Here is a 144,179-nt window from a genome sequence, read left to right on the forward strand (position 1 = left end):
TTTATGTGTGATATCTAATGATATCAGAGGGCCAGTCCCAAGAACCTTCGATCACCCTAGGGATTTTCAACTCGAACGGTCCATATCTTGCCACCACCGAAATTAAAATAGCACGAATTTCACCTGCAACTACGGGTTCTCCTACAGATATATTCTTAGACAGGTAACTCTTTATATTTAATAAAGCATTCCCTATCGACTTAGCTATAGAAACACTTTCTTTATATTTTGATGACACGTCGAATAGAATTATCGCCGTTACTATATTAACGTTATTGTCCTCCAGACCCCTCAGGTTTAACCTAATATATTATCTCAGAATATTTAATTGTGGATATTCCGAAAAAATGTGTTTAATGGTGTTGAATAATTTGCCACAATCTTTACACGGAGTGCTGAAAAACAAAATTCATATGGCTATTTGTAATTGAACTATGTATTTTCTTCCATCAGCTATTTTGAAAGTAAAAAAAAAACATAATCCTATGCATCCAATTACTGGATAGATTTAGTTCCCTAATCAATACATTCCACCTTGACAACGCAGAGTCCTCTTCTTAATTAGAAAAATTAATTTTCAAATGCCAAGGAACGGGCAGGTTTTCGTAGCTTGGCATGACTAATGAGAGAAAAAGTAAACCTACCTGTAAAAAAAACAAAAAAACAGAGTGAATACCACTATCATGTATTGTTAGCTGATTTTTTGTTAGTGCCTCCCATTCCAAAGATACAAGGTCACGTAAATTCTTAAAAAAAGGTTTATTTCCAAGATTCTTATGAATAATATCCAAGGTCGTTCCACAATCGTACACGGGAGTAATGGTTTAAAATTCTGATATTTGAATACAAGCTACTAAAATATAAGCATTATGTGGTACATTATAAATTCCATAACCCCACAGTCATAAATACACAATAATCATGTAACTTTTAATAGTCAAATGTTGTTCTATGTACAAGTTGCAACTTGTACATAGAGAGATAACTAGAGATGGGATATGTATAAAGAAAAAACTAACTATAGCGATTAGAAAAGAAAAAATAAAACAGTGAAGGCGTTTGCTCTTTCTTCTTTTTCGTTCTTCCTTTAATAGTTCGTGGGTGCGTTCACATCTCCCTCTAAAAGAAGAATCATCCCCTATCTTTGGTGTAAATTTATTTTAAGATCCATAATAAAATTTATATATATGAATTTAAAAAGGAGAACAATTTTTTCCCTGCACGAATTCTATTTTAAACGTAGAAGGTTCTGTTCTTTATAAGAGTAATACATTTTCTCCTCCTAAATCATATAACAAGCAGTTGGTATTAAAAATGGTCTTAATTCAGTAATACCATTTATGTTCTTCCTGCCTTCCCCTCGCATTGTTACACAAATCCCATCTCTAAGTATAACATATCACTTCCTTTATTCATCCAAAGGAATATATGATAAAATAGCCATGACGTATAAAGTGGGACGAAGGAATTGACAGATGATAATTAAATAAACAAGGTGCTTTTGAGTTAGCGAAGTAATGCTGTGAAGAATGACTAACCTTCCAGTTGTTTCCAGGCATGTCCTTTTTCTACGTTCTGTCTGAAACGTCAAGGGATTTCTAAGTTTTTCTAATCTACATTTCAGTTTGATTTGGAACAGGTGTGTTGTATATAGGGTAAATATTCAGTTTCCTAGTGGTATTTGATTACAAATATGTAATATCAATAACTAATCAAAACTAGAAAATAGATACAAAATTTTCATTAAAAAAATGTTTGTTGTATAATTTATTTATTTTTGAGACATGACGAGTCATGAATAAAATATTTTTTGAAATATTATTCCATTGAAATATAAGAATATAAAATGAACGTCAGGGTGGCTCTTATTATTCTCTTGAAAAATTCCATAGTTTTAATTCCCTTCTTTCACCTAGGCATTGGTTCTTCGATTTTAGACTACAATTGGAAATTTCTCAAAATTAGCTGTCGTTTATATTATTAAACACAAATAAAACGCCAGGGGTGTCCACATAGGGTAGGAGTTTGTAGCCCCCCCCCTAAAAAAAGGAGTTTTGGGCTTTTTTACTAGAAAATGTTGTACGGTTATGTGCGTCTAAAACTGACACTCCTTTAAATTTTTACGGCATGCCCATATTCGTGATTTTATCGAGTGGAAACCATTTTATACCTCGAGGCAAGGGTCTTGACTACTCATAAACAAAACTCCAGCAAAATCTAAATAGTAACAATGAAACAACAGCCGATAATATGGAGAGACGTAGATTCGAAATTTCTGAACTTTCCGCTCGGGGAAAATCTCCCACTGAAATTGCCAAGGTTCTGAACTGCAGCTGCACCACCGTTTATAGTGTGGTAGCCAAAAGGACTCTTGAGGCGACCACAAGATCTAAGTCAAGGTCTTGAAGGTCGGACGAAATGGTTGCTGCCGTGAAAAAGTCTGTGGAGGACAAAAGAGGCAAGGTCACCGTCAGCGGCCTCTCCAGGGAGTTCAACGTCAGCAGAAGCACCATGGACCGGCTAGTTAAGAAAGATCTTGGACTTAAGGTCTACAAGAGAACTCCTCGTCAAGCCCTCAATCGGTAAAATTTAAAGGAGTGTTCAGTCTTGGACGCACACACCTGTATTTGATTTTTTTTTTTTTTTAAATGTGATGTTAAAAATTGAATTTATTTTTTTAAATTTTTAGCCAGAAAATTTTATTTTCTATGGATAACAATGGATTTTTTAAATTTTTCTAAGAAAAATTTACTTTTTGAATTTTTTAGAATAACTGTAGATTTTATAAATTATTTTCCAAAAAATTTAATAGAAATTTTTTTGAGCATAATTATGGATTTTTGTAATTTTTGGTCAAAAAAAAAAATATTAGAATTTTTCAAAAAATTTAATTTTTATTTTTTTCCCCAAAAAAATTTAATTTTCAAATTTTTTACAAAAATGTAGATATTTTTAAATCACTATAGATTTTTGTCCAAAAAATTGAATATTTGAAGTTTTTTTTGCAAAATTTAATTTTTAAAATTTTTCCAAAAAATTTTTATCTTATTATTTTGTTTGAAAAAAAAATCCAAAAACCAAGCCTCTGATATTAAATTCGTATAATTCTTAAGTATTCCCATACTATAATTTTTGCTTATGATTTTTGCCTCTGTCACATCAAAAGTTACACATCTATTTTGATCAAACTTCGTACAAAGAATATTTATAGTCACAGAAAGTATTTCATTTGATACCGCATAATCATATTCTTTAGTAATTTTTTATTGAAAGTATTTCATGATATTAAATTTGTATAAAGTATTTCATTTGACCATTTTTATATTATTGCCAATATATTGTGACCGGAAAACTGCCCTTGGACAATTGCCATATAGGGATATTAACAGTTAGAAAAATTGCCCAGGAGAAAATTGTCCGTATTTTGTTCAAACTTCATGAACATAAAATTCGCTTAATCCATGTCTTAACGGACATGTCATTTCTATTAATGGTTAGTTTTTTTTAATTCTTTTAGGCATTAGTGATGGAACGGTTAAAAACAAATCCCAATGCTGATTTCGATTCTTTAAAATGTTAAATAATTGTTGAAAAATAGGATTTTGCTATAAAGGGGGTCCAGAGAATTAATTACATATATATATTTTTTTTTTGGGGGGGGGGGAGAACTTGGTTTTTGGATTTTTTTGGAAAAAAATCATTGAAATATGAATGTATTGTAAAAAAATTTAAATATACAGATTGATAATTAATTTTTTTTCAAAATTACATATGTATGTTTAAAAAAAAAAGGTTTTTTCGGAAAAAAAAATCTAAATTTTAATCTTTAATATAAAGTTATATGAAAAAAATATTGGAATATTAAATTTTTTGTAGAAAAATTTCGAATATTAAATTTTTGTAGAAAAATTTCGAATATTAAATTTTTTTGATAAAATTTTCAAAACTATAGAATTATTCACAGAAAATATATTTTTTTGGAAAAAAAATTCGAATATTAAATTTTTTTGATAAAATTTTCAAAACTATAGAATTATTCACAGAAAATAATTTTTTTTGGAAAAAAATTTATAAAGTTAAACTTTTTTTTGAAAAATTGGAAAAGTAAATTTTTTTGGGAAAAAGTTTTAATTATAGAAATTTTTTGAGACTTTTTTTGAATATTAAACTTTTGAAAAAAAATTAAAACCAAAAATTCCTTAATGTTTTTTTTTTTGAGGGCTATTTTTGTAAAACTAAAAAAGTTATAAATAAAATTGCAATTCCTAATTAAGCATTATTTTCCCGATGGCGATCCCAATTCCGATTAGTCGTCCCATCACTAATAGTTATATAGTCTTTTGACATAAAATATGTAATATATATAGCAGAATAAAGTATTAGCATCTTTGCAAAGGATTGCTTTAATAATAATATAGTTATTTCTGTTATTTTTTGTGAATAAGGAATGAAGTTGTTTAATCGAGCAGGAATAACAAAGACCACCCTTTACTTTATTGATGAGTGACGTACCCCCACTCACTATATATTTTTAGTTATTTGTTTATAATAATAACTAAAACTACTCCTCATATCTAACATAATTATTTTCCCTTTTGATATTATTATATGGTTTGAACCAATTGTTGAGTGTTTTTCATTGTTCATTGAGTTGTTTACAACAAAGGAAATGCAGTTTGCTACATATAAGTACATAAACTACAGCTGTGAACGATCACACATACTATTAATTAGGAACGTAACAATATTTTTCTATTTATACACTTTATATTTGTAGTAATGAATGAATCCAAACGAATCCTTTATCAAAAGTACGCACGAGTAGACTCGTAAGAATGATGTAGATATTGATTAAAATTTAGATTAAAAAAGCAAAAAAAAACACGATATGTTGTCATTCAGTTATCAAAAAATTGAATGATTTTTTCCTGTACAGAAGCTTACATGTGGTCCTTCAACATAAAAACAATCTTAAACAGAAAAGCAAAAAATCCCAATACCGAGTGGTCCATTAAAATGTGAACACTTTTATAAACTTATAATTTATTAATTAACAAAAGCATTTCAACCAAATTAATACTATACATAGATGTGTGAATAAGTTCTCTTAATCATATGTGTAGGCGCCCCTTAGCGGCAATAATTGCTTCCAGGCGTCAGTAGAAGTTCTGGCACCCACTAAGGATGTAGTCCTCTGTCATGGAGTCCTTGTGCAGTGGTTTTGACAGCCTTGGTGGTTGTACAACGGATACTGTAGGCATTCTCCTCGACATCCAGGCAAAAGGTGTAGCCGAGGAGGTTGCATCAAAACTGTAGAGAGCCCAAAAGTTTAAAAGAACTCAAAGGACTTATTCAAAACACATTCAAAAGAGTCTTGCAAAGGAGGAGATGGGTTTCTTTCATTGTTGGTGTCAAAAGTGGCCTCTCCACCTTCACAATGTTCATTCCACCCACTTTTTTGATAGCTCTCTGGATATTCTGTGTGAAACCTCGATATCTATTGCATGGACACCTCATGGACTTAAGGGGTTTGCCTTGGGCTAATTTCTTTAACTCCTTTTTATCCAGTTTGGCCTTTTTGACAGATCCTTTCTTTTTAAGACTAGCTTTGGTCCTGGATACGCCCAACTGCTTGGAGTGCATGAATAAAAATTCGTTGATCACGTTCAAATGTCATTTTCTCGACTTGTATGTAAGCTAGAGAGCCTAGGTTTGTTTTGTTTTGTAACTAATTGCATATGCTTTAATATATCGAAAATGAATTAATTTCAATCGCTCAACCTTTATTAAATAAATAGTTATGTTTCTTGAATTATGTATGTACAGACTTCATAATCTATCAAACCATTGCCAAAGTTCTATGACTTTTTGCAAATACACGTCCATAATTTTCAATTCCCTTTCACAATAATTAAAGATAAATAGCATGATTGATTCTATTTGAAAGGCCATAGAAGGGAATAGGCATATTGTATATATTAGTATGTACCCGAATGCAACATTAGATAAAAAAAAAGGTATTACGATTTTCTTTATATTATCAAGATGAACTCACCAACATGGACTAAATTTAATGGGGAATTGCATAAATGTCCATTGTGCTTTACACGTAAAAGTTGCAAAAAGTCAATTCTATAATTAAAAATAAATAATATGATATTTGGAAAGGTATATTGAAGTCAATTTTTGTCTCCTAAATCAAATGAATATTTTTAAGTATTGTTAATGTTGTTGGATACTTTAAATCACCACAGAAATTTAAAGATAAAGCCTAAAATTGACCAAAATATCATAATTCATAATAATAATCTCGGTCACTTGATAATTACTTAACTACAATACATATATATGTTATATATAAAGTTGTACAAAATATCACCTGCCGTTATGATAAAAATATAGAATTGATTGTGGAAAAAGTAATTTTGTATTTTTCGTTTTATTAGAATACTTTATAAAGTGTGTTACAATCATCCAATTTCAGCAAAATATGCCCCATTCTGTTCTAAAACTAATTGCCAACAAGAATCTCTTCTCGTAAGAGCCCTTGCCCCTATTGGATAAAAACTTGGACAACCAATTTCCAAAAGCAAAATTTGTACCACCAAGCGCGTAGGCCATAGACTGGTATCGATAGTAGTCACTTGATACAAGGTCCAGAATATAGGATGGATGCATAATATCTTCTCATTTGAGCTCCCGGACTTCTGGCTCGTCATCAAATATGTGTGCGGCCTGGCTTTGTTTGATAATGTCTTGTTGTCTCCTATTGACCAATGCTGACCCCTTCTGTTCAATATCACGCTTCAAATGTCGAGTTGTTCTCAGTAGAGGGCGGAATTGAGCCAAAAAAAACACCCTCCTCGAACCACTATTATACAACACGAACGGAAAGAGTATTGACCGTATACATTGCAAATTTTTTCCCTTTCAGGTAGTAAAAATGTAAAATATAGCGAATTTCTTCCTTTGAAACCTCCACACTCGACACACGATAATTCACGAGTGAACCTTGCAAGTGCAATACTGTAGAAAAGCGTTTGTAGTAGACACTCACACCTTTACAACATCTCATCGTATGATCCAATTCGACCAAGAATGAACAAGATATAATTAGTTAAAAAATGGGGCGGGAAATTCGAAATAACTTATTATCTGATATTTATAAATGATATGGTTACCTTACTAATTAAAAAAATATGTTAGAGGTGAACAGATTTGTTGTGATGACGTTTAATGGGATCTGCTGTACGAAAGAAAACAGGAAGGCAACAGACACAAATCATCCTCTGTATAAAACAAGGACATATAGGCTGGAATTACGCAGATGTCGATCCTCAATTATACTTCCAGACTAGTGATGTGCCATGAGCAAAACTCGTAAATTGCTACTTGAGTTTTAAGAAGAAAATTAAAAAAGGCACAGAAAACTCTGCTCGTTGCTATAAAAAGTAGAGAAGTACTCGGAACACGTCAAAACTTGGGATTTCTTTTTCCCCCCCATTATAATATGTAAATCTTTTTAGACTTACTTCCTTTTTGTGCAAAATTTAGAATTCATGTTTTCCCACAGGTAGAAATGCGTTGACTTCTCTACAATGTGTACACATAATCCAAGTTCTTTTTAAAAATAATCTTTGTTTGATTTTTTTAAGACTTCTGGGAGTACTAAACATTGCTTGGAATTACTTATCCCTCTAGAAACTTCTATTTTTCTATATATTAGCATGAATATGCATTCAGATTAATAAGCATCAGTGCCACTAAAAACCTGTTTGTTACAAGTTGTAACTAGAATATTGTAAAATATTGATTTATTGACTATATAAAATGTTGAGTTAGGCTTATGAACACGATTCAAATAAGTTTAACTAATTGATAGATTAATCTGTGGAACATCAATTTCAAAAAAAAGATTCTGTGGTCATCAGTACCTTATATTAAATGTATTATAGTCCTTCTAGTATAATAATATTATTGATATTATAAGATCCTTTAATATGTACGTATATATAATATATTCAATTACAAAAGCATAATTCTCTAGGGAACTACGTCATTTTTTTATGACAAGTTTCGGTAATTCACTGAAAACATTTTTTTTTTGACTGCCAAATTTTGTAGGGAATAAAAAGTGAGTATCAAGTTTTAGAAAAATAACGAGTATTCAAGCATGTAATGAGTAAAACTCGTAATTCCTCGAGTAGATTTTTTTTTTAGAAACTCAAAAATACTAATGAAGTAAAATTCAGGTTGCAACACATCAAAGTTCTAGATCAACGAGGACTTAAACTAATATCTCCCCTATAAATCCTCACTTTTAGTCTAGGTCTTTCATGTGCACAAACACTCGGGGTTACTATATACTTGGATGTTCTCTCTTGAAATAATTATAGAATTATGATTACAGCATTGGAATAAAAACTAATTGCTTAGATTAATGAAGAGAAAAAGTAATGACTGCGATCTATTTCATATTTTGTATAACTGTAATTAAATACGTTCTGTCAAACAGTACAGGGTATTGTTCATTTAAATTGCCTGCGCTGAAGGCATTAAAAATTTTTTTTATATGTCAGTAGCACTGTCTTTAATGAAGATGCCAAGTTTGATCATGATCTGTAGACTAGTTATCTTGCAACAGCTCCATAAGTCAGTCTACCTGTCTAGTGATCCATGATTTTTACAAGGAACGGAATTATTGAACAAAGAGTTTGCAATTAATTTTGTGTTGCAAACGAAATTTCATATGCTGAGGCGTTGAAAATGTTAGAAAAAGTTTTTTGGCGAATCAGTTTTTAAAAAAACCGTGCATATGAGTGGTATAAAGTATTCAAGTGAGATTGTCGAAGACATGCCGGGTTCTGCTCATTGTTTTCTTTTATGTCTGCAGTCTGGTGCATCATTAATCCGTTCCCAAGGGACAAACGGTCAATAAGAAGTAGTATTTGGGAGTACTAAGGCGCTTACGTGATAAAATCTGTCAAAAACGACCAGAATTTTGGAAGAAAATCTAAAGGATTTTGCAGGACTATAACGAGGAGCTACAAACCATGCCAAAAAGTACCTATAAAAAATGTTTCGAGGACTGAAAAAAACTTTGGCATATGTGTATTTCATCCAATGGAGATTACTTTGAAGGCAACAAAATAAATTTTAATGATTATATGTGAAATTTATGTTTTATTTTATTATTCCCTGTACTTTTTTGAAAGAATATATATCCTCATGTGTAATGTATTTAAATGTTTTGGTGTGTATCCTAGTATTCGTTATCCCTCTGCTTGACTACAAAGTGATCAGGAATGATGTTATTTGAACCAAACATTGGAAGAAAAAGAATCCCTTATATCCATTTTTAATAGAACAAGTCAAAATTAACGGAATTAATATGTTGTTAAATACCATTTTTGCCACTAATTGAAAACAAGAAAATATTTTCCTAATCGTTGAATAAACGTTTATAAATAATTAATATTTATTAATCATATTATAATTAAAAAAAGTATATAAGGCTCTCCTTAATTAAAGGCAAAACAAACATAAGAAATAGTTTTTATATTGAAGCAAATGTTCACCAGTGTATAAAAGGAAATATAGTAGGCATGGCATGTAACTCATCTGTAGTGATAAAAATCTGTTGTATTTTTTTACCTTTTTTATTTCTTTTTTTTTTAAGTTGGCAAACTGAAGAGTACATTTTTTTTTTTCCTAACCTGTTGTCATAATTATTTAACTCCTGAGAAGTTTGATATGTGTGTGTACTCATAAAAGAATCGGAGTAACTTTGATGATTTGTTGCAAAACTATAATTGCAAGTCCTTATTGGACTCGGAGTAGAATTAAGGATTGTCATGGAATTAATCCTTACCAATGTCCTTGTTTATCTTCTTATTTCCATCCTCCCTCGTAATAACGGATTATAGCTGTTTTAATAAAACGTCATGATTGTTAAGCTGCTCTCAATAAAAAAAAAAAAAATCTTCAAAACATTAGGATTAATATGTTGCTGATTTTCAGTTTTTTTTCACATGCCCAAAATAGATAGGATTTTTATTATTACTTATGTGAAATTCTTTTGGGTACAAAGAAAACTGCCTTGGGGAAAATTGCCCGTGGAAGATTGCCCTGGAGGAAAACTTCCAGTTAGGAAATTTGCCCGGGAGAAAATTGCCTGTATTTTGATATTTTTCCTAACCTGCAATTTTCCTCCTGGGCAATATTCCACTCGCAATTTTCTCTTGGGCAGTTTTCCGTGCACGATTCTTTTGTTAAAGAATACCATCAATTTCGATTTCCTTAGAATTGGATTATGCAAAATACAGAAAGTCGATATGTCTAATATATACATATATACATTGTTGTACGCAGCTCAATAGCTATCCAACGATGTATTAATACGATTAATCATATTCCTAAAAATATGTATATTTCCTTATTCTATATGTGTATACAAAGTTTACAAATAGTCCAAAGTACTATTTGTTCATCAACAGCCCACCCATAAAACCCATTAAATTGGCGTTTTGCAATCCCTCTTTTAATGGAGAATAAATATGATATTTATGGAAGTAACACATTATCAAATAAGAGGAAATTGAAAGAATAATCAATCTCTAATGGATTTTTTTTTGTAGATGAAAGGACATCCCTTCCCCTTTTGGTTGGATATCAAACTAATAATGTATTGGTTGTGTAGAAGTTGCAGCTTGTACGATCAGATTGTACAAGTTGCAATGTTTAACTTCATCTCATTACGTCAATTTTAATTACTAGCGGATAAAAGACACACTATTTTGCTTTTATAGAATAAAAGATAATTCCCGCAAGAAATACTCAGTCTATCTCTTTGTTTTTCATGAGCACACTCATACGTAGCTACTGAATACTTTTATAAATGTATGTTAGTTCTGTCCTTAAGAACAAAAAAAAAAAATTTTAAATTTAAAAAAAAAATGATGTGAGGACTGATGAGCTAGCTAGTATTTTAGTCTCAAGAGCGCTCACTAACAAAAAAGTTCTCTCTGTAATCACATTTGATGCTACATGCAAAACACTTGCGATATTTCATTAGTACAACTACATTATTCCTTGTATACACGCTTGTTGCTAGATGCATACCTGCTATATTTATTAATTATTATTTCTTAGATCAACAGTATGAGTATGATATGCATCAGGGAGCACGATATACAGTCCACCATGTGTACATACTACACGCACACACAAGCGATATTTCATTAATACGACTACATTGTTATTTCTTAGATCAAAATATGTTTGTGATATACAGCGCACCTTGTCAATACGTCATGCTAAACCAGTGCAAGATCAAAATTGACTATATTTGTATGTCTTAGATCAAAACTACCTTCATTTGTTTCAAAGATTTATACATACATACAAATAAACATTCCTTTATTAATATATATCGAATCAACCATTTTAATAACTAACTATAAAATGATGCCGTCATTTCATTTGGATCTATTAGAGTTACTTATTTGTTTGATAGTTGTATATGTGAACTTTAAAGCCCTAGGATTATTCAAAGTGTCGCACAATATTTATACATAAGTAACATTTATATTAAAATATGTCAAGAATTGCATCGTTATACATATATCGACTATATGAGAAATAACACTCTGAAATTCCTTTTTCTAGTTATATTTTTTTTTACTTGAGCCAATAAAAGAAGAAAATGGATTATTTTTACGCATTTGAAAAAGTATTAGATTTTAAAAGACACACATAACTTTCTGAATAAAAAGATATAAATGAAATTATTTTTCATTAAAAAATAAACACTGTCTGAACTATTCGCACTCCCCTCATCATATCTGAACCTTATTAGTGCCTGATCCCCACCCCCTTTATTTATATATCTCTGTATTCCAAATTCACATTTTTAAATGAAGAAAAATGAGTTAAACACCCTGTAATAAAGTAAAAACAAGCAAACTTCAAATATTAGAGGCGTTTTCACTTCCTCAACGGGATTGTTTTGAGCCTTCATAAAAAAATATCTTTTCACAATCTGATTTCATGGACTTTCTCAGGAAAGTAGTATATGTAAGCTCCAAAGCCAAAAAGGGATTAATTCCAATATATCCAAAATCTTTCACACGAGCACCCAAACTTCTTCAGTTTTGACAAACTCAGAAAAAACATGCAACAGATCTTCAATTTTTAACAACAATTGGAGCATATTTAGTCGCCTTCCCATGAAAATAGTTAGAAGAAAGCATTTTTCTGTTTATTTGGGATTAGACAATCAGTTCTTATAGAATTATAGGATGACTCCATACAAAATCTGGAGTGATGGATGAATAAATAACTATATTTTCCATTATTTTTGGTAACCTAACATTCAACTTCAAAAAATTTCGATACTTAGTGCTCAGTGTAATAAATCCAGTAAAAATGATTACATTTCCTTACACTCAAAATCAGCTTGATGACGTCAATAAACAAATTGGCTTAAATATTATATCAAAAGATATGAATTCCTTGGTACGTGTATCATAATGTACTGTTAAAAAAAAACCGTCTAAATCATGAATAAACTAGGACTACCAAGCCATTAAATTATAAGTTTTATATCCTGGTATAACATATTTTTACCTCTCCGATGTTTCGTGGCGATTCACAATTATAGTGGTTAAACCATTTATTGTTTTTTGAAAAAGAAAAAAATATTAGAAAAATACTTTTTATGCATAAGTGTAAGGAATTATTATACTTCAATAATATAATTTACCCCTAAAGTAGATTAAATTCCCTACGATTGACAGCATTGCCTTTCACAACATCTCTGTTTTATAAATCTAATCGAAAAAGTAGTGAAATACCGATATTAATTTATGTACCGATCTAGTACACAAATAATAGTATTGTAACAATACTACATGACAATCCGTTAATTGATGTATGAATGTACATAAGTATACGTGGCGTGTCAACATAAAAGTAGACTAGGATAAAAAAAGAAGAAACCGAAGATTTTGTTTTTTTTTCTTTTTCTATCTGTTTTACTGATAAGAAAGGTTCATAGGATTTTTACAGCCCATATTCCCCACTTAAATCAAGAAAAATATTATTTTTTGGTTAGGGATTATTAAAGGTCAGGGCTTTGAGCTTTCCCTGAGTGCTCTTCCTTTAAAATCCACATTTTTAGAAGTCACAGTTTTCTTAAATCAAAGCCTTTGTTTGACCATGGAACAATCATGTATGCAGCTTTTCTTTATTTTCCCTCTTGAGAAAATGGAGTAAAAAATGACGTCCGCTCATTTTTTTTTTTTTTTTCCGACAATCAATCCTTTTACATTCCCCCTCATTTGGGAATACAAATTCCGTCTGACTATTATAGGTCTCTATAATTTCATGGTTTAATATTATATATTGCATTTTACCGATTATGAAATTAGTTGGTAAGATTTAGTTAATATCTAACACTATTTTCAATAATAATAATATTAATTGGGATTGTCTGAAAGTGTAGGAGTTAGATGACCCAGTGGAATGAAGAAAGATAGTATACACTATAAAAATTACACATGATAAGGCAACAAACCGTCTTAGAGTAGCAATATCAACTCAGAACCCTTTCTCTCCCCCAAGTGATCTTGTGGTACTCCTCAGGGGCGTCCGCAGGATTATATATATTTTTTTTTGTGGGGGTGGGAGGCCTGGTTTTGGATTTTTTTTGAAAAAGCTATTCTCAAAAAATTAAATTTTTTGATTTTTTTTTTTCAAAAATCTACAGCTGTTCAGAATAAACTGAAATCTTTTGGACATTTGTTTTTTTAAATTAAATATCAAATATAAAATTATTCAAAAAAAAAGTATGTAATAACAAATTTTTTGAAAAAAAATATGTAATAACAATTAATTTGAAAAAAAGTATGGAATAACAATTTTTTTGGAAAAAAAAGTAAATAATAACAAATTATTTGAAATTTTCTCAAAAAATAATCAAAAATCCATAGCTATTCACAGACAATTAAGCTTTTTCGAGTTTTTGGGAAACAAAATTGAAAATTTGATTAAATTTCAAAGATTAATACATTTTTTAAGTTAAATAAAGGTCTTAAATAATAGTTAAAACGCTTGGGAATCTTAACGAATACAACGCTTCTTATTAATTCGAATACGTCTATGAAATATTGAGCAGTACGTATTATTGAGTAAAACAAAATGGAATTGCCTTTAGAGCCACTGAAATGTCGGTAGGCTTTTTACCTCATATCAATTAGATATTTTAATAAAGGAGTATGGTTCTTACTTGCCAACACAATTTTACAAGGCTTCCTAAAAAACCAATAAATTGGTTCAAAGAATTCCAGAAGATGCAGAGAATCATCCCAACAAGTACGTCTAAACATCTCTTTTATTGTTTAAAGCTATCTTATGTCCAATTAATTATTAATCATTTGTTTTTTTTCCTTTGTTATATTTAAATAGTTTTTTTTAGTAAGAATGAGAAATTCCTTTATTTGGAGAAGGGGGGATTACAGCCCCTGACGACCGCCCCTGCAGACACCCCTGCTCCTATAAATGGTAACAAATCATAAAATAGATGATCATATAACTTAAAGAACATTATTTTAGCTTACTAATCGACTTTCTCGCACAAAAACTCCAGTCTGCTTTTACGTTGACAGGTCACATGTCAGCTCTATCGGAAATGTAGAATCATATTTCTGGAGAGGAAAGAGAAACATGTAGAAATGATCGTACACATGGTTATAATATATTTGTTTGCTTATGGAGGAGTCATGCTTCCAGGACCATTAATACTTTTTTATTTATTTATCAAGACAGCTCTAGGAGTTGCATTATTTTTTTGTTTGTACATAGTTCTATCTGTATGTGTTTAACTAAACATTAATTTGTTGTTCATTGTGGTGGAGTAAGAGCTAAAAAATTATCTTTTGATATTTTTTTTTCTTCTGTTTGTTGTGGGTTGTTTTGACAATGATAAAATGGAGGGAGGGAAGAGGGGTTTTCCAATAATAACACTCGGTGTGTCTGTGTATGTAAATAATAATGATGAGGATGCTTTCACAGATAACGACTCATGTGTAACCTGATTGATGTGGGTAAAGCGATTTCATCCTACCACTTATATATGTTTGTTTCCATGTATTTATCTAACTCATTTATGAGTATGACAAGCTCAAAATCTCGAAGAATGTATGTACCTTACTTAAATAGTTAGTATAGTTTGAATAATACGTCCTATCTGATTCCCATTGGGGCTTTGTAAAAAGGTGTTGTGGCGGTCCTTAGTTTTTCTATCCAGTTCAGTACAGCTCATAACATTCTCAGGGGCGTCCAAAGGGGGTAGAGTGGGCCAGAGGGTCTGTAGCCCTCCCCCATAAATAATTTTTTGCCTTCTACTAGAAAATGTGATATTTAATAGTTAAAATTTTTTCTAAAAAATTTCAGCTTTGTGAATAGCTCTGGATTTTTGATTTTTTTTTTCAAAAATTTTTATTTTTTGGGAATAGTTGTAGATTTTTTTTCCCAAAAAATTAAATATTTGATTTTTTTAATAATTTTTTGTGAAAAGACGGGTATTAAATTTAATATTTGAAATTTTTTTTGGAAAAAATTCGATTTTTTGTGAAAAAAAGAGGATTTTTAATTTTTTTTCCAAAATATATTACCTTTTCGTGAATAGCTGTGAATTTTTGAACTGTTTTTTAACAAAATTTCATATTTGACATTTTTTGCTACAAAAAATTAATTTTGGATTTTTTTTTTTTCCAAAAAATCAAAAAACCAATCCCTCACCAAAATATAATCCTGCAGACCCCCTGGAGTCCAAGGGATCGGCCATTAAGACAGTCCGTATTTAGGACTCTCAGTACCAGAACTGATTGAAAAACATTAGGAAGGACTGAAATTAATAAGTTTTAAGTAATATATAAAGGGCTGACTGAGGCTGAACTTTGTACGACATAGCGACCCCGCAAATATATGGACCAAGGGGCAATGACCATCTACTTTTATGGAATTTTTATAGTTTTAAGAATTAAAAAAATTCCAACTAAAAAATTTAAAATCTAAAAATTAAAAAAAAAGAAGTTTATTTTAAAGCCTGCCCCTCACCCAAGAAACATCATAGTAACGGCCCTGTCTCAGCCAACCATAATTTTGATACTTTGTTTGTACCTCTTGGTATTAAATGAAGCACAGGGTTTTACATATTTCCTCAGGCTAATATTATATTCTACAAAAAATATAAGCATAAAAATATAAGGATAAAGACATAGCATATAACACCATTGGGTCCTGAGACCCCAGTAAAAACTTATAAACTTAGTTACAAAACTTAAAACCCATTATTGAATAAGTAGAGCAATAGAAGTTTCCATTTTTACAAAGAATAAAAGCAAGTTAATTCAAAATTTTGTCCAAATAAGCTACAAATGATAATTTCAATCCTTATTCTCCAAGAAGAAATTAGCTACTAACAGGGGGGAAAAAATCTACAATAACACTTTTTTTTTTGTGTTTTCAGATATGAATTGGTTAATCCTTATATATTTATGTAATCGACTTTATTATGGATTATTCATTTATGTAGATATATACAAAACATAAATATTATAATATAATATAACTCAATTCCTCTTAGGAATTGAGTTATATTAACATAAATTATCATTTGAATTAAAATTAGTACTCCTAGCCAAAATCCCACTTAAAAACAATCAGATATTCCAAAAAACAAATAGTTGTAAAAAAAATCACACACTAAATAATATAGAACATAAAAATCAATCCATTGGTCTCCCTCGATGAAAGCGTCCATACTTCCGTACAATTGTTTTTAAATTAGTTCTATATCTAGTTGACTCTGACAATTTATATTTAACCACTCATCGTTAATATGTTCAATGCAAAAGCCCGATATCTTATTGCAAATTACTACCATTTTCTGCACATTTTTGTTTTTGCCTTGTAGGGAAGCCACACAAAATTGTTGCCTTTAAGCTATTAATATTTTCTCCCTCCACAGTTAGAGAAACAAATTCAATGAATACAGGCACCAAAGGGCACTCGACAAACACATGCAAAGTAGTATTAAAAACTTTCCACAGTCTTTACAGGGATCGTAGTAAACAATACACTCTGTGGAAACATGGAATTAAGACGTAATTTTTTTGCTTCGACAACTCTACACAGATAATTCCTATTGGGTTAGTCCAAGACTTTTGCAGTTTCAATTTTCTTATTTTCATTTTTTTTTTTTTGCAAAAAAAGACACATGGTAGTAAGACGCATATTTTGCAATGAAAGCATAAAAATATACCAAAGAGTAAATATGTACCCAATAGACACAAACGGTATTGACAGGTGGTCCATAGAAATATGAACACTTACTAATTCAATCATGAATGAAGCTTGAGCGATTGAGTTTATTTTATTTTTCGATATGTTAAACCATAAAGAACTAGTTACAAAATAGAACAAACCTCATCTCTATAACTTATGTACAAGTCGAGAAAATGACACTTGAACGTGATCAACCTGTTTCCATTCGTGGACTCAAAGCAGTTGGGCGTCCCCTGGACCACCGTTTACACTGTCAGCAAAACTGAAACGATGGAAAGGAACAAAGGATCTGTCGAAAAGGCCAAACTGGATCCAGAGGAGTTAAAGAAAACAACTAATCTCCTCAAGCCCATGATAGGCAAAGCCAGAAATCTCGGGGTTTCACACCAGATGATCCAGAAAGCTGTCAAAAAAGGGGGTGGAAAGAGACTTGTGATGGTGGAGAGGCCACTTTTGACATCAGTAATGAAAGAAACCCATCTGCCTTTGAAGTTCTTTTGAACTCTTTGTTTACACTTTTGGCCGCCTTACTGGCCTGATGCCAACCAACTCGACTACAACTATTGGGTGTCATTGCAGTGTCTGTCATCAGAAAGCCCCAGCCCACAAAGCCACTGCCAGCCAGCACTTAGAAACTATGTCAGAGGACTACAACTACAACGGACTCAGGCCTTCCGCCGTCTAGAGGCCATCATTACCAGTAAGGGCAGCTACATTGATGATTCTTATAGCTCAGACACACATCTATTTATACGATAAATTTTGATGGAATTTGAATCAATAAATTATATCTTGTAGAAGTTTAAAATTCAAAGTTTTCAGATTTTAAAGGACCACTTGGTATACTGACAGATTAGGTGGGGGGAATATATCCAATAATAAAGTATTAATTATTCAAGTTGTTTTTTTTAAAAGATATTTTAAATCTTGCTTTTTTTACAAAATATCTTTAGTATTTTTGTCTTTCTTTCATTTATACTGTATTTACTTGTGTTGGGGCTCGATCTGAACACCCTAGACCGGTTTGAGACCGTTATGGTTTTTGGTGTACTGAATTAATTTGGTCATTTAAAGGAGATCGGTAAAAAATCTGTCTGAAAGAAAAATTTAGTCTGCATCTGTCTTTCAAAAAAAAAAAAAAGAGTCTGGATTCAACTAACATGTAACTACTCAATACTTATACTAATTCATATCTATGTTATCTTCTCAAGAATTGGGAATCTTGGACCGAATTCTCGACGCTAATATTTACATTAAATTTCTTACTACGCACCCTTTTTCCCTTTAACAAAATGAGACATTTCACAAATTTTTAAATATATGTTTGGACGCCATCATAGGATTTAAAAAGAGGACCACTACAGGCAAAAGAGTACAGTAAGTAGCTCACCTTACTTTATAATTAATCCTTTGATTTTTGAGAAATTTGAGGTTTGGTATGTTTAAAAATTATCATTTTTTTCTTTTTGCTGAAGAATGTAAAAAATAAAATCCAAACTACACATAAAAATGAGGTAAAAAGAGCAATAAATATGGGATTAAATATTTACATAGCAACATAAAAAAAAACCAATAAAATGAGACTATACTTTAGCAGGAAATAAGTGAGAAACGACAGTTGTACTTTTATAAGAGCATGAAAATAATAAATAATTATTAAAAAGATGATATTTAGATAGAAACTCGAGAATGTTTGTTTGAATGAAAATGTTAGGATATCATAATTAATCATTAATTATTCAATTTTAATTACATTTTCTTTCTATTCACTCTCTATATCACCTTTTTTCGAAATAAAACCAAAAAAGAAGTTATTGACACCATCCTATAGGTATGGGCCTAGTACTCTGTATCCGGAACAGTGCCGGTTTAAGGGGGCATTGGGGTTATTTTCAACGGCTTAATACTTTATTATAACAAAATAGTTGTAGATCGGACGGTACTAGGATAGCTGCTCTGGGGAAAATTGACCATGGAATCCTCCTCAATTATAGCACACGTGGATTGCTTGGAAACATAAAACACCGGAAAACAATTTTCATAAAAAATATGTAAGCATCAAAAGTGCTACAATAAACACGTAATAGTAATAATTACTTTCTAAAATCAAAATAAACATATAACCGAAGTAACTTATACATCTTGGGTACACTGTATCAGTTTGCCCGCACGTCTATCTCAAAATTGGGGACAGTCAGAGTGGAAAGTTGAAATTCAATTATCGAAACCTTTTAATAATAATAGAGAAATATCTTTGCTAAGTGAAGCGATGCGGAAACTATATTATTGGATTGGAAAAAGAGGCACAAGGAGTCGATCCTTGGAATGAGAATGAGGCCCGTGGAGATTACATCCCATTATATCAAGTATTACGACTATTTCCATGATGTGATCTCCTCTGGCCTGTTTCTTCAGTCTATGGATCGACTCCAAGTCACTTTTTCCCCTCCCATCCACCCTATTAGAAAGAAACTCATAACCTTCTCCACATAATGAGACCTTCCATTTTACCAAATATCTCGAAAAGTCGAGGTCCATCTCCTCCTCCTCCAAAGGCAATCATATATTTTTCGTTTCACTAAATTATTTCCTTGGTGTTTAAAGGTTGCGATAATTGAATTTCAACTTTTCAAAATTTGCTGTCTCCAATTTTCAGATAGAAAGAGAAAGTTTTACGAGTAGGCAAACTTATACAGTGTACCACTCACCTCAGCCATAACTAAATAAATATATTTAAACAACGTTCACAACGATAATAAAAAAAGACTCAACTGACGTTTCTCATATCAATCCTTACTTCTCCGGAATCTATCTATTATGGTCTGTAATTAATGTTCATATATAACCGACCAAGAGGTAAAAAAAATATCGAACCATACCCAAAAGGAATTTCCCCTAGGAATTCGCAGGGAAAAAACGGCAAATCATCCTGCAAATGCAATAATTACCTTCATAATTTCCCCAAACTGCACCTCATCCCAGAAGAAGGTTAACCTGCTAATAATGCTTTGGAACTTATTAATGCATAATTTACTGCACGGATTTAAGGGTTAGAATTCTTTTACTGAGAAATCTGAGAAAAAATGGGCTTTCATATGGGTTGAAAGATAACCACCATGCCCATAAAATCATTATTATTCCGTAACAAACATAGCAGCAAATACCGTTTGACATTCCACGATAGGACTGATTTGTAGATCATCTTATATTTTTTATTGGTTAAAAGAGTTTTTTAATATAAAGTCCTTGATTTAAATATTGGCCACTGTTTTTAAAAGACATTAAATTTTGCATAATTCTATGATAGGACGCTTAATCAGAATCATAGAATCGAGTATTGCTTCTGGAATTGAATCGGTATAATGAAAATAATGTTGAATCTGCAATTCCGATTTTTATTTATTACTGAAATTTAACTATTTATTATTTTTCTTAGTTATGAAAAAAAAAAAAAAATAATTGGTCTCCCAAAAAAAAGAGATTTTGGCTTTTCACCAGAAAATTTAAAAAATTTTTCTCCGAAAAATTTAATATTTGATTTTTCAAAAATTGTTAACCAAGAAATTTGATTTTTTGAGAACAGCTACAGATTTTCAAAAAAAAAAATTGTGAACAACTGTGGATTTTGAAATTATTTGAGAATAAACATGGGCTTTTGAACTTTTTTGTGCATAAGACTGGGTTTTTGACAAAAATTTAAATATCAAATTGTATATTTGAAATTTTTTTACAAAATAAATAATATTTGAAATTTAATTTTTCAATTTTAATTTTTGGATTTTTTCCCCCAAAAAAATCCAAAAACAAAGCCCTTTCACTCCAAAATATAATCATAGCGAAATAACTATTATTTAAATTATTAAAGAATCAGCATCGGGAACTTTTACTAGAACCACATTGAAATCGGCATCTGGATTTATTTTTGGATATGTCGCATCACTAAGTTATGTTACATTAATACATACATGTACATAGAACACGTGTGCATATATTTTCACCTATTCCTTTACTCCTACTTGTACTATAAACATTATACTAAGAAATCTATTTACCCACTATAAATATTATTGTAAGATAATGTAACTTTAAATTCTAATATTTTATTACCCATAAAATCTAAGCTATTTACTAAATTCACTCGCATTGTCTCTAATTCATATTTTAAAAGATTTTTACCATGAGACTTGAGATTTGTAACGACTCCCTTGAGGGTTTTATTAAATATTCATATATAAAATAATATTCGATTTTTACATATGAAAGAAAGTAGTGAAATTACTTTCTACAAATATTAATAATAGTCAACACAAAAGTAAGCTAGGAATATAATTTTTTTCAAAATTGAAGGCGGACAAATCTTTGTCAATTTGTATCAATAAATTATACTGACGGCCTTTACAAATAACATTTAAAAATAGCAAAAATTCGTCGTCACAAAAGCAGAAATATAAACCGATATATTTTATTTGAAGGACCTTATCGGGACCAAATGAAGCTTCATGAAGCAAAGAAAAGTTTTAAATTAAAGCTGGAATGATTCAGTATCTTAAATCATTCCACAAGTTTGTATAAAAATCCTGTGTTTATCTATATTTTTATTTAAGACTGATTTTATGTAGACGCTCGAAATATATTATTTGTTCTATTTTCCGTATTTTTGATACTGTAGTAATTTGGTTTTAGTGAGAGACTGATAACGGTTTATCTTTGTGGCAGTCGTCGTTTATCCCTTTGAATGTTTTTTTGAGGAAAAAAACCTTACTTTAATCGTATTTACTGGTCATTATATATTATACGATATTTGAGATATCCGGATTATACTATGGAAGAACACACTTAAGACGGATCTCAAGGGACCAAGAAAAATAAATCCGTCTTATCCTTGTCCCTTGAAAATCAATGTCTTATTCTTACTTGTTTCATCCTTTCATTTTGGTCCCCTCATAATGGAACGACGCTGTGCAAAATATTTTTGAGAGAGTTTTGAGAAAATGAACAAAAAAACGTAGTTTTTTTAAGCACACAATAAGAGCATCTATTGACCAGTCCACTTTTTATTTTTATCAAGGCTTATTTTCTAAATTTTGAATCTACTATTACTATTTATACTTTAACTGAGCAGTCACTTGGTTTGTCCTCTCTCAAGAAGCTGTGTGATATCCTTTTTAAAATTTTATCTATTTATTTTTTTCTGGGATTTATCATTTTTGAAAACCCTTTTTTATTTTTTTATTATAAAAAATAATATTTTTGGAAATATTAAGAGATTCTATATCCATAATTATTATCTAATTACAAAATATAATACACATTGGCTTTAAACAATAAAAGAGGCGTTCACACTTCCTCGATGGGATGATTCTGTGCTTCTTCTGGAACAATTTGAACCAAATTATTGTTTTTTTAAGAAGCTTTGTAGAATTGAGTAAGAACCATACTCCTTCATTAAAATAACCAACTGATATGAGGTTAAAAGCCTGCCAACATTTAAGTGGCTCCATAGGAATTCCATTTTTTTTTAAATAAATAATTTATACAGCTCAATATTTCATAGACGTATTTGACTTAATAAGAGGCGTTGTATTCGTTAAGATTCCCAAGCGTTTTAACTATAATTTAGAACCTTTATTTGATTTAAGAGGAATTAGATGTACGACTATTCAATTAAAATTCATCAATTTGGTGAAGAATTGACATGGAATCTACAATGAAAATTGGAGAAAAATAATTTTAGCATACTTTTGTGTTGAAGGACACATATGTAATTTTTTTTACTTTCTTAAATATGTTATACACAGTGCCTTTTAGAGAGAAATAGAATAGAATAGTAATAGATCAAAAATATTCATCTATTTGTTGTAGTACATTTACAAAAAATAACGCCTTAAACAAAGAGTTTATCCCTACGTGTAACAACCCCCTAAATCTTTTGGTTGCAAAATATAACAGATTCCAACCAAACGCATATTTAATGTAATATTTAAAAAAATGTGTCAAACTGCAACTTGTTTTTTTATCTACAAACAACCCTATTGGCAAATATAAGTAAACATTAGTGTGATGCTGCATCGGCACTCTTGCTAAAAAGGTCATTAGTATTTATGCTTTACACATCTCCTGGCATTACATATGTAAAAATTTTAATACAAGGAAAATAAACGTGGTATTACTAACAATTTGAAAAATGTTGGAGAGGAGAGCAGGTTTGTTATAATGACGTTTTATTAGATCAGCTGTAACCAGGAAGGGCATAAATGCAAACTTTGTAAATAGAATGGACACACAAGTATCTGCTGGAATTCCTCCAATGTCCATCCTTAATTATATTAGTAGTACAACAAGGACTTAAATACACTAGTTATAACAAGTACTAGGAAAATTCCTCTCGGGAAAAATTGTCCTGGAGAAAGTAGACACGGAGTGCTAGTTAGAAAGATTGCCCAAGAAAAAATTGCCCCCATTTTGCTCCAACTGAATAATAACACATCATAAATTTGATTAATATATTTATGGCAAATATCTAGACATATTTGTTTGTTCCCTCCCTTAAGGGAGTATCTTCAAGTGTGAGTAATATTATTGCATTACAATTTCCTTGCATTTTTTTAAAATTCAATCCAATCTTCTAAGAAATGGATCCAGAGGGTTGGTAAAGAGGAGGGAGAGAATAAATAGCTTAGGGACTCTTAAAATATGGTTGAATACTCTCCTCTCTCGGAGTGGCCCAGGCGTAGTGTTGGATTGCTAAAAACCACTGCCAATAATTCCAAGGAACTCCTCCAATACCAAAAAATAGTTTAAAACCTCGGTTTGCAAATTGAAAACTGGATTTTTTTCTGTCTTTTTAGGCCATTTAACTATTTTTTTCTTATGGATTCTACGTTACATACAAATAATATTATTATTTGTATTTCAATAATCATATCAATAATTGTTTTTTTCTTTAATTTTGTAATGGGTACACTCAATTTTAAATTATTTTTTTGTTTTTTCCTTTTAGGAAAGGTTAGAGTTTCTAACTTATTTCTGTTGGAAATGATTTATCTAATCCTGTGAGTAAATGTTAATTAAAATAATACTTTAATATGTGTAATTTTTTTAAAACAAATATCTATATTATATAAGTTCATACATAAAATAATTCATCAATTTTTTTATAGTAATTTTTAAAGACTTAAAATAAATGATAATTATGTATAAATCTTTTACAAATAATATTAAGCGAATTTATTATGTGTTTTTATTCATTATGAAGTTTGAAAAAAAAAAAATACGGGCAATTTTCCTAACTGGCAGTTTTCTTCATGGCAATCACCGACAGGGATTTTCTCCTTGGTAGTTTTCCCGCACATGATTATTACATTGTACTTATATACTTAAAAAAAGACTTTTCAACTAGAAAAAACCACTGAGTTGATATATTTGCCCAAACATTCGCGCCTCTTATCGCCTCTATGCATTTTTTTAACTAGGATTCTATCTTTTTTTTCACTGAATAATAATTTTTTCAAAACCCAAATAAAATAATTAAGGATTTAAGGGTTAAATTACTAATTAAGGACTTTAGAATATCCGTATTACGTAAGGTCTTACGTCTTAGCAAGCTTCATTGTATTATATTTTTTAATAAAAGTACTCCTTAAATTTTTATTGTTTGATATTATTCCAATATTATTTTACTAAAAAAGTTGAATTTTATAAAGAGGTACATAAATAAATATGTTAGTATAAAATTATTTTCCCAAAAAATAAAAATTAAACACATTAGCCAACTACAAAAGCTACACCAAAGTTTAGATCACAAATTTAATCTAAAAGGGCAATAAAACGATGATAGAAAGAACAATCAACAAAATACATATTTGACCAAGAAAGTAAAGTTAAAAAATGTACAAAAATAAAAAATTGATTCTAAATATTTTAAATTGTGAATAAATGGATACAAGACTATCAAATATCTTGCTGAGAGTGAAGGGAAAAATTTGATCATTTCTCCTTTTTCTTTCAAAATGGAATATTATTGGACGGGCCATAACACTGCACTCCACCACTCAAAATGTAAATGTTCGGACCGTGGTCTTCCAGTTGAGTAGCCTTGTCCTAGTAATACACATTATTCATTCAAAGACATTTCAAAATAGTACGAGTATCGAAAAAAGAAGATAAGAGGCTCTTTTCATGAAAAATAAATACATAAATGTATTGTATAAAGAAGAAAATATAAATGTTTGGGTAAGAAAGAAAAACATTTCTTGCCATCTTTATTCCCCTCCCCCAGGAAATCCTCATCAAAAGAATAACAACATGGATGAGCTGAATGATAAACAGGAATTATAATGAATGAGGAGAAATTCTCAAGTAGATGGTGTGAAGGGCAGTTTTATTCATATGAGTATAATTGTAGAGAATAAGACATTGGAGAAGCACAAAAGTTGTTGTAGTTACCAGATGAGGAGTTTCATTTTTTATCTTCTAAGGCTGTTATGATTATTCTGCAAGAGAGAATATTCAAGTATAAAGTAATCGTTATAAACAAAAAATTATACTGGGGATTGGTTAGGGGAGATATAAGCGTAAGTCTTTGATGACTCGTACTGGAATTGACGATTGATATCGGAGTAATTAGTCCTGGCTGTATACAGAAGGGGATTTTCGTTTATGTACTTCTATCATGGCTGCTTACAGAGGGACAGGGAAATTTTCTGCCTAATTTTTTTTTTTTTTGTGCCAATTAAGGTTTCAGGTGACATTTCAAGCAATGTTCCGATACATGTGTTTTTTTTATTTTTTCTTTCGCATTGTTTTAATTTGATCAAAATTGGACAAAAAATGACTGAACAGGAATGAAAAAGGCAAAAGGTTTCGGATCTTCTCGACGCGGATGTTGATCCAAAAATAATTTTAGATATTGTCGGCGTGACTGTGAGGACAGTCTGGATTATCAGGGTGGCCAAGGAGAATGGCGAATGAGTCACAAAGGAGGCAGGAAAATGAGGAAAACGGTTTGAAGCGAGATAAAAAATTTCTCAAGTCCCTGGAGGCCAAGATCAAGGAAGATCCAACAGCATCAATGCATTCAATGAGTTCAACGCGGACGAGATCACCATCAAGAGGGCAATTCATGATGACCTCGATCGTAAGAGCTTTTTCAGGAGACCAAGACATCTCCTCGCCGGGAGGATGATAGCTTCGACTATAGAGATCTTCTCAGACAAGAAGATCTTCACAGTCAACCAGGTTTTGAACCGCAGAAACAACAGATTTATAGCAGCATCACGTGAGGAATTCCAGGATACCTTCTTCATGAGAAAACATCCTACCCAAACAATGTGATGGGAGTCGTTGCCTCTAATGGGAAGAAATTGGATATCTTCTCCTTCAAGCCCAATGAGAAAATCGGGGTTGAGGCCTCTATAAGGTCCTGAGGTGGTAAATCTTGCCTTGGCTGAAGACTAAATATGCTGAGAACAACTATGTGTGGACCCTAGATGATGACCCCAGTCATACGGCATTGAAGACACAGAAATTCTACAAGGATCACATTGCTGACTTCTGGGACAAGATCTTCTGGCCCTCTTTCAGTCCTGACCTCAATCTACTCGACTTCAGTTTGTGAAGTGTCTTGAGAGTAAGGTTGGAAAGACATCACATACAAATGTGCAAGTGCTCAAGGCCAGTATCAAGATGTAATGGGCCAACATATCCGCCAATTTCCTTTGGTATCATGTGCCAAGTTCCGAACTCGCGTTGAGGCTGTGATAGAGACTGGAGGTTGCTATGTTGAATAATTCTTGCCAAGATTGATTACTAAAAGTTTTTTCAACAACATTTTTCCTTATAGTTTTCTAATAAAAGTTATTAGGGTTTGGTTTTCCTTCTGGATCGCGGAAAATTTCCCTGTTTCACTCTGTAATAAAATGTAATAACGGATAAGATTATCTCCTCCCGAACATTTCTAAAACTGACAGGATTACCTAGTTCATTTTCGGGTTTTTTCATTTTTACATACCGGCAGTACATATATTTTTTACGACTATACTTATGAGCATTTCATGTCGAACATCAGTTGTATAATATGAAGAAGGAAGGGATCTGTGTAAAGAAAATACTTAGTTTACTGTTTCGAAAAGGAAACCCGGTTGATGAGTGTGCTCTTTTTTCTATTTTGTTCATTATTTAATAAGTTGTGGATGTTTTAACACCCCCTCTAAAAGAATTATCCTCCATTTTGGTTGTAAATGGATTAAAAATGCAAAATAAAATGAATATAGATGAATTTAAATAGATGTATAATATTTTTCCTATACTAATGATATTTCAAATGTATAAAATTCTATTGTTAATGGCAGTTATTCATTTTCTCCCCTCAAAATCATATAACAGGCTTCCAGTTATATGATTTTGAGGCGTGATATTAACAAGGATCTTAATTCAGTTATACCATATGTCTCTCTCCCACCTTTTCCTTACGCTTTTTCAAAATCTCATCTGTAAATAGGACAATAGTATTTGAAATACTCGTTCCTAATGCAAAAATTATATTGATTATTAATTTTGTTTGGAAAAAAAAATATGATTTAATATCAGTTTTAGAAATAAACTTATTTTAAATACGTAATAAACATAACGTATTTTACAGTCATTCCAAATTTAATTTTCAAAATTAAATAAATTTATTTCCTTATTTCGATCTGTTTGCTCAACCCCTTATCAGTGTTAGTTGTAGGGGCTGTCGGAATGTATTTACAAGTGAGGCAAGTTATATAATGGTTCCAAGATAGTCACGCAATCATTCATTTGATTATATATATATGTTACGCTATGTCTAACAAAAGTGAAGGCAATTACTCTTTATAGTGCAAACTGCGGTATACTTGCATTTGGCTCCGCGCTTGAAAATATAAATGGGGTCACTCGAATTGTATGTATTGTTCATACAAAGATCGTAAAAAAATTATAAATATTTTATTCAAAGTTTATTTAAACAAATACATACATAAAATATAATAAAATTGTCTTGTCGTTTTTCTAAATTATGCACTTATTTTCACTTGTATTTCCCAATTGAGCTTTCTCTGCTACTAAATCTTTTTTATTGCATACCAACTGTATACAACTTGTCTTGCTACCCAAACAAAAAATCAAATTTTAAAGAAAATCCATACACTAATATTAAAATTTTATATCAAAATGTAGAGGACATATCCAAAAATAACATTCAAATTTTTCTGAATCTACATCAAAAATGAATAGAAAAATGACTTTATCTTGATATTCTATTTTAAATTTGGGGTCATTTTAGTTTTGATGTGTGCTATTGTATAAAATAGCTTATTAATAAGTAAATAATAACTTATTTTTTAAACTATACGGCCAGAATCGGATTTATTATGAAATAAGACACATGTAAATGTATAAAATGATTTTCTTTCTTTATTAAAATGAAATTATTAATTTTAAAAGAATACTTTGGTAATTTTGTTCAAGCATTTCTTTGTAGGCTTTATACCAGTGGGTCTCTAACTGATAATACGTAGCACAAAGGGCTAACTGATGAGTACATTACTCTATAAAGTGTTCATTAACAAACATAAACAAACCAGTTCTTCCCCATTTGCTAAATATAAAACGCTTGGGAGAGTTAATTGATTTTTATATATCAAACCTTATTTTTTACTCAAATCTTAACATTTACTTTAAATGCATATGTATTATGACTAGTATAAGCCTGTCCCTTCCGTGGATGCATTGGAGATGATAACATAACGAAAGTTTGATATGATGGCAATAAACAAACTTATTACCAAACTGCCTAAAGTAAAGATCACTTAATATATGCACCAACTACAAAACAACTTTAAAATTACTTTACCTCCAAAAAAATAAGTATCTTGCTTAATATGCTATGCCTCAATAGAATGCTTATGGGCCATTGCTACGTCAATATATATGTAATATTTCATCACTATTCGGATGTATTGAACAGATTGAATGCTCACAAGTGTTCATTTGTATTGCAGCAATAAGAGTTTATTTGAATTGCTAAATTCTCAAAAGTGTTCATCCAAAACAAATTAACATGCTAATGTACTCTCCCCTTCCCATCTAATTTTTAATAGTAGAGTGAAGAACAAAAAAGTTGTTAGGCAGAAAAAACGGAGGAAGAGGAGGAAAATTCAAAAGTTTATTAGATCAGAAAGTAATATTTACAGTCTACCCTGTGACTGTTTTTCATACATCCAAATAAACTTTGCTTGATCCTTTTTATTTATATAATTTCTAGAACACATAAAATCAAGAATGGGGAGGAAATAATTCCATCTATTGAGACCGATTCAAATCTTAACAGATACTACAAATGCATATAAATTATGCATTACAGGAGAGAGCAATGACAGACAGAGTGCTACATATTTGAAGCTACACGCCCACGTTTGCAATATCCCAGTAATACGACTAAATGTTTATTTTTTAAATTTAAGCAATCTTCAAACTAAATTTTAATAAACTTCAAAATAAGAATGAAGAAGCCACAAGGAAAAGCTAAAAAAGCATATGCAGATTTAAATAATAAACTAAAAACAATTAGCATTGTTATATTATAACAATGAGTTTGTTATAATTTGTAAACTCATTGTTTTTGAAGAAAATAAATGATATTAAATATAATTATAGGACTATTTATTCTCTTAAAGGTTCATAAGATGGTTCATTTAAACGTTCACAAGCCGAGAATAAAAAAATAAAACGCTGATGTGACTTTTAGTTTTTATTTATTCTTGAATGCTTTATATATATTCCATAGCATATATTACAAAACTATCTCTAATACTATCAGCTATTTCTCTATTCTACTATGTTAATATCGACTGATAATATTGCTGTAACCTCTTACGAAAAAAAAATCCAGGATTTAGAGGTGTAGTGCAGATCAATTTCAATCCAAGTCCACTAGACGGCTACTTTTATTGACACTACACTTCCATGACGTTCTCTAAGTGTCTTTGTCGCAACATTAAAACAGCAAGTCTTTATATATCCGCTATTGTTTGAATCTACACTTTTAAAAATTAATATTTAAGGACGGCTCAATACTTGATTTTATCCATTGACACAAAAACACTCACTTCAAATCGCTCAAACGACTGTTGCATGACAGGTGCGCGTCGAAAATGGCTGAAACTTTGGTGAGTCACTGTCAACAGATGATGCTATATAGATGATTTTATTTACTTTTTTTTTTTCCTGCCATCATTATGTTGAGGTCTCGAATATGTATAAAACATTTCTTGGTCAATTTAACCTTAGAAAAATGTTTTTCTTATCAATTGATATTCTTGGAAAAGAAGGGGTAAAATGATAGTTCAAAAGAAAACGATGGGTTACCCTAATATGTCCATTTTATTTTATTTTTTAAATTAGATAAGACATCTAGGCCCAAAAGGGGTATAGTAGTATAATGCGAGGTAAAAAATTTTTAATGAATGAAAGAATTTAATAGTTTAACATTATCCAATATTAAGTTTTTGCAAAAGCACAACAAAGAATGCGAGTTTTATTATAAAATAAGAAAAAATATACTCAAAAATACGCAATATATTAACAGCAGAATTATTAGTTTGAAGGAAACACTCAAAAAAAATACATGAGGCAATTATTTTAAAAATTACCTGCAATGATTGATGAATTCAATTATTATGAAAAATATCTTCCTTGCCTTCAAAATTGTAGGTCAAAAACTTGTTATGGGTCTTTCATAAAATTATAAGCCTAAGTTGACCTTTTTCCTTGTTTTATTTTTTAAAAGGTCAGTTTTATGTTGTAGTAACGCATCTATTGAGGATGTACGCTAATTTTCCAATATCTCTCATCATTTATTTCATATACTTAAATGATCGTAGAAATTTGAAAATCAAAAAACCATATAACTTAATACTATGATAAAAATGTTGATGCAGGAAAAGAACAGTCTGGGCCTGGTGTGGGCAAAGAATTTGTCAAATTGTAGAAAGGAAAAAGTTTTTGTATATTAGAAATAGAAGCAATTAAATAATATTGATAAATTGCTGTAATGAAAAATGAAGGAGCTAGATTGTTATGAGTTTAAATAATAAAATATTACGCCAAACATTTTTGTGGAAATATTTAATTTTAGGGGAGTCTTTGAAAAGTAAAATTTTCTTAATGTACCCTTTCACAAAATAAAGTGTGTCACCTCTACTCTGGACAGACTTTACGGTCATAAAAAGTCATGTAAATCCAGTGTGTTTTTTAGTGGGCCTTTTAACTTGTAATTGGTAGTATTAAAAAGGAATTTTCTCTTCTTTAGTAGAGTTCATTATTATTTAATTTTTGAGTAGTGAATATCCTTTCCTTTTAGATTCAAAAACATTCAAAACCTGATTGATTATTCTTGTGTGCTCGTAAAAAACCATGAGAATTTGCCGAGGAATTATGATTGTAAGTACTTGTCGGACTTTGATTAGAATTGGGGATTGACATCGAAGTAATTCTAGCAAATGTCCTAGTTTATATCCTTTTCTCCTTCCTCTCTTGTCACAGCTGATTGTAGCTGATTTAATGAAACATCATGAACATTATTCTTCCTCTCCTCTAAAACAGGCTTCAAATGGTAGACCCTGTTGATTTTCGTTTTTTTTTAACATGCCCATTCTACACTAGATTTCCATCATTGCTCATGAATAAACATTAATTGAATGTTAATGATGGCTATTTTTGTGTAGATATATATACAAACAATATACATATATAATGAGTATTAACGATGACAACAACATGAAAACAAACACCGAATTGACAACTTTTCTCCCCTATTTGTTCTACGTCATCAATTATTATAAGCTCTCTCTCTTCTCGGTTAAATACTCAGCTGTTGACAAAAAATATTCATTCTTGGAAAAGTAAAGAGGGGATATTTATTAGTGTTGAGACTTGGTCCAGCACCGATTTTTCGTTTTTACGGTTTGGTCTTGAGTGAGTTTTTTTAGACAGATTTTTCGGTCCAGCCCGTGAACCGATGTTTTTTTTTTTTTTTGTCTCACTTTGTAGACGATTTTGATTCGGTCTCACTTTATGGACTATTTTTTTTTTTTTTTTCGTTCTCAATTTTTGGACCGGTTTTTTTTTTGGGCTCATATGTTATCAAATACCATTTTCTTTTTAGATCAACTGTCATTCATTTTTTTCAAAAAAATCTCAAAAGTACACGAAAATTTCTATAACAAATTCTTTATACATATAAGAGACGGCAGGATCAAAATTAATCTCAGCTATCTCTGTTTAAACTTCGTATAACGTCATTAAACTTGAAAAAAGATATGATGTCATGTTATAAACAATTTATCTGTAAAATCGGTCTATATCGATTTTTTGGATCCCAAACTAGACCGAAGTTTTCCTTTGGACCGATCTAGACCGAATTTTTATATAAGACCGATCCAGACTGAGCTTTTTTGTAGGACCGGCCTAATTCAGTCCAACAAAAATATAACGGTCTCGACCGGTCTAGGATTTCCAGATCGAACCCCAACACTAATATTTATATGCTAAGTATGTACATTAATGTAAATATTAGGGGCGTGACGATATACAATTGTCACAATACGATATTTGAAAAAGATACTAATATATTTAGGATCCTTTTCTCTTAATAAAACGCTAAAAAATTATTGCCTATTTGACAACGATTCATTACAATCAAATTATTGTATTGGGGAAGTTATAATTATGAACTTTTGACTAAATATGTGTTTTTTACCACTTTTTAACACAAGAGTGAGAACACTTTACAATGAAAGTGTCATATTAAAAAAATTGTAACATTTAAAGGGATGCATTCAGAAAAGCACATTTTTCTTATTATCTTATCATATCTTATTTCATATTAATAAGAAAAAATTATTGGTATTTCAGAATGAAAATGATATTCAATGATGTTAATTTAAAATATGTAATACCCCTAAGGTGATGTAGAAATCTGTAGTCTATTGTTTAAAAATAATGCATGGTCAAAAAAAAATTGAGAGCGCCCTTTATGTGAGAGACATACGTACATATTTTTTTAAATGAATAATATTATCGTTAAGGAAGTTGTATTACTGTACAGAAGGACGGGGCTTCTCTCTATCACTTTGTTTACAACGGAAGATAAATACCAACGAGCTTGCCCCATTGATATCATTTTTGGCGGCATGTTAAAGAAAAGAAAACGATCAATTTTTGGAAAAGAGCAGCTTAGCTATCATGACGTTTCATTAGATCAGCTACAATCAGCTGTGACAATTCAGGAGAGGGAGAAGGAAATAAAAAAGGAGATTGGGTTGAATTACTCCCGTATCGATCTTCAATATTACTCTGGGTCCAACACGGACTTACAATTATGTATCTGCAACAAATCCTCCGGGTTACCCTCTGTCTTTACGCAAATGGTCAATATGATTTTGTATAAATCAGTGATAGCTGCTATGTATGTAGTAAAAACGGAAGTTCATGCCTTATGAGTTAAATCATAATGATAGTTAGTAGCTTAGGAAAAGAAAATCCACTCTTCGGATTACCAAATTCCAAAAAAACATGTAAGCTAAAAAATGCTACAGTTAGTATCCCTGATTATATCATCAAATTATTAGTAACTCTTATTTTGATACAAATGACGATTTTCTAGCTTTCTGGGTTCCTAATAGTGTTCTTAGCATTGATTGGTTGAACTTAAATTAACTGTCGATAAGTTGTTTTGAACAACTCCCTACTATTACAGGGTGTGGGGGCAAAATCTGCTGCATTTTAAAGACGACATTACTCAAACAACAAAAAACAACAAAAAACTCAATAGACAACAACTGATGTCTGATCCGTCTGTTTTGGTGTTAAAATTTTCCCCAGGTCATAGGCTTCAGTTATTGTTTACCACTTATAGCAACAGCATCATTTTAAGTGCCCAAGAAAAGTAATTATGCTCAATGAGAGAGATCGTAGGTGCGCTGCTATTCAGATTATGCTTAGTGATCACATGAAATTAAGCAATGCTGACATCTTTGACCTTCTGTCAATGCCATTTAGAACGGTCAGAAGTCTCAGGAAGCAGCTGGAGGAGTCATCGGATCCGATGGACGTTGTTGACAGTAACAAGAAGGAGGAGAAGAGCACCAGGATTGTCTGGGACGTCACCTTCCTCAACAAGGTCAGGGACATCATCGACGAGGACCCCCAGCGTTCCATGAGAGCTATGGCAAGTCTGTTCTCAGCGACAGGCCGTGATTGTGGCAGTAGGACTCGGCTCCGGCCCACAAAGCTAAGCTGATGAAAGAATGGCTGAAAAGCAATGCTTTTGCGTTCGTACCCTTCTTCTCTTGGCCTCCCTCATCACCGGATTTAAACCGGTTGGATTACTTTGTCTGGCCCTACGTGGAGAACATGACCAACCGCTTCTCCTATAACACCAAGCAGTCTCTAATCACCTGCATCAACGAGAAATTCAGTGAGATAGAAGCAGCGCAAATCCAAAATGCTTGTTCTCAGTTTCGTAGCCGCATTGAGCGGGTTTTGGCCGCAGACGGCGGCTACATTGAATATTAGATATTTGTTTTTATTTTATCAATAAGCTTGACGTTGTTGTTTTTTGAAGTGGCAGAGTTTGTTCATGCACCCTGTATTAATTGGACAACTTTCCCACAAGTGGGTAAAATTTACTAGCTACCAAATAATTTCTAGTCATTTTTTCTTTCGTTTTTTTTTATAGAAAGAAAGAGACATAGAGATCATGTGTGGTTCATTAATGTACATTTAATAATACGTAAATGGTGTAATTCATTAGCAATGTTGATTACAAACAAGTTGTATTACAAAGAATATCCAATAAAAGCCTGACAGGTTTTTATATTTAAATACCAAGAGGAAGTCAAATTTCCGTCAAAAAATTAAAATTACTCCATGGAATGATTTTTTGATTTGCTTTATGTTTGGATTTTTCGCATTTCATAATTAATTTTTAAAATCCTATTGAGTTTTACTGCGATACTAACACTGTTCATATGGAGACAAGTTGTGCTGGACGTTAAACAGTCCCTATAGAGTAAGTAAGAGGTCTTCCCAAATTACTTGCTCCATGTTCCGGGCTATGTTTGTTTTTTATAATCGGTCTGCTAAAATTTTACAATTCCTCCCCAAGGGGCTACCTTAAAAACAGTGAACAGAAGTGAGGAAATTGTGTCACAATAGAAAATGTCTGAAGATGATGTTTATAGTTGTATAAAATATGACCTACGAATATGTATATATATATATAATTAACATGGCAATTTGATGAATATTTGGAAGGAGAGGAGCTTAGCTGTCATGACGTTTCATTAGATCAGCTGTGAGCAACCGTGAGAGTAACGAAATAAAAACAGGTTGCACTTCGTATATAGCAAGGACATATACATTGACTTTATCTAATGGTACACATTTTATTAATTCAAAATTTTCAAAATTTAAATTTAAACTGATCTTGGGCAGTATCTTCTCTAAGAATAATAAAAAAATCAAGAAATAAACCTTCGCCAAGAGTTATTTCAGAACTTCAATATCACTGACAGCCATTTACTTTTACACCTTGAACAATATTTGTTATCTCATCATACATGTATAATATCGATAAGAAAGATAACGCAACACGAAATGAAACAAATACACTCAAGACTGTTCAAATTCATTATAATTACTACCCATCAATTAATCCTCTGACATAGGGTCCTTTAATAATTATAGCTCTTAATAATCCAAAACAAAACATGTAAATAACAAAATACTACTCAAATATTATTAAGGACCCAAATCTCAGAATTAAATCTCAATTCACTTAATTTAATTTTATCTAAGCATAACATTACTTCGAATACAATAATAATAGTGTTTAATTCCACTATGCACCAAAAAATACAAAACACTCTTCAGATTACCAATAGGGGAAAAATTTCCCAGGCGTTTAGTTCATAAATTATACAACTCTAATGATGAGACTCTTTCCTCAACAACAACAACTGACATTTTCTAAATTTTCAGAATAATCCAGTTTCTTGTTCTGGGTATATTAAAAGTTCCAAGAATGTTAATTCTAAGTTAAATCGGTTATCACTTGTATTAGTATATTAAATACCAAAAAATGGACCAGTTTATTACATTTGAGGTCGCCAAAATATAAAGAGTGCATGCCACAAGGGCTACTAAGGATTTTAGAAATTTTGAAAGCCCTGAGTGTTTTATAGTTATGTATTTTTACGTCATTTAAAAAATTATTTATAGATTTATGTGTTTAAAATTTCATATGGAAAAAACTCTAAAACACTTTTATACGTTGAATTGGTCTAAAAAAACTATAAAGGACTATCAGTCCTAAAAATAAAATTTATCCGTCCAAGTGCGGGCCCTTATTAGTGTATTATAGTAACTACAACAACTGTAACTAACTACGTCATTTCAGCGAATGAAGTTTTATTATATCCTTTTTCAAAGAGACAAATTATCTAAAGTTTAAAGTAGAAGGTCTGTGGCTAGAACGAATAATTATACTCAAGTAGTAAATGATTCTGTTATCTATGAGCGGACACTTTGCCAAAACCTTATTACCAAAAGTCACTTTGCCAAATACAATTTTGCAGAACGGACACATTGTCGAATGACCACTTTACTGTAAGAACACTTTTCCAAAAAAATAAATGAATATTTTTTTTTTAAATTCATGCAGCAATATATTGTAGTCATGATTCCCATTCATGTTAGACCAACTTTAAAGGATAAAATATTTAATTATTGTCACGAATTGCAATCATTATGTGGTGGGATTATGTAATGGTTGACTCATTTTGTTATAAGGTTGCTTCTACAGTTGACTCAAAGCCCTATTAGAACAAAAACCATGACAACTTTCCAAGAATTAATTAAACAAATAAATTAGGATCATACAAAATGTTTAAAGAAGACAAGAAGTCAAAAATCAATCATTGATTGAGAGTCAACGGACAACTGGAATGAATCAATCGTTTATATCGAATTTGTAAGGGCTTTTATATATCTGGTCAAGTCCTGATTGACACTCCTCCATTCTGATATTGTCTCTTACTTCATATTTATTAAGATATGTGAGGCGTTGTAGTAGAATAATAGATAGTTAAATACTATTGTAGCATAAATCATCATCAAATGTATTAATTATAATTTCTCCCAAATGTGTTACTTATTTGTCCATTCCGCAAAGTGGGTATTCAGCGATAAGTTTTTCGGCAAATTTTACTCGAACCTTAGAAACCATCCACTATTTTCTTCGTTTATATATTCTTCACATATTTGTTCTGATACATGTGTTGTTTATCTTAAGCATTCTTTTAATTTGATCAAAATTGGACGAAAAATGAGTGAACAGGGTTTTGGATATTCTCGACGCAGATGTTGATCCAAAAATAATTTCAGACATTGTCGGCGTGACCGTGAGGACATATCTGAACATCAGGGTGACCAAGGAGAATGGGAAAGGAGTCACAAGAGAGGTAGGAAGTGGTTTGAAGCAAGATGAAACATTTCTCCAGTCCTTGGAGGCCAAGGTCAAGGAAGATCCAACAGCATCAATGCACCGCTTTGCTGATGAGTTCAACGTGGACGAGCTCACCATCAGGAGGGCAGTCCATGATGACCTAGATCGTAAGAGCTTTGTCAGGAGACCAAGACATCTCCTTACCGACAAAATGGAGACTTTAAGGCTTGAGAGATGCATAAAAGTCCTTAATTACTTGAAGAGTCATCCGTCGACTATAAAAATCTTCTCAGAAACGAAGATCTAAATAGTTAACTAGGTTTTGAACCGCAGAAATGATATTATAGTTACATCACCTGATGAAGTCCAAGGCACATTCATGACGAAACATCCGGTCCAAACAACGTGCTTGTGAGTCATGGCTTCTGATTGGAAAAAAATAGATCTCTTCCTATTCAAGCCCAATGAGAAAATCGGGGGTGAGGCCTACAATAAGGTCCTGAGGTAGGAAGTTTTTCCCTGGCTGAAGACTAACTATCTTGAGAACAACTATGTGTGTACCTAAGACGGTGTCCCCAGTCATACGTCCTTGAAGACACAGAGCTTCTGAGGTAGTACTTTGCTGACTTCTGGAAATAAAAACCTTCTGGCTCTTTTATAGCCCTGATCTCAATCCCCTCGACTTGAGTTTGAGCGTCTTAGAGAGGAAGGTTAAGAAGACATCACACTGAAATGTCCAGGAGCTCAATGTCAGTATCAAGAAGCAATGGACCAACATGCTTGCCGATGATATTGTAGAAGCCTGCGCCACTTTCCGACCTCGTTTGGTGGATGTGATAAAGGCGGGCATATTTAATAATTCTTTCTTAGATTAATAGCTAAATGTTTTTTTAAATAACATTTTTCATTATACTTTTCTAATAAAAAGTTATGAAGGTTTTGGTTGTGCTTCTTGATGGTAGAAATTTTCCCTGTCCACTTTGTACATAAAAGTGCTTTATAATGGTCTCCATATGATATTTGAAGCACTCTTTTATCAATATTTTTTATAATTACATAAAATACATAATTATCATATGTGTTGCTCTATTACAATTAATGTGTTCGTCTGTATCAGCATAAATATCCCACGGAGGTGCAAGCGTTTCGATATGTTCCCCCACCACCGTGGAATATAATGGAATATCCTTGTTTTTGACGGATGGACAACAAGTGCACACGCATTTATTCAAACAATGTGTGTACAAGGATATAGCAGTTTTTGTATGTGACTGTGATGTATCAATATCCATTTTTGAAGCCCGCACGTGATTTGTGTAAATAGTAATGAAAGAAAATAATCATCATTATTTTGTATTCTATGTATTTCGAAGAATGCTACCTCCTAGCAAGGGGCATGTTGTGATTGTAACTAATACGTTTTTTATTCTTTGTGTCCCATGTATGTTGTAGCATTTCATGGGAATTGCTTTTGTTTATTCATTTTTGTTACTTGGTTTGTTTATTTTCCTTAATTTATTTTCCCAGAGAAATCATTTACCATGAGGAATCATTGTGAGGACTTTAAATTCTATCAAATCCAATTTTATATGGTTCTTAGGCTCTTATCTCTCGTCCTTTAAAATCCCTTTAACTACCCTTACTCCCAGCATTATACTCCCTTAAAACAATAAATAACAGCTATTTAATCTTTTAACAACCATACAAACGGCATTTTTAATTTAACTTAATGACGTTAGTATCAGTGATGTATCGGACTTCTTTACACATCATCACTTCTAACTTTTGAATGACTTTTTCATACCTAATGTGATTCATTCATCTGATTTTGAATCAATCGAAACAATCAGGCTAAGTATTCATTTTAATTGAAAAAATGTTTTAATTTTGGTATTGAAATTTTGATGATTTATAGAACTCATAATTACTATCCGATTCGAACTTGAAAGTTGTATTTCTCAATTTCTCTAAGCAACCATAACATTCAAATAGTACTCTGGCCCTCTATTATGAACTAACTATGTTGGAAGATAGATGGCTTACATATTTGGTAGATGTTAGGAGCCCTGATTTCATTTTATATATAGTATCTATACATATATATACGGTAAAAAAATTTGGGGTTATTACAATTAAAAGAAACTTCGTACTTTTCATTTTTGGGAAATCAAAAACCGGTAGTGTTTTTTTACGTAGATTTCAAAAATATCCTAATTTTCTTTAGGAAATTAGGATAATCCTAAACTCCATCAACTTCACTTTGAAAATGAGAGAAAATGCGTATTTTTCTATATTTTCCAGTACTGGTTTTCTTGATGTAATTTATAAACATTAATATTAAAGGAATGTATATTTATTGTCCTTGATGTGAAGAGTTCAAATATGAAGAAGTTTTAATCATAACCTAACATTAAGTTAAGTAAGTTGGTGTAGATATAAAAGTCATAATGCAGACAAATTGCTAGTTTAAGTTAACTTTTAAATATTTTATAAATCCATAGCCAAAATCTATTTCAATATAATTTACATAAAAAATTTATAATAGTTAGCACATATTTCCTAGTTTGTTTTGTTTCCGGTTGATTCGATTTGTCTTAATAATATCCCCATATTTAATTTAATTCATTTAACGGTGAACGGAATGGCAAAAGTAAAAACAAGGACTCAATCAATTTGTCATTTGACCCATCTTGTTGAAAATGGAAGGGAGCTCTTGGTGTCAGATCTCTCTACTCTGCGGGATATCTTAAGGTATGACATTTATTTGAGAGAGCTTAGTGAAAATAATAGAAGAAACTACAAAGTAGATGAACTAATAGAGGATCTTTACCCTGGTCTGATTTATCAATGGAATAAGGCTAATGCATTTTTTAAACTCCCAGTGATAAATGAAAAGAGAATCATTATTTTAAAATTAATGGGAAGGGGAAACTGTCTAAAAAAGAAAATAAGATATTTGATATTTTAAATTATAAATATGATATATTTAGTTATGGTGAGGCAGATTGAAAAGGCTGTCCCTTCCAAACTCATATTAAATTCTCTTGTATAAGAGTAAAGAAGGTCCCGGTGAATGATATTGTTTACATCGAAGGTCAAAGAGAAAAAATTGGTAGCATAGGGCCACATCAAATCGGAAATCCTGATGGGTTAGGGCATAACAGATTAATGAGGACATTGGACAGCAAGGAAATGTAAAAGATGGCAGAGACATGTAGAGTAGAGCGGTGAAAAACATAGATCAGAAGAGGAATAAGGCATGGAAGAAGATAATATTGAATTTTTTCATGACAATGTTTGTAATTCTGAGGCATCATCAAATTTATAGAGAAATATTACGCCATTCCAAACGTAGCTCTCACGAGTATTAGGTATGGTACTGGACAATGACTGGGGAAAAAACGGCAATTACCAAGAGAATGTGGATGAACTACTCCTTGGTCTACGAGAGCTCGGGTGCAGAATGAGCATCAAACTGCACTACTTACACGGTCACCTGGACACGTTTCCAGACAACCTTGGTGATGTTAGCTCGATTTTTTTGCTCTTTCTAAAAAGTATGAGTATCTTATGAAAAGTCTGAGAATGTCTTGATGTGTTTGATGAATGATATCTAATAATATCAGAATAATTTAAATTATTTTCCAAAAGTTGAAAATGTGATATTTTTTTTGAAGTTTAATATTTGGAAATTTTTTGTTTAGCTGTAGGTTTAAAAAAATAAAATACCAAAAAATTTAAAATTTTGTGAAATTTTTTTTTGCCAAAATATTTGAAAAATGAAAATTTTAGAAATTTATTTATGAAAATTTAATATTTGAAATTTATTTATAAAAATTTAATATTTGGAATTTAATTTTTGTAATGTTTCCTACAAATTTCATTTTTCATTTTTTTTTTTTTCAGAAAAAACATAATTTATTAGATTTTTTTCTAAAAATTGAATTTTAGATTTTAATTTCGATAAAAATCCCAAGACCAAGGCTCCCCACCAAAAAAAAATATATATATCTATAATCCTGCGAACTCCCCTGAGGCGTATTTTATAATTAAATGTGTACCAAACGCAAACAAAGGGAATGAAGAAGACAAAAAAAAAAAAGGCAAAAACTTCCGTACATGCTTTTGTCTATTTTCCCAATGCTTTGTTTACATAATTCCTTAAACTTTTTTTATTAGACAAAATTTGTTACAAATTATTTGCTGTGAGTAAATGCAAAGATGTATAGTTTATCCGCATTGGTTAGTAAATAAACACGTGATATAGATTTTCCATCAAATATTTATTTTTTAAGATATAAAAAGGTATTGCCTTCTAAATTTTGACGTGCAGTCCCGTCCTTAATCTTTAGAATACATCCCAATCAAAACTAAGAACTATCTAAAGGAGCAATCTTTGTTAAATCACATCGTGATATATATCAGCACATGAAGTCATCATCAATCTATATCTGCTATATTGTACACATACAGATACAATGCTTATAGAATATACAGGAGCATCTGCAGAGTTATAATGGGAGAGGGTGGGCACTCGGTTTGGATTTTTTGAGGAAAAAAATCAATAAATTAAATTTTTTTTTTAAATTTCAAAAATCCAAGGCTATTCACAAAATATTTCAAAAATTTAATATTTATAAATATTAAAAAATCCTGAAGTCGTTCTCAAGAACATACAATTATTATAAATTAAAAATTTTGAATATGAATTTTTTTGAATTTATTTTGCAGAAATCCACAATTATTCACTAATTTTTTATTTTTTTTTGGAAAACAATTTCAAAAATCCACATTTATCCACAAAAAATTATTCACTTTTTTTGGATAATAACTTCAAAAATTAACTATTGTTCACATAAAAATTATTTTTTTTTATAATTAAATTTTTTGGAACAACAATTTTACAGCTATTTTCGCAATTTTTTTTCATCCTGAGAAGAAAAATTTTCAGTAAAAATTCCTTAATTTTGGGAGAGGAGGCTACAACCCTCCAGCCAACCTCCTACAAACACTTTTGTTATAAGAATAACTGATTTTTTTTCTCCTTTCATCCCTCTTGCATTCATTGAAAGAAAAGTTGGGAAGGGGGGGGGGGCACCATAAGACTAATAGCAACACAAAAAAAGCAAAAATTATTGAATATATGAAATAAACGTTACATATTTATCATAAAAATTTTGGTGTATTAAATTTTTTACAGATGTATTCAAAAAATTTCGCCTTTACTTTTGATTTTGGATATAACAAAGTTCAGGGTATAGTCAACTTTTCGTCTTAAAATAGCAGGTTTCTTTATCCGGATTTGACTTTATTTTGAAGATTTACTTGAGATTCAGTTTTAAGGAATTAAGTTATGTAAATACGTGAGAAATCGACAAACAATTGTCCCTTAGTGAAAAATCAAAGATAAGCCTACAAATTAATGTTGATTTTTTATTAACTTTAAAGAATGAAGCCAGTTCTACTGTTCGGTACAAACTCCAGTTTGGTACTGACGGTTTATGGTATAATGGAGTACATATTTATAATTGATTGTGTAATTAGCAAAAAAATATTGAAGAGACTGAAGTAGTGTTATTAATATTTAATAATACATTCAAATCCGGATAAAGGAAACTAATTTTTTATAGCTGAAAAGTTGAGTATAACCGGATTTTTCTAATATTTGAATTATATTTTAAAAAAAAAACAAGACAATTTTTGGATATTTATATAAATTAGTAATTTTGAAACTACACATTTTGAGGCATTCCAGGTTTAATTAAATCCTGTTTTTGGGAGATCCTGGAGGAATTTTTACTTATCTCTCAGTGAAAGTGTTTTTCGAGGGGAACTCACAATATGTATACGTATTGATTTAAAGGCAATGTGAAATGAATTTAAAAAGAACATTCAATAAAAAAATGTGGGCGCCGCTTTTCGATTTGTACCTATAAAAAAGGAAAAACCCTCATGGGAATTTTTCAATCTCATGAAGTTGATACCAAAAAAAAGGATGAAAAAGCAGAGTTTGTTCACGGATGGTTTAGTTAATGTTTCGATTTGAGAGTATATCAATAATTTTTTGTAAAAGATGAGCGGTTAAACTAAATGATATATTTATTTGCTGTCACAGTATTGCCAACTATAAAATATTGTTTAACTTGATAAAGATTTCCTTTTATAAGGAATTTAATATTGTACGTAAAGGTATAAATGACGATTCGATACGGTACCATCCCATTCCTTATAACTTAATCGAGTAAAGAAGGACACATGGACTACTTTTGGATTTTCTACGAATGTATAGATACAGGGCCATCGTAAGTGAGGGTCTTGGAGGGTGTATTTGCCATCTCAATAGTTGAAATTTTTACATAATATTTTCCTCTGACTTTTGCTTTTCCTTTCAAAGACGAAAAAATATTTTGAGTACCTTATACACATCTGATGGGCCTGAGATTTGACTAACTAAAAAAAAATTACAGTCAAATATGGTCCAAAGGCCACTTATTTTTAAGTGTAATACCACATTAAGCGTCCATATCCGTTTTCAAATTTAAAATTGATTGCAAAATAGGAAGCCTGTACTAATTGGAAACTTTTCGGTTTCCCGTGGTTGACAGACTTGAGACGATATGAGAGTACCTGTGGACGACAGGAAAAAGTTTTCCAGCAACTTAAATGGTGTCGTTGGTTATGTGGCACGTCCCCACATAATCAACGACACCAGTCAGCTTTCAACTTGGAGAAAGGTGGAAACAAACTAACAGAGGCCCTACTGCCCGTATCTCAATCTCTGTGACCGAACTCTCTTCTGTAAGCTGAAGCACCTTCTCCGGGATTTCGATTTTGATAGCCATGAAGACTTCAAACACAGCGTTCAGCGATTGATGAAGTTAATTAACGAAGAGAAGCTCTCCAGGTAGTTGTGGGGTTGGAGAATCATTGGCACGACGTTATCCTAGCCGGAGAAGACTTTGTTACATGATTGGAATTATTTTCAAAAGTACTTTTTTTATAAATCTTTTGAATGAAAATTCTTATCATACTGGGGAAGTCTCAATAATTTCAGAGCGACCTATACATATTTTCTTCTTAGAATATAAAAAGTCACTTATTTGTAACGATATTACTCCAGAATTTCCAAGAGATCCCAAAATTAAATAAATGGTTTCTCAGGATCTCGCTGAAGGACAATTTCACGGTAAATGAGAAACTCTGTTCTATTTGCACATTAAAATCAATGTATGCCCTCTATAGACACTGGTTGGTTGGACCAGAAAATAAACGATGCCATTATTGACTGGAAAATAAAAGATTACGATTATTTAAAAATAAAAAAAAATATTTCTCATAAAATCTATTAATCCATTTTTTGTATATAACATTTCATTTACGTTTTTTTGTTTTCGTTTATTATGGGAATTTTTTTATTGATACGAATTATTATTGACATTATTTTTTTTTTGTATTTATATAGAAATAAATTGGATTAGTTTAAAAAATATTACACTTAATGAGTTCAATATATTATTCAGTATGAAAAGAATAATTAGAATAAATACTGAACAAAGAAATTTGAGATGATATTTGTCGATAAATAGAATGATTCACTAACTTAAATGATTAATAATGAAAATGCTTATAAGTAAAATACTCGAAACTGTGTTTACATTCAAACTTTAATCTAGAGCAGTAGTTCTTAATGATGTTCCATGAAAAACATTACGTGAGTAATATTTTGTCCATGACCATATTAAAGTATTAGAATCTAAAGTTTCCTTGTAATTTTCTGACTCATAGACATACATATTTGGTTCTAAGTAAAAAAACAAACAAAACAAAAAGTTTGAGAATCTCTGATTTAGAATATTTAAAGAAAAGTTACGCCCAATAAAAATAAACCGATTATGTAGAAATTATTTCGAGGTAACAAATTGCTAACCGATTAATCTACTAATTTTCCCTCGAGAACACTGTGAAAACAACATGAAGAAAAACCTCATGAAGGCCATTTGGGAAAAGTAAATGGGATTTTCGATTTACTAGCTACTAATTCGTTTGGCATAACCCTTGAGATTTAAGCTTAAGCAAAATCCACATTTATCTAGTACTTGCAGTATTTCAGTACTAGAGCAGTATCTTAGGATTATCTTTATTTAAATAGTACTTCCATCTTAGAGTAAAGTAATTTAACTAATTTATAAGTGAATCTTTGAAAATTAATTTTTGAAAACAATTTTTAAATTACAAGTTTCAATAATTCTTTAAAGAAGATGATTTTTGTCCGACGTAATTTTTAGCAAGCAAAAATGTTCAGGAGAGTAACAAGAAAAGCTCTTAATTCCTTGAGTTTTTTTTTTAGAAACTCTAAAATAATCATGCAGCAAAATTCATCTCGCGCCACATCACTACTTTAAATTAATATAGAATGGTCATTTTTTAAAGATTTATTTGAGAAACAAAATTTAAGATACTATCATTGAGAATCTTTATCATTCAATGAAGCCTCCGGGCCTGAACCGCGTTCAGGCTGTGGAAACTCTTCCATTCCAGGACAATGAATTCGATCAGGGACTTTTTGGTGGAATGAGGATCTCGGTCGACCTTTGACTCAAGGCAGCTCTAAATGAAATAATCTATGGAATTCAAGTCGGGAGAGTTTGGAGACTGAATATCACTGTACACCCAGTTGCAGCAGTGCTCCTGTAGTCAATCCTGAGTCGTTTTGGAGGTGTGGCAGTTCCTCAACTTTGCAACCATTCTCTTGTCGAACCCTGTCATCTTTAAGACCTCGTCATTCCAAATATCCAGATTGTTGTTCACCCAAATTCATGGTAACATCGATCCTACGCTCTGCTTCTCAAATGTAATATGCTTGAAATATTCTGTTGTTGACACCATGGCAGTATGTGCATAGTAAGTGAAGCTTTATATGTCTATTTTACTGCCAAAAAAAAGTGCATTGTGGAATAAATTAGGAGAGGTTAAATAAATATAAAATTTGTAGATTGTGCTTTTCAGCGAATTGCCACCAATAAAGATTGTTTAATGCTTATTGACCAAAGCGTCATCATTATTCTTTTATTCTAGAGGAGAAAACAGTAAGTATAATGTAACCACTAGTGAGGGAAAGACAAGGATTAAGTCTGAGAATTTGTTGTGTAGTTATAAGGGTAACTTGTGTAAAATTGAGTATCGACATCGCTGTAATTTTTCCATATATCATTGCTAGATACAGAGTAGGGTTGGTGAATATTTGCTTCATTTCATAGCTGCGTGTAGCTAATTTATTGAAACGCCATGGCAGCTAAATTACCTTTCTCACAAAACATTCTTAAAATTATTAGTGTGAGCACGTTTATTTTCGGTTTCTTTCCTTTTTACACACAGGTGGATATTATTATTTGAATCTCTGTAAATAAGTTATCCATTTCAAACACTTCCTCCGTTCGTTACCATCTCAGCTACCCTCCTCTGATTCTAGTGGCAATGATATCTTTTATATATAGCATGTTCGATGTTTGTACAAAACTACAACGGTTCCGTCAACACTGCTCAAAAAATTTAATGGGGGTGCAGTATCTGATATCCTCGTATCTGATGAAAAGTAGACCTGGTGTCCTTGTTGAAAAAATAACATACACATTTTTAATCTTTAGCTGTAGTTAAATTAGCCAAAAAATTAAAAGCATTGGGGTGTAAGCTTTTCCAAACCTTGTTGTTTGAGGTCCTTCCATATTTTGGATTTATTTGAAATTTCTGTCAAACCATTTACTCTCAAAATGTCCAGAACAAACTCTCTGGCGGTTGTAACATTAAATGAATCCTGCCTATAGCAGGCTTGAATACATTTGCAGTGGATATTTTTAGGAAATCGATGGTAAAAATATTCACGATCTGAATCAATGTAAGAGGAAAAACCTGTAGCCACAGCACAAGTCAAAGCACTTCTTTTACGGGTTTAGAAATTCTGGAAGATTTTTCGAAGAGGAAAACGTGTAGATATCTAATTTTTTTAATATTTTTGTAATATAATTTTCTAAAATATATGATCCAACTACGTCACACGTCCGCTGCTCCTCTCAACAACAAATCAAAAATTGTTCTGGAGAACATAACTTCTATTCTATATACCTTTGTGAATAAGAGACAACAAGACATCATTAAAACAACTCCAGGGGAAACAAAACTTTGATGACACATTAGAAGTTGCAAAAGCTCGGATGGGAAGTACTTAATGTATCCTCCTTATAGTCCGAACTTGGCACCAAGTGACCATCAAATTTGGTGTCAAAACTTTTTTGCAAAAAAAAAAGTCAATTATTAATTTTTTGAAAAAAAAAAAATCAAATTCAAAAAAATTTGGGGAAAAAATATCAAAAATTAACTTTAAAATATTAAATTTTTTGAAAAAATCTTCAATAATCCAAAGCTATTCACAAAAATTACAATTTGTAGGACAATGTTTCATATGTTTAATTTATTGAATAAAAATTTCAAAAATCCATAGCTATTCACGGAAAATCAATTCTTTCAAAAATTAATTGTAAAATTAAATTTGAAAAATATAATTTTTTGTGTAGTTTTTAAACAAAATCCACAGTGATTCACAAAAAAAAATGACATATTAAATTTGAAGAAAATTTCAATAATGTAATTTATAGTAAAAAAACAAAAGTTCCTTAATTTGCCGCACCAGCCGACCCCCTGCGGACACCCTGAGAATGAAGGTCTATTAATAAGTCATATGCTTTAATTTCATTCAGTACAAAATAATTAGTTCCCTAAATGATCCTGTCGTATTGTTTTTATGTAGTAGACTACCCTAGTTATAGAACATATGTTGTCACAATTGAATTAAGAGTCTGGTGTATTTTACATCTATTTGTGAATGGGCTTAAATGCTATAACAACAAAGAACAACTCATCTTGTCTTCCCCCTCTCTCCCCCCCCTCTTCAAAAGTTCAATCAATTCTAGGGCAAATAAAAATTGTTTTTAAATTAGGTTTGTGTCGACTCGAACTATTATTCTGTTTCCAATGTGTATTATCTCGGTTCTATTCTAGTTGCAGGGGCATCTGCAAGATTCTATTTGGGGGTAGAGAGAGTTTAGTTTTTGGAAATTAAACAAAAAAATATCCAAAAATTAAACAAAAAAATATCCAAAAATTAAACAAAAAAATATCCAAAAATTAAACAAAAAAATATCCAAAAATTAAACTAAAAAAAAAAAAAAATTGTCAAATTGACTTAAAAATATGAACTTTTTTGAAACAATTTCAAATACTAAATTTTTTGGAAAAAAACATTGAAAAATCCACAGCTATTCCCAAAAAAATTCCAAAATCCATAGCTATTCTCAAAAAATTCAAAAATCTACACCTGTTCACAAAAAATTAAATATACAAGTTGTACATATTGCTACCGAAAAATGAGATGCATCATTTTAAATGAAGGATGAGAATAATGCAATAATTGAATATTATTCTATGAATGGTCCATATTTATAAATAATGTAATTTGTTACCATTTTTTTAATAAAAATAAGTAATATTTAATTATTATATTATATTATAATTATTACACATTTTAAAGTTGAAATGCCCATAGTGACTTTCTTCATAAATATATAATGACCAAATAATTTGAATAGATTAAAATAAAATGATAATATCAATGTTGTAAATAAATAATAAATTTTAAGATCAAGTCATTGTGGCTTGTACCATTTTTTAGAACACTACATATATACAGGGTAGGGCAGTAAAACAAGGACATAGTTCTACTTTGGCCCGTTGCTCCATCAAAAATCCACCTATAGTTTCATTTTTTTTTTTTTAACTTTACGATTTACTTTTAAAACCCCAAATTAAAGATCCCTTCCAAATATATTAAAAATTACACTTAAACTCCAATTATATATGACAAAAAATGCTGTTAGCTGTCACGTTAGTAATCTTTTGGTTGTTTTGAAACACGCATCGGAGTCTTGTCCTGAATTTTAAAAACAATAATTTATTGAACTCAAATGTTATTATTGACTTAACCCCATCTCAGAGCCGCAACATCAGGATAAAGAGCTGCGAGTTACTGATCTCTGATATTGCCCATGTATTTTAAACTTTACATGTCTGTACCATAATTAAGTTGTTGACTTAAACCTACTGATAAGTCCAGAATAGAGTAGTCAAAACTGGACAGTGAAAAAATAAATAAATCATATTCTAAGAGTTGTGGAACCACTAAAATGTCCACCTACAAGTAACGCGGATTTCATATAACATTAACACGGAATTATTATGTTCCAAAACCCCTGCGTTATGGTGGGACCCCTGTAATTATTTGGATGAATGTCAAATTCTAAAAAAAACTAAGGGGATCAATTGACAGCAATACTATTCAATATTAATAGTTTTTTTATATATAAGTGTGGTAACGTAAGTAGTGAGTATTTTACACAATTACAACAACGCCCCTGCGTACTAATACCATGCTTAAAAAAGTGACGCTTTTCCATGTTATTCTTTTTTTCTGTTTTCCTTTCCTTCCTCTCCTCAGTCATATCCTGCCTGCTTGCTTCTACTTCGTATAATAATAATAGCTATTGTTACTAAGGAGGGATAAAGGAAGAAGGGACCAAGAAAGCTCAAAAGTATTCCACCATTCCATGCGACTGTTTAAAAATGAATTTGTAATTATAGAATACATCAGATATATGTGCCCCATCAACACAAAAGCAAGCTAGAATAATTTTGTTCAAAATTGAGTGTGGACTACGGAAAATATTCTTGAACGAATTATCCTTCATTTTTATCTACAAATTATTATTATTAATCCTTTGGGAGTGGAGCAAATAGCGAAAACTCATCGTTATAGTTAATGTTTTGTCAGCAAGGGGGGTCGAAGGGGGTGGCCTGGAGGGTCTGTAGCTCCACCTTAATTAAGGAATTTGTGCTTTTTACTAGATTTTCTTTTTTTTGGGGGAGGACGAAAAAAATTTATGTGAAAATTGGGGTAATTTTTTTTTTTTTTTTTCCCAAAATTTAATTATTTATGAATAGTGTGGGATTTTGGAAATAAATAAAAAACAAAGCAACCAAGCCTCCCACTCCCTTAAAAAAATATTTATATATAACCCTGGCCAGTCCTTATTTATTTGGTCCAATCTATTCTTAGTACGGGTCCAATTGGTCCTTGTGACCGGTCCTTCAGAATGTTGGTAATAGATTTGATAAAAAAGATTAAATAAGTTTTTAGTGACGTCATCAAGCAGCGAACTTAATAAGTTTTAAGACTGATATGCAGGACCGAGACCTCACTGGAGTGTAATCTTCAGATCTAAATAAGGAGTACCCCAAAACTACGTGGTAGTCCATATTTATTCGGTCCAGACCAATATTAGGATCTCTCTTATCAGTCTTTGAGACCGGTCATTAAGACTGTAGGCCCTTCGGACAGTCAGTACTATTACTGATTTAAAAAAATAACCAATAAAGTAATCAAGGACCGAACTTTATAAGTTTTGGGACTGATATACAGGACCAAGATTGAACTGGACTGCAATCTTCAGACCTAAATAAGAAGTGACCAAACATTGTGTGGCAGTACATATTTATTTGACCCAGCCTAGTCTTAGGACTAATCTTATCAGTCCTTATGACCGGTACTTAGGACCATCGGTGATTCATACTGTCAGTACTAGAACTGATTAAAAAAAGAAGAAAAAAGTCGAGTAATTTATTGAAATTTATAATTCGTAGTAACTATATGTAGCACTGAGCTGGACCGCAGCGAGACTGATCCAGAGTGCAATCTTCGGATCCAAAGAAGGAGTGACCCAACACTTTGTGGCAGTCTATATTTATTCGGCCCAGTCTGGTCTTAGGATCCTTCTAATCAGTCCTTATGACCGATACTTAGGACCAACAGTACTAAAACTTATTTAAAAAAAGAAGAAAAAAAGTTGAATAATTTACAAAAGTTTATGTGTTTTAGGATCGAAATGCAGGAATGAGCAGGACCATAGCGAGACTGGACAGGACTCCAGTTTTCAGTCCTAAATATGGACCAACACAACATTAATCACTATTACAGAATGATAACTTGATATATTTTATTTCAAAGGGATCATATTGGGTACAATATAATCCTTCAAAATCAAATAAAGGCTTTAAGCTATAGATGAAATACTTGGGTATCATAATTTATAAGATAAATTTGAATAATAAGCTTATAAATGGCTTCAATGTGTCTTAAATATGTGGCTGAATCTATGTATGAAGTAATAAAAAAAGCATAGATTCGGATTTTCTCTATTTGAAAGTTGTTTTTGTGCTGACGCGCCAGAGTTATAACTTTGATTTTAGAAAATATATAAAAATAGAATGATTCACTCCAGTCGATTACTTATGTTCCTTTTTTTCAACCCCTCATATGGTGGCCCTCTGAAAATGAAACAAGCGTTTCAACGTTTTTTTCTTCTTGTTTTCCTTTCCCTTCAGCTGCATCAACTATCTTCAACATTGTATGGGGGGGAGAAGGGGGGTTACTAGCTGGCTACTACAAACAGCATTACGTACGTACATAATAAAAACACGTAACAATAAATGTTAGGGTGATTTTTTCTTCTTCTTCTTTTTCTTCATCCTTTGTAAATATGCGTCACTTATTTTTCTATCCAATCGCACATGTATGACAACGACTACAATATATATTGTGTATATTGTATTTATTTTTACGCTTCTACGCAACGTATTACATAGATATATAGAGATTGTTATTATGATATGATGTACACATTTCATAGTATTATGAATTCTTGTTTTTTGTTTTGTTTTAGTGGTATACTTTTTGGCGCGAATTCTCATGCTATGTAAATCTGTTTTCAGGATATTTCATGTAGTTATTTTTGTTGTTTTCTTCAAGTAGAGTCGAGTTTTTCAATTCAAATGATTATATTATTAGCCTTGAAAAATGTTTGAACCAAAGTTTTAACATGTATTTGTGTTGAAACTCGGTCAGAGACCGAGTTTTGATTTTCACCCTGGTCTTAGTTGATTTTTCTGTAGAGATACAAAGCATCATGGATTGATGATACGAAAAAGCAGTAAACGCAGTCGTAGTTGAACAAACATTCCAATTTTAGTAGTAATAAGTAAGTACCTATATTAATACCATAGAGGGCGTTACAATCCACACAGTATTTTACATTTGATTACATCTTTCTTTATGGAACTCTTGTAAAAACCAAAGAATGTTCCATTATTTTGGTAAACTAACTTTCGGCTCAAAAAATTCATCTTCCTTCTCCTCAGCATAATCACTCTATGGAATTTATTAGAGCAATATTTCGGTCCAAAAAGGTATTTAAGACAGTATGTTAGGCACAACTATAATTGTTTTTAAATCATGACCGAATTTTTCTTTCTGTTTTCTTACACACTCCGGATGTATGACTTGTTCAAATATGATTGATTATTTAACTATATGTGATGCCATTCTAACAAATTTCAAAATTTTGGAATACATCTGACATCATCAAGAATTCGTTTATAGAATTGGACTACATCTAATTTTAATTTTTAATGAGGCCGATTATTACTGTTGAAACTCGGTCCAAGACCGATTTTCCACACAGTTCTGGTCTTACGTGATTTTTTCTAGACCAATTTGTACCGATATTTTGTTATATACACTGATCTCAGACCGTAGACTAAGTTCTCAGACCTTTAAAATATAATTGTTTTTCAATCGTGGAACCGCAGGATTATAAATATATCTTATTTTAGGGGAGGGGGCTTAAATTTTATGGAATTTACAAATTATATTTCAAATATTAGTTTAAAAAAAAATTTCAAAAATCTATAGCTATTCACAAAAAATCAATTTTTTTGCAAAAACAATCAAAAATTCATACAGTATTAAACAAAAATTAATTTTGGAAACAAATTTGAAACATTAAATTTTTTGATCTGCTGCATATTTTGCCTGAATGGGGAAAACGTTTTCGAGTAAAAAACAAAAATTTCTCAATTTGGGGGAAAGGGCTACCATTCTTCGGCCCATCCCATGAAGATTATTTTTTTATTATTATTACTTTATAAATATGATTTATGAAACATATTTAACTTGATTGGACGTTATTGTAAGTCGATGTTCATAATTGAAGTACAACAGATTAAATTTTAAATAACCAATGCATACCAAATTAAAATGAAATGAATGAAAATTACTAATTTATAAGGATTCTATGGATCATTATAAAGTTCAAATGCCCACAGTTATATTAGGTATGTCTAAATACATAATAATACGTTATTTTAATAGATAAAAATCTATGATTGCATCAAATAGTATCGAGTAATTAAAATAACTGATGTTGTAATTAAATCTAGCAAAATGAGATGTAGAAATTGTAATGTGTACAAATTACTGCTACAAGTTGGAACTCGTACCAAGGGCGTCAACAGGGGATGGGCTGGAGCCCCCAATCCAATTCATTATTTTTGCTAATACCAAGTTGTTGTTTTTTCATCATTCGAGCAAATTATCCAGCAAAGCATAAAATTTCAAATTTACAATTTATTTCAAAAAAAATTTAATATATGAATTTTATTTCCAAAGAAATGAATATTTGAAATTTTTTTCACATCAATTTAATATTTAATAATGTTTTCCAAACAGTTTTTTATGAATAGCCTTGGGATTTTTATTTTTTTATTTAAAATTTTTTTCTAAAAAATTAAATTTTGTATTAATTAATATAGATTTTCGAAATTCTATATCGAAATAAATTAATATTTCAAATTTAATTTTTGAAATTTATTCTCAAAAATTTAATTTTAGGTAAAAAACTATGTATTTTTGAAAAAAAAAAATTCAAAACAAATAACTTTGGGATTGTTTTTCTAAAAGTTTCTAAGTATCCCCCCGAAAAAGAAAAAAATAAATAGTTATATATATAAAATCATGCAGACCCCTGAGTACATAACATATATAATCAAAATCATGATTTTGATTATTTAGATATATTTCTAAATGTTCTTGTTAATATTTAATGTAGGTTGACCAAACGCCTTACTTCTTCCTTGGATAATTTCTCTTTTCATATCCTGTCCGAGTTGCATAGGAAATATATTTTTAATTCATAAAATGCTGGATTTTTTAAAACAAATAACACATTTAGAAAATCTACTAATTATGAAAATGAAAAATCAAGTTTTTGAATATAACAGAAATCAAGTTTTTAAATAAAATATTAGGTATTTTTTAAAACAAAAACTTTTTTTTTTATTGCTTTATTCTTAAATACAACGTTGATTAGAACGAGTCATTACATTTTTGGATATGAAAAAATGGTCACGCTAGTCACATGAGTTTATGATTTTTAATAGGTATAAAATAAAAACCCATAAAAAAATGATTGGATGATTGATTATGACTTATAAACTATTAATTTTAGTAGATCGATACTTTAAACCTGTCTAGTGTGTAATAAATGGAGAAATACAGTCCATCTAGAACGCTTAGAACATGACTGTGTATAATATTATTATTATTTTTTTTTACAGATTTGAGTGACCCCTTTCGGTAAACTTTTGAGGCTGATACATCACTACTAAAATGATGATTCCATTTACATAGTGCTGTTATATGAATTCACTTTTTATAATGGGTGGAACCTAGGCAGTAGTTGTAGTAGCAGAGTGGCGTGGTTTAATTCTAGAAGAAATATTGAGTTGCTATCATGTGTTGAATTAGTGGGGGACGTGCGTTATCCGTCCTCGAAAATAAATATTGCAGAAAAGTTGTTTTACAGAATATCGTATAAAAAGAAACTATTTGAACTTTAGCTCCTCAGTTTTTTTTGGTATGATTTATGAAAATAAGCTAATTGCTTCCATTTCTTATATAGACACAACGATTTTTTCAATTCATTTTCATAATTTGAAATTTACAAAATTTTTTTAGAGATTTGCAAAACCAGTCCAAAGCCTCTTATTTGCTCAATTAATCATCCCCAAGTATAAAATAAGATAGGTTGTTAATTAATATGTGCATTTTTTATACAACAAAAGTAATCCTTTAAAATCTCCTAATGAAAAGTTATTTAAATAGAAACCAAAAAATGAAAAAAGTTTATAAAATATTTGGTATTAAAATACCAATGTTTGGTTAATTCAACACTTTGGATCGTTAACTGTCTATAATGTTTTCTAGAACTATATAAAACAAAACTTTAAATATGTTATATTATTATAAAATGAAAAAATTGAAAAATTATTTGTAAAACTTGTTATATTGTTTTTTGGAAAAAGGAAATTTTGTTGACGCACATTGTATTTAAGGATCAAAATTCCTTATCCTTTTAGATGTATTTATAAGGATTTTATATGTATAAATCCATAATGATGCGGTTTTTATTCATTTCATGTTATGTAATGTATTGTTTTTTTGTACATATTACATAGTTTAATCTATTTTTGTACGTATTATATAAAAATGGCTTTGTTATTTTAAAGCAAAGTGAGGCAAATAATTCTAAAAATAAAAATCGCAAAAAAATGAAAATATTTGCAGCCGTTCGACCTCAAAAAAATATGTACAAGAATGTACATAAAATGTTATTGCTTTTTTAGACAAAAGAAACAGCTGAATAGTAGATAGTTAGTTATGAGATAAATACCTACATGTACCTTTTGGGTATTTGAACGGGTTTTTGTATTAATAAAAAGAGCTTAATACATTATTTATCTTTCATATTTTTTATTTATGTAAATTAATGATATTGATATTCAGAATTGTAATATTACGTAGATATATGTAAAACAAAGAAATAAATAAATCTGCAAATATTCTCTACAAGATTAAAGCTAATACCATATCAGTTTTTTTGTAAATGGATAACAACACAATGAGAAAAAGAGTAATTTAATATGAGGTATGGATATTAAAATTTCAATTTATAAAGTCCAAAGTGCAACGATCGAAATTCAAGAACGTTTTTGAATATGTGATTGCCTTTTTCATGTTGTCCTCATTACATCTCTCCGCATAAATTATAAATTGTACTATTTTGTGAAGTATGTATTTTAATTCACTATTCTTCCAAAGAGAGAAAACGGCTAAAAATCTTTTTTTTCCCCCCAGATTCATACAACAGTGTCGTATGGGTTAGTAACAATAGGAGGCTTAATAGTTTCTTCACATTCTTAACAACGTAAAATGATATCTCAAATTGCAAATAAGTAACTTGCCAAACGAGGATTTTTGTTTTATTCGGATAGTAAGTTATCAGGAGGGATGGGATTATTGTAGATATTTTTTTCTTCTTAACGGATATTAAAATTATTTAAAAGGAGCTAGATCTCAATTCAATTATGAACTAGGTGCATTTCTAGCATTGTAAATCCTAAGAATCTTTAGCATTCTTAGGTTTTTATGTTGTTGGCAACCGGAACAGTGTTTGTATAAGAGAGAGTACTTCTAGAGATTTGAGTCCGAGTAGAATTGAGGATACAGATCGCTTTAGTTCCTCCATATATCATTGCTAACGTATTGATTTCCTTCATTTCACAGCTACTCCCAGTTAATTTAATGGTGACTAAACTACTCTCCTCTATAAAATTCTTTGAATTATCAGAGAGTTTATTTTCCTTACCTATATATAGAGAGTGGTATATTATAATCTGAACACTTGGCATTTTAAACTTCCACAAGATATAACTTATAATTAATTAATAACATATTTTCAACAAAAATAATAAAGGGTGATTCAAAACGAGCGGTTTTTGTTTTGAATAAATAAAACACATAAAATATTATATTATGGTCAAGACTTTATTATGAACCGAAAAAACAATCCTTTACAACAATTTTAGTAAATAATCCCCTTCATATGTTGGCCGCAACTGGCCTTTAAATGATCCATTCTTTCGCGCCAATTTTCGATGACGCGTTCGAGCATTGTGACCGGAATCTCAAGAATAACTCGCTCAATATTTGCTTCCCATGCTTCAATCGTCACTGGTTTATCGACAAAGACTTTTGCTTTTACGTAGACCCAAAGAAAAAAGTCCAAAGGTGTGATATTACACGATCTTGGTGGCCAATTCCCCGGGCCAAAACGAAAAATTAATTGCTCACCAAAATTATGTCCCAACAAGTCCATTGTTACGCACACTGTGTGCCAAGTGGCAATGTCTTGTTGGAACCAAATATCGTGGAGACTATGTGCTTCAATTTGAGGAACCAAAAAGTCTGTTACCATGGCGCGATAATGTTTGCCGTTGAAGATAACGTGTTTCACGATCTTCGGCTACACTCTCAGCTATGCCCCCAATATTTTCTACGCTGCGAGGTGTACGTTGCCTACAAGACGATGGGACATCGGAGCAATTTGCTGCCCCTTCAAATTTTTCGATTATTCTGCGAATTGTCGATTCTGAAGGTTGATTATGTGGACCATAAGTTGGGCGTAATTTGCAAAAACTTCTTTCGCAGAACGCTTATTTTTATAGTACAATTGAACAATTTGTACACGTTGTTGTGGCGTATATATTTCCATAAAGAATTGTAAAACAATACTGAGTAAAAATGACGTATGAACTTGACAGAACTCGCATGTGGCTGTCGAAAAATCCCTACTGGAAAAAACTGCTCGTTTTGAATCACCCTTTACAATAAATACATGAGTGCCTGAGCACTCTTAATCATTAGTGTAGTCGTCCATAGCGGCAATGATGGCTTCCAGGTGGTGGCGGAAGGTCAGGCACCCACTGTGAATGTAGGCCTCTCCCAGTGGATTTTGTTTGGATGACTGACACCACAGTCCTTTCCCTTGAGATGTATCCATAAGGTGTAGTTGACGGGGTTTGGCATCAGTGCTGCAGAGGGGGCTAAAAGTGATAAAATAAGAGTTCAAAAGAGTCTTGCCACGGAAGAGATTGGTTTCTTTCATTGCTGGTGTCAAAATTAGCCTCTCCAACCCAAAAAGGGCATGGTCCCTCATAAAGTTGACCTGGGCTGCTGTATTTAACTCCTCCAGGACCATTTGTTTTTGTTTTTTAAATAGGCCTTCTTCATCTCTAACGTTTCAGATTTGCTGACGGTGTAGACCGTGATCTTGAAGACGCCAACTAGAATGGAAATTCGTCAATCACATTCAAGTGTCATCTTCTCGACCTGTACCGTAATCTAGAGAGTTCAGGCTTCTTTTGTTTTGCAACTAATTGTTTATGCTTTAATATATCGAAATATGAATTAATTTCAATCACTCAACCTTTATTAATTATTGAGTTAGGAAGTGTTTAGATTTCAATGGACCCCCAAATAGAGAGATTCCCTCCCAGATTATGCTTCATTTTTAAATTCTGCCTATTTAGAGTATTGTTAAGCTTAAATTATAGGTTTTTTTTCTGGACTGTTGATTATTTTTAGTTTATTTATATTTTATATCAACTTGAATATTATTCTGGTAAGAAAATGAATTAGTAAACCAACTGATAGTAAAAAAAATAATGATTAAACACATCTCTATGATAGTGGGGCAAATGTATAGCTTCTAAAAGATTATTTTGAAAATAATTATTGGAGTTTGCCAGTTTCTTTTTTTACTCACCGAAAATGCCACCATGAGATTAATTATAATTTTTGTAATGATATTCAGTTCTTACTATTTGGATATTAAATATACTCGTAAATTAACATTCAATCTTCCTTCCAATTATGTTAAAAAAATTCGGCTTAAACAAATTGGATATACATCTTTTAAACATTATCTTTTTTTTAATAGTGTGTAAGCCTATTGTTAAACTCATTATGAAAAAGATTTTGTTGTTGCTGCTGTTGGTAATTTGATATAGTGATACAGATGATGTGAAACGAATGGAAGAAAAGAAAGAAAATATCCCTACAGCACAGTTGTTTTTGCTGATAAATATATATTATTTATAAATGAATGTGCTTATAATTTATTCATATGCATCTGTCTTAGCAGTAGTTAATTTCGAAAAATAAATGCATAACTTATTTGAATAGATGTTGGGAGTTTCTTTCATTATGGAAATGTAGAAAAATCACCAAATATCATGATTTTTTACGCAATATACCGATTTTTGATATATCCTAATTATAATGTATACAATCCATCTACTTTAAATTAAGATGCAATAGTCCTTTTTTCATATTCACCTCTTGAACTTGAATGTTATTCAAGCCAAGGGAGCTAGGAGGACAAATGTGCTTGAATAGCCAGTTATATCCGTGCTCTTGGAGCCAATCCTGAGTTATTTCGGAGGAATTGGAATAGACAAAGTCCCCATAACACTTTTTCTATTCATCCCTGTCATTATTGAGACATCAGCATGGCTGATATCCATACTGTTGTTTACCAAAATCATCTAACCACGCACCTGTGTTTTGCTTCTGAAAATGTAATAGGCTTTAAATCTTTTATTGTTTACTCGATGGCAGTGTTTTGGCTCCTTATTGAAACGTTTATAAATATATTTCACAAAAGTATTACACAGTTTCGTCATCATATATGCTGGAAATACAGCCTGTAGTCTTTCCCATCAGTGAGAGTTTGTATATTGAATAAATAAGCAGAGATTAATATAAGATGTAAAGGGCTTTCCAATAAGAGCTGTTATTTGGATATTAAAAGAAAATGCCATTTTTTTAGATAAATGATTGGACGTTTATTTCAATGTAAAAAGAAAGGTAAATCATTAATAATGGAAAACAATATCAGCCAAATGGTCGATACTTACAAAATGGTTCGATCAAGTATCCTTTTTATGAAATTTTCATTCACCAAATCCCAAAGATGCTTTAAGGATTCCATTTTTAAGGTTTGGAATCGACGCTCGGCTGTTGCCGTAGACCTTATCTTTCACGTGGCCAAAGGAAGACGTCGCAAGGTGTTAAATCAAAATATCTCCGTGGCCAATTGCAATCACCTCTCTAGAGATACCTCAATGATTTATGATTTTTTATGGCCGGAATTGGATGCTATTGATCTGGACAACGTTTACTTTCAACAAAATGGCGCTACTTGCCACACAAGTAATGCAACCATCGTTCTTTTTCCGGAAAAGTTTTCGGATTATATTATCTCTTGAAGATAGGTACATGTAATGTCATAAAATATTATTGGAGTGAAGGTAGGTGAGTTAAAAAGATTGGCAAGTGGTTGTATACCCAATTTGAATTTCCATATATCTGGCAAAGATGCTAAACATTACAAAAAGCTCAAGCAAATACATTTGTATTGTCCAGAGAGCAAAATAGATATTTGTCTAACAAATCTCTTTCTTTCAATCATGAGTTGTAAAAGTGCTGAATGAAGAGTTTTTAGAGCTCTAGTCCTGAACATATGTAAGAATTATTTAAAAAATTGATCTTTTATCTTTGTAAATTATATAATAATCATTTAAAGATGATATACTTATATACGAGTATGATAAATTTGATCAAGGAAACGGATTTGACTCAAATTAGATATGTGGTGTTATTGACTGTAGAACAAAGTAAAAAGAAGTTATGGATCTGGAACTCAGTCCCACTCTGAGTTCAAAGGCTTTAAAGATGAATTAATTAGCATTTTGATGAATATTTGATTAGTGATATATCGTAAACGAAAGTAAATCCTGACCTAATTTTTATGAGCTTAAACCTTCCAATTTGTATAATCTTTGATTCTTTTATTAAATATTCTAACCATATAAAAGTGAAACGCTTTATTTTTCTAAACTGTAGAGTAGAAACAATCCTTTTGCTCAGCTCTTTAAATCAAAAGTGTATATAAAATGATTAAATACTTAAATAAACTCCTAAAATGTACAAAAATTTATATAAATAATTTTTACATATTATGAAGGTATATATTGCTTTCTTCTCCTCTAAACGACTCCTTATTAACTAACAAAGAAAGAAGAATAAAGGGACCTTTGACTCTGATGCGCAAAAGCTGATTTCCTCATACATATAAATATGCTATATAGGAAATGAAAATATATTTTTTGAAACAAGGGTAAGGGAAAGATGTAAAATTTACGGAACAAAGAGCTTTGTTCCTAAGTTTTGAGCCAAGAAAAAATTTATTGTTTGCTCAACGAACATTTGCACAAGGATTTCTTTAAAAAAAAAGTACCATATAAAGAAATGAACTATTATTTATTATCCGGGCTTGACGGTTATTAAAATTATCCACTAGACAACAGGGCTAGTCACTTTTTTTTTACTAGCTTTGTGAATAATTTAGTAGCTCAGAATACCATTAAAATATAAATACTTAGAATTTTAAACTTCAACAAGAATTAATGTATTAATTAAAAATATAATTTCAACAAAATTAATACTAAAAGTAAATGTGTGCCTGAGCTCTCTTAATCATAAATGTAGCGGCAATTTTGGCTTCCAGGAGGTGAAGGAAGACCTGGCATCCGCTGAGGATGTAGTCCTTTGTCATGGTGTCACAGTGCTGGCTGACTGTGGATTTGAGGTCATCTGTGTTTGGATTACAGACACTGCAGGCCTCCACATGTACCCAAAAGGTGTAGCTGAGGTGGTGGTATCAGGGCTATAATGGGACAATAGTGTACAAAATAACTCAAGAGACTAATTTAAAAAAGTTTTGCAACGGAGGAGATGAGTTAATTTCATCGCTGGTGTCAAAAGTGGCCTCTCCTCCCTTGCGAGGCTCTTTTCACCCACATTTTTGATAGCTCTCTGGATAGTCTGGTGTAGAAATCCCATATCTCTTCCTTGGGGCCTCATGGACTTGAGGGGATTAGCATAGGATGTTTTTTTAAACTCCTCTGGATCCAGTTTGGACTTTTGGACCGATATATTCTCCCTCTTCAACGTTTCGGGCATGCTGACGGCGTCGAAGGTTGTTTTGGAGACGCTTAACTGCTTAAAGTCTGCGAATGGGAATTCGTCGATCACGTTCAAGTGTCATTTTCTCAACTTGTACGTAAGCTAGAGATCTCATGTTTGTTTTCTTTTGCAACTAATTGTTTATGCTTTAATATATCGAAATATGAATTAATTGCAATCCCTCAACCTTCATTAATTATTGAATTAGTAAGTGTTCAGTTTTCAATGGTCACTTTGTGTATATACAGCTATATTTGATTGCCTTAGATTCGAATGGAAACCCCTGTACAATGCTGTATTGTCCAATCCGAAAAAAGACACATAGTACTTTATGGAATATGTTGAATAGATCGGTTGGTTCTGGAATTTAAATTTTATAAAGTGTTCCGCCGTTAGAAATGTTATTTTTGTTTATAAAACGAACATTTCTGAACTACGCAAAAAGGGAATCATTGGGACATTTCATTTAAAAATAGATTTTACTTAAAAATCAATCGTAATTGATGTTTTCAATCTATATTCAATGTATGGGAGGTTGCCTCTAGGTAATACTTATGATTTGAACCCAAAATTGCTTGTGTATATGCAATATTTAAGACATTACGTAGCCAGACGGGCTAGATACAGCATACCCATCACTAACCCAACTCGTTTTTACTAGCCAACGGCTAGTATGTCTGGCATGCCCTGCTTATTAGTAATTCAAGTTCCTCATCCCATTGCACGTTAATATCATCTCGATATGTTAGTTATTAGGACTTCCGATATTGTTTAGCAAAATTTGTACAATGTATGATACATATATCTGAGTTACAATCTAATAATATATTAGTATGTCATATACCCATACATAATTAATACTTCACAAAAACACATGTCTATGAGATTTTTTTTATTAATATATAATGACATATTTATTACTTTTAAGTTTGTTGCTACGGGTTTATTTTAAATTACATATATACAGGGTGTGAAAAAGTAAAATTCTTTTTTAGCAGGTGTAGCAATCAAGCTTTAGAAGTAGTAATTTGGGCGTGGATTTTTAATCTAGAAGAGAAATTATAGAGTTTTCTTGGAAATACAGTCAATTGTTATCAATCGTTGGACTAGTGAGGAACATGCTTTGACAGTCGAAAATATGACTTACCCAAAAATTGTTAAACATAATATTTTATGAGATTAAAGTGATTGCAATTTACCTCCTGAGTTTGTATTGGCGCGATTAATCAAAATCAGTTGATTGCTTCAATTTCTCATATACAATGAACCATTTTTATATTCATTTTCATAATTATAGATTTACGAAATTATTTGAACGTAAATAACTCAACGGAAAATAATAATAGATAACCAAAATTGGTTCCATAATTTCTCGTGTTATTTCAATTTTTTAAGTTTATAAAGTTTGTTTAAATCCAGTAATTGAAAAAGGATATTTAAAGAAAGTACATTATTTTTAAAACCTTTGTGATATGGCCAAAAACTAATTACCTTATCAACTAAATTATATTTTCTATTAGGCAACCAGGATGGCGTCGGGGATCTTCCAAGGTGTCATGGACATTGTGTACTTTGCGATAGAATCATTGATCAAGTTGAATTGAATAAAGTAAGTGACTATATTACCGGAAATTGTATCTAGGTCGGCAACTGTCAAGTTGAACACCCTGATACAATTATATATACAGACGGATCCAAAGATTAGAAGGGCAACACAGGTGGGGGATGGACTATCACTTGAAATGACATACCAATTAATCAATAATCAGTATTATTAAATAACGAAACAATGGTCTTCCAAGTAGAAATTATCGACATCAGACAATCAGTGGTAGTAGCTCTTCTTAAGCAAGAAAAGCCATCACAAACGTAATAATTTGATCGGATTCTCAATCGGTAATTGCAGCTTTTCTAAATCAGTTTACAAAAAGTGATACAGTTAAGAAGTGCAAAGAAATATTAAAATTCGGAAAATTTGAAGTAATCTCGATTGGTGCAAAGACCATTCAGACTATCTTGCAAAGAGTGGTACTGAAAGTCAAAATCGTGTATACGTTGGAGCACCTCCTAGCTACATAAAGAAGGGGGTGAGGGACTTCTTCTTCGATGTTTGTTGATGATAACTATCAAATTAAGTAGGACTTAATATCAATTTCTGCTATAGTAGCACATATACCCCTTTGTGTGGTCGTATTATTTGCCGTATGTGTGTATAGCTTTGTAATGTATACAAATCTGTACTATTTTAGAATGTATGTATGTACTATGGTAAACAGTAATTAATTCTTAACTAACTTTCCACTAAATCATCCACAGTTATAACACAAAATATGTTGCCAATTAAATTTTGCATCTTTTTATCATCTTTTTACAACTTTTCAATACCATATTAGTAGTTGGTAGTTTTAACACTAGTAAGTATATTATTTCAATTAACTACATTTCAAAAGTTCAGCATAATTTAGTTAGCTATATGCTAGCGTTAAGCACTGAAATATTTCTAATAATTTATAATCATTTTTTTAGATGTTTTAATCATAAGCTTTCCCGATTTAGTTTTTGATAATCTGTCTGTTCTAAAAAATGCATGATTATCTGATCATAATCAATTCCACTATGCAATCAATCTTGATTGCATCTCTCAATCTTTCCTCTAAAAAAATTAAGAAAATGTCTGCATACATTAAAAACTATATATATAAATACTTTACAAATTACTAGTGATGTAAACAACTGGGTTTTTATTTTGCCCAAATTCAAGGCAATGATAATATATAATCAATATTATTTAAATACAGAGAGGGAAACTGTTACTGCTCGAAGACACGAATTATCTCCAAAGTCGCTTATTCCATCTTCTAATGAAGATGAGTAGTAGTTAGTAAAACAAAAGATTGAATGCATCACAAATCTTCCTCATTATATAGGGTGACCCTCCGAATCGTGAACGAATTGTCTCAAGATTCTCCAAAACTAAAAGTAGAAATTCTATGAAACTTTACATCTCTATTTTACTGTATTTAAATAATTAAATATCAATGTGGCCACCATTGACCTCTACCATGGTCTTGATCCTAGGCCTGAAGGTCTTCATAACCGATAACTCTCCAACATGTTGGTTCCCTCCTTCCCCACGGCAGTCTTTAGATCATCCAGATTCACATAAGAGGTGGAACGAAAAAAATTCTTCTTGATGACGCCTCAGATCCCATTGTCAAGAGCTTTAAAGTTTGATGGAAATAAACTGTCAGCTATCAATGCAAATTGCTGTTTTATTTATTTGTATATTTACTTAGTTGTGTATATATGTATACGCATAATGTTGATTAATAAAGACGTTGTACGAAGAAAAAAAAAAGAAGTCTGGTGATGATGGAGGCCACTTTGATCAGAGTTACAAATTAGCCAAGTTTTCTTCACATACCTTTTGAGTTTTTTGGCAAATCACTTCCAAGCTTCCTCTCAAGGCTGTTGTTTTCTTTTTTCAGCTTTTTAATCTTGGTAATGATACCCTTGGAACAGGAGACGATGTAGAAGAAATCGTCATAACTCATTCTCACGTTGAGAAGCGCTAATAAACGATTTTCCTTTGGGCTCCATCTCAGTTGTCTTTGGTCTGATGAAGAAATTTGTATAAAAATAATTGGTTTTTTTATTGATCTACCAATATTTAGTAAGTCAATAAATCTTTCCAAAATATTATTCCAGGTTTGCTGGGAGATCCTTATTTGAACCCTTAAGATATTATATTTTCCTTCACTTTTGTCACATCATAACCAAGTTTCTTAGAGCCGAACCTGCTTCGATCAATAAAAACTATGAAGAATAATTATTTTATTATTAAACTAAAGTGCGGACATTGATGGAGCCACTCATAGCCGTGGACACACACCCATAAATTGAAACGGCTGGATACTATTATTCAAAATATTTTTCAAAAAAAACCCCTATATTTTGAGGCATAGCCGTGTTTACTACTTATAAATTACAACGACTCTTCGTCTCCTCCTTATTTAGTTATGGGGGACATGTTTAAGGCTTCAATAGCTATAATTGAGTTCCCCATATCAAAATTCATGACACTAATAAAGGATAAGTGTGTGGATATCAACTTCTGACAAAGAAAACACATTATTTTTTTTTATTTGTTAGATAAAAAAAATACTAACAAAATGAATTGCTTCTACTAGCCAGCAAGGAAATTAGTCAATTAAAGCAATCAGTAACATCTTCCAGGAGAAAGGATGTTGAGTCTTAAAACAATATATTTTTTGTGTTTTTATTATTATTTTTTCTCATTTATTCATTTGAATAAAATGATGAGAGTATCGAATATATTATACTTATGTAAACATACTTTTGAGGGTTTTTCTTGCTTTTTCTTTCATTTTTAAATAGTACGTTTTTTTAATTGCTATTTGAACATTATTTTTTATTTACCCAAGCTGCCGTCATCTTTTAGTCTAGATGGTAAAATAATCACTAGGGTGTGAAAAACAAAAAGAAACTCTTAGGATTTTTGTGGAGATATAAGTGAAAATCCTTCTTGGACTTGGAGTAGAATTAAGTAAGGATCAGCCTCCTCCCTATAGCATTGCTAGATACTGGTTGGGGTTTGTGTTTCATTCAAACTGAATGCCCTTTTTATGGCTAGAAAATAAAAGAAAACAAGATGAAAGTTATTAAATAATAAATAAATACATAGAAATGAAATAGTTCTGAATTAATTATGACCAGTTTAAGATCTTCTACAGTATGTAGAATATCTAATTACAGATTGACATTAAATGTCTAATAAAACAACGTGGTAGTGAAGTATTCGAATGATCCAGAAATAAAATTAATGTTACATACATCAAGTCTCTTATAGAAATATTAATCTCTTTAATTAGCATATTCAATAGGTATTCTCGTCTGATACTATATTAACGAAAATAAGTAAAGGTTATTCCACTAAATTGCATAAATGTATATTTTAAAGTAATTTAGTAACTGAAACATACTAGACATTGGACTAAAAGTGTGCTATAGCACGTAGGAGCATGATTAATCCATAATATATTTTTACAATTCGTAGCAAAATCTTGAAATGATATCTTCTTTCATAAGAAAAAAAATTTCCATGGCCCATGGGGGGATCGAACCCGCGACTTTCGCGTTATTAGCACGACGCTCTAACCAACTGAGCTAATGGGCCTACCTATTTGTAGATAATTAAAATACTATAACAAATATATAAAAATTTTCAAGATTTTCTAACTTACGTTTAAGAAAACTTAAGCCATAATTAGTTTTCCTTAAATTTGTTTGTTTTCAAAGTTCATATCAACTAGATAAAATATTGCTTGCATATCATTACTTATTTAAGGTAGATTAACACCCATGGACAAGAGTTAGATGATACTTTTTGACATGCACTTACATATTGTTAGTGTTGGATTCAAATATTACTTAAAATTGACAAAATTCTTTAATAACCAGAGAAGCATTTGCCCGTTCTGTAATGAAGAAAGAGAGACTACTGATCATCTCTTCTGGAGCTGCAGGCTTTTAAGTGTAACATATAAGTGGCTTTCATATGGACTGCTAGATAATTTTGGAGCAACAACTGGTAGGATGGATTTTTAGGACACTATTGTGGGAAAAAGGAAAGGATGGTCAACGCCATTATTACAAAAGCACAACAATTAATATATGGAAAAAGGACTTAAACCTTACAAACGTCATCCCAATTATTAATTTACATATCAAAGTAATTAAAGATATGGACTAGTACTTCAGGTAAATGACGACTATGCCAATAATTTTAATTATTTAATTTTTAATTGTTCTTCTGTTAGTTTTTTATCTTTATTCTTAGTTCGATAATTTTCTTGTTTTTACCATTGTTTTTTTTTTTGTTTATTTTGGTTCTGAATAAAGTTACGCCATGTGAAAAAAAAATTGACCCTTTTCTGAATATTAACTTAACTTCTCCTAATATTACTTGAAAAAATCCACTGAATTTGAATGTTCAAAACTCTATATATTCGAGTTTTGATCAATTTAATTTCCTGTTGTTTTTATTGAGTAATTCCTTATACATTTCCTTGTTATGTTTTCGGCGGGAGATTTTTCATTTAGTTTAATTGGCGCAAAACGACAAAACAGAAGTGGAAAAACGTTGTAGAGACAAAACGTAAAACAGTCATATAAAAATGAAACTTGAAGTCTTGTTCGGGTGTAATACATAATAGGTCACCCTCAAGGAATATTGATCCTTGTCACAAAATTATTTATCAAGTCTACTGTCCTGGCTGTTTTTTGATTCCTGTTCTCAACTTTCGTATAATTCGCCCACCTTTCTGATTTTTGGAGATTTGTCCCTTTTGGACTTGACCAATATGGTGTTGTTGATTTCTTTTACTTCCTTTGTGAAAGAAAATAAGGGAACTTTTTAAAACGGCAATATATATTAATTGGTAGTAATTTTTTCCGATTTCTTTGTTATTTGCATTCTCTTTGATCAATAAATTGCAACTGTTTTGAAATATCTTCAAAACAGTGTTTTGTGTTATGTTTTGTTCGTTCTACGTTTTTACGGTTCGAACATCATTTGCCAATTCAACATTTTATCCTTTTACGTTCTCTTATTCGACATTTGTCCTAGTTCCGTCTTATTAAAGTAATCAAACTAACTTAATTGCTGATCTTAGATTTGATTAATTCAATGAAAAAATAGTTTTCTTTCCCTTAACTCAAATTGAACCTGACTCAATCCTCAAAAATTCGAATTCAATTCGAATCAATATTCAATCACTCGAAATCAATATTTATAACTCAAAGGCAACAATAGTCGATTTTTAACTTTTTGATTTCTGCGTGGAGTCAAGTGCATGTTTCGACAATTTTCGAATTCGGTCAATCTCGAGTTTTAAGTATTTCCGTATACCTATTATGTAATCATGTTTTTCTTTTTAACCCTCCGTTAGTGAACTGGGATATTTTGCACCCCAAGATAAATGAAAAAGTTTTAATTCTTTTGTATCTACGTTTTATCACCAAAACTTTTCAGTGGTTCCTGGACATTATGGGGACAGTTTTTGTATCTATATATTTCTGCTTGGAGACAGCAGGTTATAGAAATACCTTATCTAGTTTCTAACTCTTAGTAATATTAGCATTAACCACAGAGCCCTATAAGCATATATCTTTGATTATTTTCTCTTTTTTCCCCACAGAGTAGTGTACTTCCTTTCTGCTTCTTTCCTCTTTGTATCTTCCTGCAGATTAGCCCCATTCTTCCTTTTTCGAAACAGCTTCGATTCGAAATACCACTTTCATCAATATTTTTAAGACCATTTTATAAATGAGCTCAAATTAAAAGGAATCTTACATTTACTCAAGGTTAATAGAAATACAAGGTTAGACCATCATGTAATCGGGCTTACTAGAATTTTCAATTTGATGTATCGTACCGACTGCTAGGCAATACAGGCAGATTTTTAACAAAACATGCAACCAATCATATTCTATGACGTCACTATTGCTAGAATTTTCAACTTGATGTATCCTACTGACTTCAAATTAAGCAGACAAATTTTGGCATAACACGCAAACACTCATACATTATGACGTCAATATTAAAAACTGTTGGGGAAGTCAAACATAAGTCGTACACGCGTTATGATATAACTTTGTAATTCAATTTCCTTGCACTAGTATTTCTATACATTTTGTGCAAAGATAGCTAGAAATGCCTTACTTAAACCCATTTTAATTCAGATTTGTCGCTAAAACTACTCCATATAGTCACCAAAAAGTCTACTCAGGAACTTTATGGAGAAAGTGATTTGTTTGGTTGGTCCCACCGTCCCCATTATGTATGCTCCTGAAACTGTCAAATCTGACTAAAAACAATTTTTTCTCTTCTTTTGTTTAATGGTAAAATAGTTTATTTAACGTTTGAGTTATGATAAAATTATAAAACAAAGAATATTTTAATTGATAAAAGTGTATGTTGACAAAAGAATTGTCTATAACTAGCTCACTAATATTTCATTAGTGTCCTAATTCGAGCCCTAAGGACATACGCAGGACTGTACATCAGATTTTTCTTTGGGTGGGGTTAATTTTTGAGAAAACTTTCAGAACTTATCTCGTGAATATATTTGGCTATCATTTTTACTGCATCTCCTAACTCTGTGGCCTTTTTGTTCAATATTCTAAATCTTAGAACTAATACAAGTTCCAAATTAGCAGAAAAGATCGAGTATCTTCAGGCTATGTCTTCTAACAAGGTGAATGTTTTAAATAGAGTTTTAAAGAACTTTAGAAGATGCTTGACATAGACCATCTTGTACCTACTTGATTTAAATCTAAAACAGAGTAAATATATTGATGACATAAGTTCCTAGTTTTAATTTAAGTAGAGTTAGTGTAACCAGGTTAAAGTAACTTGTTAAATATATATATATTTTTTTACTATTTTTTTTATTTTATTTACACATATTACATTACTCAAAAATCATATAATGCCTTTCTTTCTTAATTATACCTTATTTATTCATATATTTAGCAATATTGAATTATGGCTAAATGAATAAAAGTAAATATTTTGTTAAAAAGATGTACCTTTGTTTTTCCTTGGGTGTTGATTTCTCCAATTTTTCTGAGTATTCCAAAATCCAGAACTCATATTGTTAAGATTATTTTATAACACAGGATTTATTTTTTTCTCAATATTTTGTATTAATACAAGTATTTTTAGTTTTTTAATTTACATTTTGAGATCAAAATGGATCGAATAGTTTAAAAATGATACAGAATATGATTATTATCTTTTAATTATATACGTTTTATTTTTTAATCTTTTTAACGTAGGGCTTATACATCAACATATCTTTTAATTAGAAAGGAGCAACTTTCATACTTTTTTATTGTCATTTCTTGTAGTCATTAGTGATGTGCCACGAGCAAAACTTGTAAACTCCTACCCCAGTTTTATGAAGTAAATAAAAAACGGGACAAAAAACTCGGCTTGTAGGTATAAAAAGCCGTGTTTTACTCGGAACTCGTCAGAAGCTCGAAACTGGACAAAAGCTGGGAACCCGTCAAAACATGGGATTCTCTATTTTTCTTTTTCGAGCCCATTATAACTTCTAAAACTTCCTAGACTGACTTCCTTTCTCTGTGAAATTTAGAATTTAAGTTTTCCCATAAGCAACACTAGTAGAAACATATTGAATTTTTGTGCAATCTGAACTCTTAATCCCAGTTCGCTTGTTAAGTAATCTCTGTTTGACTTTGTTTTTGTTTTTCAGAATAGCAGGAGTAATTAACATTGCTTGGAATGACTTAGTTTCTTGATTACATAATCAAAAATTCATCCTCCTCAGACTAATAGACATACGACAAACTTGGCTGCATTAATATAGATTAATGAATATATCTAAAGGAAGGGGCAACTATTAAACATAAGTTGGAAATGGTCAAATTTGATTTTTAATTTACTAACTGGCAGCTTAAACAAATCCCATTTCTCTAGCACTTACAGTATTTTATTACTAGAGTATTATCTTAGTAACTATCATCATCTTCTTTTCTTAGATAATAGTCATCTTAGAGTAAACTAATTAGACTCATTTTTACGTGAATCTTGGAATATTACTTACGAAAACAATTTTTAAATTACAAGTTTTAATCATTCTTAAAAAAATTTGATTTTTTTGTGTGGGACCATTTTTTTAGAAAGCAAAAGTGTTAGAGTGAGTAACGAGTATTCAAGCAAGTAACGAGTAAAAAATGCTATTCCTCGAGTATTTTTTTTTTAACTCAAAAATACTCTTGCAGCAAAATTCAGCTCACGGTACATTACAAGTAGACATACTAGAAATTGAACTAGTTTTTACTTGAATATTTCGAGCTTTGATTATTCGATTTCAAGTGAAGTTCGTTTATCCAAAATATATTTCAAGATGGAGTAATATTCGAATCATAAACCTTCATACTTCAATATAAGTACAAGGTCGACACGATATTTTTGATACTTGGGGTTATTACACATAATGACCGTTAGGTAGCAGTAAATTACTGTAGCAGTTTTTCCAAAATATTGTGTCAGTAGTTGAGAACACGTGCGCTACTGACAACAATGGAATCCAACGACTTTAATTCGTCTAACCAGTGGAAAAGAAATATTGCGGCTGTGATGATTTGCGCCGTGTTTAAGGACTGGGACATCATGACAATTGCCTGCATGGTGAGGAACACAGTGAAGACCATGAGCGCCATTTGGCTTATTTTTTTAAGCCCATAAGTCCCAGATGTGGGTGTCCAATAACTTAGAAGACTACACAAGCCCCAACATCTGGCCTCCCAACACACAGACTGCAATCCTTATGATTTTTATCAGTGGGCGAAGTTGAACAAGATACCAACCGAACCTCGGCAACACTGTGGCCGAGTTAAAGTAGTGCATCATCGTGATTTGTTTTTTTAGCTCATAAGTCCCAGATGTGGCTTTTCATGAACTTAAATGACTACACTAGCCCAAAGATATTGCCTCACAACAGCCACGACTAAAATCCCTGTGGCTTCTACCTGTGGGGAGTAATTGAATGGTACACAACCCGAATTTCGTGCCACACGATGGCCGAGTTAAAGCAGCATATCATTGTAATTTTCAACAAGTTGCCCAAGACTAGGTTGAGCTCGCCTGCAACAGGTTCAAGCTCAGACTGAAGATCGTCACCGCCACTGACGGTGCCTATTTTGATTAGAAATTGAAGCCAGAAGCCATAACTTTAAAATGTTTTTTGAATTTTTTGATTTAATAAATTATTAAAGATTGTAAACATTGTTTTGTAAATTTCTTGAAATGTGTCAAAATATTGAATCAATCCTGAACATAGACTATGAAATTTTTCTTAAAATTAACATTTCGGTTGAACATAATATTTTATAACTTTAAAGTAGTTGCAATTTAGCTCCTCAGTTTTACTGGAGCCATTAATGAAAATCTGTTAATTTATTTCAATTTCAAATAAACAAAAAAATGATTTTTTCAATACTTTTTCAAAATTTGAACGCAAATAACTCATAAGACATTAACTCCAAAGAATAAAATTAAAATTAGTGTTATCAGATCTGGTGTTATAAAATAATTCAAAATTAGTGCATTTTATTCTAATCGGGTTATTGAAACCAGATATATTCTGGAAATACCTACATTTTTTTGAACCTTTGCAAAATCGCCTATAACCAATTAGTTATTCAACTAATTATCAACATCTTCAAAAAATATATGTTTTTAATGAAATGTTGCATCTTTTCAATGGGGCACGTCAACTATCTAATATGATTTTTAAAATTGTATCAATAAATTATTGAAATATGTAATATCATTGTGAATTAAAAATAAAACTTTTATAATTTATAAACCTTGTTTTATTGTCTTTTAAAAAAAGGAAGTTATACTGTCGCAACGTGTATTATGTCAAATCATTATATATATTTTAACTATAGCAAAAATTATTTCCTTGGAACTTTTTTTAAAAATATCGAAAGAGTTTGAATACAATAAAGAATATTGTTGTTAAAAAAACTATTAAAATAATAGATTATTTTTGTTGTAATCTCTGCCATTTTGACGGAAATGAAAGGCAGTTATGTATGGTTATTTGTTTTGTTAGTAAGTTTGCACTATTAATTAATTTTAACGTGTGTTTTTTTTATTTCCTAAGTTGTATATATATCATGTGCATCATTGATCCATCATCCATCACTTTCTACTTCATTATTTACACTTCTAATTCATTTGAGACTTTTTAAAATGTTGTCGACCCCTGACTGTGGAAAAAAAAATGATTCAAAAATGACACTGATCAATGAGTCACTCTGGATTATGTTTGTATATAGACAATTTATCTGTAATTCATTGGGTATGCTCTGATTAAAAATGATGGATTGATCATTAGTATAACCGCATTGATATTAATTAATCAATAAGTGTCTTTGTTATAGAGAGTTGTTCCATCGATTACGATGTTTCGTCATTTAAGTGAAAATAGGTTGCATAAAAGTTTTAAAAATCCATCAGTAACTATTGTTTATTTGCCAATGACGTCAAATGTGAGGATTTTGTGAATATTTAGGTTTCATTAACTAGGAGCAAAACTATCAATCGAGTGCCTGAATGATGAACTGTAAATATATTATATCCTAATTTAGTTGGCTACAAGATTACTTTTTTGCACGCTAGGAACGTTGAGAGTGTACTTTAGAGTTAACAACAGTACATATGTTGCACGCCGTTACTTTTATTGTATCACACAACCTTTCTTTCAAAAAGATACCGAAAAAGCCCCAAAAAATGATTAGTAATATTTTATTAAAAGCGTAGCTATACATTTTTATTTATATATGATAGAAAAAATAAAATGGCCAAATATATACACAACAAGACATCAACCAGAATTCCTTTATTTTTGGTAACAGAGCATAAGCTAGGGATGGTAAATTTGTAAGATCACGAGCGAGGCAATAAGTATTACTAATTTAAAACCGTTTGTTAAAGATTATTTGCCTGTTATATGATTCTAGGGAAATAAAATGAATTACTACTATAAAGAGGAGAAGCTTCTATATTTAAAATAGCATTAGTGCATGGAAAATATTATAATTATATTTAAATGCATTGTATATTTATTTTAATATGCATTTCCAAATCATTTTACACCAAACATAGGCGAGAATTCTTCTTTTAGAGGGAAATGTGACCCCTCCGCATGACCTATAAAATAATGCACGAAAATAAAGAAAGAGCACACACATCAACCAATTTTCCTTATAGCCATGACATACGTATACATATTGCTGGAGTCAAATCAGACAAAGGAATTGACAGCTGACAACAAAATACTATTGAGATATTTTTGTGTCAGCGAGGTAACGCCTGTGATGAATTCACTCTTTTAATTGAATCAACAAAGAAAAAGTTGCATGCGTCAAGAGGAAAAATGATAAAGTAACGCTACCTGAAAAGCGACATCTGGCGGGGGAAATAAGTTATCACGTGGTTTAGGCCATTAAGTTAATAGGCACCTTTTGCGATTTTGTTTTTATTGCTTTGGCCAAAGATTTTAAGGCATTATAAATTTAAATACAATGGCGTATTTTTTTTTTTTTTTTTTTTTTGAAAAATGACCGTTTTGAAAGAAACATTTTTAATGAACAAATAAGTGAGATTTTATTATTTTAGAATTAAAAAACATACGCCCCTGCTATAGTACAAGCAAGGTACTTTTGCCTGAAACTATTTTGAAGCACCCAATAAGTCACATGTAATGGTTATAATAATTTCCCTTGAGATCCATTGGAGTTATGAATTCACATACCTTGATGTACAACTTTGAGTTATTTGAGTCCCATAAGTGACTACGTAATGAGACGCTTTTGTACTCTTTGTATAAGTAATTCAGTTGATGAAAGGATGAAGACACTCGCTTCCTTGTTTCTATTCCGATTCTAAATTGTTCCTACTCTACTGAATTTTAGAGTTTTCTTCGCTTACGTCTCTCATTTACTTTTTGCTCTCCTGTGACCCAACCTTTGAGTGCCTCTCAGAATCCTTTCGTTGGTTTGCCTCACCACAGCCAACCACTTCTTCTTCTGACACGTGCTGAAACATAACGAATCCCTGATCTTGCCTCATATTACGCATGTTCGTCAATTCACAAATCCTTCTTTGTCAATATGAATAATCCATACGGTCAAGTGATAATTAATTAGTTAATAACAGAGCAGGGACAAACATTTCTTCCATTCAAGGAGTTGTAAAATTTGTTTATTTTTCTTATTAAATTAATAATATTACATATTTTGCTTCTTGTTCGAACTCATTAGATTGTGAGATTTTGATGCATTTTAAGCCATTTTTGACTTGAATTTCATGAAAAAAGCTTCAAATTGCTATATTTCTTTGCTCAAACGCCTTTATACGTCCTCAAAGTGCTATATTTGATGATTAAAAGATGAATTTCTAATGTAGGCATTCTATATTTAGTCTTTGAATAGTTCTGCAATGGTTTTCTATCATAAAATTTATGAGCAAATTGATGCTGGTGGAATTTTGTAGATAACTCTTCTCCTTTCCCGTATACATAGAAATTTTGGGGCATAATCCCATCATTATTCCAACAAAAAAACCATCTAATTTTTTTATATACATCAAAATTACATATTTTTATTAAAAAGTGCAAAAGGAACATCAATTTAGACTAAAAAAAAATAGAACTATGTATAAATCTCATTTATTTTTATATTAGGACAAAGTATCCATAAGGTAAAATGACTTTAAGGCGAAGTGGTTTAAGGTAAAATTTTCTGAGGCAAAATATTTTAAGGCAAAAGTACCGGCCACGGATGTACCAAAACTTGTTCGAATTAATTTTTTGTGACTCATTTTAAACAAATAAAATGCCCCAAATCATTCATATAATTGATAAACATAAATATGTTGATACAAGCCATAGTTGCTTGAAATCTTTTAATTTTTTTTCATGAAAAAAATGATTTTTTTTTTTTTTCATAAAATATATTTTGGCCTCCAACTTTGGGATAATTGCCCACACTTTATTTCTTAGTTTAATGAAACTTTTGGTTCATTTGTACAAAAGAAAAAAAAACTTTTATTTTTTGTGAATAGCCGTGGATATAGAAAAAAAAAATTCAAAAAAAATAATCTTTGAAATTTTTTTCAAAAAATTTAATTCTAAGTGAATGTCTGTGAACTTTTGAAATTTATTTCTTCCAAAATTTAACATTTGAAATTTATTTCTTCAAAACTTTAACATTCGAAATTTATTTCCAAAAAATTTATATTTGAAATTTAATTTCTGATTATTTTTTTCTAAAAAATGCACTTTTATTTGTGAATAACTGTGGATTTTAAATTTGAATAGTTATTTTTTTTCATCCGATCTCAAGTTATCAACATTATTAACTACAATTATTCTTCATTTTTGAATTGATATCCAATATCTTATGAATGACAAGTTAAAAAATCGACTTAGGTAGGTATATTTAATTTACTTATGACGTATATTAAAGCATGATTTTGATTAGTTAATTCGATAAAGCAACGGTTAAACGTGATTAATTAAATCAATGTTTTACTTACAAAATTAACTAAATCGAAGAAATTGTACTTATAATTTAAATTTAATTCACCCAATTTAACAATGTATTGTTTACGATAAGAAAAAAATTAGGACATTATTCCAAAATAAATAAAGTTTATAATTACTTTATGAAGTGTTTGAATTGATTTAAACTTGATTAAACAATTATTTGAAGTATATACAATTAATTATGCTCAAAGTATCATACAAACATATTAAATTAATCAATTGTAATCGGTACTATTTGAGTATTAAATATTCCATCAATCAATATAAGTTATATCGATTCCAATGGAATATTTGTTGTGTATATTGAACTGTAGGAATGATTACCTAAAAATTAATAAAAGTCCTCTAGATTTATAGTAATCCCTTCTTATAGAGTTATGTCATCTACGATAACACAAGATGAGTGTATTACAGTATTAGTAATGATCCTTGAGTTTTATTTCTCATTAGCGTCAAGTGGTATTATGTTAGACTGTTCTTTGAACATGCTTCAATAACAATATTATATTTATCTGTTGACAAAAAGTTAAACTTTTGGCCAAAAATTTATAAAATCTTCCTTTCAAACATCCTGTTCTAGGTATTTAACTGATTGCGTTGATCCAAATTTGAATGCAGCCCAAAACTTTTTTTGTTGTAATTATTTAATATATGTTGACGGCCAATTTCTGAAAATTTTAGTAAAATTAGAGTTTTGAAATTTGAAATTTTTAAGGTACAAGATTTGGCCTCGTGACTTGAAGGTCAAAGAGTCATTTTATCAGAAAAAAAATTAAATACAGAATAATAAATATGTAAATATCAATATATATCCTTAAAAATAGCTGTTTAAAAACATGTGTGCTGACCTCAAGGCTGGAACTTTAGGAGCCTCTAACTCCTGAGATGGAGGTCAAAGAAGATTAAAATTCTCGATTTAGAGTTTCTTTTCAATATTTTTTCAAAAATTTTTCTTTGTAAAACTTAAAAAAAAAAAAAAAATCAGATATGGTGCTGTCCGATGAGTGATCGATTTGACGTAGAATTACTCTATAGAGTATTTTTATGTCACGTCAGCATTGATGATGTTGGCCATGATGTAAGTACTAAACAGCCATGTTTTATGAGAATATAACCCATTTTTCATTAATATTAAGGTTAATAGCTAACTATTGGATGGGAAAATGGGCAAAATAAAAGGACTTAAGCCTTACTGTTTAGGGACGTCCCTAGCGGTTGGTCTTGAAAGGTTGTAGCCCTTACCAAATTCAGAATTTTTGGCTTTTTACTAGAAAATTTAATTTTTTAATTTTTTTTTGTGAATAGCTGTGTATTTCTAAATTTTGTTTCTAAAAATTAAATATTTAAAATGAAAATTTTGTATTTTTTTGTATAAAATCTTATTTTTAGTGAATTACCGTGGATTTTTAAAAAATTTTTGTGAATAGATTTAGATTTTTAAACAAAAACTCCAATTTTTTTTTAATGTGAATAACTGTGTATTTCTGAAATTTTTTTCGAAAAAATTTAATACTCGAAACTTTTTTTCAAAAAATTTAATTTTTTGTAAATAACTCCAAATTTTTGTAATTTATTTACAAAAAATTGAATATTTGGAATTTAGATTTGTAATTTTTTGTCTAAAAATGTAATTTCTTGTGAATAACTGTAATTTTTTTAAATTTTTGATCCAAAATATATAAATATTTGTAAATATCAATAGATTTTAAAAAAAAATATTTTTTTGGGAAATAACTGTTGATTTTTTTTAAAAAAGTCAATTTTTTTTTTTTGTAAATTGTTGTGATTTTGGAAATGTTTTACCATAAAAAATACTCAAAAAATTAATTTTGCCAATTTTTTTTGCAAAAAGAACTAAGCCTTTTCCAAATATTTATATATATATCTGACCCTAAGATGTACCAAAAATATGTTTCTACATTGTTATACAATCTTTTTTCTGTGTTCTATACAATAGATTAGCCATTACAATGGCAAAAATATGATATTTATCTCTGATTATTCTACTTTTCTCGTCTTTTATCCATCAAAAAACATTCTAGAAATTCTTGGAGATTTTAGTACATATTATTTACAAATATCATTAGTAGACTTATGATTTAAGAGCGATTTTAACGGCCAAAATAAGCAAAAAAAGGTCACAATTTTTTTTTTTAAATCAGCACAAATATAGAAAATTCTTTAATTTTTTTTAAAAGAAAAACACAGTTTTATATGAATAATTTGAAGTAATTGGTATTGTTTTATATCTGTTATAATTAATTCATAAATTTTACTATATTATATCAACAAATCAAGATTTTTGAAAGATTTTCTTCCTTTCATTTTTCACTTCGATCAGTAATTAATATTTTCAAATATACTAAAAGTTGAAGTTGGTGAGATGTTCATGAGTCTGGTTAGACGGAGGCATCTCCTCATCACCACCACCACTGATATTACGTACTACCTTTTGCATAAATAGAGGATCAGGATTTGGCAGTTTGGGTCAAAAAGTATTTCTCATTTGTTGTACGATTCAATAGGGATTATTCAACAGTCAATTGTCCCCCACATTTATCGTTCCTCTAATTGGTTGTTGTCGGAATCTGGTTTTCATTTCATATCCGATCATGCAATTATAACTCGGATTTCATTACATATTCCTACATATTTTACGTCCAAAAATAGATCCTAATGAAGGAAGGTTTTGGCAGGTAGATTTGTCCTCGAAAAATATCATCAAATGATCATCAAAAGCTGCTGTGCAATCCAACTAGAAATCCAGCTTTTTATATTTATTTCATATCTGTTTAGAAAATTGAGCTATTTTCATACCAAAAAATAGGAACAAAATGAGGACATTTTCGCGCAAAAAGGGTAAAAGTTACCGTTTTATAATTTAAAAAAAAGTCAAAGTGAGCAATTTTTGAGCAATCCCTCACAAATCCTAACTCTAATCATTATTATAACAATGACCTCAAGTTGAGTCTTTTTTTAAATTCTGAAATCCATTTGATGATGTTTCATCAAGGTTTATTGGAAATGTGAATTCGTACTACATTCGAAACAAATCCTACTGCGTTGTATTTACATTATTATTTTTAATGAATACAATTAATAAAATTTTAATTTTGCAATAAAATATTCATTAATTTACTTATATGACATGAAACAGGCTAATGTTTTATATAAAATTAGTAAAGCTAAGAGATTAAGAACGATACTTATCTATAATAGTATCATTTTAAATTGACTGAAAGTATGCAATCGCTATAATAAAGGAAGCTTTTATTTTTCAGATGAAAAGTGACTATATCTGGATTATTCTTATATCCAAAGTATATTATATAGCCACAATTTTTTGGATACTTAAATAAATAAGTAATTTTGAAACTCCGTATTTCGAGACCACCAGTATTTTATTTGATTCTGTTTTTACAAATCATTAAGGATTTTTAGCTTATCTTTCAGCAAAAGTGTTTTCCGGGGAAATTTATTTTGAAACATACATTAGTACAATATTGGCGTCAGCTTACGATGTGTATCTATAAAAAAAAGAAAAATCCTCAGAGGAATTTTTCATTCTCATGAATTCCTATGACGTAGGTACAAAAAAAAATGGAAGAAGAAGTTGACTGTATACGATTTTTTTACTTCACATTTCTTCTATGTAGAATATTATATTTAATAAAAATTTGTATCTGAGAGAATGTTAACTATATCTGTAGTTTTGTTATATAAATATTTGACTATATCAATATATTATGTATCCTTTTTCAGGCAAATGTACTTTCAGCAAATTATCCTTTGGCAAATTATGCACCAACTATTTTATTTATTTTCGTATTAAACAGCCATAAGTCTTATTTAATTTGAAATTTATTTTTACAAATTTTTCCCTTGGTAAATTTGCAATTAATATTTTTGTTTCCTGTCATTTTGTATTTTTTCATTGTTGTATTTGAGTGTCAGACAATAAAAGCTGGTTATTAAAACAAAACAAAAAAAACATTAGTTATGAATGGTATAATATTTGGTCAAATATCAAGTACAATAGCACTTTAGGGAATGAAAAGACGAAAATTAGTGGATTAAGATATTCTGAATACAAAATAAAAAAGAAAAATCAATATCAAAATTCATCTAAATTTTCGACTTTGAACAAAAAAAGTCTGTAACTGGATTCATATTATAGATTCATTTCATTTATTTAAAGTAGAGGAGTATTAAACCATTATTTTTCTTGAATCTAGAGTCTATTAACATAAATAGAAATTGGTATATATTTTTATAATCATACTGTTGCTAAGATTCAATTCTACATCTTGTAGCTTTATCAACATTTAATAAGGAAAAAGGTTTGCATTTCCAAAAATAAATAAATAAATTGATACTCCAAAACATGCTCGAAACTAAAGAATTTTTATTCAATTAGTTGAGTGATTCCATATTAACGTGGTCTAAACATGATAGACATTATTTAGAGTTTTTACTTAGATTGATGAAATGGTTTTTTTGAATAATTATAAAAATCAAAATACAAAAAATCAAATTTTAAAATTTGAAATATTATAAGTTTAATTTCAATATTGAAGGAGGAAAAGAAAAAAGAAAAAACCCGTAGATAACTAATCAGATCAAGAAGTGAGATTCTCGAGCCAGTTCTGACAAGTAAACGTTAGTAAACAATCTATATTTGTATATTCCGAGCGAGAAAAACTACCCTAGAGAGAAAATTGCCTGGAGAAAATTGCCATAGGGAAAAATGACAGTTAGAAAAATTGCAGGTATTTGGTTCAAACTTCATGTATTATTTATTTGTTATACAAAATATGCAGAATTGCTAAATTTCAGGTTGAAATTTTAAGTCTTTCCAAAGTTATGAGATATAACATTTAGCGTGGAATGAGGATCTATTTTGTTAAAAAAAGGTTAATTCTCGATTCCAAAAGAGTGCGATTTTTCTCGTATAAGTGGAGTATGCTGTGTAAATGATCCACAGAAATTTTGAATTATTTCATCTACGGGTGAAACTGGCAACATTGTTTCCTGTGACTCACTGTGTCGGTTCTTTTGTTTTATGACTTTACATTAAAACTTTTAAAATGCATTTTTTACGTTAAGAATTACCTGTTTTAAATGTAATTTTGAATTTTACAATTCCAATTTTTAAGTAGATTAATTCATTGGTTCAAAAGCTCACTAGGGTTTTTTTTTTTAAATTACTTATTAGATGTTTTTCGGAAAATTGCAAGTGAGGAAAATTGTCAATGCGGAAATTTCCAGTCATTTGCTAACAAAATCGGAATACCTCGGTCCAATACTTGTTTTGTGTAATAGCAGAGCCACCAAGCTGAATAGAAACCACTGCCGCCACTTTACAGAGCATTTAGTCCCCCTTCTACACTTTAAAATGAATCCCAAGCTCATTGGTCGTTTAAGACCACGGCAGGGATATCATGCAAGTTAACCCCCCCAACACATAACAAAACATTTTGGGTCCCTCCAAATACTCTTAATGAACCTCAGTGTCATTTAAGACTGCAGCAAGGATACCATGCAGGTTAAAAATCATAAAGCATTTAAGACCCCTTCAAGTACTTTAAAATATACCCCAGGACCATGGGTTGATCAAGGGGGTAAAAAAGGCACAAATCAGGTTTAAACCCAGAGGCCCAGGATTCATTTTGAAGTATTTGGAGGCCCTTAAATGCTTTGTGAAATGTTGGCGATAGGTTCTAACCTGCATTTTAGGCCTGTCGTAGTCTTAATCAACCCATGGGCCTTGAATATATTATAAGGTATTTGTAGGGGTTCTAAATCCTTTTGTCAAAATCAAACGTATTCTTGATTGGAAAGGATTTAGCACATAGTCTTGATATGGCTGAGTTGAAACTTTATGATTGGAATGTTGACTTTGCTGCTTATTTTTATATGAAGCTATTCATACCCCTTAAAAAATATCGACTAATAATATAGGAGTGGATTAAAACGCATAGAAGATGCCACTAGAATTAAATCAAATGATCTTTAGCTAGTATCAAAGAATATGTGTCTAAGTTTGTCAGCTATCTGACAATTGGTTCGTTATACAGGGTGTGTGGACAAAATCTGCCTCTTCAAAGCTTATTTTATAATATTTATTGATAAAATAAAAACGAATATAATAGGATATAGAACAGCTATTTATTCAATGTGGCCGCCGTCTGCAGCCAAAACCTGCTCAATGCGGCTACGAAACCGAGAACAGGCATTTTGGATCTGCGCTGCTTCTATCTCACTGAATTTCTCCTAGATGCAGGCGATGAGAGACTGCTTGGTGTTATGAGAGGAGTGGTTGGTCATGTTCTCCACGCAGGACAAGACAAAGTAGTCCAATGGGCTCAAATCCAGTGATGAGGGAGTTGACTGAAGTTGATCAACATACCTGAGACTCTACAAATATCAAAGGAACTTGTTGCACATAACATACTTGAATATCTGGAGATGTGATGAGGTGTTCAAAGTGGATCCCACGTGAGCATTCGACAGTAGGCCAAATAGACTTTACGCGATGAACTGAAGCCTTGGAATGACCCTACAGGTAGATAGCAGGGATATGGTAATATGCATGGTATAATATTCATTGATTACCTTGAAAATGGCCAAATCATCAACCATAATTAATAAATATCATTATAGGAGTGTTTGAAGGATGAAATCACGAAAAGACGGCATGGACTAGGCTACAAATTTCTTCCATATCCACCCTATTTACAAAATGTAACCCCTAGTGACATTCCCTGTTTGCAAATCTTTAAAAAAAATGTTTGTTGTGAAGAAAAAAATCAGTGGTAATAAAAAGGTAATCGCAAAAACTGAGGCCTATTTTGAAATTAAAAAGATTTCATACCATAAAAATTACATCAAAAATTCGTAGGACTGCTATAATTGTTGTATCACCTTCAAGGCTAACTATATTTAAAAAATAAATCAAATTTTACCAAATAAATGTGTTTTACTATGTTAACTAGGCCTGATACGGTACGGGATTGTACTGTGGTTCGGCTCAGTACGTTTTTAACCTAGGTGCAGTTCGTATATATATTATTTCAAATTAAATATTTTGATATTATAAAATTTTGGTTATTTTTTTTTTAATTAAAAGATTAAGAAAGTAAAGTAAGATTTTAATCCATCAGTATCCTTTTATATACCAAATAATTTTCTGTATTTTTAAATTTTTATTAAACATATTCATCGATAAAAACCTAAAGGAGGAAAATTAATAGTACTGTATACTCCTGGGGAGATGCATAAATATTCGGTAATACCAACGAATATTAGTTCAAATAAATAAAACATAATCCAAAAGAAATAATAAAAGTTTATAAAAACCCAGTTGTATAAAAAAAATTTAGATAAATTTCCCAATGTTTCCAAGTTAGCACGACAATACAACACAACTACAGGGAAATCTGTATCAAGTAAATTGGGAATATTGGGACTGGCAATAGGTCCTATTTATTACCTGAAGATGTAGACTAAAGTCATTTTTTTTTACAATAAAATTATAAATCATAATAGTATTATACAAACCTTTCATAATTATATTAATCTTTATATTTAAGAGCAGTTAAATATATTTAAAAATAATTTATTTCTACAGAATAGAAATCATTAAAGATTAATATATCGAAAAAACTTTAAAAAATTCTTTCTTAAAAATACATGTTACTCGTATGCAGTACTAAACTTCTTACCGTGAAGGGACTACGTGGGTTTAGCGTACACTCCCGGCCTTAATGTTCCCCTACGAACTTTTCAGCCGACCCGTTATAAAGCAAACCATCTGTCTAATCGTTGCAATATACGTATGCTCGCGATTGAACCATTACTGGCATATAATAACACATTCAAATCCAGAAGGTAGATGTTTGCAATTAAGTATCATTTTCTCAAAAAAATATGAAGAGATATTTTCATTGTAATTTTCGTAAGCCATCTGTCATTCAAATAGCGCCTTGTTCCTTATACAATTCATTTCTGTATATGTGAAAAACTGTTTAAATAAAATATAAATATTAGAATTGAACAACCCAGGAAGTAGCATCTTGTTATATTTGTATTCTACACCCTATCCTACAAAATATTTGCATGGAAACAAATTTCACAATTTCATTAGACTTGTATAAATAAGAGAGACCATATAAATAAGTTTTAATAATTCAAGAGCGTAACAATGAGCTCACAATATCTTCTAAATTCTAAAATATCATAAAAATACTTGTATTTGTACTGCCTGTCATAGAAAGAAAGAAAAAATAATATTTTGTCTATCATTGTTCTTGCAAAACAAAGTTATATTTTAAAAAAGTCCAAAATATTGTATTAAATATAAAAATACAATTTTGTTTCATTTAACATAAATTCTTAGACATTTTTAAAAAGGATACAAGTGCGGTCAATGAAATTTCCTATAATTTTCCTGAAAGAAGTGTAATCAGTATTATCTACCATAAGTCTCAAATATCAGGGAAATTTTATCCTTTAAATTCCATATTCAATTCTTGTTGTAGTTGACCCACTGAATACTTTAATTAGTTTTTTCGTGTCAAATATGGTTTTCCAGATACTTAATTTAAAAAAAAAAAAATAATTATCAAAATGAATTAATATAGAAAATCAAAAAATATTAAACACCTTTAAAAAGTTTTGGGAACGATTTTAACAAAAAAAAATCTTCTTAGATGCACCTATCTATCTATAAAGGCAAACTTGACCATGCAGTGATCCCTTTAAGGGTATTATCAATAATGAATAAGGACTAGGGGCTTCCCAGCGTTTGCAGGATTATATTTGGGTCGGGGGGATGGGTTGGAGTTTTTAAAAAAAAATCAATAATTTGAGTTGTATTATTTTTTTGACCCCTTCTTTGTCGTATATTTTCTTCCTCAATACTCCCCCCTTGCGGATACCTCTGGTTTCAATTGTTACTACAGCAAATGAGTTCATTTAAAGCATAAATAATTCCATGTTCGAAAGTTTAAAAAAAAGAAAAAAATTTTATAAAATTTAATTTGAAAGTTTATTTAAAAAATTTAATATATGAAATTTAATTTTAAAGTTTATTTGAAAAATTTAATATATGAAATTTAATTTTAAAAAATCTTCCAAAAAAAATTACTTTTAAATTCTATTTGTAAATAATTAGTTTTTAATGAATAGCTATGGATTTTTTAAAAACTTAATCTACTAAATTTTGGAAAAAATATTTTTTTTTCTAAATATTTAATTTTGTATTTTTTTGCAAACAAAATCAAAAACTCTCCCTCCAAAATATAGTCCTGCAGACGCACTTGTATCAATAATGAATTTTAGTAAGCCCAATTAAGACTTTAATTAGGCCTTAATGAAGAATAATGGCTAAATCCTACCTTTAATAACAAGTGGTATCTACAAAATCTCCTTAAATTACATAATCATACAGAAACCAAAGGCATAGAAAGATTTTTTCATGAAGTTCCTACATATACCATATTTCAGAAGTTTCCTATTTAGGCACCTACTTCATTCCCAGACGTCTGGATAGTTAATTTATAGTGTATGCAAGGATGTGGTATACTCTTATTTATGTATAATATAAAAATCAATATATTTATATAAATGTTTACTTGGATATTCGTCCAATAGTATAAAGGCTTTGATAAATAGTTTTATTCCTAATTTCTTAGTAAAAAGCTAGGCAAGACGGGCACTGTTGTTAGACTTTTTGATCATTCCTTAATTACTCCGATATGGTATTACCCAGATATACTACAATTTAGTATTTCATTCATTGAATCTACATAATTAAAGAAGATATCAGTTTGAAGATTTCCATTAATTATAATTTCATTATATTATAGGGTGGTCATATTGGGAATCCTATCTTTTTTATTAAAAATCATCCATAATTAGTCAAATACTTGAAAAAGCTAGATAGATAGCCTTGTTTAAATAATCTTTTATTTAAAATATCGTACTTAAAGAATTAGATAGTGAATAACCAGTGATGAAAATCGTGTGTAGAATTGCCATGTTAAAAAAAAGAAACCGAAAATCAACATGGTAACCCTGACAATTTAAAGAACATTTTGGAGGAGAGATAGAATAATGCTCATAACGTTTCATTAGATCAGCTACAATCACCTGTGACAAGGGAGGAAGGAGACAAGGATTTAAAAAAGGATATTTACTCGAATTAATTCGGTGTTGATCCCCAATGTTCAACAATGACTTACAATTATAACTCCTTAACAAATCTTCAGGGTTACACTCTGTATTTTATGACCACACACGAATTTTCAATCAGGGGTTGAATGTAATTTAATTACCTCTTGCTAAGGGAAAGAAAATTTATATTTCAATTCCCAAAAAATGGACCAGCTAAAATATCGTTGTGAATAACCGTATTTAACAAATATGAATAAAATTTAATAATACCTAAAATTTTATAAATATTTTTTGGTATTCCTTTATTTATAATATAAACCTTGTGGCTGTATGTATTTTTGATATGGGATGCACTAATCCTTATCTCCCAACAGGGTTAACGATATAAAAAAAAAGGTTACTAATCAAAATAAATTATGATATAAAATCGTACCTATGTAGATATGTTGTGTATCAACATCAAAATAATCTTGTATAATAATAAAGAAAATGAGAAAATGTCAATTAGTTATTTTTTAATTCAAATAAACATACTGGCCAATATTTCATAGATATAATTGAGTCCATTATATACTTTTTATTCAAATATTTGATATGAGTTTAGAAATCTATTAATATTAGCTATTGGTTAGATATTTTATATGATGAAAGATACTTATATTAGACCCAATATGACCCGATTTCTTACTCTGTAAATGTGACAATGAATTTTGAATACTTTCAGTGGAATTTACCACAAGGGTTAATACGAATCATTTGTTTAATGAAATTTTTTTTTGTGTGTGTGTGTCAGTCCTTATTTAGGACTGCAGTTCCGTCCAATTCACTCTCTGTCCACTCTAGTGCAGTTCTAAAAACTTATAAAGTTCCGTCCTACATAACGTCAGTTATTGATTTATATAATCAATTCCAGTACCGACAGTGCGAAGGAGCGGGAGTCATAAGTACCTGTCCAGAGGACTGATAGGATCGGTCTTAAGACTGGACTAGATCGAATGAATAAGGAGGGACACACCACTCCCGATAATTATTCATTCAGGACTACAAAATGTATATTTCAAACTCAATATTGCGAAAAATCATTCTAGCTTGTTTTTGTCTTGACCGCCCCACATATATTGTAGATTATTTTATGAAATGATGAGTGGTCTTTGGGATAGCACTCATTTTGCGGAACGTGGCTTTCTTTTCTGTGCATACTACTAATTAAAAGAGTTTGTAATTTTATTTTATTTTAGAGCGATAGCTGTTAGCAAAGATATGAACTCCATTCCCTACAATATCCGTCCGCAATGTCTGTTACTAGGGGAAAATGCATTTTGTGTGTGTTTGATAAGAGGAAGATATTAAAGTAAAAAGAAAGGAGAGGAGAAGAGAAAGAAACAGAAGGATAAGGAGGGTTCTACACTAGGAGGGAACGCTCTTTCTTATGTAGTAGCATGGTCTGTAGTATTAGGTCTGAATGTATACAAGATATTGAATCGATTTAAAATATGTAATGTGTGTAGCTGTTGTACTCCTTCAAATACATACACTATTCTTTTTTCTTTTTTGTAACTAAGAGCTTAGGGGTGACTCGTGGTGCAGTGGGGCTATTATTCTTTAGGCTATGTATAAATGAATAGGTTCAAGTTTATCTACTTCTTTTCTCTTGTTTGTATAAGAATACACTCATTAACACAGCGGTAGGAAAGTGCATTCATATTAATAGAATATAATTCAAAAGTATCAACGTAACTTGCTCCATGTCACTATTTGTGGACGTTCATTCTTCTCTACATAATTAAGATTTCAAATTATTGCTCCCCTAATAGAGATAGGAGATAAGGGTCAAAGGAGATGTTGACTTAATTTACTTTACTATCAGAGTAATTAATTGTTTTTTTTAAAAGTATTTTAATATTGGATAAATGTGTTTGATAAATAGAAGGTCATTAATGCAAATAAATGACTTACATATAAAAAAATCCTATATAAAAAGGGCATCCAAAAATTTCCTATATGAAAATGGTCATCAACTAAATTCCTTTTATTAATTTAGGTAATAAAAGAAATGACCTTTATCAAAAAGGTCATCAAAATATGCCTTTTCAAAAGAAGCTTTACAAAAATGTACATATTTTTATAAAGAAATGTATTCAAATAAATCACTTTTACCTAAAAAGGTCATCAAAAATGATTTTTAGAAAGAAAAAAAAAATTATATATATTTAGTTACAAAAGTTATAAAAAAGGGTAATTATTGAAATATCGTTTATAAAAAGGTAATCAAATAAATGACTCATATTTAAAAAAATGTCAAACAATAAATATTTTTGTATAAAAAATTTTTTATATAAAAAAGTTCATACAAGAAATTTCCTTTGTTAACCTACTTTATTTTTACAACCTCATAAAATTTGTTGCCAAAAAAGAAATTCGATTTGGATTGATTTAATATGTTTAACTTTTAAATTTCTTATTCAACATTTAATAAATAAGCAATATAAGGGCAGTAGCCCTCCCTCCTCAAATTAAAGAAGTGATTCTTTTACAAGAAAATTTTATATTGGATTTATTTTTTACAAAAATATTTTCAAAATTTGTTTTCAAAAAATTTAATTTTTTGTGAATAGCTGTGGATTTTTGAAATATTTTTCCAAAAAAATGTAATTTTTCAAAAAATTTCATAAATGAAATGTAACTTTTCTTATATTTTTGAACAAATTAAAATATGAATTTTTTAATTTTACATATTTTTCTCCCAAAAAAATTCAGTTTAGAAAAAAATCCAAAAACCAGTTCCCCCTTCCCCCTCAAAAAAAGAAAAATATATATATAATCCTGTAGATAGCCCTGTTATTTAGATAATTGTAAACTGGTTTTTTTATAAAAGGCACTTCTTTGATGTCCTTTTTCTTATAAAAAGTAATAATAGTTAATTACTTTTTTCCTATAAAAAATATATCTTGTATGAGCTCTTTACAGAAAATTCATTTAATTGACTGCCTTTTTTTGTGAAATAATCTTTTTGATAACCTTTTTAATAAAAACTATTTATTTGATGACCTTTATCCTAAAAGGTATTTCTCGGATGACTTTTTTTTTATAAAATACGATTTTTAATGATCTTTTGTTTTAACTATAAAGTAATAGAATTGAAAAAAATAAATATACAATAAATAAAATGATTTTTTTTAAAGGCTTCAAAGGCAAACCCTACTGGGATTGAAAACTTTAAAGGTCATTTTCGTGTTCTATGGTGTAAGTAACAATAATAAATATGTGTTTTCACTGGTGGGCGAAAATGCAATTCTAGCGTTATGCAATAGAACTTGCTTTAGCAGGATCTAAAGAAAGGACTGAATTCGACTGAATTTTAAATGTAATTTGTCAAATTATTCTTTTTCTGATGAAATATTTGAATAATTAGAGTTTTTACGAATCCCTAGAAGTGTTATCCATTAAGTCTCTTATCTTTATGGAAATGTTTTTTACTTCTTTGAAATAAATCTATTATTATTTTCCTTCAATAATATTAACTCGTTCGGCAATTAAAAATTCATCACTTATTACAATATATTGATTAAATTTTGTACCAACATTTAATAGTAATTTTTAGTAAAGTGTGAAGGATCTACAATCTACATTAGAGACTTGAAATTTTGTAAAATACATACAGATAATTGAAAAATCCACCCTAACAATGGAAAAAAAATAATTGCAGGGTATAGTGTGTTTCTGCGAATTTTTCCTGGATCACCTTTATTAGGGTTTACAATAAGTACAAATAGTAATGCATTGAGACTTTAGTTTACTTTGTTACCTTGTAGGTCTTCTTCACGTACTGAGTGGTCCATTGAAATCGGAAATCTTACTAATTCAATAATTAATTTCAATCACTCTACCTGAGTGATTGAAATTCATTCTTATTTCGATATATTAAAGCTTAAACAATTATGTCAAACTTGAGCTCTCTAGCTGACGTAGAAGAAAGTGGCACTTACAATACACATACAAAGGATCTCGGGGTTTCCTACCAGACTGTCCAAAGAACTATCAAACAAGTGAGTTGAAGAATTATTTTTGGATGCAAGTCTATTGAATTATTTTTTGAGTCTTTTTGATAACTCTTTTTTGATACTTTTGCCCCCCCCAGAGTCCTGATGCTAACCCCTCCACTACTCCTTTTGTGAGAATGTCCAGGGGAAGGACTGTAGTGTCCGTCATCCACACACCAGGGCCATCAAATCCCCTGTCAGCCAGCACTGGGATGCCATGACAGATAACCACATTTGTAGCGGGTTTTATACCTTACACCTCCGCTTGGAAGCCATCATTGCCGCTAGAGGCGGCTAAATGAATGAGTTATAAAGCTCAGTTACACATCCTTCTATATTATTAATTTAGTTGAAATTCTTTTGTTAATTAATAAATTATATATTGTTGAAGTTTTTTAATTCAATGTGTTCAGATTTTAAAGCACTGCTCGGTATTCTTCCGACATGTCAGACAACTCCTTCACCATGCAAATATTTAGTGTATCCACATGGGAGGTGGCACGAGCCTTCTTTTTGAGGGCACCTCAGATAGTCGATAGGGTAGCAGTCTGCTGAAGATAGAAGTCACATTAACTAGGGCCAGAAATGCGCCAAGTTGTCTCTACAACACTTTTTAGTTGTTGTTTTTTTGCAACTGTGTCCTTTTTCAAGGCTCTTGTTGTCGTCCTTTAACATGTTAATCTTTGCAATGTGAGCCTCGGAACCGGGGACGATGAATGGGAGTTCGTCATAACTCATTCCTCCGTCAAAAAATACTGACAGAGCATTTTTGTAGGTCTCCTTCTGAATTGTCTTTGTTCTGAGGAAGAAATTTGTTTCAAAATAATAAATTATTTTTATTGTTCTACTAGTCTGTGTATTACGAGTAAAAAAATTGCTTAAATTATTTTTTTAGTCAATGAAATCTTCCGAAATTTTCATTCACGATTCGTTGGGAGACGCTGTATTCGATATGTTCTTCATATGAAGTGAACGTTGACATTTTTTGAAAAGCTCTTTTCTAGTTTTTGAAAATAAATGCTAGTTTTTTTTTAAAATAAGTGGTTTAAATATTTTCCAACCATTGAATTTTAATCTAAAATTTATATTTAGAAGCAAAAATATTAATCACATTCAAAAATCCAACAAGGGGACATTAACTAGTCAAGTGACAACTCAAGGGGAAGGGGTATCAGTCTGGTCTAGCCAAGACTGCGAGTATGTAACTTAAAACCACGTAATCTTAAATGACGGTAATCGGAACGAAATTCAAAATAATATTGTCTGTGAAAAATAAAAATTTATTTATAGATTCATGGAAAAACTTTTCAAAAAAAGGCTTATCCTTATCTTATTAAAAGGTAATTACAAAATATAACATTATTTTCTCAAAAAAAACACTTCATTAAAAATGGAAAAAATTAATCTTTTTAGTGGGGTGATAAAAAGCACGTTGTTCTTGGAAGGGGGTGAAGAAAAGAACACCGTAAGTCCGCATGGGGGGGGGGGCTATAATTAAGTCACAAAGAACCACGTGGTCTATTAATTACACCCTAAAGTGATTTTTTATTTTTTGTCACTTTACACACGTTTTATTGACTTTGTGCTGAAGGTAAATACTTATATTGTTCAATGGAATTGCACAGATGTGTTTATGAGGACTGTAAACAGCAGGGGCGTCCGCAAGATTATATATGTATATATTTTTTTTTTTTGACGAAGGGCTTGGTTTTAAGAAAAAAAATTGAAAAATTAACTTTTTCGAAAGAAAAAGTATAAAAAAAATATTGCTATTCTGAAAATTTTTTTTTTTTTTTTTGGGAAAAAAATTCAAAAATCCACAGCTGTCCCCAAGAAATCAAATTTTTGGGAAAAAATTCCAAAAACCTTGAGCCATTAAAAAACCACAGCTATTTAGAAAAAATAAAAAAAAAACAGCAGTTCACAAAAAATATATATATTTTTTTAAACATTTCAAATATGAAATTTTTTTGGAGGAAAATTTTAATACTCCTGAGCTGATTAAAAAAAATTAAATTTTTCGGATAGAATGTCGAAAAATTAAATTGTAATTAATAAATTTTTTGGAGAAAAATATCAAAAATCCATGCCTATTCACAAAAAATTTGAAAAACTAAATTAAATTTCAAATATTAAATTTTCTATCAAAAAGCAAAAATTATTTCACTTGGGGGGAGGGGCTACAGCCCCTTCTACCCACCCCCTGCAGACGCCTCTGAATAGTATTTAAAAAAAAAGTTAAGTTGTTTAAACAAAGTTTAAATATCTAGCTCACCCTAATCTACATACTGTACATAAATATATTAATAGGCGTACCTTGTATTTCAGTGACAATCAGTAGTATATTGCAATTACGTATACAGTACATAAATATATTTGAATAAGGTTTCAAAGCGAGCAAATTGATCACGCTATCTTTAAATTTACTATCGTTACTAGGTACGAACAACATTAAGTGTATGTAATATGTTTATAAATACATACAAACTACAAACATGTTGTGTTCATGCTCAAGTATTGGACAAGCTGCAAACCTAGAGGAAGCATTTTCAATGGAAGTTTTATATGTATTACTTTTAGGAGAAACCACGGTGGTAATAACATAAGCTTAGATTTAATTTGAGATTCTTTTTATTCTACACATATAAGGTAGCGAAACGGTCATACACCTTCTTGCGTGCTTTGCTTCATTTCAGTCTGAACGAAGTCAAATGAGCTCGGACATGGTAGACATTAAGGCAAAACTGGACCATTGAAAAGTCGTATTTTCTCCAAAAATTCATTTTTGAGATTTTGGGATTCTTACAAACTTCAACTTTGAATCTTTAATCATACAAAAGCTCATAATTGAATTTTTTTCGGTTAACTTCCAAATTCAGGATTGTGTCTAAATTATGTGTTCACAGCAACACTTTCTACAGCTCAGAGAAGAGGGGACAATTTTTCATTGTCGATAGACAAATTTGCATCCTTTTTTGATGGAACTTATTCCTAAAAAATCGTTCATCTTAATATCTATCAGGGAGTACTCTTTTATGGAAAACTTGAGAGAAATTGAGAAAAAATTTAGGAAAAATTCCTGCTACATATTCGTATCTTTTTGGGAGGAACCTGCCAGAGATAATTCATATTTGGAACTCTCTTATACTTCCTAAAATAACCCATCTGTTAAGAATTACACCTTATAATGAGAAGTGTGCAATCAAGATAAAAAGTTGTGCCAGGATGTTTCTGTTTTGGTACGAACAGAGAAGAATAACATGGAAGCGAATTATGTGGCCTACAATGTATGGAGGATTGGGTCTAATCTCTATTTTTTTTTTTTTTTTTTTGTAAAATACCTATATTTTCGTGATTAACAAGATTGATGAATGAAGAATGCACATTGTCTAAAAAACTAAGAAAAACTACAGAGGTTAAGAGTCACCTTCATTTTGACGTATTTCAAGGTACGGGACCAAAAGAAATAATCGGGATTTTAAAATCACAATAGGATTTTTGGAACAAGTTGCAAAAATAAGCAATGCCATTTGTGCAAAAAACCTTCTCTTAATGACATGGCAGGAACCCATACTAAATAATCAACGTTTTAATTTTTTATCTGGTATGTCCATCAAGAAAAAGCTTGACTTCGTATGATAAATTTTTAATTACGAACTCTAAATGTCCTTTGCTGAGGAAACGGTACGGCAAAGAATTTTAAAATTAATTACGATGCGTAGAAAACAAGTTGGCCCAAGGGATTCCTTGTTCAACTTTATAAGAGGAATGACCAAAAAGTTGATTCGACTTATACAAATTGAGGATAACGTCAAAAGTCAATACGTAAGACAAATAAATAGAAAGAGGGATTCATTTAGAGCGGCGGGTCCAATTTACAAGATTTTTGGGGCTATTTCTACCAATTTATTCGAATTTTTAACATATTGGTTCCGATACAGGGTAATAAGAAAGATAGGGGTTGCTTCTTTTGTGTAAAACTGCAAGGGAAACTGCAAATCATTTTTTGTCTGAATTCTGTGCCATAGAAAAATACAGAGATGGAATACTGCAAATAGTATACGAAAAATATAGAATAATTTTAAGACCTATTCATATTGCTTTTCATTATATTGGCCCCTACCAAAACAAAATCAACCATTTTATTAAAAAAGTTTTTATGGTTTTTTATAAATTTAAATGTACGAAAACCACCTTACCACTTGGCATGATAAAATATGTAAGCTTCTCCTCATTTAGTATCCGAAAGCTCATAATCGAAATTGTTCGGATAGGCTTCCAAATTCAGAATTGTGTCCAAATTGTGCGTTTACAACTCAGAGAATAGTGGGCATTTTTTCAAGTCATTAGACAAATTTGCATCCTTTTGTGGTGGTACTGATTCATAAAAACTCGTTTTTCTCAAAACCATATTTCACAGTTGACCTGTCATGTTTAAGGAACTATTTCTCAGCCTCCACTAGCCTGATTCACTCGATTTTTGGCCTGGTTATAGAAAAAAACATTATTATAGGTGCTAAACCTCCATAAATTAATATGGACGACTAAGTATTTATATTAAGCTCTTCTTATTGTCTCAGATGCTAGGCTAAATTTGTAATTTTTGTACTGCTGATCGACAAAATCCTACATACATACTTTGCTTTATTAATATTTATATAAACAGGAACATTCCTTCTATATTTGGCCGCCATTGGTGAAAATGACAGCCTCCAAGTGGGACTGGAAGGCCTCGCATACAAAGGAGATGTAGCTACGGCTCATCTTCTTTCACTTTTACCTACAGAGGACTTGAGGTCAGAATATTTCTGTGGTGGACTTAGGAGGCATTAGCCCAACTTGTCCACCAGATACTGTAATCCATCATATAAGATCCTATCTCTGAAGTTAATTAAGCAGTCATTCAGAGGACTCCTACCACACTGTTTCATTCGGTAGTGTTGATGCTTTTGAATCGAGAATGACCACTCCTCTAACCTCATTGACTCCCTCCAGCAGCCTTGACCCGTTGAGGACTTTTTTTTTTTGAAATTCGACCATGCAAGTAACCAAGTTTGTCTCAAAAGAGTGTAGCTTGACTAGCCTTCATCTTCCAGGTGATTGCAAGCACAGTTGAGAGTGGAGTGGTTGATCCCAAGCTACTTGACGATGTAGCTTTTTCTTAATGTGCATATCTTTATGATTAAAAATCTCTGCATCTCTCAAAAATCAAGTGAAAGAGGTGGTTTTAGGGGAAAAGTACATGGGTGTCAGGAAATTTCACTGTTGAAAAATTTCCCATGGGTAAACTTGCCGTGTGGAAAATTCGCTTTTTTTATTTTATTTAATGTAAATATTAAAGTTTTAAAAGAATTATTATTGACCATTTTTAGGTCATTTTACTGTCCTTTGATTATAATATACATTAGCATATCCTGATATGCTAATACTGATCTTAAGGGTGTGTATTAAGATATTACATGAAAACAAATTCATATAATGTGAGCATAGATTTATCTCAGATGTATCCTCTACCCTCATATAAAATAAAGTAATTGTCCTTCCACCTCATCTCTTATTTAAATATAATTTGCCAAATGTTACTTAGAAAAATAATAAACATATTGCTATATCCGAAGTCGATTTACAACTGAGTTTATAATACTCTTTTTGTCGCAAAAAAAATTGTTTATACGTCCAAAGTTATAAAAAAGTTTTAAAGTCTTATTTATTTGTTTTAAATATATCTCTCTACATGCATATATTATTGAAAGCCAGAGTTATCAAGGCAAGTATTCCGTACGATGAGTAACACCACGGAAAATTTTCCAACTGTGAACTTACAAAGATCCAAATGAAGGTATTAAAAAAATCATGCGGCGACACTTCGACAAAAACCTTTATCTGAAAGCCACTTCAGCGAATGTCAACTTTGCCGAACGGACAATGGAGAATGGCGGGGCATATACCATCGGAGGAGTTACAAAATGATAGTCTTACTTTGATAAATACATACTCATTTAAAAAAAGGGTGTCGTTGGGTTGTCCTGAAAGAAATGTGAATGCATTTTCCATTTACTAATAAGTATTTCAGAATATGTCAGGTTACCAAAAAACCCAATTTCCTACTATTACTCAAAAAATTTCAATGACATAATTTATTTTGTAGTTTCTATAAGTTATGTAATGAAGCTAATCATTTGAACAATCATTTTTATTATTGCCCTGTAAAATATTTTCACAATTGTATAAAACTATTTGAATAAATTTTCCTAAAAACATTTCAACATTTTTAACTACTCGTATTTTTTTTTTTTCGAACTTTATTTTGCAGATATAAATCTGATTTCAATTCAATGCAGCGAATAATTATTGAATTTTCGTTATATATTCAATAATATATTGAATAAATATATTTAACTTATTAAATGAGCATTAGTAATTATTTATTATGTGTTCTATAAGGAAATGTTTGAGTCTTTTCTCTCGTATTTGTAAATATAATTGATAAGTTATATAAATAAATCAAAATGTAATGATAGGATCAATTAATAATTGTATTAATGCCTATAAATATGTTTGTAAATATGGTGAAGAGCATACTTAGTTTTAATGGAAAAATATACAATATATTAAATGTGATACAATGAATTCAAATTATGATTTTGGGGATATTAACTAGGGATGGGACGATTAATCGGATGAATTGGTTATTTTTTCTGGAATCGGAATTGGATAAATAATTTTTAATTTGCGATTCCAATTCTAACTAATATCAAATTTAATTTAATTTTTCGATTTTTTTTTCCAAAAATTGATTTTCTGTCAAAAGCTGTGGATTTTGGAAAACATTTTCTAAAAAATTTAATTTTTGCAAATAGTTGTGGATCATTGAAAAAAATGATTCACAGCTCCTTTCTTTCTCCAGACATACTGAACGTGCATATGGTCATATAGCTTTAACTTAGTCTCATCAGACACAAAAACAGTTGACCAAAAGCTGGAATCTTGCTTCAAATAACCTCTAACAAAAGCCAAGCGAGCATCTAAATGTTTTTTCATGCACTACAGGAGGAGCACAAGCTCCGATCACTCAATCTTTTGTTCTAAAAAACATCATGTTTGATGATAAATTCCACTCGATACTCTCATATGAATTTTGTACAATTATAAGACTATAATATTTGCCATTGTTGTAATTATATATAAATATGACGTGATATTTTAAGCCACTTATTTTGGGATACTATTTCAAATACTTGAAAAATGTTTTTGAGCAAAAAATGATGGATTATCGTTAGATATATAACTCAAAAATCAAAGTAAATATATGTTGAAGGAATTCTGATAGTAAAATTTGAAGGAATAAAAAAAGACTCTTTAAATAATCATTTTAACTGATGAATTTGCATTCAAAAATAAAGTGTCAACTTCAGATCGTGTTTGTACTATATGAAGTAGTAAGTTTCATTTAAATAATATGAAATATTATATCCTCCATTTATCTTTGAATAATAAGGTTATTAATTCATTACAAAGATTATGTATTTATATGTTAGTTGCCAAACAGAAAGGGATATATAAAACTTCAACCCAAATGTAACGATGGCTCATATCCCCAATTCATGAGTTTAGAAGGACTAAAATAATGTAATTTTAAGTAATTGCATTTAATTGAGCCGGGATTTCAAAAAATCCCATATATTTAGGCACGGAATTTGAGTGGATTTGGAGTTAGAATTAGTTTTTTCCAAATATTATTAAATATTCTACCACAAATGTAGCATTAGTAATGTAATTAATTCATTCGGAGGAACAAGATTCTTATATTTGGTACCGACATAGAACCAATTAGAAACATCAATCAGACTGTAAAGGTTTCCTGATCAGTGAGCTAAAGGAAGTAAGCAAAGTCACATGTATTTACTCACAGAGTCTAATTAGAACACAGATATTATGTATATTTATCTTGGAGTCGCAAATTTTAAAGCAGCTGCCGATTCGTAGCTGGGATCTAAAAATATTATAAATCCAACCCAAAATCTCTTTTACTCATACTTTATAATTAAATTTAAATTTTTATTTCCTAAATAAAAAAATCAACATAAAAATTTCATTAAAACAACAAACATCTAAGAATAAATTATTCTTAACCTATTGTTTGGAATAATATTTTTTTGATCTTGGCTCTGAATCCAACCATTTTCAGGGGCGTCCGTAAGGGTGGGGTGGGGAATGGAGGGGTGTAGTACCCCAATTGGAAAATTTAACAAAAAAAATGTTTTTTTAAGGACTTTTTTTTCTAAAAAAAGGTTATTGGTGAAAAAAAAAATTATGTTTTTTTTTTCTTTAAAAAAATGTTATTCGATCAAATGATGCTGGAAACAAATCCAAGCCATCCTCAAAACGCCCCTGCTTTTGAATTAAGTGACTTTAAATCCATTGGACTCCATGTCCAAATACTTTACTGACTGTATGAATTAATCACATTAGTATTAAAAGTTCAATCGATAAATAATATTTAATATCAATTAATAATTTGAATGAATCTTACTACATAATGATGATCTTGTTTAAACATTTTTGAAGGAAAAATTCATCAGTTAATATAAATAATTTTATAACGATGTGGAACATTTATGTTATAAAAACCCTTTAACAAAAATCTATTTTGATTTTGAATTGTACAAAATTCAGTCAATCAATTTTTGGGATTTCAAATATTATCTCAAAATAGAATAGTTGCTTAACTGTGCCAATACAATATATCAGAACTCATTGATTATATATTGCCTTATTAGATTTAGTTTTTTACTGCTTTTATTTACATATAGTCAGACTGGTCCATTTCTAACTTTTTGAAAAAATGTTGAGTTCTCATAAGCTTAACCAATGCCTTTTGTTCAAACAGGTTTATAAAAATTTTATAGATGTTACTCACAGGAGGCATTTATCATTAATCATTTTTATAATTAAACAGAAATATTGCCAAATGTTTTTAATAAAAATGTGCAATATTATTAGAGGGATTATACTTCATTTAAAATTAAGAAATAATTAAATCATTGATCCTAATAGGCCTTAAAGTTGTTTTCTCCCGATTTTTCTAAAGTATTTAAAAAAACAACTAGAAAATCACATTAATATGATTGCCCACTACAAATGGAGAACAAACTGTCTATAACCAATTTAAATGAAAATACATAACCAAGCATGCAGTAAGAAATAGGTATAAAATATTACTTCACAGTCAAAAAATATGGTCAATTTTCAGACCTTTTTTTAAAGCCTAATAGGCATATCTATATTCTTAATTAAGACAAAAACAAAAATTTAACTTAATAAAATACAATCACGGAACAAATATGATATTGGTAAAAAAAAAAAAAAAATTGGAAAACAAGACAAAACGACACTAAAAATCTATCTTCTCTTTTTTTCAAATTTCTTCTTTTTCCCGCCCCTCTGTATAAGGTTTAATTATAGTTAATTGAAATGATGGACAAAACTAAACAAAGTTGATTTTGCTGCATTCTCTGTCCCATAACACCTGTTAAATAATACAATTTCAATAGTTAAAAGTCGAAGTTAACAAACATTGTCGCAGAAATTTGCCAAAACGTCGAGTTATATAACAATTACACATTTCAAATTTATTGGAATGGGTTTCCTGTTGCATCATCTTGAATATATTATTTCCTGTATTTTCCTGATGATGACTTCTATCTGAAGACATCTTGGGAGTTTCAGGTCCATAGCCACTAATTGATCTGTTTTTCAATCAATTATCAAAAATTAAGTTAAAAATGGAGCACTCTTGCCAATGTCATAAATATTTTTTTATAGAACGTTTGTTTTGATCTATAATGTAGTGGTTTAAATTCCATTGAAATGAATAATCATTCCACATTCAATATCTTAAGTGGCTACACATGCAATAATCATATTAATTAATGTAAAGAATACAAATTGCACCAGACACAAACAAAAAGCTGTTATTATTTTGCAGTTTAAAAAAGCAAGTTAGATATTGCATGTAAATTGCAAATTAATATTATCTATTTTTTTGATCAGTATACGATGGAACACTAGATAAATGGAATCAAATTTTTCCTTTTCCCAGATAAGTCATTTAAAAAAAAATGTTTACAATAGTAAATAAAGTAACATAAGGACTGACTATATTGTCTTTACTGACGTTTGTAAGTATAAATTTTAGAAAATATTGAAGATAGATATTCCTCCATTTTTTTAATTACATTTTTATATATTAACGATAATTTTTACAAAAAACTTACTGTTTACTACGAATATGGTAAAGTGTATTTATTTCTTAGGAATTACAAACGAAAAATGCATTTAAATACATATTATTCACTAAGAACTGTAAGTTTATTAAGTATTTATAAAGGATCTATTACTTAAATGGGAAAAGAAAGGAGGGGGATGAAAAGATTTCCATATGGAAGGAGAGCAGTTAAGCTGTCATAAACCCTAATTGACTCACAGATTTTTAGTGTACTTTTGTAACTAAAGAGGTTTTTGTCTTTGGGAACTAATTTTAAAATTTATATTTTTACCAAATGTAATTTCCCAATTTATTATGATGTATTTTTTATATAATATATTGTAAAATAAAGACCTAAAAAAATTACTTACATCACTAAATCAAATGTGGTATCACACTCTATCATTAGTGGTGAATGATGGATCCAGGTAACTCTAGATATCTGGCATAAAGACGGCATTTTTCCTTTTCCCATATGAGTCAATCTATCTTCTCTGTGCACAATAATAAATAATTGTAAATTGACGGCGGAATATACTGTGTTTAACATTTCGAAAATGTGCATGAACAAATTTCTATAAATGATTAGTTTTGCTCATATTTTTTTAGTATAAATTTTAATCTGAACGATTTTTTATGACAAAAATTTAAAACAAAAACTCACTACTTAACACTGATTTTGTTGAATGTATTTATTTTTAAAGAATTCGCTACAAAAGATGTATCTAAATACAAATGAATCACTAAGCGCGTTAAGTTTTTAAAAAAATGACTCAAGTGGAAAAATAATGAGAAAAAATGTATTGATACTTCCATATTCATATCATGCAGAATATACCGTTCTAACATTAATTTTGTGATTAATGCGTACCAAAGTAGTCATAAAAACATAGATTAAGTGGAGTTTGAATTTTCAAATTTTTTAGCTATTGATATTTTGGAGAGCAACGAGGTAGAGTTGAAGGATTTATCAAAGTATCTTAACAAAAGATAGCTCTTTGTTTATGGAAATATTATTTTTGCTATGAGTATTAGTAGAGTTGTAAATTCAAAGCATTTTTTGATGTGCAAGCTGTATGGTTATTCACAAATTGATCAGTGTTTTTTTATTTATTTTGGAAAGCTGTTATTGTTATTATTTCATTTTTGAAGAGAGTGCGTATCTTAGTATAATATACGTATTCTGATAAAAGACGAAAAGTAACAAGGAAGGTAGCGTCAGGTAAGTCCTTGTTTGACTCGAAATAGATTTGAGGATCTATATTGGAGTAACTCCTTGTTAGATTTGAAGCTGGATTTGAATTTTTATCGTTTTTTTTATCATGTTCACCCTACAAATGGATATATATTGAGTTTAGAACAGAATGCAGAATCAATCAAAACACTATTACATAAGTTTTATTAATCCTACTTTTAATTTGGGGATGATTTTAAAGGTAAGAATGACTCTGAACGATAATAGTCTCAAATTACTATAATTCCCGATATTTAAGAATTCAGATGACTGTGAGAAAAACTGAAATCACTTTGTAATTTTGTTCCTTTTGCGGCTAGAATTCACTTGTACAAAATGAGTGTTCCGCTCTGTTATCATTCGAAATGATGGATTATCAATACTATTCGACTAAATATACATTTGTCATATTTTCCTTTGGCGAAAATAGATTTCGCACAATATCCTAGAACTCTTTTTAGTACTGAAAATGCTTACAATTAAGTAAGATAAGTAAGGGCTCTTTAAGAAATGCAAAAATATGTAATATATAAAAAAATATACTTAACATAAATTACCCTTAAAAAGATCAAATAATGGAAAATATTATACATATGTGAGGTTATTAAATGAGTCATAAATAAGCAAAAAAGAAAAATAATCTGCATAAATTATTTATCATATTATCTACACAAATCACAGAAATATATTTCCTTGAAAATTTTAAATGGGAATTTGACAATACATTTATATAGTTTGAAAATAAATATAGTTAATTTTTGCATGCTGAATGCAATCATTTTCCCTTCTCGAATAATAGAGTTGGTATTTGTGATGTTTAGCGTATTTTGTTGTAAAGCTGTTATTTGTAAAAACATTGTATATCGGTAGAGTTGTATAAAATGTGACAGAATGTGTGCGAGATTTATTCTCCTTGCAACACCAACATTAAGTGGTTGTAGAACCAAATCCACAACTCACTTTATGGAGTATGTGCCTTTAGCCTGTAAACAAGCTTAATATTGAATTTCAGGCTTTTAGGCTCCATGTTTTTTATATGAAGATATCATGGAAGTATAAAAAATGTTGAGTTTTTTTGTTAAAGATCAAATACTGCAGTCAAACGAACTGTCAGAAACGGATTTGAACAATTAAAGCAACCAGGAAAATAATTATGAAATTTATCATAAGGTAAAGCCTTTAATAATTAATAAATAACCCGTTTGATGAAATTACTGATATAGAATATACAATTAAACAATTTTTTAGCTATGTAAGCAAATGTGAAAGACATTTAATTTTGATAAGAATTAGATGATTGCAAAATTAAGGTTACTAGACCTTAAGGGATCTCAAAACCACAGTATTTCAGCACCATTAGCTGTCCATTACTCTATACTTGGACCGTAACAAAAGAAATAACTATCTTGAGGATCAATAGAGGCTTTATCGTTTAGTTCCAGTTGACCATATCCAAATATCTACTGAAATTTTTTAAATATAGATAAAAAAATAAATAATTATACTAATAATTCTTGTATCGTGTTTTTTAATATAGGGTTTTAAATAACTATGAAACCCAGAGGAAAAGTTCCCTGGCAGGCCGGATTCTGGGCCATTCTATCCAACTATTGATTTTAGTTATTTAATTATTTTTGAGAATTGTTCACAGTTTAACCAGAGCTCATTCTATTTCAGCTAATCAACGTTCAAAACACTGATTAGAGGAAATGAAAGAGAAACATTGTCAGCTGACAACTATACCTTCTATATTTTTACATTAAAGATGTCACTCCGTGAGATAGCAATGCGTGTCTATTTCCTTTTTGTATAAAAATAGTTGAAAAATGAAAAAAATAATAATTTTCTCATTTTTACACTTTGCTCTATAATTAAACTAATATTAGTTCAAAATTATAAAGAAATATATTGCAAAAATATAACAGCAGCTGCTCTCATTTTTCATAATGAAAGGATGTAATATGTCAAGCAATGCCTATTGCCGAATTTCATTGCATTGTCTACAATTAGAAAACATTTATGTAACACATCACACAATAAGTACCCAGTACAACATATATGTGCATAGCAATATTGTTTCCGGTTAGAACTAACCTTCAAAAAGTATGGGATGAAATTTCACTGAATCCTGACCGTTGATTTATAGGTTAGTCATTTTAGTGACCCCAGTTTTGTACACGACTTTCACTTGCTCCTGCCCACTCAGTTGAAAATCTTCTTTCAGGCTTGTAGTGTTGCATCTATGTTTAATCTATTTTCACATAACAACGTAAGAAGTAATATTTATTTCACTTGAATTGCTCCAAACAGCACTTTGTATCATCGATGTTTGTTTTTTCTGGTTGGTGTGAGCAAACGCATTACCCATTTCGAGATTAACTTTGGCATTTCTACAAATGATATCAATTAACATTCATATTTATTATATAAATAATAATTTATAGTATTTATATTTTATCTTATCTATTAATTTAGTATAATTTATAGTGGCGTATTCATTGCCCCAGACCCTGCGCTGTATAAATTTGTAGACAAAGAAGAAAATTATTTTTTAAAAAACCATAATAATCATTTTCTAAAAAAAAACAATAAATGAAATAAATGTAGAGATAATTTAAAAAAAAAAGGCTTGGCTTTTTCAAATTGAAATTGGCATTTTAAAAATAAAATAAAATAGGACATTTTTCTGAAGATCATTTGAACAAAAGAAAAGAATCGTAGTACAGTTTGATTGTTTCAGTCCTTACTCACGCTGAAGTAGGTACTAGCAACAGTAAATGTGCGTGTTTCATTTGAATTAAAGAAAGAGTTGTGTTTTTTTTTGTTTGTTTTTTAGAAAATAAATTTTTCAGAATATATGTAATTTAGAAATGTGGAGCCCTTTTGTAATTTATGATTATAAAACACACATCTTTCAATACGTCCCGAGGAAAACTAAGTGAAACTCAATATTTTAGAAAAATTCAACTTTATTCATCAACATTGTCTCCTTCAAGCATGATACGAGTTTTTATTTTAATGAAATGTTTCGTCATCCATTGTGACATACCGACACAAAAACTCTGGTTTATTCCAGCGAAACAGCTCCAAACAACGCTCCGAGTTACCTTCTGCATACACAATTTGTCATGCAAAATAGTAAACACGCTACCATTAGATATCTTTTGAATGTTAGCAATCTAGTGAATTTTCATTTTACGATCGGAAAAACCATTTTGTGGAGTTTTTTTATGTTTTAATGAAAAACTGCGGAATTTGGGTGACCGGAATGCTCAGCATGATCGGTGTCTGTACGGCCACAATTAAACTCAACAAACCAACGTTCAACAGTCGCTTTCGATAGAGCAGAGTTTGGATAACATTTATGAATCCAAACTTTTTTACGGCATTTTTTCCCATCAATAAGCAGTCAGCACATACAATTGGTGTGAATCCATTTTTTTACAAACACCAGAAGTAGCGTCACTTGAAGCACTATAATTTCAAAAAAATTAGTTATATTGTCATAAAAATTTGATAAGTTTCTTTTTGAAGGCTGGTATTACGTAAAAATATTTAGATTTGGCAATAGTGGCGTTCAATTACCTTTTTTTTTTTTTTAGAAAAAGAGATATATTACAGGGTGCGTGTACAAAATCTGCAGCATTTTAAAGACGACATTACTTCATTAGCTGATGTCTGATCCGTCTGTTTTTGGTGTTAAAAATTGTCTTAGATCATAGGATTCAGTTATTGTTGAGCACTTGTAGCGATAGCATCATTTCAAGTGCCCAAGAAAAGTCATTATGTTCAATGAGAGAGATTGTAGGTGCGCTGCTATTCAGATTATACTTAGTGATCACATTAAATTAAGCGATGCTGGCATCTCTGGCCTTCTTTCAATGCCAGTTAGAACGGTCAGAAGTCTTAGAAAGCAGCTGGAGGAGTCATTGGACCGGATGGACGTTGTTGACAGGAAGAAGAAGGAGGAGAAGAGCACCAGGATTCTCCGGGACGTCTCCAGGATTATGAAGACCAAGTTTCCAGCCGCTGTCATGGTCTTTGGGATCGTGTCAAGTGAGGGTCATGTCATGCCGCCCCACATCTTCGAGACAGGCCGTGGATGTGGAAGCAGGACTCCGCTCCGGTCCACAAAGCTAAGCGGACGCAAGAATGGCTGAAAAGCAATGCTTTTGCGTACGTACCCTTCTCCTCTTCGTCTCCCTCATCACCGGATTTGAACCCGTTGGACTACTTTGTCTGGTCCTACGTGGAAAACATAACCAACCGCTCCTCCCATACCACCAAGCAGTCTCTCATCACCTGCGTCAAGGAGAAATTCAGCGAGATAGAAGCACCGCAGATCCAAAATGCCTGCTCTCGGTTTTGTAGCTGCATTGAGCGGGGTTTGGCCGCAGACAGTGGCTACATTGAATAGATAGCTGCTCTATATCCTAATATATATATTCATTTTTATTTTATCCATAAATATTATAAAATAAGCTTGTAGTTTTTTGAAGCGGCAGATTTTGTCCATGCACCCTATAATATATTTTTCCAATAGAATGCTTTAGTAATGTGTATCTCGTGTTGTATATATGTGATGGGTTAAAAACTAGATAGTGCCAGACAGAATCCGTAAAAACAAAAATTTTCGAATAGTTTTGTGATTTTTTGACTCAGAATTGTTTCAGAGGGGGCTCAAAGATTGAAGAGAAATTATGCAATACTTTATAATTATTTTCGAACAAGGGGAAACCCCAAGCCAGGTGGTTCAAAATGGGAATCGTTTTTATACTGTAACAACCAATTACAAACTATTTTGGTTCTGTTGATTCCATTCCGATAATTTTGATGTAAAAGATACTCCACCACACTCTGGAAAGGCAATCGTCAAAAATGGGGATAAAATAATGGAAATCATCGAGCCTGATCGTCATATAATTACTGCCTTCATTGCCAAGGAGATTAACATTAAATGAAATAAATTCTTTAAAAAAACCCATTAAAAAGAATGGATTTCTTATGAATTTATTTTTGCTACAACTTAGATATCCAGCATTATAAAGGTATATGGGTCATTCCGTGAGAAATATTCACAAGGAAACAGAATTGATTCAAATTTGATTGTGGAAATTAATCCTACTCAGAAATATAGTATTGGATTTACAACTAAATTCAATTCTGAGTTCCGAGGTGAAAAAATTAGCATTTTAATGATTTTTGTAATAGTGATATATCGTAAATCAAAGTATAATATATCTTGAAAACCTATTAGTTGATGAAACAAAGCTCATGTTAAAATTTAAGAAAATAAAGAGTTTAAATGCATGATATTTTTTAAAGTTGGTACCATTTTACCCTTTTGAAGTTTTGACTATCTAAACATGGAACACTTATCAATCTATTTATATATAGTATACATGGGTAAATTAATGGAATTAGAAGTACCGTACCCTTTTACATATATTCAATTGGAATAAATCTATACAAATACTCAGATCCTATACTTTGATGGCTAATATTTAAAAAAAAAAATCAAAATGTACCAATCATGAAAAATATAAGATCACAAACTAAGGTCCTTGTTTACTCTTTTTTTAATAACAAAAAACAAATCAATATTGAAATATACATTTTGTTAAGCTAACTGCTAGTTTTTCAATGATGTATCATTAATGGCCTATCATTGCTTTGGTTTACGAGATGTACTAAAAAAATAATACACAGGCTAATTTCTTCCTCATTTAAGTCTCGGAACTCATAGTTGAATTGAACTACGTATCCAATATTTCATCTCTGAGTAGGATTAATCACACCTAGTGTCTTATGAGTATATAAAAAAATAGAATGCAGTCTTATCACTCCTAAATTTGTCAGTGCTAGGAATTGTATTGTATAGTAACTATAACAGCTGAAATGGCGTACTTACTAACTATTTCATTTCACCTCTTGAAGTTTTGTCATGATTTCTTTGAAAGGGTGAAGGTATCTCAAGTTTAAAGTAGAAGTTATGTGGCTATTATTATACCCTTTAGCTATAATTCATTATTATTTCTGTAACAAAGTTAAACATTGGTTATTTTTTGCCACTGATTGTTAGTTACCAGGCTAACACACTAGTGACATTTTGACAAAATTACTACAAAGAATATATAGAGTCACAGTAGGAGGTCATTTAATTTTGAGAGGTCTAGATAACATAAAATGTATAATCGAAGACAACTTTGGGACATATAAGAAAGATAGGACCGATAAAAAAAAGAATGAAGGGGGGTACTGATTAGGAAATTAGTTCTAGAACCGATCCAATACTAATAATACAACTTATTAAATAATATTAGAACCCATATTTATGGTTCCATTTTTTTAGATAGTGGGGAAATAATAAAATACTCTACATATTATAATGAATGGGTCCTTGGCTCTTTATTGTTACAATAAAGAGATAATCAGGGTGCTTAATTTGTAATGCATAAATGTTATATTACATACTATAATAGGACATTATTTACATAGACGACACAATTCTAATAAATAGAAATATATGTGCATATATATTACAGGATTTATCCGATTTATAGTCAGACATAATGTTATGATGGCATTATGTAAATAAAACAAGTCAACAAATAAAATACATATATATACAAGGTTGATTTTATGTAGTGGTTTGACATTTTATTTTTTCAATTTTTCAAGAATAAAATTTAAACAACAGGTTTTGTGAGGACATTTATTTAAAAAAATTATCTGAAAATATTGCTCGGCACAACTTTGATTTAATATATGAGCCCTCAGCTCTAATAATTGCCTCAATACGAGGCTGAAATCCCTTGAAGACCTTGACTATGTACTCTGATGGAAGGTCGTAGAGAGATTGGACACTCCTCTGTGGAGTGGCACACACCCTCTCCTCCAGATGCACTTAGATAGAGTAGCTCATTGCCACATGTTGAGGTCCCAAAAGTCAGGAAATTTGTTTCCCAGTAAGGTCAGGAGCATAGCTGTGCAAAGACACGGAGCTCGGCCTCGTATGAAAATAAAGTTGTCCCCGAACTTTTCTCTGGCCCAAGATAGAACTTTCTTATCCAGAAGTTCGATATAATCATCTACACTGAGCAGGTCCTTACTTTCTGCAAAAATGGGATGCCAGACTTTGCCTGCGCTTGGCACAGGATTTTTGTTCGGAAAACATGTCTTTCTGAAGCTGATATATTGTCTGGATAGTCGATTTTGATGCAGCGGCTATTCCGCTTATTCACAGTGGCTTCAATGGTGAAAAAATTTCCATAGACAAAGAGCAAAACTTTGCCCAAATTTTTGTTGTCTTTAGAATCTTCTTTGTTCTTTCGAACCGCTTCAGCTTGCTCTGTTCAGACATAGGACGTCTTTTAGTACTCCTCCGTGATTTTGCAACAAGTTATTCCTCTTTGAAAAAAAAAATGTCTACAACTACATAAAGTAGACCCTTTAATTGATTGGTCTGTGTTGAATATAAATGGATCATGAAATATATTTACTATACATCACGATTAGTGTTGGGTTTCGGTCTGAAAATCTTTGACCAGTCTGAGACCGTTATGCTTTATAGAAGAACGAACTAGTCCGGTCCTTTAAAGAAGCTTGGTCTAGATCGGTTCCGCAAAATAATTCGCTCTATACCAATTCTACTGAAGAATTGTTAATGACGTCAATTGTGTTTCAAAATGGGCATCATTGACATACAATAACGTCCTATGAAGTTATGTTAACTGTGATGCATATGCAATATTTGTAGAACTCAAAAATCAGGATATTAAGAGAGATAATCCGTTTATGGATTGAGACCGAAAAATTCGGTCTCCAATTAAAAAACAATTAAGTTTTGCAATACGTTTGTAGGTGACGGTCTAAGCCGAAATATCAGTTCACGAAAAAAATTGACCTAGGACTGAGTATCGACACTAATAACGATTCATGCTGTCCTTCAATTAAATAAGACTTTCTAACGCTTTCCACTCGGGTAATTTTCAAATATTTTGATATGTATAGATATATGTAAGCATCACTGCTATAATCACTTCTCGAAAAATCTATTAATATAACTTAGTTGCACAACACTCTAGCAGCCGTTATTTTTATTCTAGAGTTGTAGTTTTAAATGTTATATACAGACAAGAGCAGACTTTTTATATTATTAATAGATGTCAGACAATTTTCCTAGTTGGTCAATTTTTCTCTGGCAATATTCCTAATATCCTAACAAATAAATATATATTAATGCATTGCTATACTAAATATTTCGATGAATGTAATGCTTTGTTACCCCAGAAAAAAAGTTTTCGTTACTGTTATAATGTAAAGAAGAATTTCGAGCATGGCCAGGTGAATATGGCTTTTAAAAAATATCAGTTACTTATTTATAAGTAATATTAAAAAAGTTATAGATGGACAATAACCGAAATTTTATCCCTCTTTTACTCTCATACAAATAATAACGCATTAGGTTCCTAGGGGTGTTCAACCACCCCATAATTAATATGGATATTTAAGCAAAATAAAACTTAATTTTCTCTTACAATTGGTATTTATTACACATCGTTAACCCAGTGCAAAAACGCACAAAAGGGCAATGTATAACAAAATAAGTTTAATACCTTTTTGGGGATAAGGACTGAACCAGCAAATTAAGCCCCCACTGCACCGGTACGCAGTTCGGTAAGGTAAGGTATATGAATAAATTGTTTTTTTCACTATAATTAATGTATTGTTTTAAATTTTTTTGATATTTTATTGTTTTATAATTTTTTTTTTCTGTATAAATAAATTATTCCTTGATATATTTAACTTCTTTAAAAAACAAAGGTTGACATAAAATATACAAAGGATATTTATTATTATTGTTCATGTTTTTATAACTTTTTTTTTTTTTTTTGCAAAATTATGATCTTGTCTATATTTTCTTTTGGTAATGAACAAGACCAATTAGCAGTCAAATGATCGCCAGCTCTTGAAAAATGTACTTCATAGAAATGTACCAGTAATTGCGAAATATTGTGAAGCTAACTTGGAATTTTTGGGAAATTTCCAACATACCACTAAATTTCGTCAACTGGGATGTGTTTTATCATTTTGTAAGGCGTTATATCTTTATTGTATAAAGAAATACATCAATTATTTTTTATATAAAAGGATGCATATGGATAAAAATCTTACTTCACTATATAAATTGGTGGTAGGTAGTGACCTCGACCAACAGAACGACGAACGCCAAAATATTTCACTCCAAACATTTCCCGTCCTCGATATTTTGGAGACCCCTACATAAAATAACAGTAAGAACCCTTCTTTATATCTCAATATTAATATTTATTCCATTATTTTTTTATACATATTAAAATAAATATTCCCCCCCCCACATAAACCACAGTAATGGCTCCTCAACCCCCCCATTTATACCCCAAAAGTTAGGATGTTTTCATGTATCATCGGGTCCCAAAAAGGGATGAAACCCACTGCCATCAGATAAGTTACCTTCAAATGCCCCTCCCAACACCTCAATTTATATCCAGGAAGTTGGGGCAGCTTTACGAGTAACGCCGGTGTCCTAAGCGAGATCAAATCGGAAACAACCACATATTTCCCGGGCCTTTCGGGTTGTTAATGGGGGAGGGTAGTGTAAATGCAATTAATGGAGGTGCGTTTCATCGTATTTAGGGACCAGCAGCGACCCAGAATACCCCCAGCATTTGGGGTGTAAATGAGGGATTGTGAGGGGCTTTTGATGGTTGCTTCAATCGGGATGTCAGTGGGTTTCATCACATTTTGGGGCCAGACCGTACCCGAAAATAGTCCCAACATTTGGAGGATTGTAAGGGGATCTTAGAGGCTGCTTAAATAGTGGCGGTGGGTTTCATCCCATTTGGGAAGCAGGCCGTACCTGAAAACAGTTCCAACATTTAGGGAGTAAATAGGAGTTGTTTAAATAGTGGCGGTGGGTTTCATTCCATTTTGGCACACGACGGTACCCGAAAGTAGTCCCAATATTCAAGTTGTAGAAGGGGATTAGGAGGGGCCTTTATTTGTAGTTAATATAGGAGTGGTGGTGGTTGGGATATGTTTCAGGGTGGGGGGGCGTATAAACAGGTTATATTGCAATATCATTTAGAGGAGCTTCTTATTCTATATTCTGCGGTCAATGTTCTGTCAGTCGACAGTTTGTCTGGTCGACGTTTTGTCTATTTGACGTTTTGTCAATCGACGTTCTGTCAGTTGTCGTTTTGACTGCCTACTTGTTGTCCTTGCACCATCTAAATATTTTAGTTTAAAAAATTAACCAAAATTTTATTGAATAAAAATATTTTAAATGTAAGTACATATATACAGGGTTTTCCAATAGGATGTATTATTTTGAAAAGCCACCTATTTCGTTAGATGCCGCATTTGAAGCTCTAATTTGTTGACATTTGACAAATACAAACTTCGCCATTAATAAAAATGGAACGATACACGCTTCAACTACGCATTTAAATTAATAGAATTCACTATAAAAATAGAAAAAACCTGGAAGAGACTGTTCGTAAAATTAAAACATTTTTGGGTGGTCGTGCAGCACCTTGTCCTACCACAACACAGAAAAACTCAAGATTTATTGTTCAAAAGCCTGTCCAACTGTTTGTCGTGGTTTATGGTCTGGTGGGGCCATTGGAATTTACTTTTTCGAAAATGAGGCTGGAACAACAGTTATAGTGAATGGATTGCGCTATCGAGCAATGATTAATGATTTTTTATTGCTGGAATTGATTTATATTGATCTGAACAGCGTTTACTTTCAACCAGATAGCGCTACGTGCCACACAAGCAATGAAACCGTCGTTCTTTTTCCGGAAAAGTTTCCAGACCACATTATCTCTCGAAGAGGTCATCGCAATTGGCCACCAAGATCTTGGGATTTAACACTTTGCGACTTCTTCCTTTGGGGCCACGTAAAAGATCAGGTCTACACCAACAGCCCAGCGTGGATTCAAGATCTCAAAGATGGAATTCGTGAAGCTATGGAGGGCGTACAGCAACTACTTTGCGATTTTGGTAATGGGAAATTTCATAAAATGAATACGGTTCTGTGACATTCATTTGTCTAATATTGCTTTCCAATATTTATTGCATACCATTCTCTTTACATTGAAATAAACATCCGATCATTTATCTCAAAAAATGCAATTTTTCTTTGAATATCAAAATAACATATCTTATTTGAAAACCCTTTGTATCTACTTACTGCACCGATGATAAAAACGTACCGAACCGAACTGCGGTACAACCCCGTATCTTACCAGTCCTAGAAACCATAGATTCAAATTTTGATTCGTCATATTGTTTAATAAATTTGATTTGAATATCTACATATATCCGGATATAATAATGCTGATCGAAAGAGTATTTTGTATTAGGGTAAGGCTTCTATACAAATTTCTGAAAGTTTTTCTACAACCATGAAACCATGAAAGTTGTTATATTTCCTTTAGTATCTTATAGAATTAAAGAATTTACTTAAGAGAGAGTCCTTAATCATCTTATAGAACTAAAGAATTGACCTTTTACTTCTTATTTAAATATAATTTGCAAATTTTAATTAGAACATAAAAATCGGTTACAGCCGAGTTTCTAATACTCTTCTTACTGATGTCAAACACAAAATATTTTTATAGTTATTAAAATCAAATGGAAGTAAAACGATTAAGAAGTGATCACTAGTATATTTTTTAAAACCTTATTATTCATATTTGATAAAAAAAAAGACGAACTCACTCACGTTGAGTTTTAACAACAGTAAACTTATAACAAGGTGAATTTTCCCAAGGCAAGTAAACACAAGGCAAACTTTCCTAAGGTATATAATCCAAAGACAAGCTTTCATATCTATTCCAAATGATGATAGCAAAATTTGAATCTCCTAGTTTCAATATTGGCCAAGTTAAAGTACCACCTCCCAAACGAGGAATATTTGGAAAAAAAATCATTTGAAAGAAAAAATCTTTATGAGAAAATAGGGTTTAAAAATATTATTATATGGATTTTTTTCTAAAAAAGAAGAAGTAATTCGACCAAATTATGCACCAGAGCAAATTAATTCCAGAACCCCCCAAAAAAAAAAAAAAAATATATATACATATATATATATAGTCAGTCATCATTTTTATTCCTCCCTCTGCAATACCGAAATATTATTAATGTATTTGCTTTCATGTAGTCTTCATTTCCTGACCATGATGCAACACGCTCGTGAAGCCAATCTGACCCTATATTCAGTATGGCTAAAGAAAAAGGATTCTCCACCAATAAGATCATTTTGTTTTTTTCAGTTATAATATAAAATATAGGTTTGCCTCTTTTAAACCTGTCAGGTTTTTTAGCCGAATATAATTTCAGGGCTAGATTCCTCTTTCGATCATCATCTAAAATATTGCTAAATAGAGCGAACGGAACCAACTCCTGTGTCAAATACCACATGTGATTTTGAAGCTTCACCATGACGATTTCTGCTACATCATTGTCAATTCTTCTGATCAATAACATGTCTGGGAAAATTTAAAGTTATTTACAGGAGAACCTGCTGTAAATGCTGAAGTCATCCACATTAGCATGTCAAACAATGTTAAGAATTTGTTCATCCTCTGCATTTATTATTGTACCTTCAACATATTTCTTTTCCTTAATGAATAAAAACATCTTTTGGGAGTATATATATACCTATAGGCCTCCCCCGTACTTGATAAATTGCTCCTGGTTTCTTCCAGTGATTACCTAGAGAAGAAGTAAAATTATAGAGAGTTCTGGCATTTTTTGATAATGAGCTCTGGGAGATGTGTTTGATTTCAAAATGTTATCCATTTTGTTTAAACAATTTGTCCTTTTTCGTTTCAGGCATAAACTTTTAATAGTGAGGCTTTTTGGATGTTCTTTATTCAAGTTACTCCATTTGTCCTTCTAGTGTTTAAACCAGGGATTTTCTAGAGAATAAACTAAACCCATTTTCCCTAACTGGGCCTACACCTACGTTCAGTATGTGCTGTCTACATGCTAGATAAAATTTATTTATGTCTAATTGGTTTTATATAAGCCTAGCGGTTCCCTTGTGAGTTACACAATTCCTAAAGGTAGTGTCAAAAATCAGGGCAGTAATCCTATCCGTAAATTTTATTGCCTCTAATATATACCTATATTTGTGTATTCTCTTGTTGGGCTGCAAATCACTAGCACTTCCAACAGTTTTCCTTCAGGATATCCGGGTTGGATCCATGAAAATCTTTCAGTATTTTGATATCCCTTTGTAGCACATACATCAATCATATGAAGAAGGATCTCCAATGAATAAGGACATGTATGTTTAATTAATTTGATGTTTTGAGATTGTCCTGTTTCAACGAATATTTGATATAGATACATTAAAAATATCTAGTCAGCCCAGTCGGATTTTACACGTGGCAAAAACAATAGATACGAATGTCAGATAATCATAAATGATCAGCAGTATCGCATATTATTTCACATTTCATAATTTTTTGGGGGTAAGTAATTCAAAGTGTAACTCACTTTTGCCAAGTCATTTCATTAATCTTAATTCATCAATAAAAACAAACAAGTTGCTAAACTTGTTTATTGATAACCTTATTCAATTTCTTCTTGTAGTAATTTTGAGGTTTGAGTAAAAGAAATCTAAGAAAATCTATAAAATAATATCATTCTGATTTTCAAATTTGTATTAGAAAAATTATTTTTAAATAAGAAATGGAGTTAAGTCTATAATTTTTTGACTATATTAATATATTTTCCACTAAAATGGCTAAATATAAGAGAAAATAACATTGACAGATGGGAGTTAACAATTTTAGTACTCAAACTCATAAAACATTATGTAATTTACTTTATTGATGACCTAATTGAATACCTCTGTTTTAAGTTGTACGAACATTTTAACCCTCTACAATGGATTAAATTGATAAGATTATTTTTTGCAAGACCACCTGTCTCTAAGCTACAACTCTAATTAATGATACGAAGAAGCACCATTAAACTTTGCGTCTTACATAAATTACAATATAGCAATATTGAGTCTTTTTAGTACCAAAAATTACTACCATACATTAAAAAATATAATAACTTAGATTAAAATAGTAGTCGTTAGCCCAATATTTTCCTCTTCCATTGTGTACCATAAATTACAAAAAAAATTTAGCTTTGGTTAAAGGAATTTTAATTGTCATTACTTTTTATCTTTCCTGATCATAAAAATAAATATAATTTTCAAAAGTCTAATTAAATTTCCTAAAGAAAATACTAAATTATTTGGATGTATTTATCATTCTTACAAATATTCATCATTTAATTTACCTTTAAAATAAATTATATTTTTATCTAACATTCCCAAATTTTCAATCCAAGTGTAAATATAAGTCTTATATAATAATCCAACGCATATTGGACAGTACATCCAATATTTGCATCGTATAGGTATCGGAGAAAGTTCTAATAAATTTTAATATTTCTTGTGGTATTTTATAGATGGAGTGAATTGAGAAAAAAGTTGTGGTTCAAGGAATGTTTAACACAAAGAGTGATCACACTAAGTTGAATAAATGATTGCATCTCACCTTACAGGGTGAGGACTATAAAATTAGAAAGTTTTAAAAGCCGTTTTCATTTCTCCATATTTTTATTTTGTACCATTTTACTATGCAGCTGAGCAAAAAAAAATCCCCTGGTAACGAAATTCATCCCCATATCTGAGTGTCTACAGTTATCAAAGGAACATCCTGGACATATCATGCATGAATATTTTGGCATGCAAAAGCTCTGAGCAAAGTGGGTGCAACGTGAGCTCGCAATCGATCAAAAGCAACAACGTTATTCGGAGTAATCTTTAGCCAAATTCAACCAAAATATATACAATTGTTTTTGACGACGATATGTGACTATGTGACATGGCTCCATCACTACAATCCACACTCCAATTGACAGTCAGCTGAGGGGTCTACACTCAATGAACCGAATCCAATTTATGGAAAGACGTAAAATCACAAAAAAATGATCACATTTGAAGAAAAAAAAACATGTTGTTTAATCAAAAAATGTAACATGTCACAATCACAAAAAATAATGGCCATTTGATTTTTTTAAATATAGATGAGTTTGATTATACATTATAAAAAATATATTATAGTATGTCCTATAAATATTTAAGAGAATATGAAATGAAAAGTGTCAAATGGGAATAGAAACTGAGAAAAAAAATTATGACCACTTAATAGAAGGTTGCATTATTATTTATTGAGTCTGATAATCAGTAGTTGAGAAATCTATGAGTTAGCCTGCCAAAAGGAAAACAAGATGGTGCTACATGTTCCTTACGTAATTGGACCCCAGATCTAAGGAAAAGAAAACATAGTTTACTGTTGATAATAAATTTATAACCTTTCCAAGATTGAACATATAATAAAAACGATACTAGAAAAACTGACCAAGGGAAATATCATATTTTTCTCCCAAAAATTTTATATAACAAAATTAATTTTTTTTTTTTTTTGAATAGCATGGATTTTTGAGATTTCTTTCCAAAAAATTTAGTATTTGAAATTTTTTTTCCAAAAATTAAACTATTTTTTTCAAATAATTTATTACTCAGATTTTTTTTTGTGAGCAGCTGTGGATTTTGATATTTCTTTCTCGCCAAAAAATTTATTATTTTCAATTTTTTTTCAAATACTTAATTTTTGAATTAGAAATTTAATTTTTCAATTTTTTTCCAAAGTTTAATTTTTCAAATATGTTTTCCAAAAAAAATAACTTTGTTATTTTTTTCAAAACTAAAAAATTGCAAACTCCCCCTTCTCTTCACATTTGCAGCGTATTATGTAAGGGTTTGGATATAGAAATGCTTCATTTGAAAACGGATCTAGAGGTGCAGATATCATCTGTCACAACACAAACTCTTTGTTATTTTTGCAATATCCTAAATATACATATTGTATACTAGTTTTGAGACTCAGTCTAGGACCGAATTTATTTATTTTCGGTTCGGTCTTAAGGGATTTTTCAAGACTGCTGGAGGAATATTTCAGTCCTTATTGGAATCTCAGAACGTAGACCGAAATTTAATTTTTGTCAGATCGTGGTACGATCTGTTTCATTCTAAATCTATTTTCGCCCCATTTTCTCATGATTTATGAGTTGTACAAATATGATTTATGCAACGCATTTTTGAATGTTGATCTTCATCTATTTGAAACATAACAGACGTCTTCAACAACTTATCTGAAGTATCTCTCTTGACCGTTTTTTTTTGGGGACCTATCTAGATAAAATTTACTTATAGGATCAAATTGGTTCAGTCTACTTACAGTCTCGGACTTGTTTAGGATTTTCAGACAGAAACACAAAAATAATCTTCACAATTTTGAAGAACAGCTGACATCATCAACAGATCATCTACAAGTTCTACGATACATCAAATTGAAAATTCTAGCAATAGTAACGAAAAGACTATGATTAGTTGCGTTTTTGTCAAAATCTGTTTGTCTTTACCAGCTGTCGATACATCAAATTGAAAATTCTAGCAAGTCCAATTACATGATGGGCTAACCTTGTATTTCTATTAACCTTTGTCTTTATTCTGCATTAAGACCGGTCCAAACTGATCTTCTTTAAAGGACCAAATTAGTTCGCTCTACTGAAAAATCCTAGACTGGTCTCAAGCCAGTTTTGTATTTTTGTAACCCAACACTAATACAAACTTATAATAGCTACATATAAAATAACAAAATTGATATTTTCTATTGCAAAAGTAAAATATAATTGATGACTATTTATGAAGGTAAATGTGTAAATTCAGTGTTTAGTGCAAAAAAACCAAATACAAGCTTATGAAAAATTATTGTTGACTATTTACTCTTTTTGTAAAGTCTTTGTTAGTATACACAGACTTATTAAAAACGAATATAATACATTTTTACCTGTTATTAAAAAAAAAAATTGCAAACGTATGGTATCCAATTATATATATTAGGGCTGGGACGGTACGCAAAATCCACAGTTTGAGACACTTACAGCTTATTACTGGTTGTTAAGATCCAATCGGCGCATTTTTCAAAAATATTTAAATTGTCATTGAGGCCACGTTTTTCTACAGATTTACTAGAAAATTGGCTTGAATGGTATATATATGAATTATAAAAAAGGATATCATTTGATTTATTTGTCTCCAGTATCAAATCACAGTCTGGATCTGGGCCCAGAAGGAGGAGCAGTAGTAGACGAGGTAGTTACTTGCCATGTTGGTCATTGTCTCCTTGATGGATGGAATCAGGGAGTCTTTGATAGTCTGAGATGTTCAATGTTTTTTTTTAAAGATTTAACGTAGCAAATTAAGATCTGGACTGCTGTGGAACCATAATTCCTTCCTAATGACTCAATCAGCCACTTCAGATACTTTTTCTGAGATATGACAAGGTGCTGAATCTTATTGTACGGTCCAGATCAGGACACAAGACACATTTGAGACCTCTCGATTTGAAATCCTCATTTTGGTAAGGATAAAAAATCATCGTCACAGCGCAACACCTTTCCTCCTCTGCAAATCCAATCTTCTTTATATCTGAAGCAGCTGTCGCCATGATCAACAAACCTTCACTAAAGTTTGATGATATAACAACGTTTCTGCTAGTAAAGAAAAAAAAAAAAAAAAACACCATCCGACAGCTGCATCATAGCAAGATCGCCGGTGCACGCAAGCTCAAATTTGAACTTAAGACCCTGTACAATGTATATTCATAATTGATTATTTAATTTGGTTACTTAATAATTTAAAAAAAGACAAATAGCATGTGATGTATTCAGTATTAGTCTATTATATTTTAAAATCTTACATGACGTGTACTTTCATTTTCCATATACATAGTATATAAGTACAAACCGTCTCAAAAATACTATTTTGGAAATAGTAATCAACCTGAAGCATACAATATTATTTCCATAGATCATGATCATATCATTTGCTCTACCTTACATAGTGTCATACGTACCGTACCGAATCAAGGTTCGATTCTATAACGTCCCATCCCTAATATAAATGCATATTGTACATATGCTGACTCATTCAATTATGTATTGAATACAAAAATAATTAGATTCTTTATAATTAAAGTATGAAAAATCTTTCATACATTTCTAGCCAGACACATTTCCTTTCATCATGTTACATGGGGTTGTATTGGCACCTAATATAGTATGAAAAATCAGCCCGTTCCACGTCCTGTCTCGTTTCGTCAAGTTTCAACTTGTACACATCACACACTAGCAAGAAAAAGTTTTGAAAAAGTACTTATTCGTCATTGTTATGATTTTTTTAATATTTTATACTTCAAAAAAATAGATCCCTAAAATATATTTTAATTACATATTTGTCAGTAAAAATCCAGCTGTTTTGGCGAGGCTTAATTTCATATGTAAGGTTTCTTTCTGGCAAAATGAGAGATTGGTAGTTAATTACTTCAGAATGGTTATCATTCTATCCTGAAGACGCAAGGCATTCTTTCTGGATAGAGATTAATTGGAAGGAAGTTTTTTATACACAAGACAACAACTCAAAGAATACATCCAAGCTCTGCACAAACTTATTGGAAAGGAAAGAAGCCTCTCACATCTTATTTATTATGCAATGACCAGGTCAATCTCCTGATTTGAGCCCAATAGAGCTATTGTGGGAACACCTAGGCATAAAAGTTTGGGGAAAGTAGCCAGAAGTAAGCAGAACATTTTGAAAAATGTTTGGAATGATATTACACCTGCCTATCTTGAAAAACTAATAGAAAAAATGCCAAAAATCTCTAAAGCAGTTATAGCGGCAATGGGAAGATTTTTTGATGAAGCTAAAATTTAAACAAAAATACTTTTACTTTTTACAAATAAATGTTTACACCCATATTGATCCTTAATTTTTTCTCATTACTGTGTTACCTGATGATAAACTCATAGGTAGTTCTAATAATAATTGAAATTCCATTTTTTTTTAAACTTTTTTTTGCCAGTGTATATCTATTAATATGTACAGGCATTTTTTTTTTCTTTTTTGCTTGGGCTTGTTTAGACATGAAAAATAAAAGCTTGCCGTTGGTAAAACCCCAATTTTTTTTACATGTATATTGTTTTGACAAGGGTGTAACTAGTGTTGGTTTCCGTTACCCTTATATTTTTTGTTGGACAGAACTCATTCGCTACAACAAAAGACTCGGTTTGGACCCCTCTCATAGAAAAATTTGGTCTAGATCGGTCCTAAGGAAAAATTCGTCTAGTTTGGTCCCCAAAAATATTGCTCAAGACCGATATTATAGATAAATTGTTGATAAAATTATACCGAATGTATTTTCAAGAACAATGACGTCATACAAAGGTTAAAAAGAGATATCTCAGATGAATTTTAATATTGTCGTCTCTCGTGGAATGCGGAATTCTGAATTCAAGCATCTTATGAGATGAATGATCAAGTTATAAATATCTTTTATCGATTCACTCTATCTTCCTTTGGTCCTAACTCTTGGAGAACAGAGTTACTTAATCATACACTAATTTAAAAAAACCAATGTTTAAGGAAACAGAAACTTATTACACAACTGATTTGCTTGTATGATCGAAATCAATAAATTTATACTATATCTATACAGTATTTGTTTTAGGAAATATCTTGACTTTTGAGATTTTTTTGAAGAAATCATTGACGGTTGATCTAGAAAAAAAAAAGAAATGTGATCTCTCATAATAAATAAGTCTGAAAAAAATCGGTGCACAAAGTGAAACCGAAAAAAAAATCAGTCCACAAACTGTGACAAAAAGAAAAATCGCCCAACGGTTTGGACCGAAATATCAGTCAAAATTGGTCTAGAAAAAATAACTTAAGACCAAACCGAAAAGAACTAGTTAAACCGTCTTATGTCTTAATATTAATTAGTCGTATCCAAGAGGAGGAACTAAGAAAAGTATAGACTATCGGCCCCCTTCTTTTTTTTTTCTTATAAAATATTTGCATGTTTGTTTGTTCCATCCCTGAAGGGAGTAACTTCAAGTGTGAGTAACATTATTACAATACAATTTTCTTGCAATTTTTTAAATTCAATCCAATCTTTTAGGAAATGGATCGAGGGGATTAGTAAGAAGGGTGTGGGGGAAATAAACAGCTTAGGGCCTCTTAAAATATGGTTGAGTAACCTCCACCCTTAGATTAGCACGGGGTTATCCCTGGATCCTTGAAAATCACCGCTCATCCAATACATCCAAGGAACCCCTTTAATACCTAAAGATAGTTTAAGCCCTCGATTTCCAAATTGGAAACCGCATTTTGTGGGTATTCTTACGCCATTTAAGTATTTTTTCTTATGGATGCTACGTTTCATGCAAATAACATTATTTTTGTTTCAAAAGTCATATCAATTATTGTTTTTCTTTCATTTTTGTAATGGGTACATCATTAATTAATTACCAAATAATTGTTTCATCAAAATACGGGCAATTTTACCCAGGGCAATCTTCTATGGGCAATTTTCCGTGTCCGACTTAATATGAGTGATAAACAAGAATGACTTCTATAATGGTATGAATAAATAATGAATTAGTAGGTACTTTAAAAACAATGTCGAAGGTACATTGTATACGTTTGTCTACATGTTAGACTTTCTCTTTCTATCTCATAATTGGAGACAGCGACAGTAGATAGTCTAAATTCAACTATTGGAATCTTTCAATAATACATAATATAGAAATAACTTTTTTTTTGTAAAAAATTGTCCAATCGTAAAGTGTGAAGAAAATTGCAAAAAACTAATGTGCAATAATTTTGCAAAAAAAATATTAAAAAGCATTTGTTGGCATTATAAAGAGGAACAGAAACATACCAATATTTTTTTCGTACATGCAAAACATAAACGTAATGGAAAATCATGTTGTAGAAAATATAACCCTCAATAACTTGTAATAAACTATTCTGGAAATTGAAAATACTTTATTGTTTGAGTTTATTATTTTATACCCTAAGTACTATATCGTTTTGTAGCATTACTTTTTAAAAATTGAGAATCCTTGGCATTTGAAAATTAATTTTTCTAATTCAAAAGAATACTCGGCATTGTGAAGGTGTGATGGAACAAAATTCAGAGCTCAATTTAAAAAAAACCACATGAATTATGTTTTTTTATCACTCCATTGTCAAGTTTGAGGTAAATTATTCGGAATGTCCTCACTTACATATAATCCGATCATTCCTTCATTTATGTCTAAGAAGTCTTGAGGACAATAATGTTGATATAATTACGGTGATAGTTCAGCATGTCATCGAAAAATAAAAATAGTACACTTCAAACTGAATCGATAGATAATTCTGTATTAAATATAAAGGGTTATCCAGCAAAGAAAATAACTATAGGAGAACTTATAGTTTAAGAAAATATTCGTGCAACTTTAATTCCGGGGGTTGTAAGGTACGGAGCAATAATATTGAATATTTCTAAAACGATGAAAGGTGCTTGGGGCTTGGCTTCAGATATTATTGTATATCATCCATGAAATTTATCTAGACATTTTTGGACATTGTGGAAGATACTAAAACTTTTTTTAGAAAGAAATTGATGTATATGATAATATTTTATATTATAGGATTTTATTTCAGTTCATATTTTTAATGCATATTTTGTATAAAGAAACTAATGTTTTTAAATTGGATTAATTAATATTTATGTTATTAAGCCTTAATCTAATGAAAAAATTTAAACTATAATTGTTATATATTATTTGCTATCTAAATAATGTCAAAATAGAAAATTGACATTTTATGAAGAAAATGAAAAAATTGAAAAATATTCAGAAAATGAAAAAATTGAAAAATATTCAGAAAATGCCTGATATTATATTGAAACATCCATTTTTATATGTCAAATATATCTGCTAATGAATTTCCAGACAAGTTTCTACATACTTTATTTTTTCTATGAATCCAATATTAATTTGGAAATCCTTTTTTTTTTCTTCTTTATTTTTTTTTTGCACCTAAAAAACGAAACTGCAATTTTCACCGATTTCTTTCTTTTCCCGTAATTATTTTTATCTTATGCTGTCCTCAAACATGGCCTCCAGTGCAGATTGACGGTCTCCTTGAGGTTTTTGATATTTGAGTGGCGGACAGTGCAAGCCTTGGACTCAACATGCACCAAAAAAGTGATGTCCAATGGTTAGAAGGGCCACAATTTCTTTGGCCAGAGATGCAAGTTGTTCTCCGACCAATTCTAGGCCATTTTGGACGTGTGTGCAGGCGTATCATCCTGCTGAAACACCACGTTCATGTCCGAGTAGTTGTTATGGGCCAATGAAAACAATTGTTCCTCAGTTGGTTTCTTTCCAGCGTCCAAAAGTGTTTGGACCAAATTGGTTGGTCACTTTCAGATGGCATTTTCATGGCTTATAAGACACTTTTTTTTTTCTTCTTCTTAATTTATGTAGCAAAAACGAATCGTAAAGATTTATTTTCACGCACCCGGTATATCTATACACAGTACAAACTCCGATAATAATATATTTTTGGCTTTGCAAAATTATATCCTTTGTATTAAAAGGTTGCAATGATTGAATTTCAACTCTCCACTGTTCCTTTTATTTCTTCATTTTGAATTACTATTAATCGAAAATGAATGTAGTCTATGGACAATAAATTTGCGAATATTTGATTCGCCACAAGATAAGAAGAAGTTGCTTATATATATATTTATTATTGTTTAATGAGAAGAAGGGGGGAGTTGATGGGAGACGAACCCTTTTGTTGGTAGTATTTATGTTCATAGCTTTAGACTATAAATTTGCTCAAAAATACTGCGCAATTCATTATTTTAATGTTTCTGCGAAGACTGAGTGAGTGAGTGAGTGAGTGGCGTAGGATAAGGTTTAGTTTCCATACTTTTTCTTCTTTCCTAGATGCCATTAAAATAAAAACTGAAGAGGGGAGGAGGGAGGGAAGACTAAAGAAGAAGAAGAAGGAGGGGTTGTAAAATGATCCATTGAGTATATATTTTTATTAAATATAGTCATAGCTTTAATATATACATATGTGTATTTCGTTAGTATTAATACATACGTACAAACATATCATTCAAGGTTATTTGTATTCATTAAAAATTTGGGGTCAATGAACTATTTTATTTTATTCTCTTTTTTGCTTAACTTTCAATTCCTACATTTTACAATATATATGAACATACCTATGTAGACTTGTATACATACATACACAATATAATTGTGCATGTTTTTCAAAAATAATGAAAATGCTAAACCCCTCGTATTCAAAGTTTATGTAAATAGCTGTATTGCGAAAAGGAACCTTTAGTGAGGCAGGAAGGTACATACCATAATTAATATTTCATTTTGTAGTAAGTAATATGATTTATTTACAATAGTAAGTCATTTAAATAACTTTATTCTTCATTTACAAATAAAGAAAGATTGGTTGGCACGAGTCCGTTCTAATCGAACATAATTATTAATTCCTTGATTGATACAAATGTGAAAATCTACTAAATTTCGCGATCGTAAATTTAAAAAGAAAGTATATACGGGGCAGCACGACTTTTATTTAACAACCAACACAATTTTTGTTAGATTTTTTTCCAAATTAATAATTTTCTTTTAATTTAACTAACAATCGGCTACACCATGGAAACAAGAGCAGATCTTAATGATATTTTCCTTTGGCAGAATCCAAAATTCTTCCCAAATCCTGGACATTGGCTCGGAGTATGTGCTACAGGAGGATTTGTTGCTGTATCGCTCAACTGTGCCTTACGCAGCAAAGTCTTTGGGGTTTAGGTGTGGTGAGCTTGGAGGCCCAACCCAGCGTCTAACAAAGTCAAAAAGCAAAAATATTTGGCAGTCTGAACTCCTCTAGTGATCAGCACGCTTTTTTGTTGATTCATAATCACCATAAGACTATTCCAGTTCCTTCCTCACTCTCAAGAAAAAGGACCTGTTCAGATTTGAAAAGTTTTCAATTTCAGCATGGTATCATCCGGCGAGGATTGCAACAAGGATACTCCACCTTTTCCACAAATTCGGAATAAATACGTCGATGATCGGTGTCATTTTATTAAAACTTACGCCAAACACTTTGGATTAGCCGCCAATACACACAAACAATGTCCTACCAGCGCATGCAGTCAAACTTTGTTGTTATATAACGACCGCACACTGTAGTATTGTGTTGGTACTTATTTAGAATCGAGGATCGACTTCCATTCCGGTCCTATCCTGTCTAGTTACTCTTGTGGATCCTTACATAGCGTCAAATTGGGAGGAATAATTAATTGGATTAATTAGTTGATTAATTGCAGGTTATCAAAATATGTATTTTCTAATATAGACGCTCTAGTGGATTCACAAATATATATAAATATAGTTGCAAAAAATATGACCTTTTGCTTTGTACAAAAATATCATAAATTGAAATGGTAACCTTGACATTTTGAAGAATATTTGGGAGGAAATCAACCCAGCTTTCCTGATGATTATTAGATTAACTACTAGGATCTATGGGAAAAAATAAATAAATATAAATCCTACTAGTATCTTCGTCTTTCATGAGTAGATATCCTACTAAATACTAAGATGTTCTCACCTCAAGAATTAAATATTAATTATCGCAGATTTAGAATAAAGTGATTAGATTCACAATTACAAAAAAAAAATAGTTTGTAAATGAACGTATATTGGATTATCTTTGTGGTATAAGCATCAAATTTTAAAATTAGTGATGGGATGGTTCCAAAAAATAAAAATCCAGATGCCCACGCTGATTCTTTAATAATAGTTTAAAAATACAATATTGCAGTTCCACATTATTAAATTTTTGGGGAAAGGTTGCTTGGTTTTTGATTTTTTGAAAAAAAATCCAAAAATTAATACTTTTTTGGAAAAAAAAAATTAGAAAAATACAATTTGATGTATAAAATTTTTCAAAAATTTTCAACTATTCACAAAAAATTTAATTTGTTGGAAAAAAACTTCAAAAATCCAAGGCTGCTCACAAAAAAATTATTTTTAAAACCATTTTAATTTGTTTACAAAAAAATGGAAAAGTATTCAAATATTATTTTTCTTGGGAAAAAATTTCAAAAAGATCGAAAAAAATTTCAAAAACTAAATTTCTTATATAATAAACCTAGAAAAGTAATAAATAGTTAAACACCACTAATATATAAGAATCGAAATCATAAATTAAGCATTATTTATTTTATGCTGATTAATCGTCCCAAAAATTCTATTAAGGAGAATTGGCATTCACTAAGGGGGGTATTCGCGCATGATTTTTAGAGGACAAGCGTGATAGTTCCTAGATTTTATGAGTTGTTTTTTTAGAGAAAAAAATAACATTAATTTTTCGTTTTTAGTTATATCATTAGCAATACATAATGTTATCAGTCCCAGTTCAATTTAGTAATTAAGTTTACTACTGTTTAAAATGCATCAATATCCGTATACCGAACAACATTAATTAATAATTATTAGTGTTGCTGTAGCCCCCTCCCCCCCCCAATTTAAGTAACTTTTGCTTTTTACTATATTTTTTTTTTGTTTGAAAGATTTATTTTCTACAGTAAATTGTCATATCCGGCAAATCACGCAGCAGACCAAAAGATTTATTATTTAATTTCTGAATTTTCTTTCGAAAAAATTGTAATAATCGAAAAAAATTTAAAAAAATTAATTTCTTGGAAACCACTGTGGATTTTTAATTATTCTTTTTTTTTCCAAAAATGTAATATTATAAATTTATTTTACAATATTTTGTGAATAGCTATGGATCTATTTTTTTATTTTTCGGACTTTTTTTCAAAAAAGCATCCAAAAACCAAGCCAATATATATATAATCCTTCGGACCCTTTCTTCTATATTTTTCGTATTTGCAACCTGAACTGAGGTTATCATTATTCATTCATTCTGTATGAGAAAACATCTTAGTATAAAGTGATATTGGAGAGTAAACTGATGACTGATTGCGGAGTTATAAATTTCCTTGTCTGAATTTGAGTAGAAGTGAAGATTGACATTGTTGTAATTCTTGCCTGTATCCTCGTTATGATAGGAGTGTGTTTATTTCCTTAATCTCATGACTGATTGCAGGGGCATCCGGTGGATTTTATTTTGTGGGGGATAGGTTTTCGGATTATTTTTTTTAAAAAAAGACCAAAAATGAAAAAAAAAAAAATTATGGAAAAATAATCCAAAAATCCAGAGGTATTTACAAAAAATTTTAAAAAATACACAAATTAAATTTCCAATATTAAATTTTTGGAAATAAATATAAAAAATCCACAGCTGTACACAAAATATTTCAAATACTAAATTTTTTGGGAAAAAATTTAAAAAATTAAATTATATTTCAAATATTCAATTTTCTAGTTAAAAGTAACAATTCCTTAATTTGTGTTGGGGCTACAACCCACCCCTGCGGAAACACCTGCATTGTAGCTAATCTAATAAAACTTCATAGCAGCAAAGCTGATCTTCTTCTAAACACATTTTAAATTAGATGGATTTTTGTTTTGTTTTGTTTGTTTTAAGTTTCTTTTAGCACGTTATTTTTCGTTGTCTTTTTTTAGCTAACTGGGAAATCATATTATTTTCAACTATAATAGTAATAACTACTCCTGTTAATTTAATCTATCCCATATAGACATGAAAATTGTAGGAACCTTCGTGAGTGTACATTTAAATTGCATAAATGTTGGAAAATTGCAAAATATAAATCCTCCTATTAATTATTTTTGCCTATTTTGCAAAATTAAACATATTAACGAGAAAGGAAAATTGGGCACATCTTTAAACGACCGTTAGCAAAGACGGAACCAAATTACGGATTACTACTTTAAGGATTAATACAACCCAAAAACTTTTCTTCAAATAAATTTTTTATTGGTACTTTAGTAAAACTAGTATAATACTGAAAAAGATTAGTCACGTCAGTCATGAGTATGACGTTTATTTAAATTTTTAAAACTGAATTAGTATTATATACATCGTATCACCATAAAAGCAGTTGGGGATTTTAAAAAAATAAGAAAAAAGGTTTTTCTTTACTTAGAGTTTTTACAGACAATTATGCACGGTTGTACCAGAAAAATATTATTTCTTGGTGTAGGTTTATTATAGTTCCGGCTTGGAGCATTTTATTTATTTATTTCGACCGGCGGCGATAGTAAAAGTCTATAACATTCGACTTATAGTTAGAACCAGTAAAACATCCTAATATAATTGTTCGAAAAATTATAAAATGAAAGAATATAATGTAAAATAATGTAAGTAAAAAAAAAAAATCTAAAAAATATATATATAAATGTGTCTTATAAAAAAGAGTTAACCTGAAATCACTTGAGGTGAGCCTCAATTCCCTGACAAAAGCACAGAGGTAGGGAATTTAAGAGACTGGCCGATCTATAATAGGACCATTTTATAATTGTCTTTCTTTGATTTTAGGAGCTACAAATAAGGTGTTATAGTCAGAGAGTATCGTTTCGTGGAAGAGCTAGCCTTTGTTTAGTATCCAGGGTGATAAATTTATCTTTTGGTTTAATTTTATGTAAAGCGTAATTACATCTTTAATTGCACGGCTTTGGTATAGAGTGATGAGGTCAAGCCTACAATTTTCATGAATAGTCCTCGTTATCTCCCAATGAAGGAAACATTGACACAAAACAGACTTGTACCTTTACCAAAGACTTAATCAAATAATTTCTGGAAAGATCCCAGATCCGTACATTAAGATTGGTAGGACAAAAAGTTCTAGCATGAACAAAGGGGGGAGTGTTTTGAAACTTTTGTAATTATTCACAAGTTCGAATTGGCCTTCCTTTATAATATAATGGATCTTAAGTCTCAGATCACAAAATGTTTAAATGCTTAAGTCTATGTAGTCATATACCAACATAAGGCCTGGATATATGAACTTGTTTTTGAGTAAGGACATATTACCTAACATTTAGTAATTGACTCTTCCTTCCTTTAGCCTCAAATGATACCCTCATTAAAAATTCAAGGACTTAGAAGTGTCTTGTTTTTTGTTTTGTTTTGTTTTTCAATGCAAGTCTATCTTATCAAAGTATATTAAATTTTGGTCAAGCGTAATAAAGCAGTTACCGATTGGTCCATTAAAATCGGAACATTTTGAATTTTAAAATTCAACAAGATATAATTTATTAATTAACAATAGAAGTTCAACAAATTTAATAATATATATAGATTTAAGACATAACTCTCTTAAACATTAATGTAGGGATCCTCAGCGGCAATGAGGGCTTCCGGGTGGCGGTGGGTGGCCTGGTACCCTTTGCGGATGTAGTCCTCTATCATAGCGTCTCAGTGGTAGTTGACAGTGGCTTTGAGGGCCTCAGTGTTTGGATGTCGGACACTGCAGCCCTTCACCCTTGACATGTAACAATATAGTTGTTGCATCCGGACTGTGGGGAGACCTTTGTGTCAAAAAAGTCTTGCAAAAGAGGAGATGGGTTTCTTTCATGGCTGGTATCAAAAGTAGCTTTTCCAATCCCACTAGGCCCTTTCCATCCACTTTTCTGATAGCTCTCTGGATAGTTTTTTATGAAACTCTGAGATATCCTACATGGGCCCTTGTGGACTTGAGGGAATAGTCTATTTTCTTTAACTCCTCCGGTTCCAGTCTGGCCTATTTTAAGGGGTATTTCTGACGGTGTAGTCGGTGGTCCTGGAGATACCCAAATGCTCGGAGTTCACAAATGGAAATTCGTCAATCACGTTGAAGTGTCTTTTTCTCGACTTGTACATAAGCTAGAGAACTCAGGTTTGCTTTGTTTCGTTACTAATTATTTATGCTTTAATATATCGAAATATGAATTAATTTCAATAAATCAACCTTAATTAATTATTGAATGAGTCAGTGTTCATATTTCATTGGACCATACCGTAAAAACCGCGACTTCTACAGAGCGAATCAAAAAAAAATATTGATTTAATGCAAAGAACGATTTTCACGAAAACAATTCCAACCAGCTTTATATCTTGTCACGCAACATATAAAGCGAATATGGAACCATATAAGCGCCATTCCTTTCATTATACACCTTAGTTTTTTTGGCATCTTTTTGCAAAGAATCAATAAATTTTGAATACATACATAGTTAGAATTCTGCGTCATAGAGTGGAATAAAAATGAAAGCTGGAAATTATGTATTCCAGCAGAGGAAGAGCACACGAAACATGACAAATGAAAGAAAAAGAAAAAAAAGCTGATAAAACTACTACAACACGAACATAAAGGGGGGAAAGGAGGAAGGGGGGTGGCCCCAGCTAAGGAAGGGTGAACTTTGCAAATATTGAAATCTGTTCGTCCGTTTTTTTAATGAATAGAATTTGCTAGAAAATTGTACACACGTGGTGAAGAGCAAAAAATATATAAAAAGAGGAGGGTTCGTCTTACACCCTTTTCAAAGAACCAAACAAATTTTATTCTAATAAAGGTATATATATATATTGTATATAGTCGTAGACACACACAATTCTTTGTCTTTTCTTCTTAAACACATATCCATACCTGTTTTTGTAAATGTGTGTGTGTAGTACATGGACTAAGCCAAAAAGGTTATACTTAAACAAAGATACTTTTAGAATAGACGATTTAGGTAAATAGTAAATATTAGTGTTGAGACTCGGTCCAAGACCGAATTCTTTTATAATGCATTGACCAATATTTCGTTTTCAAATCTTGGAACGATTTATTCGGTCTCAATATATAGAAAAATACTTTTGTATTCGTATTTATGAGCTGTGCAAATATGATTACTGCAACACATTTAACTACTTTTGACCTCATTGTAGGTCTATGTTCAACATTTCAGAACACAACTGACGTCATCTGCAATCCATCTTTAGAATCTGTTTAAACAGAATTTAAGATGAGACCACTCCAAATGGATTCATTTTGTGAGACTGATCAAACTTTTTTTAAAGGAACAACCATAGCAGTGTTGGACCGGTTGAATATTTTCAAACTAAAACCCCACACTTCCTCAGGGATGGAGAGAGTTTTTCATCGGCCAAGACCGAAGAAATTTAAAAGACCGAATTAATTTCGTCCACTAAAAATCAAGACGTTATATACTTTTCAGACTCAAACCCAACACTTTTTCTGGGAAAATGCTGGTTTTTTATCGGTGTTTACCGAAGAAAATTAAAGAACTGACTTGGTTCCGTCCATTAAAAATTCACACGGTCTTTGAGCGGTCTCGAAATTTTCAGACCAAAAACTAACCCTATTAAACATGTACATTTGTATCTAATGCAAAATCAGATATTTTTATATTTTTAGGATCCTATTCATATGTCTGTCAAATAAATATTAGCATTATTTAAAAGACAAAATGTTGATTTTGATTGTATGTATTGTATACAAATTGAATTGGAATTTCAACATCTCATAGCTTCTTTTTTAATTAAAAAATACTAATTGATTCCATTATTTTTTTAGAGATTTAAATTACAGATTATTACTTATTTATGAGTAACATATATTTGTGGGCATTTGAACTTTATAATATGTCTTCTCAATAAATGATTTTCATCAAAATAGTCAAAAACTATATCATTTATACATCGACTGTATAAAGAACATTCAACTATACTCATTATGTGTAGACTCTAAATTCTTCAAAACTTGTACAATTTGGTTCTATACATACATAACAACATCCATACATATACAATTTTGTCTTTCTCTCATCATCAATTTAAAAAAAAATTCAAATAAAACGTGTTCGAAATATATAATTTTTGCAGCTAGATTACTATCAAACTTCAAAGTATATATATTTTCTGTTCTTTGAAAGGAAATACGAGTAGATACAATATTTGAATAAAAAGTCTGGTATTTTTATTATTTGTTGACAACTTATAATTTATAATTATAAGTTGTCCATGGAGTATCATGTATTTTGAGCATTTCATAATGCATGCTGTTGCAGATTTTTGAAGCCAACCATAATGAAATTCTATAGCATTTTATTAAAATTGACTTTTTTTAAAAATCCCCTGACTTACTATTGAATTCCTTCTTGCTTTAAATCATCAAAAATTGTATGTATTCAATCAAGTTATGGGCAATAGTTTGTTTTTTTATATATCAAGGTAAATATTGGACATAATCAATTTGAAAAAGAAAAAAATTTTGGAAATGAAAGTATTTTACACAACTTGGAATATTTTTTTTTTTAAATATTATGACTCTAAGAACTTTGAAATCTTGCAAATAACCAAGAAATTCTAACAAAAAAATGAAAAGATAGCTTAGAAAAATTATATTAACCTTTCATAATGTACTATTTTAAAAATATACTTAAAAAAATGAAAAGATAGCTTATAAAAATTATATTAACCTTTCATAATGAACTATTTTAAAAAATATACTTAAAAAAAATATTTCAATTAGTTAAATGTAAAATCTGATAATTATATTTATATATATGCTGTACAAGTTTAAACTTGTATAAGCTAATTGTACAAGTTGTAGTCCAAAAATAAGGTGGATACTTTGAAATGAAGGTTTTACACTGCTTGGGATGAGGATACTACAATAATTAAATATTCCAATGATGATCCAATGGGCTATTTTAATACAAATTACTAAATATATAAGTGACGTAATTTAAAGTTTTAAGTTTTATTCAAAAGTACATAATATCTGCTGTGTTTTAATCAGGGCTGCTGGGACGGAAATTTTGTACGGACTTTGACTCCGGCAACAAAAATCATAATATTTTAGGCAAACAAAACATATTTATATCTAAGGCTATTATTGAGTATTTGTAAATTTATTTTCTAAATGGTTATAAATTACAGGTATTAAGTACTATTAATTTTATGAAACGTATTAAGTTAACTAATTTATATGTTTACTTCCCAAATTTCCTACGTGTTTTATAGTCTATACAATCACAATTTCCCAACACTTCTAAAGTCTAAATTTAAAAAAAAATTAAACTTATTAATTTTTTTTCCAAAAAATTTAATTTTTTTATATTTTTTTCATATACAGCTATAGATTTTTGAATTTTTTTTTTTCAAATATTGAATATATTGAACTTAATTTTTGAAATTTTTCATTCAATAGACGTAAATTTTTGAAATTTTTTCCAAAAAATAAAATTTTGAAATTTTTTTATTGAAATTTTAATATCTGGAACTTAATTTTTGAAATTTTTCATATAATAGCCGTGAATTTTGAATTTTTTTTCAAAAAATTTAGACTAAGAAGTTTAATTTTTGAATTATTTTTTTTTTAAATTAAATTTTTGTAAACAAATATGGATTTATGAAAATTTTTGTAAACAAATATGGATTTATGAAAATTTTTGTAAACAAATATGGATTTATGAAAATTTTTGTAAACAAATATGGATTTATGAAAATTTTTGTAAACAAATATGGATTTATGAAAATTTTTGTAAACAAATATGGATTTATGAAAAAATTTTCCAAAAAATTTAAAAAGTTAAATTTTATTTTTTGTGATCAGCTATGGATTTTTAAATTTTTTAAAAAATAGTTCCAAAGACTGAGCCACTCCCAAAAAAATTCTACAGAAGCCACTTTTAACTGAGTTAATCTTTTTTTAATTTGAACACATACACTCATATACACATACAGGAAGATTAAAAACATGTATATTTTAATCACACGGTCTACGTATTGTTGGTCTGAAATTGTCGGTCTTAAAATAGGCTATGATATCCCTAATATTTGAGCTCCGATATGATTATGCTCAAATCCTTTATTTAATTTCACCATAACAACTTATGCATGCTTTAATTCTCTGAATTTTAGTATTGCCATTGTCATGAAGTATTTGCTCTAAAATTGTATTCGTAGTCATATTAACATATTTGCAAGTTATCGTATCTTTCAAGATTAAATGAGTTAGCATAAAAAAATAATATATAGTAGAAAAGTTATATTTTTTAATGAAAATCATTGTATAGGTCAATAATTATAGGTACCTTCAGAAGACCCCCTTCTCTAGTCATGACATATTGTATATGTATTTCTTATTTTAGTTCTGAGAAAATTCGTAATAATAATGGAATTCCTTTATTTCCACAGTTCTGTACCTTTTTACATAATATGTACATTATCCAATTTATAGAATCTCAATATATACTCGTTCCCCCATATTATTTTCAAGCTCAAAAATTTAACGACCTTTTTTCACAAAGACAATTTTTTATTATTATTATATACATATATATATATATATATTCATTTTTACACTTAAATACTGAAGTTGTTACAAAAAATATATAAACATTGCAATGTGACTAAAAATTTACAAAAAAATACGTTTTTAAACTGATAAAATCAATACTATTGGAGGTAAATAAATACGACAATCTAAATAAAAGAATAATAATTGATGAAAAAAAGAAAAAAATGGTCTCAAATTTAAAATTTGCACTTTTTTTAAATCCTTTTCAAAGCCTATCAATGGTGAATCGAAGATGATTCACGTTATTTTAAACATTGTCAACATATACAAATAACTCCCCTGCTTTAAAACAATGAAACAATTAATGGGGAATTAGCTGAACTTTTTATATAGAAAGAATGGAATTGTAGGAATCAGTTTTAGGGAATAGCAGATTGACATATATACTTGTCCTCGAAATTATTCATACCTCTGTTCAATTTTGTGATGAATATAATACATTTGTGTCAAGTTTGTTTATGAGTTGTATGTACCAACAAGTGAAAGCATGACATCAATACACCATTCAATGAACTTTTGATTTCATGGGGTATTTTATTGATGGATAGCCAACAAATGCGATGACCCAAATTATTCATACCCGGTACAAAAATATCAATGTGTCAAATCCTTGTATTTAAGTTCTTTCAAAATATTTTAATAGAATAGTTACCTGCTCTGATGACCAAATGTTAAATAAGACAAGAAATAGACCTTTCCAGAAGAGTATAAATGGTCTAGTAGTCGTCTCGTCAAACTCAATTTTTGGTCATCATCGTCAAGATGAATGAGCTCAATGAGGACCTGCGTCAGCGTCTTGTGAATGCCTATAACGAAGGAAAAGGTTACAAGGCTATTTCAAAGCAGTATGATGTCCCTGTACTGCCCACTCAGAGCATAATTAACAAGCCCAAGAGGTGCAACACTATTAAAACATCAGCGGACATCATAATCGGAACTTAAGATTTAATCAACAGCACCTATTCAAAACTGTATTTTAAGAAGGTATCATTACTTTTTCTACAACTGGTATATTAAGTTTAGATATGTTTGCCGTCAACACCAATTTAAGCTAGAATGACACTTCTCCAAATTGAGTGTGGATTATATTTGTATTTTCGTCTCATTATAGTCCATTTCTTTCTACAACTTATACATACTAGCCCTTTGGAGACCCCGCAAATTGCACATACATAAATTAGCCAAAATTGACTGTTACAATAACAGAATAATAAAATACTATATTTGATTTGAAAAAGGGTCTATATCCGAATCAATAAAAGGCTTTTAAATCAAAGAATGGTTCTAAAATATAGCTACATTTTTTGAGTATCTTAAATCATCCCACAAATTTGAATGCGAAGGCTACAGTTGAACCAAATAATTGTATAAAATATTGGGGGGAGAAATAAATTGGAATTTTCTTCTTCTTTTTATTTTTGTGCACGATTGCTTTTATGTTAACACAACACTTCGATAACATCAATATTTGTTTACAAAATTGATTAAGAGGTAAAATGCATGAACAAATAAAAATATGTATTATGTTATATTCATAATTATGATTGAGCTCTTATAAGTAGTAACTCTACTTCCTGTTCTTCCTTTTCATTCGCCCCTAGCCCCCTTCTGGAGATTTTTATAAAAAAAATTGGCTGCACAATCAGTTACTCTTTATTACTTATGGATTTAATTTGTCTCTTTTACATTAATTAATTTCTTTTGAGAGAGGTTCTCGGGTATTTATATACACGTAAAAATTTAGGCTAATTTTTTTTCGTTGCAATTTGAGTATAAGCTCATAGAAATAATTACTAATTACTATATGTGTGGACATAACATAAAAGCAAGCTGGGATACTTTTTTCAATTTTGTAAAAGTATGATAAACGTATCTGTTCGTATGAGTACCATAATGTATATTAATTTGAAAAAGTGATAAAGTCTTTAGGAGCCGCAGTTTTTAAGGTTAACTGAACCTGATAAAAATAGGTTATTTGGTAACACTGACCAAGATACAAGATACTGAGACGACATGACGTGAAAATTATCAACTATTATAAATGTAAATTATTAATAACTTGTTGGATAGTTTTTCAGTGGTTTAAAAAAAATATTTGACTCTTCAAAAAGTCCTCTTTGGTTTTTCATTGAAGTAAAAAAACTTTTTTCTCTGTTTCATCAAAAAAACATTCCAGCTTGCTTTAATGTTATCGCCACACATGTCCTAACTATAGTCACGTTGTATAATGATAATGTAATACCTTTTGTGGTATTTAATGCGACATCTTGTGAGAGAAAAAGTCAAAAAAAAAATCTTCAAAACCTAACAAGTCACGCGTTTCGGCATTTTGCTTGATCCCTTTGGATAAGACAGGTTTAAAATTGATGTTTTGTACTTAAAATATATTATTAATAATCTTATTCTTAATTACTCTAAATTATATATGCTCTAAAAACTGTCCTTGTTCATAACATGTATTCATTGGCGATCATTCATTTCCACGTTCTTCTTTTTAGCAAGGCTCTTTTCGGTCCAATTACAAATTTCCATGTTTTCATACATAAACGATATTGATAATCTAAACTATATTTTTGTCCACTTCACGATATACTACTTCCAAAATCTGAAGTAGACATTTCATATTCTCTTCTAATTATATTTTAATGTCAATACAATCATTCAAATTTGTTCATATTTCCGTTAGGAAGACCTCATTGCGTTGCTTGAGGTGTCAGAGTCCTTTGTAACATAAGACTCATGGCAGACACACACGAGGAGAGGAAGTAATTAGAATAACCATTTTCATAATGATATTTGGGGAATGTTACAGTGCCCAGCTGAAAAAGCGGTGGGCGCAAAGTTTTAGAAAACTACTGTAATCGGTAGAGCCCTTTTATAAATGAAAAATTACAAATAATTATAAGGTATTTAAAAAAATAAATGATCATTTGTAAAGTTCCTATTACGTTTTTCGATTAATTATAATAACAAATACAAGAAGGGGGGGGGGCACTTATCGCAGTTTTTAGGAACGAGAAAAATCTGTGTTATATGAAATCCGCAATGTAGGGGACTTTTTTAGTACTACGATAATTTTTGTTTACTCCAATATAAAATCTTTTGTAATTTATTACCATAATATAAAAAACCGCCAAATGTGGGGAATATACCTCACTATACGGGGAGTCAGAATAGTTCCAAGCACCGCACTTTTTAAAATACACAGTATTTTAAACCGCCTTAAGGGGAAGCCCCCTGTATAATCATTTTAAAACTGTTTGCCAATTTTAGAAACAATACCAAGTATAATTATGTGTTACTCACTTGTACACTTGTACGTATAGATTAATGTCATGTATTTCCGCACGCAATTTTAACATACTTTATACATATGAATAATATATTGTTGGTAGGGTCATATTTAACTGAATCACACTTTGCTTCATATTTTTACTTTATGTAGAATACTTAATCCAGTACATTTAAAACTTTTTTTAGGAAGAAAAGATACTATTAAAAAGTACAAGGAGGGACTTAAAGTTTCTGAACTCAACATGAAAATGGCAGCAGTCATTTATAAAAGCTAGGCACATCTATCTAGCATTTGTTGACAATTACTCACCAAAGTTTCAGCGATTTTGGACTGGTAGTTATTATGTAACAGTCGTTTGATTGAGTTGATGTGAATGATTTTGTGAAGACAAAAAATCCCACTTTTTTAGTCTCCTTATATTTTCACACAATTCTCCAAGCAAAGTTACAGAGATGGGAGTGAGGAAACTATGTTGAAAAATAAAAATTTAGTATTTAGTTTTTATTTTCATGGTCTATGTTTGATTTGATTCTCGTAGTATTCATTTCAGAAGTTTTACTTATACTAAATATTGATAAAACTACATAGATTGAACAATTTGTCCACTTACTCGATCAAATAAATTAATAAATTGAACATTACATTTGCTATAGTAGGTTCTGAGTTTCGCATTTCCCCATAAATCGTCTTTTAAGCGCCATATCGGGGAAATAAATTCATAAATTACGGGAATTTTTAGGGTCTATATTAATTTTTTTACTTCCTATATCATTTCAGTACAATATTTTATAAACATTTTTGAGTCCGTTATAGGTTCATTGCTCAAATTTCTGGCATGAGTTAAGATAGCAAATAATTTTAGGTATAGCTTAACATCTTTATTTGATAAAAATACTTATATTCGCCTCGATATGGACCCTTTCACGTAAGATATATACATTTCTTAATCATCCATTGAGACAATTAATTTTGGCTACTTAAAGCACCATTTGCAGCATACTCAAAGGGCTTATAATAATAATTTGTGTATATAAATTTTTTGAGAAAATATCATTCTAGCTTACTTATATATTAAAAAAATTAGAATTTGTTTGATTAAATTAAGATACCCAAAAATTATAGCTATAGGTTAAAATCTTTATTTGATTTAAGCAACTTATATTGGCCGCTACTGGGCACTTAGAAATAAAATCTAACCATTTATTAGTTAATTTTAGTTACTTCAAGTACAATTTGCGGCGCACCCAAAGGGCTAATTGGAATAGTTTGCTGATATAAATGGATGATAATTTGTCTAAAAATACAAATCTAATCTATCTACACTCCATTTTGAAAAAAAATTATTCTAGATTGTTTTTTGTTGACGGGCCACATATGTACTATATACATATAACTAAAATTATTATAGAATTATAAATATATATGTACTGTAAATCCTTTATATTAATTCATAGTTGCGTTGAAGATTTAATAAATATGATTATTATTATAGATGTGAAAATGCACGCATTTATAAGTGTGCTATAATACATCCAGGGAAGTAACAAAGTCCCACTTGTAAAATAATATTTGCGGTACGTCAAAATAAAACAATCTTGAGCAAAAATCAATATTTCAAAGATATATTCGGTAAACTTAAAATAAGTCTATCTCGTTCATTAACGTGTATAATACAAAAACTTTTTGTACAGTATTGCGCTTGGACAATTCAGTCGTGAATTATCGTGTGTCGAGTTCGGAGGTATCAACGGAAGAAATGCCCCAAATTTTACTAAATTTTTACTAACTGAAAGGGAAAACGCGTCGAAAGCGAACTAAGAAAATTTGTAGCGTATTCTGGAACAATACTCTTTTGGTTCGTGTTGCACAACAGTGGTTCGAACTATTTTCCCCCACTCAATTATGCCTTCTAAGGTGCACAACTCGACTGTTGGAAGCTGGCGAATGTAACAGCAGCGATCAGCATTAGTGAATAGGTGACAACAAGACATCATTAAGACAACGCCATGCAGCACACATCTTTGATAATGTACCAGAACCTGAAGGAACTCGGATGGGAAGTTCTTATGCATCCCCCCTACAGTCCGGACCTGCCACCAAGTGACTGGCACCTGTTCCTGCCTATGGCCAACGCGCTTGGGGATACAAATTTAACCTTAATAGAGGCCTGTGACAATTGGTGGTTCGAATTTTTCGCCAATTAGGGCAAGGGCATCTAAAAAAAAGGACATTATGAAGTTGGATTCTCGTTGGAAACAAGTAATCAGAGCAGAACAGAATTGGGCATACTTCTCATGAATTGGATGATTATAACAATTCTTATAAAAGTTTGAAATAAAGGGAAAAATACGAAATTACTTCTTCCCAAAATATTATTTGAGTCAATTAAAGACTTTGGATTCAAATTTGTGGCATGAGTTAAGAATTGTAGCTATTGTTTAAAACCTTTATTTAAAATATTTCAAATTATAATTTACATTCTGTGATGATCAATTTTTCTTCTTAAAGCACCAAATGTCCGATCCACGATAATTGGTAGAAGAATAAAAATGTAATTCACACTAAATTTAGAGATCCTATCATTCTAGCTTGCTTTTGCGTGGACGGGTATATATAAAAAATTTCAAATTTGTTTTGATGAGTTAAGATACCCCAAAATTGTAACTATTTGATTGAAAAGACTAATATTGACTGCTAGCAGGCCCTTAGAAATAAAATCAAACAATTTATTTGTTAATTTTGGGTACTTTAAATACAATTTGCGGCGCACCCAAGGTGCAAATTAAAATAATTTCCTTATATAAATTGACGAGAATTTGTCTAAAAATAGACATATAATCTATCTTTAATCAATTTTGAAAAAAAAAAATCATTCTAGATTGTTTTTGTGCTGATGGAGTACATATATAAAAAAATTAATATATGTTTTTTTGTACGAATTTCTTTATTCGTTTATTTTGGTGGAGAAGAAGCGAAAATGTCTTATTCCCTCTCTCGTTTAATAGAGCAAAGAGGGAGGAAGGCAAGGGTTAAGGGAAGAAGAAGGAGAAAGAGGAAGGGAGAGAGGGAGGGAGGGAGGGGTCATAAAATGGAAAACTTTCATTACGAACTTGAACTTCGAGTTACGACGTAGGAGGACTGTAGTGTAGTGTGTATACAATATTTTACATCCATGTAGTATAGTATAGCTGTAGTATTGCGATTACTCACTCCTTCCTCCCCTCTCACTAAATATGCGTCAGTCAAATAAAAGTGAACCTCTGTTTTTGCTACCCACTTAATATTATTATTATTTTTTTTTTTTTGGCAACGTGGAATTAACACAAAAATATTGTAATTTCCTACGAACCCTTCCACCCTTTCTGCTTCATTTCCTAATATTTTGAGTCATACTATACTAAATGTACATACTAGAGCTGATCATTCACCTGGAAATTGCCTTTGCACGGGATCCCGGGAATTATGGGGATCCCGTTAGTACAACATAAATACTATTTGAAGAAGAAATAATCCATTTTAAACCATAATCATTTTAGTTCTTTTTGGAATCCTATACCCTTATACCACCCGGAGAAAAAAAAATAACGGACCAAGCTGTGATTTAACCAAAAAAAATGTGGGTTATACAGAGTGGGGACCCAAAAAATTGCAGTAGAATTCAATTAACATTTCTTATCGTTATATTTCATAAGAAGGTTTTACTACAAAACTCAACGACAGCTGAAACAAAAATCAACAAGTTTTGTTTTTATAGCATGCGGCTAAGTGTAAAATACCGGAAAAACAACAGAAAATGTGTAATTTCTAAAGGAATTTTTGTTTCTTACTGGAGAAATTTTCTTGATCAAGCAAATTAAGTAGCAGAGCAAAAAAAATATTTAATTTTTTTTCGTAAAAAATTTAATTTTTCATAAAAAGCTATGG

Source organism: Lepeophtheirus salmonis, chromosome 7 (assembly GCF_016086655.4).
Source record: "Lepeophtheirus salmonis chromosome 7, UVic_Lsal_1.4, whole genome shotgun sequence".
NCBI lineage: Eukaryota > Metazoa > Arthropoda > Copepoda > Siphonostomatoida > Caligidae > Lepeophtheirus > Lepeophtheirus salmonis.